General features: G+C 43.3%; 6 protein-coding genes across 11 annotated transcripts in view; 5 read left to right on the forward strand and 1 right to left on the reverse strand.

Moving 5' to 3' along the window:
- Window positions 1-13519: 13519 nt before the first annotated feature.
- Window positions 13520-22129, forward strand: LOC106583480 (differentially expressed in FDCP 6 homolog). Its single transcript, XM_014167710.3, has 12 exons — window positions 13520-13708; window positions 15070-15210; window positions 15356-15538; window positions 15705-15932; window positions 16071-16217; window positions 16406-16514; window positions 16700-16887; window positions 17154-17264; window positions 17501-17667; window positions 18865-19063; window positions 21254-21344; window positions 21468-22129. Exons 1-12 carry the CDS (start codon window positions 13613-13615, stop codon window positions 21695-21697), a joined length of 1890 nt encoding a protein of 629 aa, XP_014023185.1. The 5' UTR covers window positions 13520-13612; the 3' UTR covers window positions 21698-22129.
- A 1813-nt stretch (window positions 22130-23942) lies between these two features.
- Window positions 23943-77016, forward strand: pparda (peroxisome proliferator-activated receptor delta a). Of its 4 annotated transcripts, none has more exons than XM_045704996.2 (8): window positions 23943-24312; window positions 48790-49255; window positions 54783-54934; window positions 55121-55259; window positions 55392-55597; window positions 68608-68814; window positions 73423-73666; window positions 73913-77016. In XM_045704996.2, the coding sequence occupies exons 2-8, from the start codon at window positions 48856-48858 to the stop codon at window positions 74158-74160; spliced, it is 1596 nt and encodes a 531-aa protein (XP_045560952.1). In that variant the 5' UTR covers window positions 23943-24312; window positions 48790-48855; the 3' UTR covers window positions 74161-77016.
- Window positions 77017-83296: 6280 nt separating this feature from the next.
- On the forward strand, window positions 83297-89045 carry rl10a (ribosomal protein L10a-2). The gene is made up of 6 exons (NM_001139733.1): window positions 83297-83325; window positions 83794-83865; window positions 84008-84088; window positions 88025-88173; window positions 88346-88518; window positions 88835-89045. Exons 1-6 carry the CDS (start codon window positions 83321-83323, stop codon window positions 89003-89005), a joined length of 651 nt encoding a protein of 216 aa, NP_001133205.1. The 5' UTR covers window positions 83297-83320; the 3' UTR covers window positions 89006-89045.
- Window positions 89046-91762: 2717 nt separating this feature from the next.
- Window positions 91763-99720, forward strand: irag3b (inositol 1,4,5-triphosphate receptor associated 3b). The gene is made up of 14 exons (XM_082967786.1): window positions 91763-92087; window positions 94650-94768; window positions 94915-94969; window positions 95126-95198; window positions 96056-96086; window positions 96203-96343; window positions 96541-96663; window positions 96807-96948; window positions 97200-97246; window positions 97385-97435; window positions 97585-97682; window positions 98054-98158; window positions 98405-98602; window positions 98889-99720. The coding sequence occupies exons 2-14, from the start codon at window positions 94757-94759 to the stop codon at window positions 99037-99039; spliced, it is 1227 nt and encodes a 408-aa protein (XP_082823912.1). The 5' UTR covers window positions 91763-92087; window positions 94650-94756; the 3' UTR covers window positions 99040-99720.
- A 4144-nt stretch (window positions 99721-103864) lies between these two features.
- LOC106583383 (calcium/calmodulin-dependent protein kinase type 1D) lies at window positions 103865-121441 on the forward strand. The gene is made up of 13 exons (XM_014167509.3): window positions 103865-103945; window positions 105235-105340; window positions 109470-109595; window positions 109690-109764; window positions 110034-110172; window positions 110502-110625; window positions 110930-111005; window positions 113053-113165; window positions 118749-118827; window positions 118996-119083; window positions 119216-119535; window positions 119650-119761; window positions 119916-121441. Exons 2-12 carry the CDS (start codon window positions 105255-105257, stop codon window positions 119720-119722), a joined length of 1299 nt encoding a protein of 432 aa, XP_014022984.1. The 5' UTR covers window positions 103865-103945; window positions 105235-105254; the 3' UTR covers window positions 119723-119761; window positions 119916-121441.
- A 1961-nt stretch (window positions 121442-123402) lies between these two features.
- lamb3 (laminin subunit beta 3) overlaps window positions 123403-143256 on the reverse strand; it is a 23365-nt gene continuing 3511 nt past the window's right edge. For all 3 annotated transcript variants that reach the window (XM_014167704.3, XM_082967781.1, XM_014167702.3), the window contains exons 3-22: window positions 143020-143174; window positions 131507-131621; window positions 131328-131401; window positions 131020-131211; window positions 130839-130902; window positions 130435-130616; window positions 130228-130348; window positions 129840-130028; window positions 129510-129665; window positions 129088-129378; window positions 128530-128902; window positions 128184-128344; window positions 127771-127982; window positions 127063-127266; window positions 126766-126910; window positions 126336-126543; window positions 125681-125822; window positions 125330-125506; window positions 125060-125222; window positions 123403-123662 (exon numbers count right to left, since the gene is read on the reverse strand). In XM_014167704.3, coding sequence (XP_014023179.2) covers window positions 123523-123662; window positions 125060-125222; window positions 125330-125506; window positions 125681-125822; window positions 126336-126543; window positions 126766-126910; window positions 127063-127266; window positions 127771-127982; window positions 128184-128344; window positions 128530-128902; window positions 129088-129378; window positions 129510-129665; window positions 129840-130028; window positions 130228-130348; window positions 130435-130616; window positions 130839-130902; window positions 131020-131211; window positions 131328-131401; window positions 131507-131621; window positions 143020-143174 — 3464 coding nt within the window. In that variant the 3' untranslated portion in view covers window positions 123403-123522. The remainder of the gene's footprint in view (window positions 123663-125059; window positions 125223-125329; window positions 125507-125680; window positions 125823-126335; window positions 126544-126765; window positions 126911-127062; window positions 127267-127770; window positions 127983-128183; window positions 128345-128529; window positions 128903-129087; window positions 129379-129509; window positions 129666-129839; window positions 130029-130227; window positions 130349-130434; window positions 130617-130838; window positions 130903-131019; window positions 131212-131327; window positions 131402-131506; window positions 131622-143019; window positions 143175-143256) is intronic.

The raw sequence follows: 143256 nt of genomic DNA on the forward strand, positions 1-143256 counted from the left end.
TTTTTAGCAGCAACATCATGCAAATTGTTGGGTATCATATATATTGTCCTGTGAATGTGATTACAGATTCAATTTAGCGAACAAAACCAAAAAGTAGACAACAAATATTCACATCATAGCGAGATACAGTATGTCTGAAACTGACTGCCTGATGCCACATAGACTACTGTGTTTTGTGACTCAAAGTAAGCCCATCGCTATAGTTCAGAGGTTAAATGATCCAACTGTGCACTTTCAATATGTCAGGAAATGTTGTTCACTAACCATAGGGATCTGTGGGAGACTTGGTAGGGATTGGAAGTCAACAAGTACAGGAAACGGAATGTGACAGGTGAGATAGGACAAGTAATTCCCTTTAAAGAGAAGAACAGAACTATGTCACACTATCTAAGTGTGTCAGACCAACCATAACACGCACACCTCATTTGTTTTGGATAAATACTTTGAAGAGCGATGGAGATGTGAAGAGCGTCTCTCACCATCGGAAGGTTGGGAAAACTAGGATGCCAAGAGTGTGCAAAGCTGTCATCGGTTTATAAATATACTGTGCATTCGGAAAGTATTCAGACCCATTGACTTTTTCCACATTTAGTTACATTACAGCCTTATTCTAAAATGGTTTAAATAAATGTTTTCCTCATCGAACTACACACAATACCCCATAACAACAAAGCGAAAACAGGTTTTTAGAAATAGCTTATTTACATAAGTATTCAGACCCTTTGCTATGAGACTCGAAATTGAGCTAAGGTGCATCCTGTATCCATTGATCATCCTTGAGATGTTTCTACAACTTGATTGGAGTCCACCTGTGGTAAATTCAATTGATTGGACATGATTTTCAAAGGCACACACCTGTCTATATAAGTTCCCATAGCTGACAGTTCATGTCAGAGCAAAAACCAAGCCATGAACGAATTTTCCGTAGTGCTCCGAGACAGGATTGTGTCAAGGCACAGATCTGGGGTCGGGTACCAAAAAAATTCTGCAGCATTGTAGGTCCCCGAGAACACAGTGGCCTCATCGTTCTTAATTGGAAGAAGTTTGGAATCACTAAGACTCTTCCTAGAGCTGGCCGCCCGGCCAGACTAAGCAATCGGTGGAGAAGGACCTTGGTCAGGGAGGTGACCAAGAACCCTGATGGTCACCCTGTCAGAGCTCCAGAGTTCGTCTGTGGAGTTGGGAGAACCTTCCAGAAGGAAAACTATCTCTGCAGAGACTCCACTAATCAGCACCTTTATGGTAGAGTGGCCAGATGGAAGCCACTCCTCGGTAAAAGGCACATGACAGCCCACTCCGAGTTTTCCAAAAGGCACCTGAAGGACCCAGACCCCGAGAAACAAGATTCTCTGGTCTGATGAAACTAAGACTGAACTCTTTGGCCTGAATGCCAAGAATCACGTCTGAAGTAAACCTGGCACCATCCCTACGGTAAAGCATGGTGGTGGCAGCATCATGCTGTTGGGCTGATTTTCAGCAACAGGGACTTCGAGACTAGTCAGGATCGAGGGAAAGATGAATGGAGCAAAGTACAAAGAGATCCTTGATGAAAATCTACTCCAGAGCGCTAAGAGACCTCAGACTGGGGCAAAGGTTCACCTTCCAACAGGACAATGACCGTAAGCACACAGCCTATAGGCAGAAACAGGAAGTACCCATGCAAAGGACTATTCAATGCTGGTCTGACCAATCGGAATCCACGTTTCAAGATTGTTTTGATTACGTGGACTGATATATGTTCCGGGTAGCCTCAGAAAATAATATTGGCATATATGCTGATTCGGTGAGTGAGTTAATAAGGAAGTCTATAGGAGATGTTGTACCCACTGTAGCTTTAAAAACTTACCATAACCAGAAACCGTGGATAGATGGCGGCATTCGCGCAAAACTGAAAGCGCAAACCATCGCATTTAACCATGGAAAGGTGACTGGGAATATGGCCGAATATAAACAGTGTAGTTACTCCCTCCGCAAGGCAATCAAACAAGCAAAATGTCTGTATAGAGACAAAGTGGAGTCGCAATTCAATGCCTCAGACACGAGACGTATGTGGCAGGGACTACAGACAATCACGGGTTACAAAAGGAAAACAAGTCACGTTACGGACGCCTACATCTTCCTTCCAGACAAACTAAACATCTTCTTTGCTCGCTTTGAGGATAATACAGTGCCCGCTAACAAGGACTGTGGGTTCTCCTTCTCCGTGGCTGACGTGAGTAAGAAATTTAAACGTGTTAACCCTCGCAAGGCTACCGGCCCAGACGACATCCCTAGCTGCGTACTCAGAGCATGCGCAGACCAGCTGGCTGGTGTGTTTACGGATATATTCAATCTCTCCCTATCCCAGTCTGCTGTCACCACATGTTTCAAGATGGCCACCATTGTTCCTGTACCCACCAAAAATTCTGAGATTTCCATCCCCAACTACAACATTTTCCATCAAGATAGAACTGCCAAAGGGGGAGGAGTTGCAATCTACTGCAGAGATAGCCTGCAAAGCTCTGTTATACTTTCCAGGTCTATGCCCAAACAGTTCGAGCTTCTAATTTTTAAAATTAACCTCTCAAGAAATAAGTCTCTCACTGTTGCTGCCTGTTATAGACCCCCCTCAGCTCCCAGCTGTGCCCTAGACACCATATGTGAATTGATTGCCCCCCATCTATCTTCTGAGTTCCTTCTGTTAGGTGACCTAAACTGGGATATGCTTAACAACCAGGCTGTCCTACAATCTAAGCTAGATGCCCTCAATCTCACACAAATTATCAAGGAACCCACCAGGTGCAACCCTAAATCCGTAAACATGGGCACCCTCATAGATATTATCCTGACCAACTTGCCCTCCAAATACACCTATGCTGTTTTCAATCAGGATCTCAGCGATCACTGCTTCATTGCCTGCATCTGCTATGGGTCCGCGGTCAAACGACCACCCCTCATCACTGTCAAACGCTCCCTAAAACAATTCTGCGAGCAAGCCTTTCTAATCGACCTGGCCCGGGTATCCTGGAAGGATATTGACCTTGACCCGTCAGTAGAGGATGCCTGGTCGTTCTTTAAAAGTAATTTCCTCACCATCTTAAATAAGCATGCCCCTTTCAAAAAATGTAGAACTAAGAACAGATACAGGCCTTGGTTCACTTCAGACCTGACTGCCCTTGACCAGCACAAAAACATCCTGTGGTGGACTGCACTAGCATCGAATAGTCCCCGCGATATGCAACTTTTCAGGGAAGTCAGGAAAAAATACATGCAGTCAGTTAGGAAAGCTAAGGCTAGCTTTTTCAAACAGAAATTTGCATCCTGTAGCTCTAACTCCAAAAAGTTTTGGGACACTGTAAAGTCCATTGAGAACAAGAGCACCTCCTCCCAGCTGCCCACTGCACTGAGGCTAGGAAACACTGTCACCACCGACAAATCCATGATAATCGAGAATTTCAATAAGCATTTCTCTACGGCTAGTCATGCTTTCCTCCTGGCTACCCCAACCCCGGCCAACAGCTCCGCATCCCCCGCAGCTACTTGCTCAAGCCTCCCTGGCTTCTCCTTCACCCAAATCCAGATAGCAGATGTTCTGAAAGAGCTGCAAAACCTGGACCTGTACAAATCAGCTGGGCTAGACAATCTGGACTCTCTCTTTCTAAAATTCTCCGCTGCCATTGTTGCAACCCCTATTACCAGTGTTCAACCTCTCTTTCGTATCGTCCGAGATCCCTAAAGATTGGAACGCTGCCGCAGTCATCCCCCTCTTCAAAGGGGGTGACACTCTAGACCCAAACTGTTATAGACCTATATCCATCCTGCCCTGCCTTTCTAAAGTCTTCGAAAGCCAAGTTAACAAACAGATCACTGACCATTTCAAATACCACCTGTAAGGTTCTGGGTGTAGCTGGTGCAGAGGAGTCAGGCGCAGGACAGCAGGGATGAGTAACACAATGAACTTTACTCAAAATTTCCAAATACATGAAGTAATACCAAGCCCACAAACATCGGACCGAACTTACAATAAAACAATTACTCACAAAAACCATGGGGAAAACAGAGGGTTAAATAATGAACATGTAATTGGGGAATTGAAACCAGGTGTGTAAAACAAAGACAAAACAAATGGAAAATGAAAAGTGGATCGGCGATGGCTAGAAGGTCGGTGACGTCGACCGCCGCCCGAACAAGAAGAGGGAACAACTTCAGCGGAAGCCGTAACAGTACCCCCCTTTGACACGCACTGACCTCGGGGATGACCCGGAGGACGAGGCGCAGGGCGATCCGGATGGAGACGGTGGAACTCCCGCAGCAACGAAGGGTCCAAAACGTCCTCCACCGGCACCCAGCATCTCTCCTCCGTACCGTACCCCTCCCACTCCACGAGGTACTGAAGGCCCCTCGCCCGACGCCTCGAGTCCAGTATGGCTCGAAAAGCATACGCCGGGGCCGCTCGATGTCCAGAGGGGGCGGGGGAACCTCCCGCACCTCAGACTCCTGGAGTGGACCAGCCACCACCGGCCTGAGGAGAGACACATGGAATGAGGGGTTAATACGGTAATGTGGGGGAAGCTGTAACCTGAAGCAAACCTCGTTCAGTCTCCTCAGGACGTTGAATGGCCCCACAAACCGCGGGCCCAGCTTCCGGCAGGGCAGGCAGAGGGGCAGGTTTCGGGTCGAGAGCCAGACCCGGTCCCCCGGTGCAAACACCGGGGCCTCACTGATGCCTCACGGCCCGTTGCATGTGCACATGAGCGGCGTCCCAGGTCTCCTCCGAGTGCTTAAACCATTCGTCCACCGCAGGAGCCTCAATCTGGCTCTGATGCCAAGGTGCCAGAACCGGCTGATACCCCAGTATGCACTGGAAGGGGGATAGGTTAGTGGAGGAGTGGCGGAGCAAGCTTTGGGCCATCTCTGCCCAGGGGATGAACGCTGCCCACTCCCCCGGCCAGTCCTAGCAATAAGACCGCAGAAACCTACCCACATCCTGGTTTACTCTCTACACCTGCCCTTTACTCTCGGGGTGAAAGCCCGAGGTAAGGCTGACCGAGACCCCCAGACGTTCCATGAACGCTCTCCAGACCCTTGACGTGAACTGGAGACCTCGATCAGACACTATATCCTCAGGCACCCCCTATTGCCGGAAGACGTGTGTAAACAGGGCCTCCGCAGTCTGTAGGGCCATAGGGAGACCCGGCAAAGGAAGGAGATGGCAGGACTTAGAAAAATGGCCTACAACGACCAGGATCGTGGTGTTACCCTGTGAGGGGGGAAGATCCATGAGGAAATCCACCGATAGGTGCGACCACGGCCGTTGTGCAACGGGTAAGGGCTGTAACTTCCCTCTGGGCAGGTGCCTAGGGACCTTGCACTGGGCGCACACTGAGCAGGAGGAAACATAAACCCTCATGTCCAAGGTGGACCACCAGTACTTCCCACTAAGACAACGCACCGTCCGACCAATGCCAGGATGACCAGATGAGGGTGACGTGTGGGCCCAATAGATCAAACGGTCGCGGACAGCAGACGGAACGTACAGACGCCCATCTAGACACTGGGGGGGAGTGGGCTCTGTACGTAACGCCCACTCGATGTCCCCGTCCAGCTCCCACACCACCGGTGCCACCAGGCAAGAGGCTGGAAGTATGGGAGTGTGATCCATGGACCGCTCCTCTGTGTCATACATCTGGGACAGTGCGTCTGCCTTAGCGTTCTGGGAACCTGGTCTGTAGGACAGGGTGAAAATAAAACGGGTGAAAAACATGGCCCACCTCCCAGCCTCGGACGCGTCCACCTCAACTATGAACGCCAAAGAGGGATCCGGAGGAGCCAGCACGGGAGCCAAGGTAAACAGAGCCTTCAGGTGACCAAAAGCCCTGTCCGTCTCAGCCGACCACTGCAGTCGCACCAGTCCCCCCTTCAGCAGTGAGGTAATTGGAGCCGCTACCTGACCAAAGCCCCGGATAAACCTAGTTGGCAAACCCTAGAAACCGCTGCACTTCCTTTACCGTGGTGGGAGTCGGCCAATTACGCACGGCTGAAATGCGGTCACTTTCCATCTCCACTCCTGAAGTGGAAATGCGGTACCCTAGGAAGGAGACGGACTGTTGGAAGAACAGACATTTCTCAGCCTTGACGTACAGGTCATGCTCCAACAGTCGACTAAACACCCTGCGCACCAGGGACACATGCTCGGCGCGTGTAGCGGAGTATATCAGAATGTCGTTGATATACACCACTACACCCCGCCCATGCAGGTCCCGGAAAATCTCGTCTACAAATGCCTGGAAGACTGATGGAGCATTCATCAACCGTGTGGCATAACGAGGTACTCATAGTGCCCTGAGGTGGTACTAAATGCCGTCTTCCATTCGTCCCCCTCCCGGATACGCACCAGGTTGTAAGCGCTCCTGAGATCTAATTTTGTGAAGAAGCGCGCCCCGTGCATTGACTCTATCGCACTGGCTATGAGAGGCAGCGGGTAGCTGTACCTCACAGTGATTTGGTTGATACCTCGATAGTCAATGCACACGCGCAGACCTCCATCCTTCTTCTTCACAAAAAAGAAACTCGAGGAGGCAGGTGAAGTGGAGGGCCAAATGTACAACTGCCCCAGAGATTCAGAGACATATGTTTCCATAGCCGCCGTCTCCTCCTGTGACAGGGGATACACATGTCTCCTGGGAAGTGCTGCGTCTACCAGGAGATTTATCGCACAATCCCCCTGTCGATGAGTCTTCTTCTTACAGAAGGCGAGAGCCAAATCGGCACATTCAGAGGGGATGCGCACGGTGGAGACCTGGTCTGGACTTTCCACCGTAGTAGCACCGATGGAAACCCCTAAACACCTCCCCGAGCACTTTCGTGACCACCCCTTGAGAGCCCTCTGATGCCACAAAATAGTGGGGTCATGACAGGCCAACCAGGGTAGGCCCAGCACCATGGGAAACGCAAGAGAATCAATAAGGGAAAGACTAATTTTCTCCTTGTGACCCTCCTGCTTAACCATACCCAGTGGAGCGGTGGCCTCCCTAATTAGCCCTGACCCTAATGGTCGACTATCTAGGGCGTGCACAGGGAAGGGCATATCAACAGGAACAATGGGGATCCCTAAACTATGGGCAAATGCTCTGCCAATAAATTCCCAGCTGCGCCTGAATCTACGAGCGCCTTATGCTGGGAATGCGGGGAAAACACAGGAAAATGTATAAACAAAAACATGTGAGCAACAGTTCACCCCTCCTGGGGAATTGAAACCAGGTGTGTAAAACAAAGACAAAACAAATGGAAAATGAAAAGTGGATCGGCGATGGCTAGAAGGCTGGTGACGTCGACCGCCGAACGCCGCCTGAACAAGAAGAGGGGCCGACATTGGCGGAAGTCGTGACACCACCATACCTTCTCCGCTGTGCAATCCAATTTCGAGCTGGTCACGGGTGCACCTCAGTCACGCTCAAGGTACTAAACGATATCATAACCGCCATCGATAAAAGACAGTACTGTGCAGCTGTCTTCAGCGACCTGGCCAAGGCTTTCGACTCTGTCAATCACCGTATTCTTATCGGCAGAAATAACAGCCTTGGATTCTCAAATGGCTGCCTCGCCTGGTTCACCAACTACTTCTCAGATAGAGTTCAGTGTGTCAATCAGAGGGCCTGTTGTCAGGACCTCTGGCAGTCTCTATGGGGTTACCACAGGGTTAAATTCTCGGGCCGACTCTTTTCTCTGTATATATCAACGATGTTGCTCTTGCTGCGGGTAATTCCCTGATCCACCTCTATGCAGACGACACCATTCTGTATACATCTGGCCCTTCTTTGGACACTGTGTTAACAAACCTAAAAACGAGCTTCAATGCCATACAACACTCCTTCAGCGGCCTCCAACTGCTCTTAAACGCTAGTAAAACTAAATGCATGCCTTTCGCTAAATAGACCATCCAACCTACCTACCTCATCCCCATATTGTTTTTATTTACTTTTTTGCTCTTTTGCACAGCAGTATTTCTACTTCCACATCATCATCTGCACATCTATCACTCCAGGTTTAATTTGCTAAATTGTAATTACTTCGCTACTATGGCCTATTTATTGCCTTACCTCCTCACGCCATTTGCACACACTGTAGACTTCTTCTATTGTGTTATTGACTGTACGTTTGTTTATTCCATGTGTAACTCTATGTTGTTGTTTGTGTCCCACTGCTTTGCTTTATCTTGGCCAGGTCGCAGTTGTAAATGATAACTTGTTCTCAACTGGCCTACCTGGTTAAATAAAGGTGAAATATATATATTTTTTAAACCCAAGAATGCAAAGGTAACTGAACTAAATGACTACGCCCCGTAGCACTCACTTCTGTCATCATGAAGTGCTTTGAGAGACTAATCAAGGATCATATCACCTCCTCCTTACCTGTCACCCTAGACCCACTTCAATTTGCTTACCACCCCAATAGATCCACAGACGATGCAATCGCCATCACACTGCACACTGCCCTATCCCACCTGTAGAAGAGGAATACCTATGTAAGAATGCTGTTCATTCATTATAACTCAGCATTCAACACCATAGTACCCTCCAAGCTCATCATTAAGCAACGACGACAAGACGGCCTACAGGGAGTAGGTGAGGGCTCTCGGAGTGTGGTGGGACAGCTGTGGAGTTTTAAGTTCCTCGGCGTACACATCACTGACAAACTGAAATAGTCCACCCACACAGACAATGTGGTGAAGAAGGTGCAACAGAGCCTCTTCAACCTCAGGAAGCTGAAGAAATTTGGCTTGTCACCTAAAACCCTCACAAAATTTTACAGATGCACAATTGAGATCCTCCTGTCGGGCTGTATCACCACCTGGTACAGCAACTGCACTGCTCACAACCGCAGCGCTCTCCAGAGAGACTGAAAAACTGCTTCTATCTTAAGTCCATCAAACTGTTAAACAGCCATCACTAGCACAGAGAGGCTGCTGCCTACATACAGACTTGAAATCATTGGCCACTTTAATAAACGGAACACTAGTCACTTTAATAATGACACCTTAATAATGTTTACATATCTCGCATTACTCATCTCATATGGATACACTGGATTCTATTCTATGTATTGCATCTTAGCCTATGCCACTCTTTCATTGCTCATCCATATATTTATATTTATATATTCTTATTCAATTCCATTCCTTATTCCATTAGGTATTTGTTGTGGAATTGTTAGATATTACTTGATAGATATTGGTGCACTGTCGGAACTAGAAGCACAAGCATTTCGCTACACTCACAATAACATCTGATAACCATGTGTATGTGACCAATAAAATTTGATTTGATTTGATTTGAAGACAATGCAGGAGTGGCTTCGGGACAAATTTCTGAATGTCCTTGAGTGGCCCAGCTAGAGCCCGGACTTGAACCCAATCGAACATCTCTGGAGAGACTTGAAAATAGCTGTGCAGTGACGCTTCCTATCCAACCTGACAGAGCTTGAGAGGATCTTCACAAAAGAATGGGAGAAACTCTCCAAATACAGGTGTGCCAAACATACCCAAGAAGTCTAGAGTGCTTCAACAAAGTACTGAGTACTTTAATATTTGTATTTTTAATAAATTGGCAAGCATTTCTAAAAAACGGTTTTCACTTTGTCATTATGGGGTATTGTGTGTATATTGATGAGGACATGTGTTTTATTTAATCAATTTTAGAATAAGGCTGTAACGTAACAAAATGTGGAAAAAGTCAAGGGGTCTGAATACTTTCCGAATGCACTGTATATGTCCCCAAATTTTTTTTAAAGACACACATGTTCTCCTGTCCTCCGCTCCTGACTGCATGTGCTGCCATAAAAGTAGACTATATTTCTATGTGTGCTGCTGCTGCAGGGAGGGGGGCATTTCCTAGACAAACGAAGACTCCCGCCCTCCCCCACACACACACACACACATCACTCCCTCATAGCTGTCTGTCCTCGCTTTCCATCAATAACAATCGCTAAGGCTCCCTGTAGAGACAGAACCACTAGAGAACAGAAGAAATCACCACTTGGAAATTACATCCATTCACAGATGACAGAGGAAATGACTAGAGGCTGTTCACTCCTCTGGTGAAAAGATAGTCCATGGAGAAGAGGGCAACACAGGCAGCTTGTCTTACTTCTGGTATAAGCACTCAACTGTACTGACATGCTCATAGTTAACGAGCTAGCTACGTAGTGTTAGCTTGCTGCTAGCTAGCTAACATTACCACCCACTGGGCACAGACACCAGTTAAACGTCTAGTTTTGATTTACATTTGGATTCATTGGATTCAGGTTAAACGGTTGGGTGAATAAAATACGAAATGCCCTTAAGTTGAGGACTTTTTGCAAATCCAATCAGTTTTCCATATTGATCCAACATTATCACATATATTTTTTGGGTTGAAATGACGTGGAAACATCATTGATTAAACCAGTTTTTGCCCAGTGGGCAGATTGTTGTTCACTCCCTTTCTCCACTTCCGTCGATTACAAAAATAAATAATACGATATATGTTCTCCTGGCCAAGCCTTTGCAACACGATACCCTGGCTTGGCTAAACTTGGGCCTGTAGCCAGAAATACTGTAAAGCCCCAGTGCAGTCAAAAACGTGATTTCCCTTTGTTTTATATATATTTCCACACTATAAGGTTGGAAAAATATTGTGAAATTGTGAAAATTATGATAATGCCATTTTAGTGTAAGAGCTTTTTGAAAAGACTGCCTTAAATTTCAGCCTATTTTGGTGGAATGGAGCATTGGTCTTTCCATGGTGACACCACCAGGTGGTAAATTAGTTAATAGAGCAATAAGAAAGAGTTCCAAATCTCTCTGCCAATAACAACTAGTTTTCAGTTTTCCCCTACCCACTCAGACCACTTCCAGGCAGTCCTAGCAAAATTCTTGCTTGAGAAATTGTTCTTTGGTAAGTTATTTTTGCCTCTTTTTGACCATTTAAATTGAAAACAATCACAGTAAGGTACTTGATTGTTACCCAGAAATGATTTGATATTGAGATAAAAACGTCTGCACTAGCCTTTTAAGAAACGTTTTATCCCTTTAAGAAACTCCATAGAATGCATATTACCGGGCATTATGTATGTTACCCATACATTGTCATTGGGCCGCAAGGTGCATTCTGGGCGATCCTGGGACAATGTGTGCACTCCTTCAAGGAGTTAACAGAAGTCAATTGGGTGTTATTTCAATCTTCCTCCATTTATTGGCCATTACAATTTCCATCTACTAATTTCTTCAAGTATTTCTAAACAGTCTGAGTGAATAATAATCTCGGCAACCCAGAACCAAACTTTATGTAAGCAATGGGGTTCTGGTGGGGGAGGTTATTTGGCATAGCGGGTTGTGAAACAGTGGTATTATACAAAGGCTGGTTCTAATCCTGAATACTGATTGGTTAAAACCGCATTCCAGCCGGTGACTATTCCACAAATTACCACCGGCTAAATCTATGACCTTAAAATGCCTATTTACTCTGTTCCACCTGACTGCACAATCCACTGTCTCATCAGCCCAGCCAGGCAATTGATAAACTTGATCTCCACTATAAAAAGCATCTAGACATTATCTCACATTTCTTTTAGACTAAAATGTTATTTTCAACAGCGGAGATTTGTATATACCTCGATCTCCAACTGTCCTATAGTAATGAATGAGACAGACATGTAAGGCAGCGTTTCTAAGCCAGTCGAAATCATGAATCAGCTGGCATAATTTTTATGGATATATACAAAGAAATGTAAATTGAAAAAAGGTCAAACGAAACGAAGTGTATCTAGTTTGCAGTATTCCCAGCTTCAGTTTGAAGTGATTGTGTTAGCTAGCTGTGTTGTTGGCTTGCTCCTCTGAACAAAAGTGTCCTGACGAGAGCACATTTTCTAAACCAGGCAAAATCGCTCATCATTAACTCATTGTTATGGATGTATCCAAATAAATGGCACTAGAAAACAGCTTAAACAAAGGCAAATGCATCTACTTTGCTGTTATTTTGGCTGCACTGTTTGACGTGACTGAGTTAGCCGTAGTTGGCTAGCTAGCAAGCAAGGGATACGAACGTTGCCAGCCAGTATGGCAATGGTACATTTAGAACAATGACTGGGTCGTGTCTCTGGTAGCAACCCTAGATTTGTTTCAGGACTATATCTTGTGGAAGGATGAAATACTATGAATACATTTAAAAAATATATGTTTTTAATGAAAATATGTCAATCATTATTTTAGTATGTTGGTAACCCCTTGTATAAAAGTGATAATGCCCTCGAAGTCGGTGTTTGGAGGATATATTGACTTCGTCTCGGGCCTAACAACACCCGTGCCAAAATATCCTCCAAACACTGGCTTCTCGGGCATTATCACATAATTAGACAAATTCCACACACCCGAGCCTTCCGAAATTCAAAGGGTGCCAGACAGATGCGTTCAGTTCGGTTCAACGTTTGCTAGGTTTCGTGACAGTTTGTAATGAACAACACGTTACCCCAAAACGGTACGTACTGTTCTTAAACAGCCTTGGAGCTACACTTGCTTCCATTTGGTGGGTGTGGTCTGATCAATATGGGTGTGACCACTTGAAATCGCAAAACTCGTGCAGCACTTCATACACAATCGCCCTCTGGGCCGTCATAATCACGTCGTTCTTCAACTGACCATTCAGAACTGTTTCCGTTTCCGTTGAATTAAACGTTGAACTCCGTTTTGTTGTACTGAAAGCACCCCTGGCCATTTCGTTGAATTGAACCTTGCACACATAGAGCTGGTGTCAGTCTATGCCTTATATTCAGACCTGCCTTATTAAATAACCAGGAAACTGTTATTGATTATGAGAAGCACATGTAATCGTTATATTTGTATGTGGTTATGATGTATTATATGAGTAATTGCTCTTAATTGAAGAGGTGAATTGTTTGTTCCTTTTGCCATGCTCAGGTAGGGGGCTTGTCAATCGGAGCTGCGTTCGGGAGCGGCAATTATCCTGTGGTGTTGCAGTGGGTGTGTTCGAGCGGTAAGGCTAACGAAGCCGGCTATAGACGAAAGTCGGCGCGTGAAGTCGGGGAGGTGCATATGTGACAACCAAAAATCGGACCCTGTAGTGGTTTTCCAACAACAAGAGACCAATCAGAACAGCAGGAAACCAACTCGAGATATCAAGCCAACTGTTGACAAAAACAAAAACAATAAAGGAGATGGTTGATCTCTCTGCATCGTGGTCAAAATCAGGTCCAGGAGCGCTAGATATGCAAACAAACTGTTTTGAACTTTGACTCGAACCTGAACCAGAATTAATTGTATTGGGACAGTTGCATGCTTAACTTGTGAGAGTAGTGTAATGGCCAACAATGCATACTCACTGCAGTTGAGTTCCTCAGTGTGGAGTACAGTCAGATGCTGTCCTCTGGTGGCTAGTTCCAAATATACCCCACACTGTTGCCCTTGGTGACTCTTTACAGTCTTCCTGTTTGCTACAGTAGGTAGCGCCAGTGAGCTTCAGGGCAGCCATTTATCAGAGAGCAGGATGTGGGGGTTTACTGAGACACACACAGGTCTGTCTGCCATACATACACATACACAGCGATGCAGTAAAATAAGCAGAGCTGAGCAGAAGCAGTTATGGAGTTGCGAGCTGAACTGCTGAAGTCCATCTGGTATGCTTTCACCTCTTTGGACGTGGAGAAGAGTGGGAAGGTATCCAAGTCCCAGCTAAAGGTGAGAGGTCAGGGGTCAAGTCGGGGGGCAGTATAGTGGTCAAAGAGCAGGGAGGATGGGATTGATTTTCTTCAGTGTCTCTCTGCCCTTCCAATGTGTTGGTTTGTGTGTTATTGACGTTTTTACACTTAACTGTTTTTGTTAATCTTTTCAGCATATTTTCCTTGTTTTTAGGAAAATTATATTTTTATGTAATTGGCATCAGAAGTTGTTTTATTTGTTTATTTATTGATCTAGTCAGGTCAACCCCATTAGATGAGACACTTTATTTTCAAGATCTGATCTCTTTCCTGTTAGCTCAATGCGTGGGTGTGATATGTCCTTTAGCATGAGCTACACAGCACTGTATACTGATTGGTGTCTTAGATAATGTTATTGCTTGATCAAACCCCTTCTATTGGAATTTGATCACATTCGTAATTAACTTCATCATTGCACAGCCCAAGTTTTGACTTTTGGCCCCCCTCCTCAAGTGTAGAATAACAAACACATGACTGTAACTGGGCTAATTTCTGGGATTATGTTTGGGCCAGACTATGGAGAAAGAATCGTCAATAATCTGCTATGGCGATAGGCCTATCTTTATGTTCAGAGGCAGACCCTCTCTGAGCCCCCTCATGATTCTGGGGGGCTGGTGGTGTGTTATTGCACTGGTGTTTGGGTGAATACGTGTGTGCTGTATTGTCATGTGTTATGGGTCAGTGATGTTGTGTTGCGTTGTTTGTGGGATCAGGCATTGTGACGTTTCTAATCCCAGTCACACTGAGGGGCTTGGGCTCTGTGTCCCAGCCGGCGCTATAACGACATTGTCAAAGAGTCCCTGTGTCTCACCACCTCCGTCTCCTTGCTCTAAGACTACAGGCAGTTGAAATTGACATTTTGATTTTATAAAATAAAAAAATAAATGTATTTCTGTATTTCTGTCTGTCTGTCTGTCTGTCTGTCTGTCTGTCTGTCTGTCTGTCTGTCTGTCTGTCTGTCTGTCTGTCTGTCTGTCTGTCTGTCTGTCTGTCTGTCTGTCTGTCTGTCTCTGTCTTGTAGGTTTTGTCTCATAATCTGTACCCTGTGTTGATGAGATTTACGTTATGTTTCATAATCTGTACCCTGTGTTGATGAGATTTAGGTTTTGTTTCATAATCTGTACCCTGTGTTGATGAGATTTAGGTTTTGTTTCATAATCTGTACCCTGTGTTGATGAGATGTAGGTTTTGTCTCATAATCTGTACTCTGTGTTGATGAGGTAGGTGTTGTCTCATAACCTGTAATCTGTGTTGATGAGGTAGGTGTTGTCTCATAATCTGTACTCTGTGTTGATGAGGTAGGTGTTGTCTCATAATCTATACTCTGTGTTGATGAGGTAGGTGTTGTCTCATAATCTGTACACTGCGCTGAACATCCCCCACGACCCTGTGGCTCTAGAGGACCACTTCAGAGACGATGATGATGGGCCGGTGTCCAACCAGGGGTACATGCCCTACCTCAACAAATTTATACTGGACAAGGTACTGTACACACACACACACACACACACACACACACACACACACACACACACACACACACACACACACACACACACACACACACACACACACACACACACACACACACACACACACACTTGACATCCTCTCTTTCTGACCCCAGGTGGTTGAGGGCACATTTGATAAGGAGAATGTAGATGTGTTCTGCTGGACTCTCTGTGCCAAAAAGAACTACCGGCCTAAAGATGGCGTGGGTGTTCTGCTTGATAAAGACGCCTTCCATCTCTGGTGCATCTTCAACTTCCTGTCTGAGGACAAGTATCCACTGATCCTGGCCCCAGAGGAGGTGAGTTCTTAGCCCTGGACGTATAATCCAAAATAATTTTCCTCTTTTCTTCCTTACGTTCATCAACCTTTCATGCAAATCTTTTAATAATGTCAATGGGAGATTCTGTCTCAAGTTCAGATTTGTCCCATTATGTGTCCCATTCATTCCCTATTGGCCCTCTCAGGTGGAATACCTCCTGAAGAAGATCTGCTTAGCCATGAGTGTGGAGCTTAGCTGTGTGGACATGGAGGATTTCATATCCCAGGAGCCTGTGCAGCTGAGTGGCATCACAGTGTGGGCCTTCCTGGACTTTGTCAACACCGGGAGGCTGACCAGAGGCGTGGAGAATGACTCTGTCACCATGGCAATAGACAAGGTCTACCAGGAGATAGTGGGCAATATCATAAAAGAGGTGCTTTTAAGATAAAGATTATTAGAAATGTTTGTGTTGGTGTGCATGTAATATGCATGTAATAAACTTATAAAGTATAACAGTATTTATATAATTAGGCATGTGTAACTTTGTGTGGGTGGATGTAACTGTCCTCAGGGGTATCTGTGGAAGAAGGGTCACTTGCGGAGGAACTGGAACGAGCGCTGGTTCTCTCTCCGGCCCAGTACTCTGCATTACTACGTCAGTGAGGACCGCAAGGAGTGTAAAGGCTGTATCGAGCTGGACCACAACTGCTGTGTAGAGGTACACAATGCTGGGTTATGTAGAATAGAAGGCACAGCTGGGCCGAGAGATTTGTTCAGAGAGCAAGGCTTCATGGTAGCATGTATAGAATGAATATGACCCCATTCTTTATAACAATAAGAACGTTGGAGTGTGCAAGTTGTTGTTATGGTTATTTTCTCACCGCAGTGTTGTGGTTGCACTGACAGGTGCTACCAGAGAAGGAAGGGAAGAGGTGTATGTTCTGTGTGAAGACGCTAACTAAGACCTACGAGATGAGCGCCCCCGACACCAAGCAGAGACAGGAGTGGACCACAGGTCAGAGATCATACTCTCTACTGTACACTACACACACACACTGTGTTGGTAACCACAGGCACATTAATAATAATAATAATAAATTACATTTACAGACATAAATCACAAAGCTCTTTTGGCACATATTCTACTAGCCCAGTCTAAAAATACTAGCCTCGGGCCCAAGCTTAACTTTGTTCCTGCAGCGATCCAGACAGCCATCCGTCTGTGTGTAGAGGGGAAGAACTCCCTGCATAAGGACCTGAAGCTGCGACGCAGAAAGCTAAGGGAGGAGAGGGAGAGGAGGCGCACCACCAAGGAGGAGGAGCTACAACGTCTGTGCCTCCTCCAGGGGGAGAAAGAGAGCAAGCTGGCCGAGCTGGAGCTCCTACAGGTGTGTGTGTGTGTGTGTGTGTGTGTGTGTGTGTGTGTGTGTGTGTGTGTGTGTGTGTGTGTGTGTGTGTGTGTGTGTGTGTGAGTGAGTGAGTGAGTGAGTGAGTGAGTGAGTGAGTGAGTGAGTGAGTGAGTGAGTGAGTGAGTGAGTGAGTGAGTGAGTGAGTGAGTGAGTGAGAACTATGAAGAAAACAAAACTTTGGATAGCTATGTGATAAAAGCATCACAATAACCTCTGTTATATTTGTTGGTATCATCGGTGTACAGGAGGCGCAGAGGCACTCCCAGGCAGCACTGCTGCAGGAGGAGCAGAAGAGGAGACAGAAACATGAGGAGCTGCAGAGAACCCTGCAGGACCAGCTACAGCAGGCTGAAGAGGTGAGAGGCTAAGGAGATGAGGAGGAGGAGATTAGCCGGGTAAGGAAAGAAGGTTGAGGTAAGAGGAGGACGGAGAAGAGGAGAGAGGAGAAGAGAAGGTGAGAAGGATAAGTAGAGGAGAAGGAAGGTGTGAGACAATGAGAAGAAGGACCCAACATACATGTCTAACTCTAAAGATCTTTAAGGATTTAACTGTGGCTTTGTCCTGGTTTAAGTGTGTGTTTGTCGTGGGCCAGGAGCGGGACAACATGCAGGCGGAGATGGCCCTAAAGGATGCGGAGACGGACCGCCAGAAGAAGAGGATCAGGGAGCTGGAGGAGATGCAGGTCCGCCTGGAGGAGGCTCTGCACCAGGAGATTAGAGCTAGACAGAACGAGGAGGCCTACCGCCTCGCACAGGCCAGGTAACACACACACACACACACATACATGTATACTGTATGTACAATATACACACACACACACACACACACACACACACACACACACACACACACACACACACACACAGGTAGCAAACATCATGGAAAAGGACTATCTGACTATCTTACACCCCCCCTGACACGTACATGTCTTCTGTAAATGTCTAACACTTCTTAGTGCTCACTCTGTGCTCACAGTTTCCTGTCATTTCAGTCTGTTACCGCAAAGTCACACAAAAAATGAAGGTAGGGGGACGTTTCACGTTGGAAGTGTTGGCCTTGACCTGCTAGCTACAGTGTGTGCTTCATTTTGTGAAATCTGCAAATCACAATTGCATATTTTTAAAGATAAGTTAACCCAAATCAAAAACTAGCCAAACCAAAATGAACACTGGTATTAATCTGAAGTTGTACCTCCGTTTATCTAAAATGCAAGGAACCCTCAGTCATACACACACACACAGCTGTGTTTGTTGGTAGACGTGTTTGTTCTCAGAAAAACGCCAACGATTTCCTGTTATCTCTGCTCATTACTTGTGGTTTGTCTGCTTTCTCAGGAACTGAACATCTTAAGGTGTTCTTTTCTTTTTTTGACCCCCTAGAAGAGCTCAGGTTTAGTTTTTCCATAACCCTGCTCTCTGATTGGTCCCTTCGTTATGACATTGTCACAATTGTGCTCTCTGACTGGTCCCTTGATAATGACATTGTCATAACCCTGTTCTCTGATCCATCCCCATAACCGTGTTGTCTTATTGGTCCCTTCATAATGACACGGTCATAACCCTGCTCTCTGATTGGTCCTTGATTATGAAATTGTCATACCTCTGCTCTCTGATTTGTCCCATCATAATGCCATTGTAATAACTCTGCTCTCTGATTAGTTTATCATAATGACATCATCATAACACGTCTCTCTGATTGGTCCTTCATAATGACATCTTCATAACCCTGCTCTCTGATTGGTCCCTTCATAATGTCAACGACACATACAATAAGGAAATCAGGACACCAACAGAAGTTTTAGAATACAGTACACAATAAGTGGGCATCCCTAATCTGTAACTGTAACATTATTAACATTGGTCCAACCAACTAATTTTAGAGCTCCAACAGGGCTTGAAATGTAGTGTGATTAGAACCCTGCATAAGGATTCTTTCCTTCTCTCTCTTCACCATCAGTCTGCTGGTGGAGGAGGAGGAGAAGATGAAGGTCCTGCTGGCCCTCCAAGAGGAACAGGAGCAGTACATCCTGAAGACCCAGAGAGAGAAGCAGGAGCTGAGGCAGGAGATGGTAACCAAGTCCCAGGCTTTGGAGGAGGCCCAACACCAGCTGGAGAAGGTTCGGGCCAACCGGCACAGAATGGACCAGGACATTGCAGTGAGTGCAAAAAAATCGGTATCGGACCCTAGATCTTCTGCTAAATAGAAATCTGGGAACTACTTTGCATAAAACTTTACCTACTCGACAGCTACTCTACTATACTACTCAATTTACACACTTGCCCCCTTCCCCCCCTTCCCCAATACATATACTATAAATTGTGCCTTCCAGTATTATACTTATGCTAACATTTTTATTCTATTCTACTGACTTTTACTTTATTTTCGTATTATTATTTTTCACTATTTCCTATTGTTGTTGCATTGTCGAGAAGGAACCTGCTAGTAAGCAGTTCGTTAGACAAGGTATACCATATGTATCCCGTACATACGACTAGTAAAACTTGAAACTACTCATCAAGAAATTATAGTCCGGTTAACTACCTTTGCTGCCCCGTTTCTGTGTGATCGGGAATGCATGTGAACGAGCATAATGTGGATGGCAAGATAACGGGACGGCAAGATAACGGGACGGCAAGATAATGTTCAGGATCTTAGACACTGGTCAAAAGTTTTAGAGCACCTACTCATTCTAGGGTTTTTCTTTATTTTTACTGTTTTCTACATCAAAACTATGAAATAACACATATTGAATAATGTAGTAACCCAAAAAGTGTTAATCAAATCGAAATATATTTTATATTTGTGATTCTTCAAATAGCCACCCTTTGCCTTGATGACAGTTTTGCCCACTCTTGGCATTCTCTCAACCAGCTTCATGAGGTAGTCACCTGGAATGCATTTCAATTAACAGGTGTGCCTTGATAAAAGTTAATTTGTGGAATTTCTTTCCTTCTTAATGCATTTGAGCCAATCAGTTGTGTTGTGACAAGGTGGGGGGACAACGAGAAAGAGAAACAACAATCCAAGGTCAGTCAATATGGAACATTTCAAGAACTTTGAAAGTTTCTTAAAGTGCAGTCGCAAAAACCATCAAGCACTATGATGAAACTGGCTCTCATGAGGACCGCCACAAGAATGAAAGACTCAGAGTTACCTCTGCTGCAGTTCATTAGAGTTACCAGTCTCAGAAATTGCAGCCCAAATAAATGCTTCAACATCAACTGTTCAGAGGAGTCTGCGTGAATCAGGCCTTCATGGTGAATTGCTGCAAAGAAACCACTACTAAAGGAAGAAGAGACTTGCTTGGGCCAAGAAACACAAGCAATGACATTAGACCAGTGGAAATCTGTCCTTTGATCTTGAGTCCAAATTGGAGATTTTTGGTTCCAATCGCTGTGTCTTTGTGAGACGCGGTGTGGGTGAACGGATGATCTCCGCATGTGTATTTTCCACCGTAAAGCATGGAGGAGGAGGTGTGATGGTGTGGGGGTGCTTTGCTGGTGACACTGTGATTTATTTTGAATGCAAGGGACACTTAACCAGCATGGCTACCATAGCATTCTGCAGCGATACACCATCCCATCTGGTTTGGGCTTAATGGGACTATCATTTATTTTTCAACAGGACAATGACCCAACACACCTCCAGGCTGTGTAAGGGCTATTTGACCAAGAAGTAGAGTGATGGAGTGCTGCATCAGATGACCTGGCCTCCACAATCCCGCGGCCTCAACCCAATTGAGATGGTTTGGGATGAGTCGGACCGCAGAGTAAAGGAAAAGCAGCCAACAAGTGCTCAGCATATATGGGAACTCCTTCGAGACTGTTGGAAAAGCATTCCAGGTGAAGCTGGTTGAGAGAATGCCAAGAGTGTGCAAAGCTGTCTTCAAGGCAAAAGGTGGCTATTTGAAGAATCTCAAATATAAAATATATTTTGATTTGATTAACACTTTTTTGGTTACTACATGATTCCATATGTGTTATTTCATAGTTCTACAATGTAGAAAATAGTAAAAATAAAGAAAAACCCTTGAATGAGTAGGTGTTCTAAAACTTTTGACCGGCAGTGTAGATAGATGTTATGCAGTACTTTCCCCACTATGATGACTATTTAGTAGTTGCTGTATGTGTGTCAGTGTGCACGTTATGTTTTGTCCTTCTTGTCCGATAAACATCTCAAAATGAAGCACAGCTGCCTCTGGATTCAGCATAAAACACAATAATGTCTGAATTGACTCCCCCATTGTCTTCGCTTTCACTCCGTCTCTCATTTTCTTCCCCTTCACCTTTTCACATTCTTTTTCTCACAACCTCTCTCCCCCCTTCCTCTCCATGGTCTCCCTCAGACTGCTCAGAGGAAGCTGCGGCAGGCCAGCACTAGTGTCAAACACTGGAACGTCCAGATGAACAGACTGATGCATCCTATTGGACCGGGAGGTGAGCTGAGTTGTGAGGGAAGTATTATGGTGTGTAAAGCTAAGTGTGAACAGGTGCCTGTGTCAAACTCCTTGTCCTTCCTGCATTCTCTTTCTTGCTTTCGCTCTGATTCTCTCCTCCCAGAGAGAAGACTCTCACTTGGAGGCTCAGGGGTTCCGGTTGTGCATGGGCCCTCCTTACGAGACCCAAGCCTACGCCTGTACCATCAGAGGAGCGAGGGAGAGAGGGAAAAGGAGAGGGAGAATGAGCAGGAGAACATAGAGGAGAAGGAGTGTGAGGAGAGAGTGAGCATCATAGGGAGAGAGGAGAGGCGTCTGTCTCATGCCTCCAATGGGGACATGGACTGTGCCTGAGGCCCAACACCCCCAAGCCAATGTTAATGTAAATACATACCACTGGGATTGTACTATCAGATCATTTGATATCACCTTTTGTTTAATTAAGAGGATGTATTTTTATGTGAGTATTTTCACCTTTCTTTTCTCTCTCTCCCTGTCCTTACTTGGTCAATTACTATGACGGTAATAATATTAGCAAAATAATGCTAATATTCTTGGTGCTTTCATGGCAGGAAAGTCTTCAAATTTGAACCATAAATGTGTTTATTCTGTAACCTCTTTTAAATTGTAATTGAAAACAAAAGCTCTGTAACAAAAACAGCAGTTGTTAATCAAACAGCATGAGTCTAAATAAATCCACTGGACAACTTGGATGATGACTGTTTTTAACATGTGGGACGAAGAGTTTGAAATGGAAATAAATTATGTATATTGATTGTTACATCATATCCTTTGTGGTTGCGACTTCCTGCTCCTTCTCTTGAAGCAGTCTGCTTTTATATACATCCTCCACCAACCAATGCTGATGACATGTAAAACCCTACAAAAGCTGTCCTCTACCTATGCAGAAAATATGGTCAATAGAGACACCTAGTGGCAGTGTGGTTGACAACAATGGCAATAAAGCAAAATAGAAAGGTAGTGAACAGAATACCATTAGAATAAAATAGAATAGAATACTGTAATATCTCATAGGAAACTTTGCTATCAACAAACTACAGGCATGCATATAACATACATCAAAATACATAAAAAAAAATACATAAATACAAGACAGTCGTGAAGAGGGCATGAAAAAAGTATGAAAAAAAATAAAAATAATAATAATAATAATAATTATGAAATGAATTGAAATGTATGCATTCACTACTGTAAGTCGCTCTGGATAGGAGCGTCTGCTAAATGACTAAAATGTAAAATGTAAGGGCACGACAAAACCTATTCCCCCTCAGGAGACTGAAAAGATTAGGCATGGGTCCTCACATCCTCAAAAGGTTCTACAGCTGCCCCATTGAGAGCATCCTGACTGGTTGCATCACTGCCTGGTATGGCAACAGCTCGGGCTCCGACCGCAAGGCACTACAGAGGGTAGTGCGCACTGCCCAGTACATCACGGGGGCCAAGCTTCCTGCTATCCAGGACCTCTATACCAGGCGGTGTCAGAGGAAGGCCCTAAAAATTGTCAAAGACTCCAGCCACCCTAGTCATAGACTGTTCTCTCTGCTGCCGCATGGCAAGCAGTACCGGAGCGCCAAGTCTAGGTCCAAGAGGCTTCTAAACAGCTTCTACCCCCAAGCCATAAGACTCCTGAACATGTAATCAAATGGCTACCTTTCTCGCATGGAACAGCCTTCATTTCTCAGAACAAGAATAGACTGACGAGTTTCAGAATAAAGTTCTTTGTTTCTGGCAATTTTGAGCCTGTAATCGAACCCACAAATGCTGACGCTCCAGATACTCAACTAGTCTAAAGGCCAGTTTTATTGCTTCTTTAATCAGAACTACAGTTTTCAGCTGTGTTAACATAATTGCAAAAGGGTTTTGTAATGATCAATTAGCCTTTTAAAATTATAAAGTTGGATTAGCTAACACAACGTGCCATTGGAACACAGGAGTGATGGTTGCTGATAATGGACCTCTGTATGCCTATGTAGATATTCTATTAAAAATCAGCCGTTTCCAGCTAAAATAGTCATTTACAACATTAACAATGTCTACACTGTATTTCTGATCAATTTGATGTTATTTTAATGGACAACAAATGTGCTTTTCTTTCAAAAACAAGGACATTTCTAAGTCACCTCAAACTTTTGAACAGTAGTGTATATATATATCGGGTGGTGATTAAATGGTGATTAAATAATCACCATCCAATCATGAATAATTATCATATAGTGTGTGGCATAATAACACGTTCCTTCTGTGGGTTACTGACAGTCACAGAAACATAGGGAGTGGTGTATTTATTATTATTACTGATGGGACTATAGTTTTTTTACCGGATATATCATATTGCTGCAAACGTGCAGGAGTTCTCAAACATATTAAAGGTGATTTTACACTTTTAACATGTTTTTTCTTTCCACAACGAGTAGGTCAGACTGGGTAAAGAATATGGATAACGCGCTGTGCACGTTCATTCCTAAAGTCTAAGTAAATAATTTGTAGAATAAACGTGAACTTTGCTCGTGTTGTTATTTGTACCGTAAAATCGATACAGTGACCGCACTGACACTCGACACTACAATGTACGCGTTCATCGGATGGTGTGACGTCAAACCACGACGACAGAAGTGCGTGTGACAGATCGTGGAGCTGCGCTAGACTGAAGAAAAACAAAAAACTTTGGGAATAACATGTCCTTCTACAGTTCGACCAACATGCTCTGTCTATTAACGTACGAGATATGCAACGAATGAACTAATAGGCGACAAGCGTATTATATTTATGTTTAAAAAAGTCGCAATTCGAGTTTGTCAGATAGAAGAAGCTGGGAAAACAGAAATAACGTTCCGTGTGTTTTTTAATGAACGTGGAATAAGATTCGGGGAACACATCAGCAGGCGTAATTCGGACTCTCCAGGATCCAACTACCTACTGCTTGGAACAATTGTTTGCATGCAGCAAAGGTAAAATTATATAAACTTGACCTTAACCAACGTTAGCATATCGTAAAGCTTGCCTAAACTACACACATAGCTAACCAGATAACGTTAGTACTGTAACCAGCTCACATAAAATTAGCTAGCTAAGTTAAATAGCTAACGGTAACTTTTAGAGTAAAATGACAACAAGCTAGTTAAACTGTGGGTCAAATGTCTCGGCATGGGACAAATACATGTGTTTTTGTGTTGTTGTGGATATATGAAACATCATGCCAAGCATTAGAATCAAATGAGGTGCTAATCAGTTAGCTAGCACGCAAGCTATTTTAGCTATCCAGTTAACTGCTGGCTATCAAAATCCTGTCTGTTTAGTTTGCTGACAAACTACCTTGGGTCATCAATTTGAATACTGTACATATTTCAACATTTACAAACGTGTCTAACTAACGTTACCAATGTGTGGTTACTTACCTAGTTTTCATTTTTACTAGCCGGATGACTATAACTAGATGCTAATATGGCTAGCCAGCTCTAAGACAGTGTGTGTGTGTGTGTGTGTGTGTGTGTGTAACAAACGTTAGCTAACTGAAGTTCCCATTTATCGCAAACCATGTCTGCTTTGGTGACAGAATATCTATGACCTGATGATATAACTACTACTAGACATGATAACCTCGAGTAAACAGTAAAAATCTAGTTTTACGACAGTGAGTGTTAGCTACCATCTGCTTCCCTTTTCAATAATCAAAATAGTTGATTATGGTATTGTAATAACATTTGGTATATATTAAATATGACACGCTATAGCTATTAGCTAAATTATATGTAGCTATAATTATGCAAAAAAGCTGTAACTGAAAATATTGTTGTTTTTTTTTCATCTCAATTTACAACTTCATTACAACTGAGCGTTTTGTTCAGTGTTTCATCTAATTCAGTAGGAATTCCACCAGTGACCCATTCATTCCTTCAGTTTGCAGGATGACAGGTTTCCAGCTTATCATACCAGTGAAATATACGACTTGGAGAAAGGGACATGTCCGATATAGTTACATTGACACTTGATTCCACCATGTCCCTACTTCACAAACAGAAAATGAAGCAGTTCAACTAAAGGTTGAACCATAGTGAATCCTCGGTTGTTTTAGCAGTTGATCAGGTTTTGAGTTGGCCTAGTTGTGGTTTGCTTTTCTATCGAGTAGAGCATTAGTGGAAAGAGTTGCGTAATGGCTGTACTAGTGTTTGTGTTAAAGGCTAATGTCAGGGATGTGTTTACTGTTTGTAGTGCTGTGACGATACAAGTATGGCAATATTTTTTTCCATGACAAAAATGAAATCACGAAGAAGACTTAATTCTTTGGTCCTTTAAAAACCTGCTGTATGTAAAATATTCTGTGCTATAGCTTGAAAAATAAATAAACGTGACTCTGAATGACAACATAATGATGTTTGTTTCCAACATTAGGGCTGTTTTCCTGAAGAAGTTCATTCCGCTTCGTGTTTTGTTTCCTTGACATGAGACTAACGACTATCTGGTATCGTCCTGGCCCTACTATCCAGTAGAGCATTAGTGGAAACAGTTGCGTAATGGCTGTGTTTGAGTTTCTCCCAAACTCTTGTTCCCCCATTAGATACCAGAGAGAAGCAGCCCACACTGTGGGCCGAAGGGCACTCGGAATACAGAGTAGAAACGATGATGATGCCGTTGTGTTATCATCAACTGTCTAGCCTCTCTGTGTGTGTGTGTTAGTCTTTTCTCGGTTTCTCGCATATACTCCCTCAGTCTTTCTTTCCTTCGATCCTATTTCAGTTCATCCCCATCAGTCCATCTTTTACTACCTCTTCAACTCCCACAAACTCTCCAACACTTACTCATTAAATCACTCTCTTTCTGTCCCCCCCTCCTGTTCTCTCTCTTCCTCTTTTACCCCTGCTTCCCCCTTTGGGGGGCTTTATGGCAGGGAGTAACACTGTCTGTCTGGAGAGTTGAGTTTCCTTCCTTCCTTGTACCCAGTGCATTAATGCTAGCTCTGTCTCTCTCTCAGCTCTCTTGGTGGTGAGCTGTTACACATACACACACACACACGTCTGGCTGTGGGGGTCATTTTAGACTAGCTGGGGGGTAGGCCTAGCTAATGTCAGGGATGTGTTTACCATTGTTTGTGGGGCTTACGATATAAGTATCACACTTTTGTTTCATGGCAAAAATGGAAACAAGAAGCACAGAACTCTTTGGTCCATTAAAAACCAGCTGTATATAAGATATTGTGTGCTATAGCTTGAAAAATAAATAAACGTGACTCTGAATGACAACATAATGATGTTTGTTTCCAACATTGTAGCTGTTTTCCTAAAGAAGTTAAATCCGCATCGTGTTTTGTTTCCTTGCCACTATACTAACGAGTATCGCGATACTGGTATCGTCCTGGCCCTAGTTGTTTGTATAGATTGGTCAAAATCTTCCCGTTGTCGAGCCAGGTAGCAATTAACAAGCAACAGTTGTTTGCCAGCAGAGTCTGTAAGCAGGGTTTAAGGGGTCTGTGAATAGCACTCTCTTCAGAAAGTGGGTGGATCTATCCAATTAGATGCTTAATTGCATTACTCAACTTATTATGGGTTTAGTGGTCATGAAGCAAGATAAGCTACCAGCTCTGGGGTGCATCTCAGTGATATGGGCCCGTTGCAGTGGGCAAACGAGCTTATTGGACAAAGGCTTCTTTACTCTATTTGTTTAGTTTAACTTAGTAGTTAATATAACTATAGAGGTTAGCAAGCCAGGGGTCTTTAAACTTTTCTTGCCCAGGGACACCCTCCCAGGCAAACCGGCGACCCAGGAACCCCTTGATGGCAAGGAGAAGTAATCAACATTTTAAGATGAATAGATTTGGTAGACAGTTTTTCATTATTTTGACCTCCCCACATTATAATTGGATGAGGAAGTGTAAATTCTAACAAGGCTTATTAGCTAGAAAGGTAACTTAAAACACATTTTCACTAAGAGCAGCTGTTTAGCTAGTTAAACAAAGGTTATCCATGTCTTGGCAAAAATGTACGTCCAAGTCAAGAAAGCTTACCAGCAGCCAGCGGCACTTGCCGCCAGGGTTACAGTCAATTCTATTTCAATTCAGGAAGTACACTGAAATTCAAATTCCCTTCAATGCTTTTCAATTAGGAAAAAATTGAGCTGAGGTTGACTTTCTGAATTGAAATGGAATTGACCCCAACCCATCTTGTCGCCTATTTGTAGGCTTTGAAAAAGCACCTATGTCAGATTGTGTAATTGGCTCCAATGTGTGTAATTTGCTCAATAATAGGAGTTGAGGAAGAGAACATAAAAAAAAATGATCCTCTTTTCTACATTAGGTAGGTAATAAAAAAGTGTATTGTTGCTAGCAATATTCATAACATTGTTTTAGTACATTTGTAAAAATATTTTTGTGTGTGTGTTATACCCTAGCTATAAGCATCTAGCCACGCTTTTCGTGGAAGCAGAATATAATGCTACAGTTGGCATCTTGGCGTCTGTGATGTTCATGTTAAATGACTGTGTCCCTTTAACAGCGCACAAGAGTTATGGACTAAGGGAGAGAGATCCGAAGGAAGAAAGCCAATCTAAAATGTAAGAGTACAGGGCAGAATGTATATAAACGAGCCCAGGGTTCACATATTCCTCACATTGGATTCCCCTTTTATTACTAAGAACCGCTCCACCACAGGGTCATGTTCTTTTTTTATTCTAGAAACAAAAGTCCTCCTCAGCCTATCATTTGATCATGTCTTTGGCATTTGGGTAGACATTGGTAATATTTAATGTACAATGTATTTTCTGTGATTATTGAAGTGAACAACAGCAGTTTTAGTTGTAGTGGCACTACACCCGACTGGAGCTGTGTGGAGGACGCGTTGTGTGGTTTCACACCTCATCGGACTGACTAGGCAGTGAGTTACCACTGTGTGAAAGGACACACTTGTGGGTTGGCTTGTGCATGTCTGCTGATGTTGATTCATTCGTGCTGCAATGGGAGGTGCAGCAGGCACTTGTTAGTGCCAATTGGTGATTTACAAATGTCCTGTACAAGTTTTTCCATGTCATTGTAGTTTGTTTATGGTCGGTGTTGTGTGTGTATTTTAGGAGGATGTAGTCAGGGTTGCAAAATTCCAGTAACTTTCTCAAAATTCCCCAGTTTTAAGGAAGGTTACCATAATTGTGCAACCCTAGGAGAATGTAATGTCAGGACTGTAATGGTCTGTCCATGTTCCTTCTAAGTCATTTGCTTTAAATACTTATACAGTAACAGTTGGGCTTTGGGCTATATATCATCTTAAAATGTTGTGATGTGGAGTAAGATTTATACAATGTTCTTTCATTGTTTAGAAAACCAGGAGCAAGGCTACCTGTTGTAGCCATAAGCATAGACCTAGTTGAAGTTTATAGGCTAGTATTTTGTATTTCGCAAGGATGTTGCAAGAACTTCCAAAACGTTTGTGTTTTGTGTGGAAGATTCATCTGTCCACATTGACACTAAGCCTTGTTGATTCTTTCTTTCATAAGCAACACACTACAGTCACAACTAAGTTACTAGGCCTATATCTGCTGCCTTCAGTGAATCATGACTTGTAGTTAAGTTTCCACCTGGGTGAGTTTAGACTTGTCCACCCACACACAACCTGTCATATTGGTTTGCCCTAGTAGAAGCATGTTTGAAAGGGGTCATTTTGTCTCTTATGACTGTGTTAATGGAAACCAGTCCATTCATGCTTTCAGTATACGACAGAAACCTGTAAACTAGATTGCAAATGCACCCATATACGTCATGAATATAGAATGTGTAGACATGACTGATGTTTAACATTGTGGTGGCATTCATATCTTTGGGGTAAGAGATGCAAGTAAGAACAGGCAGAATTCATCTAGGTCAGTTGAAGAGCTAGTAGTTGATGAGCTCCATAGAATCCACCTACGCCATGTTCCCCTCCTTTTAAAAGACTCCCTCTGGTCTTTCACAATGTGTGTTTACCACTGATCTGGGTCGGAGGTGAAAGGTTGTCCCATTCAGTGTGTTTTAGTGGGCAGGGAGGGAGGAGCAGCAGTTCATCTGCTCTGTTTCACATGAGAGGAGAGATTGGGGGGGGGGGGGGGGGGGGGGGGGGGGGGGGACAGGGTGGAGAAAAGGGACTGGGGTTGGAACATGAGAGGACTCAGGAAATGCACAATTAACAACATCAATCACCCACACAGAGTTCCACAAACAGGGACCAGACAGAGACCTGTTGAAATACTGGTACAATTCAACCCTACTGCCCTTCCTCGAAGCAATCACAGATCTCTGAGAGCATTATTGGTGAAAGTAATTGGGTGGAAACTTCGCCAGTAAACTCTGACCTTGATTGGCTCTATTGTAGTGCTGAGCGATTAGTGCTTTGAGGTCGGTTCGATTAAGGGGGGGGGGAAAAAATCACTTTTAAATTTGTATTAAATGCACTATGTATTATGTGGGTTGAATGCTGTAACAACACAGAACAAACAATTAATACAATCCCATGATGGTAGTGACTCTCCATTACTGCTTATCACTTATTAACTATCATTTATTTACATTACTTTACTTTAATAAAATATTTCAGTTGTATATATTACATTTGTTTTATTTGATGAATTTATCATTTTTTCCAAGTCATCTCATCTTTATAGAGCTGCTGCCTATGTTGTCTTGACAAAATCACTATTTCAGTAGTTCTTCAGGGTAAATAAGGCATCGTTTTATGACCGCTGAATACTAATTATCAAACACTTAGATCATGTATTTTCAGGTAGAGATGCCTTGCGAAGCAACTGCTCTCTATCCATCTCGATGGCACATTGTTCTCTCTTTTACTTAGCAGGTGTAATTTGATAACAAGATGGCGCCGACAGACATGGTCGCCCTGTTCCTATCTCTTTTAGAGGTCGACCGATTAATCGGAATGGCCGATTTTCAAGTTTTCATGGTAATCGGTATTTTTGGCCACCGATTTGCCGTTTTTTCTTTTTTTAATTGTCTTTTTAGAATATTATTATTATTATTTATTTATTTTTTTACACCTTTATTTAACTAGGCAAGTCAGATTAAGAACACATTCTTATTTTCAATGACGGCCTAGGAACGGGGGTTAACGGCCTTGTTCAGGGGGGATTCATTTTTACAACCTTCTGGTTACTAGTCCAATGCTCTAACCACCTGCCTTACATTGCACTCCATGAGGAGCCTGCATGGCAGGCTGACTACCTGTTACGCGAGGGCAGCAAGAAGCCAAGGTAAGTTGCTAGCTAGCATTAAACCTATCTTATAAAAAACGATCAATCTTTACATAATCACTAGTTAACTACACATGGTTGATGATATTACTAGTTTATCTAACGTGTCCTGCGTTGCATATAATCGATGCGGTGCCTGTTAATTTCTCATCGAATCACAGCCTACTTCGACAAACGGGTGATGATTTAACAAGCGCATTAACAAGCGCATTTGCAAAACAATCACTGCCGTTGCACCAATGTACCTAACCATAAACATCAATGCCTTTCTTTAAAATCAATACACAAGTATATATTTTTAAACCTACATATTTAGTTACTATTGCCTGCTAACATGAAATTGTGTCACTGTTCTTGCATTCATTGCCTGGCTCGTTGTGAACTAATTTGCCAGAATTTTACGTAATTATGACATACCATTGAAGGTTGTGCAATGTAACAGGAATATTTAGACTTAGGGATGCCACCCGTTAGATAAAATACGGAACGGTTCCGTATTTCACTGAAAGAAAAAAAAGTTTTGTTTTCGACATGATATTCGACCATATTAATGACCTAAGGCTCGTATTTCTGTGTGTTTATTATATTATAATTAAGTCTATGATTTGATAGAGCAGTCTGCCTGAGCGGTGGTAGGCACCAGCAGGCTCGTAAGCATTCATTCAAACAGCACTTTCGGGCGTTTTGCCAGCAGCTTTCGCAATGCGTTGCGCTGTTTATGACTTCAAGCCTATCAACTCCCAAGATTAGGCTGGTGTAACCGATGTCAAATGGCTAGCTAGTTAGCGGGTGCGCGCTAATAGCGTTTCAAACGTCACTTGCTCTGAGACTTGGGAGTGGTTGTTCCCCTTGCTCTGCATGGGTCACGCTGCTTCAAGGGTGGCTGTTCTCGATGTGTTTCTGGTTCGAGCCCAGGTAGGAGCGAGGAGAGGGACTGAAGCTATACTGTTACACTGGCAATACTAAAGTGCCTATAAGAACATCCAATAGTCAAAGGTATATGAAATACAAATCGTATAGAGAGAAATAGTCCTATAATTCCTATAATAACTACAACCTAAAACTTCTTACCTGGGAATATTGAAGACTCATGTTAAAAGGAACCACCAGCTTTCATATGTTCCCATGTTCTGAGCAAGGCACTTAAACATTAGCTTTCTTACATGGCACATATTGCACTTTTACTTTCTTCTCCAACACTTTGTTTTTGCATTATTTAAACCAAATTGAACATGTTTCATTATTTATTTGAGGCTAAATTGATTTTATTGATGTATTATATTAAGTTAAAATAAGTGTTCATTCAGTATTGTTGTAATTGTCATTATTACAAATAAATAAAACAATCAGCCGATTAATCAATCGGTATCTGCTTTTTTTGGGGGGTCCTCCAATAATCGGTATCGGCGTTGAAAAATCATAATCGGTCGACCTCTAATCTCTTTGTAGTATTTTTTTTCTTTTATAATTATTTTTTCTTACGTTATTTGTTCAGAACATTTATTGCATTATTACCTACAGCCGAAAATAACTAAATGTTACCAAACTCAACCGTTAATCTTTTCCAGTGATGAAGACATGGATGTCTCATGGTATGGTGGGGTATACAAAATTCAAAAGGCACTCGCACATCTGAGCAATCTTTTTTGCTGGTGCATGGCAACAGTTGAACAAGTTGAAGGAAAAAGGAAACCGCACACTGCTCTTGATAGTATCACTGATCTTTAATAAGCTTACGTATCGGCCTCACGGCCTTCGTCAGAGCTTTTATGAATTTTTTTTAAATGGTGGGGTATACAAAATGGGTCAACATTGAGCACCTCTTATCTTCTGAATGTTTTGGCATATACAAATATGTATGAAGAAGTTTTGTTCAAATCAAAAGGGATTGAAATCAAACGGAACGACCCTCCAGCCAGTAGATTAGCTCTGGCCCAGCCAGCCTCTCATTCCTGCTTAAGGATCCGCCCAGACAATGAACTTCTAAAAACAAGATTAAAATGATTCATTATGATCAATGTTAAAAACAGTGTTAAGAATCATTGTAATAATAAATTAATAGTAGTTATTGAAATACAATAATTCAACCTTCAAACATTAAAATATAAATGTGTTTTTCTACATTACAATTTTGAGAAAAAGTTAAATGTTTCTTTGCCGTCTCTTTTAAAACCAAAATCTTCATTGCGTGGACAAGTTTTTCTGATTCCAATATTAAAACATCAACTTATGTGATTTAAGTTTGTACAGAACATTGCAAGATTAAAATTGAGAATTAAGTTTAATTGTGCAAACAATTCATGAGATTCAAACATTGAACACAAAGAAATGATCACTTTGTAGCAAAAGTTGTAACACAAACTCATTTGAAGTTGACAATCAAACTTGCATTCTTAGAACAGTGTTTTTGATGTTGTTTAACTAGTGTGACAAGAAAGCAGCCCAGTCTGTGTCAGACAACCGAGATGCTCTTGCGCTGAAGGGCTCGGGCTCACTGATCATTGACTTCACATCTCCATCATAGTATAAGGTAATGTCTGGCACATAGGGCCAGACAAAAAACATTCCTCACTCCATGCTGCTGCATACAAGTGATCTGCACTTCCTCCCCAATCACCTTCAGTACCTGGCCTACAAAGGAGTGGTCTTTGTAGCTGACAATGACAAAACTGCCTAGACTTTCAGCAAGTGTTGACTTGGCTGCAGCTTCATCTTGCTGTTCCTCAGTAATGGTGTTCTCCTGATGATATTCTTCATTGAAGTTCACTTCCACATCACTGAAACAGGTGTTGCAGATGCTTGCTCTGCTACAGAAGGAAGACACTTCAGTGTTTTATTTTCCCTGCCACTGTGGAGGTGACCAGGTGCAATTTCATGGTTCCTTGGACTCCAGCAAAGTTGTTTGGCACAGCTTCATTGTGCTTCATGACTTCTGTAATCCAAAATAACTTGATGCTCGATCCACTCTTCGAGTAGTTCGAATAACTCCTTGGGAATCTGCACATCCTCCCCCCCGTTGAATGTGTTTGTCTGCACAATGTGTCACAGCCCCACCCATGCCATCTGGTGCCCCCTTCCCGTAACCCTTTTCAGAGACGTTCCAGGTGATTTGTTTGAATTCGTAAATATATGGCTGAGTAGGTATATGTTCTTCTTGTTTCTTTATTGGGTGACGGGACCATCGCTCGTTATGTGGAATGTCGTGATTTGTGGATTCTGTTCTTGACATCTCTTAGGACAGGCTCCAGGTGAGCCCATACTGCTCTCTCATCATGTCTAAGGGAGTCAAATATGGTGGCATAGGACTGGGTTTCCTCTGATGTGTACACAACACTTGTATGGATCGTAGCCTGCTGTCTACTCCCCCCCAAAGTGGAACGCCTGAATTTCTGTGGCCAATTTGCAGAGTCAACAGTAATCTGAGTTCTGACGATAAAGCATTTGCTTGATAAAGGCATCGGCAAATTGACTCTCATTTAATATAGATAGATAGGATAGTAGTTATTTACATAAACTTATTTTCTGTATTAGCTGCTTGATGTGCTATACTATAAAACTGACAAAACACTCTTATCATACGAAACTTGTGTTTTTACATACAAGGAGATAATATGATGTATTTGTGTGTACAAAAAAAGATATATAGATAACTTACTACAAAGACAGACATACATATTGACATCATTCAGTACAACTGTTGAATTTCTGGTAACTACGAATGATCATTTTGGTTACACCGTATGACTTTTCTCACATAAACATGTTTTAGAGGCAACTGCTTATGGACGCATGTGAACACTTCACTTTAACATTAAGTATGTATCTTGAGTATCGCAGTAAAATATAAGCTTTTCAGATAATTCAACATTTTAATTGGTTTTTGGCGGTCGCACCGAATGATCTGATTTTTTGGCTAAAACCTGACAGGAAGTGGAAATGTAAACTTATCAAAGATTTACAAGAGACTTGCTAACCTTTTCTTAACCGAAGGGTATCTCACAGGCATCTTCATGATGTCGCATCCTGTCACATGAGTACCATCGTGTGATTTGATCCAAAATAGTGACCTAATGTCGGTCGCACCGAATGAGAATCATGAAGGCTGTTTATCCAGACATAAGTATTTAAATTATTTAAAACCTTTCTGCCTAAACTGTCTTACCCATACAGATGTATAGTGCAATAGACCCTTAAAAAAATCATGCCAGAATAATTGTTTGACAGTTTTGTTATGATTTGAGATGTCACTTTTTTAACCTTTAGATCACTGAAAGTGACTTTTTCCCCCCCTCACATTTAACCATGAATTATTTTAGGACTTTAGTTACATACTATCAAAATAGTATGTACTGGATGTAGTATGTACTGGCTTACTGGATATCCTATCTAAAAACATTGACCCCTAGTGATCTGATTATTGACTTTGATCTCAGGCCCTTCTTATGAACATATTTTTCCTTTATAAACAAGTCTTTATAAATGTATATTTTCTTTCTACAACTTATAAGCATACACCTAATACGTTCCCCCTCTTAATGATGCTCATTATACATTAAGGTTGAACCAAAATATTACATGTAACAAATATGAAATGAAATATGAAATGATTATGTGAAATTGAATGAAACAATAATGTATGTTGATGCTAATATGATGTACAATATTCCATTATGTTTCTATAAGATAACAATAGCGTAATATATTTCATATGCCATATACAATTGTTTTGACAGTTTCACTAGTTAATTATAATTAACTTAATCATTATGACACACCCCTCACTATTGTCATTGGTTGCACTAATTGCACAGTTTGTCTACATAACCTGGTTCAAGTATTCATGACATTACCATGAGGAAGGCACAGTGATGCTGAAATGTTGGTAAATACCCATTAACTTAGGGATAGGGGGCAGTATTTTCACCAGCCGGATGAAAAATGTACCCAAATTAAACTGCCTGCTACTCGGGCCCAGGAGGTAGGATATGCATATTATTAGTCGATTTGGATAGAAAACACTCTGAAGTTTCTAAAACTGTTTGCATGGTGTCTGTGAGTATAACAGAACTCATATGGCAGGCAAAAACCTGAGAAAAATCCAACCAGGAAGTGGGAAATCTGAGGTTGTAGTTTTTTCAAGTGATTGCCTTTACAGTATACAGTGACTTAGGGTTCATTTTGTACTTCCTAAAGCTTCCACTAGATGTCAACAGTCTTTAGAACCTTGTTTGAGGATTCTATGGTGAATTTGAAGGGAATAACAGCCCAAGGAAGTAGGTGTCCCATTTTAAGGCATGGGTTCAGTCACGCGCATAGACTTGGGAGCGAGCTGAGTTCATATTCATTCCTAAAGAGAACGGATAGGTCCGGTTGGAATTGTATTGAAGATGTATGTTAAAAACAACCTAAAGATTGATTCTATACATCGTTTGACATGTTTCTACAAACTGTAGTATAACTTTTTTGACTTTTCGTCTGGACTAAGTAAGCACGCGCAATGTGGATTTGGATAGTGAACCTTACACGCAAACAAAATGGATGTATTTGGACATTAAGAAACTTTATCAAACATTTATTGTGGAGCTGGGATTCCTGGGAGTGCATTCTGATGAAGATAATCAAAGGTAAGTGAATATTTATAATGTAATTTCTTAGTTTTATTGACTCCAAGATGGCGGGTTTCTGTTTGCTTGTTGTTGGTGTCTTCTGGGCTGTACTCAGATTTTTGCAAATTGTGCTTTCGCCGTGAACCTTTTTTGAAATCTGACAAAACAGTTGCATTTAGAAGTGTATCTATAATTCTGTGCATAACACTTGTATATTGATCAAAGTTTATGATGAGTATTTCTGTAATATGTGTGCTCATTCACCGTAAGGTTTGGAGGGAAAACATTTCTGAACATTACACGCCAATGTAAAATGTTTTTTTGGGATATAAATATGAACTTTATCGAGCAAAACATACATGTATTGTGTAACATTAAGTCCTATGAGTGCCATCTGATGAAGATCATCAAAGGTTAGTGCTTCATTTTTGCTGTATTTCTGTTTTTTGTGACGTCTCTCCTTGCTAGGAAAATGGCTGTGTGGCTTTTCTTGTTTAGGTGGTGTCCTAACATAATCTAATGTTTTGCTTTCGCCGTGAAGCCTTTTTGAAATTGGACAATGTGGTTAGATTAAGGAGAATCTTTAAAATGGTGTATAATACTTGTATGAGTGAGAAATGTTAATTATGAGATTTTTGCTGTTTTGAATTTGCGCTCTGATTTTTCACCGCCTGTTAAGGGGTCACTAAGAGGTTAACCTCTTACATCTAGACGTTCCGCTAGCGGAACACCTGCTCCAATATCCAATGATAGGCGTGGCGCGAATTACAAATTCCTCAAAAATACAAAAACTTCAATTTTTCAAACATATGACTATTTCACAGCATTTTAAAGACAAGACTCTCCTTTATCTAACCACACTGTCCGATTTCAAAAAGGCTTTACAGCGAAAGCAAAACATTAGATTATGTCAGCAGAGTACCCAGCCAGAAATAATCAGACACCCATTTTTCAAGCTAGCATATAATGTCACAAAAAACTCAATCACAGCTAAATGCAGCACTAACCTTTGATGATCTTCATCAGATGACACACCTAGGACATTATGTTATACAATACATGCATGTTTTGTTCAATCAAGTTCATATTTATATCAAAAACCAGCTTTTTACATTAACATGTGACGTTCAGAACTAGCATACCCACCGCAAACCTCCGGTGAATTTACTAAATTACTCACGCTAAACGTTCACAAAAAACATAACAATTATTTTAAGAATTATAGATACAGAATTCCTTTGTGCAATCGAGGTGTCCGGTTTTAAAATAGCTTTTCGTTGAAAGCACATTTTGCAATATTCTGAGTAGATAGCCCAGCCATCACGGCTAGCTATTTAGACACCCACCAAGTTTAGCCCTGACCAAACTCCGATTTACTATTATAAAAGTTTGATTACCTTTGGTGTTCTTTGTCAGAATGCACTCCCAGGACTGCTACTTCAATAACAAATGTTGGTTTGGTTCAAAATAATCCATAGTTATATCCAAATAGCGGCGTTTTGTTCGTGCGTTCAAGACACTATCCGAAGTGTAAATAAGGGTCACGAGCATGGCGCATTTGTGACAAAAGATTTCTAAATATTCCATTACCGTACCTCGAAGCATGTCAACCGCTGTTTAAAATCAATTTTTATGCAATTTTTCTCGTAAAAAAGCGATAATATTCCGACCGGGAATCTGCGTTTAGGTAAACAGACGAAAGAAAACAAAGCATGGGGTCGACTCGGGCACACAGTACTGTGACCAGCCACTATCCAAACGCGCTACTTTTTTTCAGCCAGAGCCTGCAAAGCCACGATTCAGCTTTTTGCCGCCTTCTGAGAGCCCATGGGAGCCGTAGGAAGTGTCACGTAACAGCAGAGATCCCCTGTAATGGATAGAGATAATCAAGAAGGGCAAGAAATTGTCAGACAGGGCACTTCCTGCATGGAATCTTCTCAGGTTTTGGCCTGCCAAATGAGTTCTGTTATACTCACAGACACCATTCAAACAGTTTTAGAAACTTTGGAGTGTTTTCTATCCAAAGCTAATAATTATATGCATATTCTAATTTCTGGGCAGGAGTAATAATCAGATTAAATCGGGTACGTTTTTTATCCGGCTGTGAAAATACTGCCCCCTAGCCATAACAGGTTAAAGCACCTGTGGCAGCGATTACAGCATTGAGTTTTCTTGGAGTTTCTCCCATTCTTCTCTGCAGATCCTCTCAACCTCTGTCAGGTTGGATGGGGAGTGTTGCTGCACAGCTGTTTTCAGGTCCATCCAGAGATGTTTGATCGGGTTCAAGCCCGGGCTCTGGCTGGTCCACTCAGGGACGTTCAGAGACTTGTCCCAAAGCCACTCCTGTGTTGTCTTGGCTGTGTGCTTAGGGTCGTTGTCCTGTTGGAATGTGAACCTTCGCCCAAGTCTGAGGTCCTGAGCCCTCTGGAGCAATCTGCCATCTGTCAATGATGGATTTACGGTGGTGGGGTGTTGGACTGATCTTGTTGATCGTGTACATACCCTCTACAAACTGACTAAATGATGAAAACGATGCTGGTAGCGGAATTCAATACAGCGGAGAGTTCCTACTACAATGCAACTCAAACACAAACCTCCTGAATATCCTAATGATCCATCTAATCCCCGATTTGGGTTTGTAATCCACTCGCAGACAAATGTGGAAAGCGCAGGGCAATCAGACACAGACTTAAAAAATTTAAGAACAAACTTCCCTTACCCACCACCTTGCTGATCAATGCCCAGTCACTGACAGGAAAAGCGGATGAGCTGTAAGCGAATCTGCGCCTCCAACACGAATACTGGGAGGCCTGTTTGCTGGCGTTTACTGAGACTTAGCTGGATGACAGAGTCCTGGACAGGGAGGTGGAGCCGGCCGGATTCACTCTGGTCAGAGCGGACTGTGATCAGTAACAGGGAAACATCACGGCGGGGGCGTCTGCCTGCTTGTCAGGGACCAGTGGTGTAAATGGATCTTGGTAAGAGAGAGATTCTGTATCCCGACATTGAACTGCTTTCTGCGTCACTGCGACTCTACTATCTGCCCTGTGAGTTCCCCCAATTGTTTGTTACCGTTGTGTACATTCAACCTAAAGCTAATATAACAAAGGCATCAGAGAATATATAATCTGTCACAGAAACTGGAATCCATCTCCCCGTTGCATCCACATTTATTTTAGGGGATTTTAACAACTTTGCACGAAGTCCTGCGCACATACCACCAGAATGTGAAATGTCACACTAGGAAAAATAAGACTCTTGATTTGTGCTATGTGACAATACCAGTTGTGTTCCCGGCCACAACCTGGGGATATCAAACCACAATGTTGTCTACCTCAGGCCAACCTACTGTCAGCTCCTGGAGAGGGAGAAACCCACAGTTAAAACTGTCCAGATCTGGAAGGACAACCGTATCACTTGTCTCCAGGGGTGTTTTGACTGTACTATGTGGGAGGTATTTGAGGACAGCAGCTCTGATCTTGATGAACTCACAGATGTTGTTTCAGACTATGTAAACTTCTGTGTTGAGTCAGTTGTGCCTACTAAAATCTGTAAAATCTTCCCAAACAATAAGCCTTGAGTATCAAAACATCTAATATCACTACTTAATAGGAAGAAGGCAGTTTATGCTGAGGGTGATAGACAGGCTTTAAGAGATGTACAATGTGAGATCAAAAGACAGATACTGGTGGACAAGGAGGCATGCAGGCAAAGAGTGGAGAGGACCCTCTCCTCAGGAAACGCAAGGGTGGGATTAAATCCATGGCTAGTGCCCCCCACATAGGCAGGGGAAAAACCAGTGCTGACTGTGGGAGACATGAGGGCCAGAACATGGCTAATGAACTGCATGTTTTCTTCTCAAGAAATGAATCAGACAATCTTTTGTCGGAGGTTAAACAAATGGAAGCATCATTACAAATGTTTGAGAGGGTTGTTAAACAGGCTGATGTTTTGAAGTAAGTTGTTCAGGGGATGTAACGCACACAAAAGCTCAGGTCCAGACAAAATAAGTGGACATGTGTTAAAGCACTGTGCTGAACAATTGGCTGGTGTTTTTACAGACATTTTCCAATCCTCGCTTGACCAGCAATACCAACCAGTATTGTGGAAAAACTCAATTATACCAATTCCTAAAGCATCTAATCCCTCTGTGCTGAATGACTACAGCCCTGTCGCCTTGACATCCTCAGTAATGAAATGCCTTGAGAAAATTGTAAAAAATCATTCTCAGCGTCACCCAGAAGCTCCTCGACCCATTTCAGTTTGCCTATCAGCCGAGCAGAGGAGTTGATGATGCCATTCTTACTCTCCTCAACATGGTCTACAGACATCTACAGGGTGTACTCTCCTCAACATGGTCTACAGACATCTAGAGGGTGTACTCTCCTTAACATGGTCTATAGACATCTAAAGGGTGTACTCTCCTCAACATGGTCTACAGACATCTAGAGGGTGTACTCTCCTCAACATGGTTTATAGACATCTAGAGGGTGTCAAATCCCATATCAGGGTTTTGTTTGTTGACTTTTCTTCTGCCTTCATCACAATCAAGCCTTACGTTCTGGCACAGAGACTCATTCTTGACTTCTCCTTAGATGGGGGGCTGGTTTTGTGGCTGTTGGACTTCCTGAGCCAACGGTCACAGCGGGTCAAAATAGGTCCCCATGTGTCGGACATACGCAACACCAACACAGGCTCTCCTCAGGGATGTGTTGTACTAGTTCCCATCCTGACAGACACCTCGTTAAGTTCGCTGATGACACTGCCTTGATCAGCCTGTTGCATGATGACGAGGAACACCATGGCCCGGTCCTAAATTACTTTGTAGAGTGGTGTGATGAATCACACTTGGTCCTCAATACCAATAAGACCAAAGAGATGGGAATAGACTTCAGGAAGCATACAACACCTACCTCTGCAACATCAACCAGAGGTCAGAATATAGAGATTGTAGAGGAATACAAATATCTAGGTGTCCTCTTGGACAATAAGCTTCAGTGGAGTTAATGTACAGACCTGATCTACAAAAAGAGTCAACAGACTACTTTCTCAAAAAGCTGAGATCTTTTAATGTTAATTGTACTATACTGACTCTGTTTTACAAATCTTTCATTGAGTGTTTTAACTGTTTGTATTGTTTGTTGATTTGGCAATGCCACTGTCAACAAGAGAAATATGATGAAAAGGATTTTCACCACAGCAAGCAAGGTACTTGGAGTCACACAGACAGGCCTGGATGAGATCTTTAAGGTCAGGACCCTCCTCAAGGCTCACAAAATCATTTTAGACCCAAGCCCCCCCCCTGTACCCGGACTTTGAACTACTCCCCTCTGGGCGCAGGTATAGGGCACTGAGGCTATCCGGAACATATTCCAGTCCACGTGATCGAAGCAATCTTGAAGCGTGGAATCTGATTGGTCGGACCAGCGTTGAACAGACCTGAGCACGGGCGTTTCCTGTTTTACTTTCTGTCTATAGGCTGGGAGCAACAAAATGGAGTAGTGGTCAGATTTGCCGAAAGGAGGGCAGGGGGAGGGCTTTGTATGCATCGCGGAAGTTAGAGTAGCTATGATCCAGAATGCTTCCAGCTCGAGTTGCGCATTCGATATGCTGATACATTTTAGGGAGCCTTGTTTTCAGATTAGCTTTGTTTAAATCTCCAGCTACAATAAATGCAGCCTCAGGATATATGGTTTCCAGTTTACATAGAGTCCAGTGAAGTTGAGGTGTCTGCTTGGGGGGGGGGGGGATATACACGGCTGTGATTTATAATTGAAGAGAATTCTCTTGGTAGATAATGCGGTCGGCATTTGACTGTAAGGAATTCTTGGTCAGGTGAACAAAAGGGCTTGAGTTCCTGTATGTTGTTATGATTACACCACAAATCGTTAATCATAAGGCATACACCCCCGCCCTTCTTCTACCAGAGAGATGTTTGTTTCTGTCGGTGCGATGCTTGAAGAAACCGGGTGGCTGTACCGACTCTGATAACATATCCCAAGTGAGCCATGTTTCCGTGAAACAGAGAATGTTACAATCTCTGATGTCTCTCTGGAAGGCAACCCTTGCTTGAATTTCGTCTACCTTGTTGTCAAGAGACTGGACATTGTCAAGTAGTATACTCGTGAGTGATCGGGAAAGTCGTAATGTTGGTAAGTTGACATTGCTCTTATATCCAATAGTTCTTCCCGGCTGTAATAAGACTTAATATTTCCTGGAGTAACAGTGTAAGAAATAATACATAGAAAAATAAAATACTGCATAGTTTCCTAGGAATGCGACGCGACCATCTCTGTCGGCGCGATGCTGCTTGGTTTCCTTTGTTAGGTATGCTAGTCATCGCCATGGACTAGTGTAAAAAAAATAATAATAATAAAAAACGGAATGAAGTTAAGTACAGGCAAAATCCTAGAGGAAACCTGATTCAGTCTGCTTTCCAACCGACACTCGGAGACAAATTCACCTTTCAGCAAGACAATGACTTAAAACACAAGTGCAAATATTACCAAGATGACATTGAATGTTCCTGAGTGGCCGAGTTAGTTTTGACTTAAATCGGCTTGAAAATCTATGGCAAGACTTTAAAATGGCTGTCTATCAATGATCAACAACCAACTTGATAAAGCTTGAAGAATAAAAAAAATAATAATAATTGATTCTAACATGTATTGACTCAGGAGTGTGAATACTTAAGTAAATAAGATATTTCTGTTTTAATTTTCAATTTAGCAAACATTTCTAAAAACATGTTTTCACTTTGTCGTTTTGTGGGAAAGGTGATACCTACAGTTGAAGTCAGAAGTTTACATACACCTTAGCCAAATACATTTTAACTCAGTTTTTCACAATTCCTGACATTTAATCCTAGTAAAGATTCCCTTTGTTAGGTCAGTTAGGATCACCACTTTATTTTAAGAATGTCAAATGTCAGAATAATAGTAGAGTGTTTTATTTCAGCTTGTATTTCTTTCATCACATTCCCAGTGGGTCAGAAGTTTACATACACTCAATTAGTACTCAATTATTCATCTCAGCCTATGCTACCCTCCAGTCCCTAGACTTCCTGGTGCTGACGGAAACATGGATTACCACAGATAACACTGCTACTCCTACTGCTCTCTCTTCGTCTGCCAACGTGTTCTCGCATACCCCTAGAGCATCGAGCCAGCGGGGTGGTGGCACTGGAATCCTCATCTCTCCCAAGTGGACATTCTCTCTTTCTCCCCTGACCCATCTGTCTATCTCCTCATTTGAATTCCATGCTGTCACAGTTACCAGCCCTTTCAAGCTTAACATCCTTATCATTTATCGCCCTCCAGGTTCCCTTGGAGAGTTCATCAATGAGCTTGACGCCTTGATAAGTTCCTTTCCTGAGGATGGCTCACCTCTCACAGTTCTGGGTGACTTTAACCTCCCCACGTCTACCTTTGACTCATTCCTCTCTGCCTCCTTCTTTCCACTCCTCTCCTCTTTTGACCTCACCCTCTCACCTTCCCCCCCTACTCACAAGGCAGGCAATACGCTTGACCTCATCTTTACTAGATGCTGTTCTTCCACTAATCTCATTGCAACTCCCCTCCAAATCTCCGACCACTACCTTGTATCCTTTTCCCTCTTGCTCTCATCCAACACTTCTCACTCTGCCCCTACTCGGATGGTATTGCGCCGTCCCAACCTTCGCTCTCTCTCTCCCGCTACTCTCTCCTCTTCCATCCTATCATCTCTTCCCTCTGCTCAAACCTTCTCCAACCTATCTCCTGATTCTGCCTCCTCAACCCTCCTCTCCTCCCTTTCTGCATCCTTTGATTTTCTCTGTCCCCTATCCTCCAGGCCGGCTCGGTCCTCCCCTCCTGCTCCGTGGCTCGACGACTCACTACGAGCTCACAGAACAAGGCTCCGGGCAGCCGAGCGGAAATGTAGGAAAACTCGCCTCCCTGCGGACCTGGCATCCTTTCACTCACTCCTCTCTACATTCTCCTCTTCTGTCTCTGCTGCTAAAGCCACTTTCTACCACTCTAAATTCCAAGCATCTGCCTCTAACCCTAGGAAGCTCTTTGCTACCTTCTCCTCCCTCCTGAATCCTCCTCCCCCTCCCCCCCCCCTCCTCCCTCTCTGCGTTTGACTTCGTCAACCATTTTGAAAAGAAGGTTGACGATATCCGATCCTCGTTTGCTAAGTCAAACGACACCGCTGGTCCTGCTCACACTGCCCTACCCTGTGCTTTGACCTCTTTCTCCCCTCTCTCTCCAGATGAAATCTCGCGTCTTGTGACGGCCGGCCGCCCAACAACCTGCCCACTTGACCCTATCCCCTCCTCTCTTCTCCAGACCATTTCCGGAGACCTTCTCCCCTTCCTCACCTCGCTCATCAACTCATCCTTGACCGCTGGCTACGTCCCTTCCGTCTTCAAGAGAGCGAGAGTTGCACCCCTTCTGAAAAAACCTACACTCGATCCCTCCGATGTCAACAACTACAGACCAGTATCCCTTCTTTCTTTTCTCTCCAAAACTCTTGAACGTGCCGTCCTTGGCCAGCTCTCCTGCTATCTCTCTCAGAATGACCTTCTTGATCCTAATCAGTCAGGTTTCAAGACTGGGCATTCAACTGAGACTGCTCTTCTCTGTGTCACGGAGGCTCTCCGCACTGCTAAAGCTAACTCTCTCTCCTCTGCTCTCATCCTTCTAGACCTATCTGCTGCCTTTGATACTGTGAACCATCAGATCCTCCTCTCCACCCTCTCCGAGTTGGGCATCTCCGGCGCGGCCCACGCTTGGATTGCGTCCTACCTGACAGGTCGCTCCTACCAGGTGGCGTGGCGAGAATCTGTCTCCGCACCATGCGCTCTCACCACTGGTGTCCCCCAGGGCTCTGTTTTAGGCCCTCTCCTATTCTCGCTATACACCAAGTCACTTGGCTCTGTCATATCCTCACATGGTCTCTCCTATCATTGCTATGCAGACGACACACAATTAATCTTCTCCTTTCCCCCTTCTGATAACCAGGCGGCGAATCGCATCTCTGCATGTCTGTCAGACATATCAGTGTGGATGACGGATCACCAGCTCAAGCTGAACCTCGGCAAGACGGAGCTGCTCTTCCTCCCGGGGAAGGACTGCCCGTTCCATGATCTCGCCATCACGGTTGACAACTCCCTTGTGTCCTCCTCCCAGAGTGCTAAGAACCTTGGCGTGATCCTGGACAACACCCTGTCGTTCTCCACTAACATCAAGGCGGTGACCCGATCCTGTAGGTTCATGCTCTACAACATTCGCAGAGTACGACCCTGCCTCACACAGGAAGCGGCGCAGGTCCTAATCCAGGCACTTGTCATCTCCCGTCTGGATTACTGCAACTCGCTGTTGGCTGGGCTCCCTGCCTGTGCCATTAAACCCCTACAACTCATCCAGAACGCCGCAGCCCGTCTGGTGTTCAACCTTCCCAAGTTCTCTCACGTCACCCCGCTCCTCCGCTCTCTCCACTGGCTTCCAATTGAAGCTCGCATCCGCTACAAGACCATGGTGATTGCCTACGGAGCTGTGAAGGGAACGGCACCTCCATACCTTCAGGCTCTGATCAGGCCCTACACCCAAACAAGGGCACTGCGTTCATCCACCACTGGCCTGCTGGCCCCCTTACCTCTGAGGAAGCACAGTTCCCGCTCAGCCCAGTCAAAACTGTTCGCTGCTCTGGCACCCCAATGGTGGAACAAGCTCCCTCACGACGCCAGGACAGCGGAGTCAATCACCACCTTCCGGAGACACCTGAAACCCCACCTCTTTAAGGAATACCTAGGATAGGATAAAGTAATCCTTCTAACCCCCCCCCCTTAAAAGATTTAGATGCACTATTGTAAAGTGGTTGTTCCACTGGATATCATAAGGTGAATGCACCATTTTGTAAGTCGCTCTGGATAAGAGCGTCTGCTAAATGACTTAAATGTAAATGTAAATGTAGTATTTGGTAGCATTGGCTTTAAATTGTTCAACTTGGGTCAAACATTTCGGGTAGCCTTCCACAAGCTTCCCACAATAAGTTGGGTGAATTTTGGCCCATTCCTCCTGACAGAGCTGGTGTAACTGAGTCAGGTTTGTCGGCCTCCTTGCTCGCACACGCTTTTTCAGTTCTGCCCACAAATTTCCTATAGGATTGAGGTCAGGGCTTTGTGATGGCCACTCCAATACCTTGACTTTGTTGTCCTTAAGCCATTTTGCCACACCTTTGGAAGTATGCTTGGGGTCATTGTCCATTTGGAAGACCCATTTGCGACCAAGCTTTAACTTCCTGACTGATGTCTTGATGTTGCTTCAATATATCCACATAATTTTCCTGCCTCATGATGCCATCCATTTTGTGAAGTGCACCAGTCCCTCCTGCAGCAAAGCACCCCCACAACATGAAACTGCCACCCCCGTGCTTCACAGTTGGGATGGTGTTCTTCGGCTTGCAAGCCTCCCCCTTTTTCCTCAAAACATAACGATGGTCATTATGACAAAATGGTTCTATTTTTGTTTCATCAGACCAGAGGACTTTTCTCCAAAAAGTACGATCTTTGTCTCCATGTGCAGTTGCAAACCCGTCTCAGAACGCGTCTCCTTCCTGAGCGGTATGACGGCTACGTGGTCCCATGGTGTTTATACTTGCGTACAGATGAACGTGGTACCTTCAGGTGTTTAGAAATTGCTCCCAAGAATCAACCAGACATGTGGAGGTCTACAAAAAAAATTACTTGTGTCATGCACAAAGTAGATGTCCTAACCCACTTGCCAAAACTATAGTTTGTTAACAAGAAATTTGTGGAGTGGTTAAAAAACAAGTTTTAATGACTCCAACCTAAGTGTATGTAAACTTCCGACTTCAACTGTAGTCAGTCGCACAATTGAATGCATTCAACTGAAATGTCTACCCCGTTTAACCGAACCCCTCTGAATCAGAGCGGTGCGGGGGGGCTGCCTTAATCGACATCCACATCATCAGCAACAGGGGAGCAGTTGTTGTTGGGGGTTAACTACCTTGCTCAGGGATTCAAACCAGCAACCTTTCGGTTTACTGGCCCAGCGCTTTTAACTGCTGCATTCAGGCTATAATGCAACAAATGTAATGCAACAAAATGTGTCATGGGGTACGAATACTTTCTGAAGGCACTATCTCCTAATAATATTGCCAGTTTGATGACTTGTGATTGGATGACAACAAGCTACACGCGCCACTCTCATGGAAAAGCAAGAGCACCAGCTGCATAAATGATAAAACATTTCTCTCTCTGCAGGAAGTGCAATGTAGACCATCTGCATTGTGAATTCATGTGGAATTTTATGAATTTTTCTTATTTTAACTTAACGGCTTTAAACTGTATAACTGATCAATGCACCAAAACAAATCCTATGAAATGACGTCAACACATACTGGAGGAGTTACTGGCTAGGTACAAGTGGCTAGCTTAACTAACGAACTAGCTACATCGGTCGCGGCGCGCATGACCAGAATGGCACATCGATGAACCGCGAAAGGCACATCCCATTTCTGTTAGAAAATTGAGAAAGAGGAGGAGTTGGACTGTTTTGTGCCCAAAATTTACCTTTAAGAACAATTTTCCATTTGTCACATTCCTAGTCTCTGGTATTCTCTCTTCCCTCTTTTAAACTCACCAGACAAAGACTTGGTGATTTCCCCCATGAAATCAGCCCTATAGCCTGTTCGTATGAACCCTATTTCCACTTGACAAATGCACACACACACACACACTCACTCACCCACATGAACAGTGACCCAAGGCCAGTGGGGGAAAGTCCATGGCTGTTCAGCAGGAAGTACGGAATGTGGGAAAAGGTCAGTGGTGCTAGCTGATCCGCAGAGCGTCCCTACACGCACACAAACAGAGAGCGTCTTCAGCTCAGGGCTCTCCGACCCAACAACAAGTGTCTGTAGAAAAACACCAGCCTTGCCTGCCCCAGGGCCCACGTGCTGGGGCTTGGAGGCTAGCCCACTCACTGCGTGTGCATGTGTTTCTCTCTGAACAACAAGGCCTACACATTGATGCCAATGGGTTAGCTTATTCTTTCTCTCGCTACTCTTTTGATCTTCCCCTTTTTCTATCTTCTCTCTGTTAGTGATTAGCTGAGAGAGAATTTCAGTGATTTTAGAGTCTTAACAGCTGGCTCTCCTCAGTAACGAACTAACTACAGGCCTGCATTAAAAACCTCTAACCTGGCCCATATGCTATGTTTCTGTGGGGGAGGCTGTTTCTGTCTCTCTGGGTTGGCGGTGCGCTGGTTAAGGCTTGCTCAGCTGCAGAGGGATCTGGTGAATGAGACCAGATCAAACTCTCTTATTACAAGTGTTTCCAGAAGAGACTGTGCCGGTTACACTGTTCCATGTTCAAGCCTTTCATTGTCTCTCAATGTGTTGTTTTAACTGGGGAGAAGTGTTTCATGGATCTGATTGGATGTCTAACTTTGTAAAAGGCATTTCGATTGGACAGTCACTGTATTCTGTGGTAGCTGCTCTGATTGGCTGCAACCCTATCATGACACATCACCGATTGAGAATAAATAATTCCTCTGTAACATATCTGTACTAACTGGCTGTTCCCCTCCTCCCCAGCAGGGCGGCAATGGTGTTGCCATGACCGAGGGCGGCTGAGAGTCAGGGGAGAAGCTACGCAGCACCATGGAGGGCACCAGGGCCGCCGTCTTAGCGCTGGTCAAAAGCAAAGCCCCTCGACGGGACCGGAAGTGGCGTGTCGGGGCTTTGGTAAGGAAAGGGGGAGTCTGCCGGAACGGGACCACCTCACCACATGGGGAGTGCACCTCGGACGGAGAGAGGGGGCTGGAGTCCTCCTTGGAGGTGCAGAAGCCATCCCTGCTGTCGAAGGGGCTGGGAGAGAGAGTGGTGGCGCAAGGAGCAGAGGTGTCACCTGAGGGGGAGGAGGGCCTTGGCTCCTGGGACATGAAGTCTCATGACGAAGAGGTTGTGCAGCAGGAGCAAGAGGATCAGCAGGAGAAGGGGAGTAGTAACAGCCACAGCACCTCCAATACGGACAGCCCTGCCCTCTCCAGTAGCTGTACAGGTGAGACACACACACACACACACACACACACACACACACACACACACACACACACACACCACACAAGACCTGGGTTCAAATACTATTTCAAGTATCTCAATTACTTTCACACACATTTCATAGTAAGTATTCAGATATTTATTATTTGAATATTGGCATGTATTTGAAAATACTCATACACTTACTCAAATATACTCCCATTCCCATGGTATTTGAAAATAGTATTTGAAATATGTATTTGAAAATACTTTCAAATAGTAGGCTATTTATATGAAATTATTTGAAAATACTTTCAAATACTTCCAATTAGGGCTGTGACGGTCGTGGAATTTTGTATTACGGTTATTGGCCAGCCAAATGACCACAGTCACTGTTATAATCGTTGGAATGGTATTTTTTTATTTTTTTATTTTTTTTAGATTCAGTTTCCCCTCTCCTCTGCTCCTGACTGCATGTGCTGCTGCTGCTGCTGCTGCTGCAGGGAGGGGAGGTGTTGACCAGGCTTGTTTGCTACAACACCTTGCTTGTTTCAGCGAGGAGCAACAAAGTTTCATCACATTCTAAAGAGTCCATGTTACTGCGGAAACGGACTCAAGCGTGCAAATGCCAGGTCGTTCCATCTTCAGTTAGCTAGTCGTTCTACACAACAACAAACGGTTTTTATGTTTTTGGTGTGTTTTATACGCTATTTATACAGTATGTGTGCCAGCCCTACTTCCAATAGAAGTAGTTGATTCAGGCCACATTATTTTAAAATACTCAAATAGACAGAAAAAAATATTTAAATATCAAATACACATGTATTTGAACCCTGTTGATGATTAGTGAAATGTGGCCCACCTTGTGTGCTACATCTGTTTTGATCGTAGTTGTTCCTATAGCATAAACACAGCATCACCTTTTACTCTATTTCTCACAAAGTAAAGTCCCTGTGATGTTTACCTTTAGACATAGCACCTATAACCCAGTCCCCTCGTTGACTTGAGAGAACTCTGTGTTCCAATCTAGAACTGTGTGCTGATCTATAACTTAAACTTCTATCCTAGAACTCAGTGTTCTGACATAAAACTCAGTGTGTTGATCTAGAACTGTAGTTTTGGGGGGGGTCTACATATTTTTATGATGTTTTATGATGTACACTCCCTGGTAATCCATCTGGCCCCGCAGCTTTGTGAATGTTAACCTGTTTAAAGGTCTTGCTCACATCGGCTACCGAGAGCGTTATCGCACAGTCGTCCAGAACAGCTGGTGCTCTCATGTATGCTTCAGTGTTGCTTGCCTCGAAGCGAGCATAAAAGGCATTTAGCTCATCTGGTAGGCTCACGTCACTGGGCAGGCAGATGCCAGGAGAACGATACCCGCCCCAGTACATAGTGCCAACTGTAAAGTTTGTTTCAGGAGGAATAATGGTCTGTGGCTGTTCATCGTTCGGGCTAGGCTCCTTAGTTCCAGTGAAGGGAAACCTTAACAGCATACAACAACATTTTAGACGATTCTGTACTTCCAACTTTGGGGCAACAGTTTGAGGAAGGCCCTTTCCTGTTTCAGCATGACAATGCCCTCGTTCAAAGCGAGTTCCATACAGAAATGGTTTGTTGAGATCAGTGTGGAAGAACTTGACTGTCCTGCTCAGAGCCCTGACCCGCAGCAATGTTCCAACATCTAGTAGAAAGCCTTCCCGCAAGAGTGGAGGCTGTTATAGCAGCAAAGCGGGGACCAACTCCATATTAATGCCCGTGATTTTGGAATTAGATGTTCTATGAGCAGGTGTCCGCATACAATCGATTGGTCGAACGAACAGAGGACTTTTGGTCGACCAAGATTTGTTTAGTCGGTGACAGCCCTAGTACCTTGTAAACAAATAGTTTGCAATTAGCCTTAACTTAATTTGCAGGCCTAGATCTCATCCACAAATGGCTTTCGAGAATGGTTAGCCCTCTGTGTCCTTGAGAGGCCCATTGACTTCTCCTCCAGATACAGACACCCTTTGATATGGAGCACTGCCTTGCTGTTTGTGTTTTACGGACGAGAGATCGTTATCTCCAGTCCACTTACACACACACACACACACACACACACACACACACACACAGGTACACCGCCATTCATGTGTGCATACTCACACACTCAGTTACACACGCATGCACACCCTCACCAACTTACACACACCCTCAGTACATGGAGCAGTTCAATGTGTCCCGGTAAAGGCCTCTGGTGGTGTTAACGCTGAGCTGCTCTCCCTCAGAGCATTTACACCAACCACAGTCAGACCAAACAGCTACTGTACCAAGAAGACACTGCTCTCACGGTTTCCTCCACCAGTGGCTCCTAAGACAACCTCCATGGTGTTCTATTAAAATCAATAGGAGACATTTTATGAGGTAGTGCAACAGAACTAGGTGGAGGTCTGGGAGTAATGGAATGAGAAACCTTGTTCTCTACAGGGCCATGTAGACATTCTCTCCTTTATTCTCCCGTATAGGATACTTCTCTATTTCCTACAATCTGGTCATATTTGGCCTCCTCTCTCTCCAAGCTCTGCCAACCTAAATGTTCCAGTCTGGTCAGTCGAGCTGTGTGTGTTTGTCTTGGCAGGTGGGAGATGGCACCTTCTCAAAGGAGCTAATGTTGTTAGGCTGTGGTCAAGTACGGCGGTCAAGTCAGTTGAGGTCTCTGAAGTTTTTTTTCTTTTTCGTAAAAACATTGAGAATGAGTCAGACTACACTACACACTATTAGGGTTTCAAGTAAACAGTATTGCTGCAGACAAGCAACATCTAGTGTTTCCCTCAAAACGACTACCCTCCTGTCACGCAACTTTGCCACTGAAACGTATTAATAACTCCACTCTTCTCAGGCGCTGGACAACAGGCAGTTTAAGTACTGACGGTAAAAATACTGGAGATGGAAAACAACTCCATATCTACTCAGTGTTTGAGTTTGATAGTTTACCCCAAGGAGGCACATTAAGGTGGCAATGAGGTGCTTCATGTTTAAGCAGAGATTACGTTATACGAATAGAAAAGCAAGTTCACTGAATTCCTCGTCATTAAAACCTAGTGTTGGACTGATACGCGTGCTTCTACACCTGCATTGCTTGCTGTTTGGGGTTTTAGGCTGGGTTTCTGTACAGCACGTTGTGACATCAGCTAAGAAGGGCTTTATAAGAAGGGCTTTATAAATAGATTTGATTGATTGATGCACACTATGGCGATTTCTCAATTTTGAGGAGGCAAGGAAAGAAGATGCAAGGAATGGAGGAAAGATTAATTGGGAAAGAGGCTCTTAGAGGAAAGTGGTCATGGATGAGGCATTGAGAACCCCCTCGGCTGGTCTGTCAGTCTGTTCTCATTCTGGGGGAGTTACTTCTCCTCAGGCGCCTCGGCTTCCTCCCACACAGCGGAGCTCAGGCCCTCTTCCTTCTCTCTCTCGCTCTCTATGTGGCTCTTCGCTGCCCGGCCTATCCCTGCTGTGCTGGGTTTCCCATGTTTTCATCCTGGCCTAGCCTAGCAACGTAGCCCTGCCGTCAGGTTAAGCCTAGAATTAAATGGATAGAATAGAACACCCGTAACGTGGTCCTAAATTCTCAAGTGGAACATTGCATTGAAGTGGATTGTCCCTTCTACTCCATTCTGTTTCTATGGTGTGTAGCAGAGTGGATAGAACAGAAGGCACTTGGTTCCAAATTCTGAAATGGAACGTTGCCTTATAACGTAATGTCCCTCCTTGCTATTCTAGTTTTAAACAGGGTGTTGGAGAAATCCCCCTAGCAACAGAACGGAGAGAACAGAACACATGGTTGGAACAGAATGTGTAGAGTGGAACACACATGGTTCTAAGTTCTGGAATGGAATGTCACTTTAATCGGATTGTCCCTCTTAGCCGGTGTTAATCTATGGTGTCTCCTACCCCTGGCATTTCTAGCATAGCTCCTGGGCTCCACTGGGAGAACCCTTTGGCAGGCAGCGGCAGAGATTACACCTCGGGGAGGGAGCAGGCTGGAACTCACTAGCACTGAGTAGATCCTTGACACAGACACATTTACACAGTGGTGGAAAAAGTACTCAATTGTCATACTTGAGTAAAAGTTACGATACTTTTACTGAAGTCATTTTCTATTAAGGTGAGTCACCCAGTAAAATACCAGAGCAAAAGTCTAAGTATTTGGTTTTAAATATACTTCAGTATCAAAAGCAGCCAGGGCCACACCAACACTGACATTATTTACAAGCAAAGCATTTGTTTAGTTAGTCCGCCAGATCAGAGGAAGTAGGGATGACCAGGTTTGTTCTCTTGATAAGTGTGTGAATTTGACCATTGTGGGTGTCAAGGAAAATGTTTGGAGTAAAAAGTACATTATTTTCTTTAGGAATGTAATGAAGTAAAAGTAGTCAAAAATATAAATGGTAAAGTAAAAAACCTCCAAAAACGATTTAAGTAGTACTTTAAAGTAGTTTTACAGCACTGCATATACACATATAGAAACATACACATAAACGCGCGCAAGTGCACCCACGCCAAGCTCCCATTGCACATAACAGTGGTGGAAAAAGTACCCAATTGTCATACTTGAGTAAAAGTAAAGGTACCTTAATAGAAAATGACTCTAGTAAAAGTGAAAGTCACCCAGTAAAATACTACTTGAGTAAAAGCATAAAAGTATTTGGTTTTAAATACAGTTAAGTATCAAAAGTAAATGTAATTGCTGAAATATACTTAACAATCAAAAGTAAAAGTATATCATATTTTAAAATTCATTATATAAAGCTAACAAGACGGCACCATTTTCTTAATTTTTTAATATTTTTTTTATTTACGGATACCCAGAGGCATGCGCCAACACTCAGACTACATTTACAAAATAATCATTTGTGTTTAGTGAGTCCGCCAGATCAGAGGCAGTAGGGATGACCAGGGATGTTCTCTTGATAAGTATGTGAATTATAAAACATTTCTGTCCTGCTAAGCATCCAAAATGTAACGAGTACTTTTGGGTGTCAGGGAAAATGTATGGAGTAAAAAGTACATTATTTTAGTGAAGTAAAAATATCAATAGTAAAGTACAGATACCCCCAAAAACTACTGAAATAGTACTTTAAGGTGTTTTTACTTAAGTACTTTAATCACTGCACATATACATAACATTGTTGAGGTAGCGTTGGTAAATGTACATATAGCCCAGTGATTCACGCAAAGCCATAAATATACTGTCCAGACTGGTGGCACCAACATTACCTTTAACATTTTTAGTCTGACTCCAGTGTCATCCTTATCTCACTTCCATCTCTTTACAGTCACTCCAGTATTACAGACAAATGCTTTCATATTACACACATTTCCATGTGGATTGCTAACTATATGAATAATTAAACTGTTCAGTAGTCCCAAATATAATACAAGTACATTTATATGACAAGATGTTCCTTGTCTGGTAATGTGATCAGGAGAAACTCCTGTCCCTAGGTTAAGTCAGTCAGGGATTCGGGGCTTTAGAATAACAGAACCTTCCCTTGTCTATCTTTCTCCAGATCTGTCCCAGACGTCGTCTCCATCGCTGTCGGACCAACTCCTCCTGGGTCGAGAGGATGTGACGGGGGCCGGGATCAATGTGGAATGTCGTATCTGTGGAGACAAGGCCTCGGGGTTCCACTATGGAGTACACGCCTGTGAGGGTTGCAAGGTGAGGAAGCAGGGATTGAAGGGATGGGAAGATCCCAGGAGGCTCCCAGAATGTGTTACATAAAATGTATTGGAGCAGCTTTTTGCATAATTTATAAACTGTAAAGTCTACTGCTCTATATATCTAATAAACCCTTTCTCACAGTTTTTTCTTTCTTCCCCCCTCTACTGTCTCGGTTTCTCTCAGGGGTTTTTCCGGCGGACCATCCGTATGAAGCTGGAGTACGAGCGCTGTGAGCGCAGCTGTAAGATCCAGAAGAAGAGCAGAAACAAGTGCCAGTACTGCCGCTTCCAGAAGTGCCTGCTGCTGGGCATGTCCCATGACGGTGAGACACAACCACCTTCCTATTCTCACATGTTTACTGGAGAAAGTGGGGGATGTACCCCATCAGTGAGTATTTGTGAGTATCCCCAATTTATGGATGCAGACTAAAATTTGTTTTCCTGCTTGTTCCCAGCGATCCGGTATGGCCGCATGCCGGAGGCAGAGAAGAGGAAGCTGGTGGCGGGCCTCCTGGCGGGAGAGAGAGCCCCGACCACCAACCCCAATGGCTCGGATCTCAAATCCCTGGCCAAGGAGGTCAACAACGCCTATCTGAAAAACCTCAACATGACCAAGAAGAAGGCTCGCAGCATCCTCACCGGCAAGACCAGCTCCAGCCCAGTAGAGTATCCATATGTAAATGAAATATTCTGAACAGAAATATAAATGCAACAATTTGTTACAATTTAAGTGAGTTACAGTTCAAGGAAATCAGTCAATTGAAGTAAATTTATTAGGCCCTAATCTAGGGATTTCACATGAGTGGGCCTGGGAGGGCGTAGGCCCAACCACTGGTTGGTCGTACTGCCAAATTCTCCAAAATGACGTTGGAGGTGGCTTATGGTAGTAGAGAAATTAAAATGTCATTATCTGGCAACAGTCCAGGAGACATTTGTGGCGTTGTGTGACAAAACTGCACATTTTAGAGTGGCCTTTTATTGTTCACAGCACAAGGTGCACAGGTGTAATGATCATGCCATTTAATCAGCTTCTTGATATACCACACCTGTCAGGTGGCTGGATTATTTTGGCAAAGGAGAAATGCTCACTAACAGGAATGTAAACAAATTTGGGCACAAAATTTGAGAGATATAAGCTTTTTTTATTTTCTTTCAGCTCATGAAACATGGGACCAACACTTGCGTCTATATTTTTGTTCACTATACAGTGAGGGAAAAAGTATTTGATCCTCTGCTGATTCTGTACGTTTGTCCACTGACAAAGAAATTATCAGTCTATAATTTCAATGGTAGGTTTATTTGAACAGTGAGAGACAGAATAACCACAAAACAATCCAGAAAAACGCATGTCAAAAATGTTATAAATTGATTTGCATTTTGCATTAGGAGGGCTCTTAAAGGGAGTGCTCCTAATCTCAGTTTGTTACCTGTATAAAAGACACCTGTCCACAGAAGCAATCAATCAATCAGATTCCAAACTCTCCACCATGGCCAAGACCAAAGAGCTCTCCAAGGATGTCAGGGACAAGATTGTAGACCTACATAAGGCTGGAATGGGCTACAAGACCATCGCCAAGCAGCTTGGTGAGAAGGTGACAACAGTTGGTGCGATTATTCGCAAATGGAAGAAACACAAAAGAACTGTCAATCTCCCTCGGCCTGGGGCTCCATGCAAGATCTCACCTTGTGGAGTTGCAATGATCATGAGAACAGTGAGGAATCAGCCCAGAACTACACGGGAAGATCTGGTCAATGATCTCAAGGCAGCTGGGACCATAGTCACCAAGAAAACAATTGGTAAAACACTACGCCGTGAAGAACTGAAATCCTGCAGCGCCCGCAAGGTCCCCCTGCTCAAGAAAGCACATATACATGCCCGTCTGAAGTTTGCCAATGAACATCTGAATGATTCAGAGGACAACTGGGTGAAAGTGTTGTGGTCAGATTAGAGGTCGACCGATTTATGATTTTTCAACGCCGATACAGATTATTGGAGGACCAAAAAAAGCCGATACCGATTAAACGGCCTAATTTTTTATTTATTTGTAATAATGACAATTACAACAATACTGAATGAACACTTATTTTAACTTAATATAATACATCAATACAATCAATTTAGCCACAAATAAATAAAGAAACATGTTCAATTTGGTTTAAATAATGCAAAAACAAAGTGTTGGAGAAGAAAGTAAAAGTGCAATATGTGCCATGTAAAAAAGCTAACGTTTAAGTTCCTTGCTCAGAACATGAGAACATATGAAAGCTGGTGGTTCCTTTTAACATGAGTCTTCAATATTCCCAGGTAAGATGTTTTAGGTTGTAGTTATTATAGGACTGTTTCTCTCTATACGATTTGTATTTCATATGCCTTTGACTATTGGATGTTCTTATAGGCACTTTAGTATTGCCAGTGTAACAGTATAGCTTCCGTCCCTCTCCTCGCTCCTACCTGGGCTCAAACCAGGAACACATCGACAACAGCCACCCTCGAAGCAGTGTTACCCATGCAGAGCAAGGGGAACAACTACTCCAAGTCTCAGAGCGAGTGACGTTTGAAACGCTATTAGCGCGCACCCGCTAACTAGCTAGCCATTTCACATCGGTTACACCAGCCTAATCTTGGGAGTTGACAGGCTTGAAGTCATAAACAGCGCAATGCATTGCGAAGGGCTGCTGGCAAAACGCACGAAAGTGCTGTATGAATGAATGCTTACGAGCCTGCTGGTGCCTACCATCGCTCAGTCAGACAGCTCTATCAAATCATAGACTTAATTATAACATAATAACACACAGAAATACGAGCCTTAGGTCATTAATATGGTCGAATCCGGAAACTATCATCTCGAAAACAAAATGTTATTCCTGTTACATTGCACAACCTTCAATGTTATGTCATAATTACGTAGAATTCTGGCCCAAACTGTTGCATATACCCTGACTGCATGCAATGAATGCAAAATGACACAATTTCACCTGGTTAATATTGCCTGCTAACCTGGATTTCTTTTAGCTAAATATGCCAGTTTAAAAATATATACTTCTGTGTATTGTTTTTAAGAAAGGCATTGATGTTTATGGTTAGGTACAGTCGTGCAACGATTGTTCTTTTTTCGCAAATGCGCTTTTGTTAAATCATCCCCCGTTTGGCGAAGTCGGCTGTCTTTGTTAGGAAGAAATAGTCTTCACAGTTCGCAACGAGCCAGGCGGCCCAAACTGCTGCATATACCCTGACTCTGTTTGCAAGAGATGTGACACATTTTCCCTAGTTAAAAGAAATTCATGTTAGCAGGCAATATTAACTAAATATGCAGGTTTAAAAATATATACTTGTGTGTTGATTTTAAAGGCATTGATGTTTATGGTTGGAGCAACGTGTACCTAAGCGATTATATGCAACGCAGGACAGACTAGATAAACTAGTAATATCATCAACCATGTGTAGTTAACTAGTGATTATGATTGATTGATTGTTTTTTATAAGATAAGTTTAATGCTAGCTAGCAACTTACCTTGGCTTCTTACTGCATTCGCGTAACAGGCAGGCTCCTCGTGGAGTGCAATGTGAAGCAGGTGGTTAGAGCATTGGACTAGTTAACCGAAAGGTTGCAAGATTGAATCCCTGAGCTGACATGGTAAAAATCTGTCGTTCTGCCCCTGAACAAGGCAGTTAACCCACCGTTCCTAGGCCATCATTGAAAATAAGAATGTGTTCTTAACTGACTTGCCTAGTTAAATAAAGGTCAAAAAATAATAATAATAATAATCGGCCAAATCGGCGTCCAAAAATACCGATTTCCGATTGTTATGAAAACTTGAAATTGGCCCTAATTAATCGGCCTTTCCGATTAATCGGTCGACCTCTAGGTCAGATGAGACCAAAATGGAGCTCTTTGGCATCAACTCAACTCGCCGTGTTTGGAGGAGGAGGAATGCTGCCTATGACCCAAAGAACATCATCCCCGCCGTCAAACATGGAGGTTTGAAACATGCTTTGGGGGGGATTTCTGCTAATGGGACAGGACAACTTCACCGCATCAAAGGGACAATGGACGGGGCCATGTACCGTCAAATCTTGGGTGAGAACCTCCTTCCCTCAGCCAGGGCATTGAAAAATGGGTTGTGGATGGGTATTCCAGCATGTCAATGACCCAAAACACACGGCCAAGGCAACAAAGGAGTGGCTCAAGAAGAAGCACATTAAGGTCCTGGAGTGGCCTAGACAGTCTCCAGACCTTAATCCCATAGAAAATCTGTGGAGGGAGCTGAAGGTTCTAGTTGCCAAACGTCAGCCTCGAAACCTTAATGACTTTGAGAAGATCTGCAAAGAGGAGTGGAACAAAATCCCTCCTGAGCTGTGTGCAAACCTGGTGGCCAACTACAAGAAACGTCTGACCTCTGTGATTGCCAACAAGGGTTTTTGCCACCAAGTACTAAGTCATGTTTTTGAGAAGGGTCAAATACTTATTTCCCTCATTAAAATGCAAATCAATTCATAACATTTTTGACATGCGTTTTTCAGGATTCTTTTGTTGTTATTCTGTCTCACTGTTCAAATAAACCTACCATTAAAATGATAGACTGATCATTTCTTTGTCAGTGGGCAAACGTACAAAATCAGCAAGGGATCAAATACTTTTTCCCCTCACTGTACATATAATACTTTAACACCAGCTCCATACCCTTTCCATATGTAAATATTATACATTTTATATATTAACTTCAGTTCCAGCGTCATGCAGTACAGACACATAATAGTTAAACACCATCTGTAGCCCAGTACTGTGTATACATATTCTGCATACTGACTATAAAACATATGTTACCTTTAAACCAGCTCCGATTTTCATCTGTATTGACCTCCAGAGTTGATGTCTGTATCTAATGGGGGTCTAATCTAATTAGCATAATTGTAAAAATCCCCATCAAAATCTGTCAATTTAATCTAGAGATATCTGTTTGTGCATGGGCTGCGTCTCAACCCACTGCATCTGCCTATGTCGCCTTCCGCATCTGTGGTGAAAGGTGGCAAAGTGAGAGACGTGTTTGTCAGACCATGAGACATCCCAAATATCTGTGTTCTCACAAAAACGTCTGTTGCGTCTGAACGCTCCCATGAACACGATGGTGTTCTCGTTTTGCTTTACGGCCCCCACAAGCCTCACGGGATTGATCTGAAGTTGGTACATCCGATCTGCCAACTTCTGTCTGAACCGTTTGGGCTACACACTAATATGACCCCTCTGTGGAAAGGCAAGTCTCTCATGAACATGTTGGTTGTTTTGCTCTTGGATGCTTCACAAGACTAGTCTGAATGGAAAGATTCATGGAAGTACAGTGCATTCAGAAAGTATTCAGACCCCTTGATTTTTTCCACATTTTGTTACGTTACAGCCTTCTTCTAAGCCGGATTAAGTTGTTTTTTTCCCCTCATCAATCTACACACAATACCCCATAATGGAAATGCAAAAACAGGTTTTTATAGATTTTTGCAAATTTATAAAAAATAGAAAACTGAAATCACATTTACATAGGTATTCAGACCCTTTACTCAGTACTTTGTTGAAGCTCCTTTGACAGTGATTACAGCCTCAAGTCTTCTTGGGTATGATGCTAAAAGCTTGGCACACCTGTATTTGGGGAGTTTCTCCCATTCTTCTCTGTAGATCCTCTCAAGCGCCGTCATGTTGGATGGGGAGCGCGCTATTTTCAGGTCTTTTCAGAGATGTTCGATCGGGTTCAAGTCCGGGCTCTGACTGTGCCACTCAAGGACATTCAGAGACTTGTCCCGAAGCCACTCCTGCGTTGTCTTGGCTGTATGCTTAGGGTAGTTATCCTGTTGGAAGGTAAACCTTTGCCACAGTCTGAGGTCCTGAGTGCTCTGGAGCAGGTTTTCATCAAGGATCTCTGTACTTTGCTCCGTTCATCTTTCCCTCCATTCTGACTAGTCTCCCAGTCCCTGCCGCTGAAAAACATCCCCTCTTGGCATTCAGGCCAAAGAGTTCAATCTTGGTTTCATCAGACCAGAGAATCTTCTTTCTCATGGTCTGAGAGTCCTTTAGGTGTTTTTTGGCAAATTCCAAGTGGGCTGTCATGTGCCTTTTACTGAGGAGTGGCTTCCGTCTGGCCACTCTACCATAAAGGCCTGATTGGTGGAGTGCTGCAGAGATTGTTGTCCTTCTGGAAGGTTCCCCCATCTCCACAGAGGAACTCTGGAGCTCTGTCAGAGTGACCATTGGGTTCTTGGTCACTTCCCTGACCAAGGCCCTTCTCCCCCGATTGCGCAGTTTGGCCAGCCAGCTCTAGGAAAAGATTTGGTGGTTCCAAACTTCTTCCATTTAAGAATGATGGAAGCCACTGTGTTCTTCGGGGACCTTTTAATGCTACAGAAATGTTTTGGTATTCTTCTCCAGATCTGTGCTTCAACACAATCTCGTCTCAGAGCTCTACAGACAATTCCTTTGACCTCATGGCTTGGTTTTTGCTCTGACATGCACTGTCAACTATGGGACCTTATATAGACAGGTGTGTGCCTTTCCAAATCATGTCCAATAAATTGAATTTATCACAGGTGGACTCCAATCAAGTTGTAGAAACATCTCAGGGGTTATAAATGGAAACAGGATGCACCTGAGCTCAATTTCGAGTCTCATAGCAAAGGTGTTGTATAGCACACTGTATTACTTATACAACTAATATAAGGACAGGACATGAGACGGGAGTAGAAATGAACGTGGGCATTGTTTAATGCGTTTCACAGGAAGAACATTACAAGCATTTCAACATAGGTAAGCGGGGGGGGGGGGGGGGGGGTTACAGGTGCCCTAAAGGGACAAAACTAGAATATCAATACACAACATATTCCTCCCCCTTTACCTTTGATGACTCATAAGGAAAAAGTAAATATTCACTGTTTTGCCTATTGTTTTCTTTTTAATATAAGTGCTCTTAATGTAAATAAATTAACTTTTCAGAATAACCTTTTCTAAACTAGGGATAGAGGGTAGACTGCCTCAGTCCCCAGACTTAACCCTGGGGTGTATTCTGCCCCAATGTCGGAGGTTAGTCTGAACTAACTAGTCAACCTGTCAGGGGGTCGTCTTTCTCTAGCAGGGTAATGAAGACGTACAGGTGAGTCTACAGTCACATTATCTCTGAGTCTGAGTGGTGATGGTGTATGCCCAGACTGGGGTGCAACAGTACACTGAGTAGGCACTCTGGCTGGTTCAGGTGAGTCTGGAGCACTTTCCACATTTGTAGGTTGCTGCAGTGGATGTTCAGGTGATAGCTCGTAGTCATGGTAGGTCTCCAGTAGCTGATCTTGGTTTGTCACTTGACATGAGTCATCTCTGAGGTTGGTTCCTGGCAACAGTTGATCCACGTGTCTCCTCCAAATGATGTTTTCCTGCGTGTGAACTGTGTAGGACACAGGCCCTGTTTGTGCAACCACTGTGGCTGGTATCCACTTTGGACCTTTGCAGTAGTTCCGAGCAAGAACTCTCTCTCCAGCTATGAAGCTTCTGTCTTTTGCTTTGGTCCGTCTCTCCACCTGTGCTCTCTGTTGTGTCTGTACAACCTGTTTCGTCTTTGGTGGTCTCAGGAGGTTGAGTCACGTGCGAAGCTGTCTTTTCATTATGGCTGACGCGGGTGCCAATTTGGTTGTAGCGTGGGGAGTGTTTCTGTAGGTTAACCTTTTAGGGACAGACGTTCCGCTAGCGGAACGCCTCACCAATATCCAATGGTAGAGCGTGGCGCGAAATACAAATACCTCAAATTTCTCAAACATATGACTATTTTACACCATTTTAAAGACAAGACTCTGATTAATCTAACCACATTGTCCGATTTCAAAAAGGCTTTACAGCGAAAGCAAAACATTAGATTGTCAGGAGAGTACCCTGCCAAAAATAATCACACAGCCATTTTCAAAGCAAGCATATATGTCACAAAAAAACAAAACCACAGCTAAATGCAGCACTAACCTTTGATGATCTTCACCAGATGACACTCCTAGGACATTGTTATACAATACATGCATGTTTTGTTCAATCAAGTTCATATTTATATAAAAAAAACAGCTTTTTACATTAGCATGTGATGTTCAGAACTAGCATACCCACCGCAAACTTCCGGTGAATTTACTAAATTACTCACGATAAACGTTCACAAAAAACATAATTATTTTAAGAATTATAGATACAGAACTCCTTTATGCAATCGCGGTGTCAGATTTTAAAATAGCTTTTCGGCGAAAGCACATTTTGCAATATTCTGAGTAGATAGCTCGGCCATCACAGGCTAGCTAATTTGACACCCACGAAGTTTGGTGCTCACTAAACTCAGAATTAGTATAAGAAAAATTGGATTACCTTTGCTGTTCTTCGTCAGAATGCACTCCCAGGACTTCTACTTCAACAACAAATGTTGTTTTGGTTCCAAATAATCCATAGTTATATTCAAATAGCTCCGTTTTGTTTGTGCGTTGAGGTCACTATCCGAAGGGTGACGCGCGAGCGCATTTCGTGACAGAAAATTTCAAAATATTCCATTACCGTACTTTGAAGCATGTCAAACGCTGTTTAAAATCAATTTTTATGCAATTTTTCTCGTAAAATAGCGATAATATTCCAACCGGGCGACGTTGTATTCATTCAAAGGCTGAAAGAAAAAAATGGAGTAGTCTCGTGGACGCGCATCTCCAGTGTCACTGTTCCCAGCCTGACCACTAACAAATACTCCTGCTGTTCTTCGCCCAGAGACTGCAGACACCCCATTACACTTTCTGGCACCTTCTGAGAGCCAATGAAAGCCTTAGAAAATGTCACGTTACAGCACAGATGCTGTATTTTTGATAGAGATGCTACAGAAGGACAATAAATTGTCAGACAGGGCACTTCCTGTATGGAATCTTCTCAGGTTTTGGCCTGCCATATGAGTTCTGTTATACTCACAGACACCATTCAAACAGTTTTAGAAACTTTAGGGTGTTTTCTATCCAAATCTACTAATTATATGCATATTCTAGTTTCTGGGCAGGAGTAGTAACCAGATTAAATCGGGTACGTTTTTCATCCGGCCGTGAAAATACTGCCCCCTATCCCAAACAGGTTAACAGGAAGGTGTTTAGACGCCTATTGAGGGAGTAGTTCCCTTGTGATGATTTTAAAGCTTGCTTCATCGTTTGGACAAACCTTTCAGCGAGGCCGTTCGTTGCAGGGTGATACGGCGTTGACCTAATGTGCTGAATTCCATTTGCTTCCATGACTGACCGGAACTCTTCAGACACCAGTTGGGGGCCATTATGAGTAACGAGTTGCGTTGGCAAGCCAAAGCGACTGAAGATTGACCATAGCTCTTCGATGGTTCTCTCCGCTGAGGTGCTCTTCATCACTGTGACCTCAGGCCATTTGCTGTGTGCGTCAACTACGACTAAGAACATACGATCCTCCAGTGGGCCTGCATAGTCTATGTGAACTCACTGCCAAGGCTCCTCTGGGAAGTCCCATGGGTGTAATGGCGCTAGCTGAGGCATGTTCCTCATCTTTTGACATGCAGAACATGACTTGACCTTGTCTTCGATAGCTGCGTCCAGACCTGGCCACCAAAAGTAGCTGCGTGCAATCTCCTTCATTTGCACCATGCCACAGTGCCCTGAATGGAGTTCTTCAAGCACCTGCCTTCTCAGTGGCGGCGGTATGATGACTCGAAAACCTCATAGCAAGCATCCAAACTGAACTGTGAGCTCGTTTCTCCTCACTAGGTAAGGTTGTAGGCTGTCCGAAATCTCTCCGAAATCTCTCCTTCTTTTCCACGAGTGACCTCAACCTCAGACATCACTGGATCAGTGTGGGTGAACTTTTTCACTTGAACAGATGTAACTGGGGCGTTTGTCACTTCCTTGAAGTAGAAGATTTCAGCCTGGGAGTGCTCAGTGTGTGCGACAGGTAAGGGAAGCCTTGAGAGGCCGTCTGCATTGCAGTGCTGCTCAGACCTTCTGTACTTGATATCGTACTGGTGAGCAGATAACAATAACGCCCATCGTTGCATGCGGCTGGCTGCAAGCGACGGAATGCCGGTGTGGGGACCAAAGATGGAGGTGAGGGGTCTATGGTCCGTCAGCAGTGTGAATTGTCGGCCAAACAGAAACTGATGACATTTCTTAACTCCAAACACAATGGCGAGTGCTTCACGCTCTATCTGTGCATAATTGCTCTCGGCTTTACTTAAGGTCCGTGATGCGAAAGCAATTGGCCTTTCTTCACCTGATGGCATGATGTGTGAGACAACTGCACCAACGCCATAAGGCGATGCATCACATGCCAACTGTAATGGCAAGTTGGTTTGTTAGAGCCTCTGACTGAGCTAAGGCTGTTTTCGCTTTCTTGAATGCCTCCTCACATCTGTCTGTCCACTTCCACTATTTGGTTTTGTTCAAAAGTTCATGCAGAGGCTTTAACATGTTAGCTAGGTTTGGCACAAACTTTGCGTAGTATGTCAGTAGTCCTAAGAATGATCTCAGCTGACTCACGTTCTGTGGGGATGGAGCTTCCACAACGGCCTTCACCTTCGATGGCGCCTTGTGGAGCCCCGAACTGTCGATGACGTGGCCCAGGTACTCAACAGAGGGATGGAAAAACTCACATTTGTCCTTCCGGACCCTTAGACCGTACTCCTCCAATCTCTGTAGTGTAGCGTTCAGGTTTCTCAGGTTCTCCTGCTCGTCTTTGCCGGTGATGAGTAGATCATCGAGGTAACATTGGACCCCAGTGAGCCCGCTCAGTATCTGGTCCATAGCTCTCTGAAACAAGGCCGGAGCTGAGGTGATTCCAAAAGGAAGCCTCCGGTACCTGTACAGTCCTTTGTGAGTCACTATGGTCAACAGTTCTTGTGACTCTTGGTCCACATGCTTCTGTAGATAGACTGATGTCAGGCCTATCTTACTGAATTTTTGTCCTCCAGCTAAACCAGAAAAGAGGTCGTCAGTGAGGGGTAGTTTTCAGTAGTCAAGACTGGATTACTGGTGACTTTGAAATCACCACAGAGTCTGAGTGATCCATCTTGTTTTATGACTGGAACAACGGGTGTAGTCCATTCACTAACATTCACTGGATCCAATACTCCACTCTCGACTAGTCTGTTTAGCTCAATTTCAACTTTTGGTTTTATGGCGTATGGGACAGGTCTAGCTTTGAAGCATTTTGGCTTGCTGTCTGGTTTCACGCTCAGTTTAATTGTTATGTCCTTCATACTGCCAAGGTCTCCTTTGAACATATCCTCGTGTTTCCTCAATATCCCTTGTAGGTTAGGTTTGTGTCCTCTTTTGCAACCATGTGAATTTCCTGCCAGTTAGGTTTGATCTTTTCCAGCCATGTGTGTCCTAGCAATGCTGGATGGTTGCCTTTCACAATGTACAGTGGTAGCTTTACCTTCTGTTTGTTGAGCTCCACTGTAACAGTCACGCTTCCTCTCACTGGAACAATCTCACCGGTGTATGTTTTCAGCGTCATCTTTATCTTTGTGGGCTGTAGTGTGAGGTGATGTAGTTTCTCCTTGTATACAGCCTCAGACAGCAAAGATATGGCTGCTCCAGTGTCCACTTGCATCCGTACTGCGTTTCCATCCAGTAGCGGTGTCAACCAGTAGCCGTATCCATTGTCTGAAATTGACATAACATGCAAAGATTCTTCCCCTTCAGACAGGGTATCACTTTGTTCATCCTCTGTGTGCTCCATTTTATGCACTTTCTTTTTGTACTTCCTGAAGTCACTTTTCCTTTCTTCAGTACTTTTGTTTGATTGTGTCTTTTTTTGTTTTTACATGCACGTTCGCTGTGAGCCTTTTTTCCACAACTTCTGCAGTCTAAGTCTTTGCACCAACACTCCTCTGCTTGGTGACCTGGTTTCCCACAGCGATAGCATGGCTTGCCACGTCCTGTCTTGTTTTTTTAACCACATAGACACCTTATGCACTTTGGTCGATGCACTTAGCTGTTGTGCGTCTTTATTTGCCATTTCCATTAATGTACTCACTTCTATTGCTCTCTGCAATGTTAAGTTACTCTCAGTCAAAAGGTGTTTCTGAATTGCCTTGCTGCGCATGCCACACTAACCTATCACGTATAGTGTCACTCATTGATCGACCCAAATTCAGTGTTCAGATAACTGTTTCAATACAGCCACAAACTGTGAGATTGATTCCTCCTCCTCTTGATTTCTCTTATGAAACTGGAATCTCTCTGCGATTATCAGTGGTTTGGGAGAATAATGTCCTTTTAAGGTAGCCACAATTTCATCATATGATTTATCACCAGGTTTTTCAGGCGTTACTAGGCTGCGCAGTAGATTGAATGTTTTTCCTCCCATAACAGTCAAAAATGTTGGCACAACGATTTCTGCTTTAATTCCATTTGCCAACACAAAGTACTCAAAACGTTCTGTGTAAGAACTCCTTTGTTCCACAGATTCATCAAATGTTCCTATATTTCCAATCAATGCAGACATTTTCGGTTTATTTCTCTTTCTCACACTTTTCAGACGGTCCCTTACACCAGACCCCTTATTTTTCTTCTTTCTTTTAACTCACGATGACTTCACTTTCTCCCGCAGCGAAACTCTTCCTATCCCTCGAGGCTCTCGTTGCCGTGACATCAAAAGCTAGCTAGCATCACTCAACTGGCTAGCTCCACAGGACATGAGACGGGAGTAGAAATTAACGTGGGCATTGTTTAATGCGTTTCACAGGAAGAACATTCCAAGCATTTCAACGTAGGTAAGCAAGGGGGGACAAAACTAGAATATCAATACACAAAAAAAGGGTCTGAATACTTACGTAAATAAGGTATTGCTGGTATAAATGTGTTTTTATTTTGTCATTATGGAGTATTATGTGTAGATAAGGGGGGGGGGGGGGGGGGGGGAGAGAGAATTTAATACATTTTAGAATAAGGCTGTAAAGTAACAAAATGTGGAAAAAGTCAAGGGGTCTGAATACTTTTCGAATGCACTGTATATATGGAGATAGTTTAGTGCCTAAAATAAGGAGTTATAAGAAAGATCAAGATTTTTTTTTATCTTATTTTTTGAAGGGACTCTGTTCATAAATTAAGCTGCATTTCTATGGGCTGATAGCAGTAAGGCCAAATTCAATGTTTCATCAAACAAAAATATTTTTTTCAGAAATGATACTTTAAGTCATTTCCATGCACTTCAATTGTGTCCATGGCCTTTTTGATTCTGTAATTTCAATCAACACTAATTGAAGCAACAGGCATGTAGCCTATACTCTAGAATGGCAGTCTGAGGCACAGGAGCACCAAGGTGCACAGCTGCACTAAAACTTCACTTCTGTTCACACTGCCTAGCTCTCCAGTAGTGTTGGTTGTCTAGCAGCTGTGTATAAACTTGTGGTAAAAATCCTGGTTGTCTCAAGGCCTTATCACTGTTGTGTCTGAGACGGGAAGGACAGGGGAACAGGCCAAAATGTCAGTGTCACCATTGATTTATAGGCTGGCTGTATGCAACCACTGTTCCTTCCTATCAGTGTATCTTCCTAAACCAGGCACAGACAGAATGCAATTTCCAGTGAAAAGTCTGTTACTGTTATTATACTTCTATTTTTTAACTAAAAAACTTCTCTCACCCTTACTTTTTCTTTTCTCTCCCCCCTTTGCAGCCCTTTGTGATTCACGACATGGACTCCTTGTGCCAGGCTGAGAATGGGCTGGTGTGGAAACAGCTGATCAACGGTACGACCCCCAACAAGGAGATAGGGGTACACGTGTTCTACCGCTGCCAGTGCACCACGGTGGAGACGGTCAGGGAGCTCACTGAGTTTGCCAAGAGCATCCCCGGCTTCGTAGACCTCTTCCTCAATGACCAGGTATATACAGCAACACTACATTCAATCAAATCGTTAATCAAAAGTTTTGTTGTCCAAGTTGGAAGTTATTGTACAGCCAGGAATTGTGTATATATAGCAAGCTATGATATATTTAACCAATAAGGCCAGAGGTGGTGTGGTATATTGGCCATTATAAACCGGGTCATTTGGGTCCTGGAGGCTGATTGGCTGAAACAGTATTTCAGCTGTTTGTGCATGTAAGACAATCAGGGTTTCTGTTAGAAAAATGTGGCGCTGGAGAACGTGACCGGAAAGATTTTAATTTACAGGCCATTTAAGAAATACATTGCTCAAAAAAATAAAGAGAACACTTAACAACACAATGTAACTCCAAGTCAATCACACTTCTGTGAAATCAAACTGTCCGCTTAGGAAGCAACACTGATTGACAATAAATTTCACATGCTGTTGTGCAAATGGAATAGACAACAGGTGGAAATTATAGGCAATTAGCAAGACACCCCCAATAAAGGAGTGGTTCTGCAGGTGGTGACCACAGACCACTTCTCAGTTCCTATGCTTCCTGGCTGATGTTTTGGTCACTTTTGAATGCTGGCGGTGCTTTCACTCTAGTGGTAGCATGAGACGGAGTCTACAACCCACACAAGTGGCTCAGGTAGTGCAGCTCATCCAGGATGGCACATCAATGCGAGCTGTGGCAAGAAGGTTTGCTGTGTCTGTCAGCGTAGTGTCCAGAGCATGGAGGCGCTACCAGGAGACAGGCCAGTACATCAGGAGACGTGGAGGAGGCCGTAGGAGGGCAACAACCCAGCAGCAGGACCTCTGCCTTTGTGCAAGGAGGAGCAGGAGGAGCACTGCCAGAGCCCTGCAAAATGACCTCCAGCAGGCCACAAATGTGCATGTGTCTGCTCAAACGGTCAGAAACAGACTCCATGAGGGTGGTATGAGGGCCCGACGTCCACAGGTGGGGGTTGTGCTTACAGCCCAACACCGTGCAGGACGTTTGGCATTTGCCAGAGAACACCAAGATTGGCAAATTCGCCACTGGCACCCTGTGCTCTTCACAGATGAAAGCAGGTTCACACTGAGCACATGTGACAGACGTGACAGAGTCTGGAGACGCCGTGGAGAACGTTCTGCTGTCTGCAACATCCTCCAGCATGACCGGTTTGGCGGTGGGTCAGTCATGGTGTGGGGTGGCATTTCTTTGGGGGGCCGCACAGCCCTCCATGTGCTCGCCAGAGGTAGCCTGACTGCCATTAGGTACCGAGATGAGATCCTCAGACCCCTTGTGAGACCATATGCTGGTACGGTTGGCCCTGGGTTCTTCCTAATGCAAGACAATGCTAGACCTCATGTGGCTGGAGTGTGTCAGCAGTTCCTGCAAGAGGAAGGCATTGATGCTATGGACTGGCCCACCTGTTTCCCAGACCTGAATCCAATTGAGCACATCTGGGACATCATGTCTCGCTCCATCCACCAACGCCACGTTGCACCACAGACTGTCCAGGAGTTGGCGGATGCTTTAGTCCAGGTCTGGGAGGAGATCCCTCAGGAGACCATCCGCCACCTCATCAGGAGCATGCCCAGGCGTTGTAGGGAGGTCATACAGGCACGTGGAGGCCACACACACTACTGAGCCTCATTTTGACTTGTTTTAAGGACATTACATCAAAGTTGGATCAGCCTGTAGTGTGGTTTTCCACTTTAATTTTGAGTGTGACTCCAAATCCAGACCTCCATGGGTTGATAAATTGGATTTCCATTGATTATTTTTGTGTGATTTTGTTGTCAGCACATTCAACTATGTAAAGAAAAGAGTATTTAATAAGATTATTTCATTCATTCAGATCTAGGATATGTTATTTTAGTGTTCCCTTTATTTTTTTGAGCAGTGTATAACAGACCAAAATGCATTGGGTGCATAACCCATCAGGGCATCCATGGTGCTCAGAATGACAGTCACATTTAGATTATGGTAATGCATCTTAATAGATCATGCAATTTATGTAATGAAGCAGCCAATAAAACATTATTTGTTAAACATTTTAAAAAATGCAATTCGGTGGAGAACACCATTCTAAACAGTGCACTTGATAGTGGTTGCATGTGTGACAGATGAATATCTCTGTTAGAAACTTAGGGGGAATCTAAAGATACAACAACTAGGATGGTTTGCTAATATGACTAGGATTGTGCCTTTGGCTAATGGACAATTAATTAAAGTTAATATGAAATCCAATAGAACAGGAGAGAAATGGCATAGTTGTGGGTCCAAAAGGGAAGTAAGTGGAAATACATTTTCCAAAATTATATAATTACTCCAGTCTATACAGAAATAAATAAAATATTTAACCAGAAAGCATGACTTAGCCACAAAAGAATCGAGGATCATTAGCTTCCTTAAAAATATTGCTATGGATTGTTTCAATGGCTGGTGATCTCACATTTGTTGACTTTTAACTTTTTAGTTTTTATTATTTTAATGCTGATTTGTATGATTAATCACGTGAATTATTTTGATAAATGAAAATGTTATAATTTAAATGAAACTGTTCCATGAAAATGTGCATATGGAAATCATAACTGTCACAGAACAGTAGAAATTGTAGGAAAAATTGTAAGCTTACCCAAACATGAAACTCACACGCCACCTATGAAGTCTTTTTAAAATAATTGCCTCCAGGTTTCCATGGTCAGATTTTGACTATAGGCAACTTTGAAGCAAGGTAAGGTAAGACATGCCTCATATTAGGAAATAAAACATTCCGGTTTCAAACAATCAAGTATGTGTGGTGGGGATGATAGAGCCCAAATTAATACAACTGTTCATTAAAAAAAAAAAATGTAAAAGCAATGAGGCTGATGCAACAGATCAGAACGTTTAGCTTAAAATGTTGATCAACTATTAGGCTATTTCTTCACATTATAAGCGCAGCAATGCACATACGGAAGCCCAAATGTTCCAAAAAGCAATTAGTGGGAAAACACCATTCTCCAAAGTGCATCGCAAATGTGAGCAGTTTCACATGGCGGAGATGAAAATAGCCTTTAGAAATGTAGAGGCAAGATCGAAAGATGCAACAACTAGCATGGGTTGTTAATATGACTAGGATTGTGTCTTTGGCTGCTGGAAAAAGAAAGTTGAGAACATGAGAGAAATATTGGTTTCAATGGCAAATAAGGAAGTGCTTATAAAATAATCCCCTTAACATTCCTGTGGTTGGAACACGGTAAGACATGCCTCATAAAATTACACAAAAAACATCCAGGTTTTAAACAATTAAGTTTATGGTTAAATAGTTTCAAAGTGTAGACTGCCTCTGCTCAGATTGTAAGGTGGGTGATGTTGCTGTGCACAACAGGCACTGGCCTTTCTCTGCTATCTGAACGAACAGTGCCTTGAGTATGACAGAATCAAGCCTTTAGACTTTAATATTAATTATCTCACGTTATATTTGTCAAACATGACTGGCGTTTAGCCTATATCTATGTAATTAAAAGTCTAATTAAAGTTTGACTACATTTTCAGGCGCCTCCCTCCTGTCAGCATCGGTCTGGACATGAGACTGTAGCCTATCACCTACACTTTGACATGTAGGCTTATTATGTATGTATTGGGCTCCCAAGTGGCCCAGTGGTCTAAGGCACTGCATCTCAGTGCCGTCCCTTGTTCGAATCCAGGCTGCATCACATCCGGCCGTGATTGGGAGTTCCATAGGGCTGCGCACAATTGGTTGGGTTTGGCCGGGGTAGGCCGTCATTGTAAATAGGAATTTGTTCTTCAAATCAAATTTTATTGCTCACATGGTAAGCAGATGTTAAAGTGAGTGTAGCGAAATGCTTGTTCCTAAGGATTCGGAAGCGAGGCGACAATCTGTCGGCGCCACCTTGCTCTTAACTGACTTGCCAAGTTAATTAAAGGTTAAATAAAAAAATATTAACATTAACATACACTTATGTTTTTCTTAACAGAATAGCTAGTGTTTTTTGGTTTTCAGATCAATTTAATTGGCTATATTGGTTAATGGCCTTGGTGCCCTGGCAGACCTTGGCCCTAAAATCACTAAATGTTATATATATAAATAAAATATATCTCACACACGCACAGCTAGAATGCTGTTTCAACCAATCAGCGTTCAGGACCCAAACTACTATAATATAACATATAGAACGTGTATACAGTGCATTCCCAAAGTATTGACTTTTTCCACGTTCTGTTACGTTACAGCCTTAATCTAAAATGCTTTTCCCCCCATCAATCTACACCCAATACTGCATCATGACAAAGCAAAAACAGTTTTTTTTGTTGATAATGTTTAAAAAAATAAAAACTGATATCACAATTAAATAAGTATTCAGACCCTTTGTTATGAGACTCGAAAATGTATACATCTTCTATGTTCTAAAAACCTGTTTTCGCTTTGCCATTATGGGGTATTGTGTGTAGATCGATGAGAAATGTTTTATTAAATCCATTTTAGAATAAGGCTCTAATGTAACAGAATGTGGAAAAAGTCAAGGGGTCTAAATACTTTCCAAATGCAGTGTACATACTTGGCATAAGCAAAGAGTTGAGATATCAGGCGATGATAATCAGGCTGTGGTTCTCCCTCCCCCCACCAGGTGACGCTGCTGAAGTACGGCGTGCATGAGGCCATCTTCGCCATGCTGCCCTCGCTCATGAACAAGGACGGGTTGCTGGTGGCCAACGGGAAGGGCTTTGTGACCCGGGAGTTCCTGCGCAGCCTGCGGCGCCCCTTCAGCGAGATCATGGAGCCCAAGTTTGAGTTTGCGGTCAAGTTCAACGCCCTGGAGCTGGATGACAGTGACCTGGCCCTGTTCGTGGCCGCCATCATTCTTTGTGGAGGTATGTGCAGATTCTATACTGGTGCTACCGGGAAAACTCATTACTGTACTACCACAATACACTGTCCTAATAACCCTAACCCCTCTACTATCATCAGAAGCCTAAGGTAACTAAGAAAAGCTGAGGTTAGTGCTAAAATATAAGTTTGTTTTCTACCAGTTGACAGATACTTACCTCCCTCTCCCCATTCCTTTTCTCGCCCCTCCTCTCCTCTTCCCATCCTTTCCCTCTCTCTCCTCCTGTCAGACCGTCCGGGGCTGATAAACATCAAGCAGGTGGAGGAGATTCAGGACAGCATCCTGCAGGCCCTGGACCAGCACCTGCTGGCCAACCACACTGACTCAAAGTACCTTTTCCCCAAGCTGCTCAACAAGATGGCCGACCTGCGCCAGCTGGTCACTGAGAACGCCATGCTGGTCCAGAAGATCAAGAAGACAGAGTCAGAGACTTCGCTGCACCCGCTGCTGCAGGAGATCTACAAGGACATGTACTGACTGGACTGGTTTAGCTTCCTAGTACAGCAGCAGTGTTCACTCACTCCTGGTTTCTGGGATTGGGAGTCACAGGGAGTGCATGTTTTTGTTCCAGCCCAGCATTAACACACTATTCACCTCATCAGCCAATCAACCATGACCTTGATCAGTTGAATCAGGTGTGTCAGCGTTTATTCTGGAAACGCTGGCTGGTGGGAGTTAGAACTATGTATATGTAGCTGCACACTCTTGTTCAGATGCAATTGATTGATTATAAATCACCGTAGTTTGGGCAGCAAGTTGCTTTCATCATCACGTCTCTTGACTGTCTCTGGACTGTACGAATGACATGTACTGACCTGGAATGGAGCAAGAGACTGATGGGAGACATACAGAGTAACATACACCCTGCCACATATTAAACGTGTGTGAGTGTTTGGGTGCCCGAAATAGAAGGTGATTTGAGCTGTTTCAAGTGGATGCTGTTGTATAGCAGGCCTTTAACTGTGGTTGGACAGGACTGATGCGGTTGAAGGGCTTGTAGTGTCCTGCTCTGAATGTGGTGAAGGTGCAGTGTCGAGGTATTCATTTCCAGGAGAATACCAAACAGCTCATCAACCAACGCCACAACAAAACCAAGACTCCTCTTTTCCCCCTAAATGTTACAAGGATGATCAGCGTTGCTCTTTTTATACAACAGATTTTTGTAGTCTCTCCCGATGCGCAGTGTTTTTTACAACAGTCAACACATTCTTAACCCTGCGGTTCAGGGTCATTACCAGACTTTGTTCTGCCATTGTTTGTGTTACAAACTTCCTGAGAAGTCGTGATGCTGATATTCAGAAAAATGCTGGTTCTGCTTGCCTCTACAAATGAGGGTTGTCGGCAACCATAGGTGTCCCCTGACGGTCCGTCCCTACCATCCCATCCTAAGGCCATAACACTGGGATAAGCTATCACCAAACCCCCCCTTAGCTCTCCTTTCCACATATGTATTAATTCACACCCCTCAACCTCCCACTGATCTAATCATAAAATGGTTTGGATTTGTTTGATAACTCACAGTCCCGGGTTCGAAGAACCTCCTTTCTGTGCTAGTGAACAAAATCCATCGTCACACCCCCAGAGAATGTGTGATAGTAGGAGCTGTGATTTTGTGTATGCCTTTTATATATGAATCTCCTCCATTTGAGGTCCACCCCCAGCCCTTCTCCTCCTGTTAGACCAGGAAGCACACACAGTCCAGTCAGTCTCACTTTTCAATGGACACATACATTTATAGATTCTTACAACATCCTAACCTCAATACCTTTTGTTTTCTTTTGTGTACAACTGATGGGTCTAAAACCATGGGATGATGCTGTGTTGTCATACTGTGAAGGTGAACCTGATCAGGGTGTCTGTATAAGACGTTTTGAATGCCTGATTTTACTTATGTTTACTTAATTATGTATAATTGAAGTATGGTATGTATATATTTTTTTCAGCCAGGTGGTGTTCTGTTAACTGCGCACAGTCAACAAGCCAAACTCTATCAGTACTTTTCTCATATTATGAGCTTCCCGCTTTCTTTCTTTTCCTCTCTTCTTATTCTTCCACTAAGTATGGTGCTATGGATTTGGCCAACTATCGCTCCCTCACGCAGTCGAACTTCAGACAGGGAATGACCCGTTCATAATACTTAGAGAAAAATGGATCCTTCTCCCTTGGTTCCTTCCTATCGCTTCTTCACTGATCTAAAAAGGCCCGGTCAAATGAAAGCAATACAGCAAAAGCTTCTGTAGTGCTTCCACCATATAGATTGTACCCATCTAGATCATGATCAATTGAAGGGAGTGAGTAAGCATTTGAAGAGTTGAAATACATGGCAACGGTCAAGAAATTACTTCTAGAAAATTACTTCTAGACAAGCCATCAGAATTCAGAGATGCATGGCAGCAGGGGGACCAATCTAAATTGCCATGCGAGGAAAAAGGTTTATCCTCATTCTTTTAGGTCAGCCAATTATGGTAACTGATGAAATACTGCACTTCCTACTGTACATAGCAATTATGTAAATTTTATGCAAAACAATGTATGTTTCTGTTTTTATTATTTTCTATATTGTGACATTAAAATTGCAAAAAAAGTGTATTCTAGCACGAGTAAGGGGAGGACATATGTGACTCCTTGCCTATACAGTAGAGAGGTTACAGATATCTCTTGAATAAGCGCTTTATTTCTGCTCACAGGGAGTTGATAAAGCACAAATGAGTGATCTGATGCTCACCTAACTGCAGAGACCGTTGAGACAATGATAATAATAAAGTGACAGTGTTGAACCACCTGTTCTGGTTAGTGTGCTGTATCCACTTGGAGTCAGTGTACCCTGGGGCGGATGGGGGGTCCTTTCTCTCCCTGTATTCATCTTTCTTTAATTCTCTTACCTTCTTCCTTTCTCTCAGTATGAATCATTTTATTTTCCTGCTTTTTTTTCTGGTGCCCCTAGAAATGTCATTGTCATGGACCGCCTGTGGGTAGTTATAATTACACATTTGATGTGTTCATAAACTTCTAGGGATTTTTTTTTAACTTTTCAGTTACTGAATAGAACAAGTTACAAAGAAATGTCAGCAAAGTAGTACTGCTGCATGAGAAAAAAGCTAAATTGTGTACATTTTTCTTTGAATCAATTGTTGTCTAATGATTTTATTTCTGCATACAAATGTTATGAGCACAACAGCACAGGTCTGAAATATTCTACGGTCTACCACAGCAATACTGTGCATTTAACATCTGTATAAACACCTGGTGTTAACCGTCTGAGGGAAAGTATAGGATTTCTACCTTTGGTATAGAACTTCCTATAAATGGTTGATTAAAAAACATTGGTTAATACTTTTGATGTGTTTTGCTTTCTTCTTACTTGTTCGACTACATGTGATGTTCTCGTTTTCAATTATTGGATAAAATCTCATATGTTAAATGTTTGACACATGTTTATCGTAATGTCAAGAACATCAACCAAATAAAGTGTCTCTGGTCAAAAGTAGTGCACTTTATTAGTTCTAGTGCATGTGTGAGAGCAAGATAAATAAAACCAATCCTCTCAAACTGGATGGGTCAGGTCTGTGTCTATCGACTGTCACGCGTTGGAAAGCCTGGCGGCCCCTGGCTTCCTTCCTGAGACAGCATTTCCTTTGAGGTGTGTGTGTGAACCCAGTGAGCGAGGCCATGAGTCTCAACAATCACCCCCCAGCCATTGTTTTTCACGGACAGGCTGGGCTCAGGCTGCGGTATCCAGCCTACATACAGATCAGTTCAATCAAACTTGAACTTGAATGGAGCCCACCGAGGGGAGGTATGGGTGGACCACTACATACAGTGTCCCTCTTCCTGTGAACCCTAACCTGACATCAGACTGTTATAGCCCCCCACTGCATTTGAATAGGAATGTGAGACTGTATAAGTTAGTGCATTGTTACGCACGCCTCTCGGAAGAGGGAACTCAACACCCTGCTACAACTCAACTCTCCGTGGTGTGAAAGAGGTATGGACTGTAGGTGTGAATAAGGATGACAAAAGGCAGTGAATACCGTTTACAGGGAATTTATTCCTTCGCACGGTAAGTTTGGGGAAATTCAGGAATCCATCCTGAAAGATACACATACAAATACACAAACCACAACACAGAAACTGGGGAACGTAACATGCCCACCACAAAAAATGCAAACATACAGTTTGCAATAACAAAAACCAACGCATCCCCAGTTACTAAACCCGTGATGGAGCATTGGCAACCACATTTGCCGAGCCCTTCACATAGGCTATCTGTACATTATATCCTTGTACAATCAGAGCCCACCGCATAAGGCGGCGGTTCTGATTGTACATTTGCTTCAAGAACACCAACGGATTATGGTCTGTGAAGACCATTACAGGCAAGGCACTGGAGCCAACATATACCTCAAAGAACTGTAAGGCTAGCAATAAAGCCAGCGTCTCTTGTTCAATGGTGGGGTACCTTGACTGACACAAGTTGAACTTACAGGAGAAGAAACTGACAGGCCGATCCACTCCATCTTCATCTTCCTGCAAGAGAACCGCACCCACCCCCACTATACTAGCATCTACCTCCAACTTAAAAGGTTTGTCAAAGTTGGCGGCGGCAAGCACTGGGCCACAACAAAGTAGCGCTATAGCGGACTCAAAAGCATAGTTACAGTCTTGGGACCACTTAAATGGTACCTTGGGACTAAGCAGAGATGAAAGGGGAGCTACTACCGTCGAGAAACCTTACAGAAAGTACGATAGTAACCTACCATCCCCAGGAATCTGCGCAACTGGCGGCGAGTCGTGGGAGCAGGAAAAGCAACAATTGCTTCCACTTTGCCAGTTACTGGGCGCACTTGACCTCGTCCAACTTGTTTCCCTAAGTAAGTCACTGTAGCCTTCCCAAACTCACACTTGGCCAAATTGAGGGTTAAAGAAGCATTCTCCAACTGCTGAAACACACTTTTCAAGGTGGCGAGATGATCAGAACAAGTAGATGAATGAATCACCACATCGTCAAGGTAAGCAGTACAATTTGGTACATCCGCAAACACAATGTTAACTAGCCGCTGAAAAGTAGCAGGTGCGTTACACATTCCAAAGGGCATCACAGTGTATTGTACGAAGTTATCTGGCGTAACGAAAGCCGAGATGTCAGAAGCTCGAGAGGTCAGAGGCACCTGCCAATAACATTTTAGCAAATCTAACTTACTAATGTAAGCAGCCGAGCCAATTCTATCAATGCAGTCATCTAAGCGAGGTAGAGAAAAAGAATCAGACTTTGTAACGGCATTTACTCGATGATAGTCCATACATAAGCGAGAAGTACCGTCAGGCTTAGGAACAAGAATACACGGGGAACTCCAGGAGCTGTTACTGGGTTTTGCCATGTCATTCTGTAATAAATAAGCTACCTCACTTTTCATTACCTCCCTTTTCTTTGCATTAACCCGGTACGGATGCTGACTTAGAGGAACAGCGTTCCCCACATCCACGTCATGTTCCAAGATGGACGTGCGACTTGGAACGTCCTGAAACACATTCAGAAAACTGTTTATCAATAGGATAAGATCCTTAGTTTGATCTTGGGGTCTTTATCACATAATTGGTGTCACTGAGTTTCTTTTCCGCAAGATATGGTCCAGAAAAACATGCTGACAGAGATGAGCCAGGGATTGGCAACAAAACTAAAACTTGATCCCCTGGTGCAAAAGAACGGCCAACAGCCTTTTTGTCATAATGCAACTTCATGCGTTTTTGAGTAGAGGAGAGAGACTTTTGGGCTAACGCACATGCGGCGTGCAGTCTCTCCCGCATCTTACTGACATAATACAACACATTTTTAGGGGCGCTACTGGGTGTAGGAGATAAGATATGCTCCTTCAAAACTTTCAGCGGACCCCGTGGGGTGTGTCCAAACACAAGGTCAGCAGGGCTGAACCCTAAGGACTCTTGTGTTGTTTCCCTAATAGCAAATAGGACAAAGGGCACCCCCTCATCCCAATCGGTACTGGTATCCATGCAATACTTGCGTAGCATTGCCTTCAGCGTCTGATGCCAGCATTTGAGAGCCCCTTGACTCTCCGGATGATACGGACTGGAGACCTGATGGGAAATACACAGCTGTCTTCAACACATTAGAGAACAGCTTTGACATAAAGTTGGATCCCTGATCAGTTTGGATTACTTTAGGGAGTCCAAACGTAGAGAAGAACTTCACTAGTGCCTTCATCACAGTCTTAGCTGTTATTGTACGGACAGGGATAGCCTCTGGGTATCGAGTAGCACTGCACATTATTGTTAGTAAGAACTGGTTACCTGACCTGGTTTTCGGCAATGGACCTACACAATCAATTATCACTTTTTAAAACTGTTCCCCCACCACAGGAATCGGGCAAAGCGGCGCACGAGGAACTGTTTGATTCGCTTTCCCAATGAGTTGACATATGTGGCATGTTTTACAAAATTGGACAACGTCAGACTTAAAACCTGGCCAAATTTTTTTTCGAAGGACTCGGTTATAAGTCTTCGTGATCCCTAAGTGTCCGGACCACGCCTGGTCATGGGCGAGTGACAACACCTGCTGTCGGAACGGTGTAGGAACAACCACCTGACACACTTCACTCCAGTCACTAACGGTGTCATGAGCTGCCCATTTACGCATCAAAACTCCTGCTTCCATAAAGTAGGCAGTCTCCTTAGTTTTAGCTTCCTCAATGGAAATTACCAAAGCAAAACACTTGCGAAGACTGGTGTCTCCCTTTTGACATTCAATCACCTTCTCGGGGGTGACAGATAAAAGAATGTCATGTAATTGGGGCGAGATTTCACTATCCCCTGCCTTCGTTTTTACGGGGGTAAAAACTGTCGGCATTGCAGAAGGAATACTCAGTGCATTGTCTTCTACCTCAACTTTCTCAAAAATGGAACTAGCCAAATCCACCACATCTCCTAGCTTGCGAGATTGTTCCCTCGTTAACACACAAGCTGGAAAAACTTGTGGAAATGCTTGAACCAATTTCTCATCTGAAGTTCTGATTTCTGGGTTGTCTACTACCTCTAACACAGGAGTGACATTACCACCAGCAATATCATTCCCTAGTAACAATGTGACTCCTTTTACTGGCAGTGTAGACACTACACCAACACGGAAAAGTCCTGATACCAAGTCTGACACTAAGTGGACCCAGTGTAATGGTACAGGTACTGTTTTTGTCTCTATCCCCTGTAATATGACATGCGAGCCACAATACGTTTCAGGAGACCAGGGTAAAGCATCAGTAACAATTACTGACTGCACCGCCCCGGTGTCTGTTAAGATTTGAATGGGCTTTTGATCAGCTTGTTCTCCAGTTAAGGAAACACAACCGGCAGATATAAACGGAGCATAGACAGGATCCGGTTTCTCAAATGCTGAATCAATAACTCGGTCCAACGGACGAGCCATAGACTTGACTAAACCCACACTTTTCATTTTTGGGGATGGTGACAGGGACTGTTTCGGTTTATTTTTCAAAACCGGGCAGTCCGCAATCACATGACCCTTTTGGTGACAGTAAAAACATTCACGGATTTCATGACAAGGCTTAGGGTTGTCAGAGGAAAAGCGACCTGAACGAGGCACTGATGACGTAATCGTTAGGCCTTCAAAACGAGGCGCACCAAAGACAGTCTTGTGTGTCAAAGCGTACTCATCTGCCAACACTGCTGCCTGGGCCAATGTCACCACTTTCTGTTCATTTAAATGAACTACAATTCTATCAAGGAGGTTGCTTTTAAAATCCTCCAACAGCATCAACTCCCGAATATCAACAAAGGTGTTAGCTTTGCTGGCTGAACACCAGCGATTAAACAGAGACTCTTTGTCCCTAGCAAACTCAACAAAAGTACAGTGAGATGTTTTTTTGTGGTTACTGAAGCGCTGCCTATAAGCTTCAGGCACCAACTCATAAGCCCGCAACACGGTAGTTTTAACTGTATCATAGTGTAAACTGTCTTCCAGGGAGAGAGCAGCTACTACTTCCTGGGCTTTCCCAGACAATTTACATTGTAACAGGAGCGGCCAAACCTCGAGTGGCCAATGCAGCGCAGCGGCCACACGCTCAAATGCAGAGAAATAGGAATCAACTTCCAACTCTCGGAATGGAGGGACTAAAGCTATATTTTTACTTACATCAAAGTGGGCTTGATGATAAGCAGCTTGTGGAGTCGCACTGGAGCCAGCGTCTAGCTCCAGTTGTCGGATCCTCACCTCCTTGTCAATTTCCATTCTCCTAATTTCAAGTTCAAACTGCATCTGTCTCTCTTTATCTTTTTGCTCCATTTCTAACCGGGCCAGCCTCACCTTCAGCCTAGCGGTCCCGCCTGAATGACCTGAAGCAGAAGATAAAGGATAGAATCGGGGCAATGTAAAGGGGGTACGAGCAACCCCTTCCTCCGCCTTGTCCTCCGACTTGGCATCGGAAGGTCTACTCGTCTCCTCTCCTGAAGCCTCCCTCTCATCATCTTTCAATGAGAGAATTTGTTTCCTCATTAAACCCTCCCTGACTAGCACCAAAAGCTCAGCCTTTAGGGCTTTCTCGGGGATAACGAAGCCATAATGGTCAGCTACAGCTAAAAGATCTGCTTTCCGAAACCTCACCAAACAATCAATAGAGGGCGCTTCAAAAAAGTTGGAGATGGCTGAGGCAGCCATCTTGTACACAGAAGTCCACTGAACACACATAAACTTAACAAGTCACCCAAACTCACAACCTATCATCACACCTCAATTACTAATCACAGAGAGCTCAGTGCAGCAGGGTCTGGTGGGTTTAATGGAATCCCGGATGAGCCCCCATTATGTTATGCACGCCTCTCGGAAGAGGGAACGCAACACCCTGCTACAACTCAACTCTCCGTGGTGTGAAAGAGGTATGGACTGTAGGTGTGAATAAGGATGACAAAAGGCAGAGAATACCGTTTACAGGGAATTTATTCCTTCGCACGGTAAGTTTGGGGAAATTCAGGAATCCATCCTGAAAGATACACATACAAATACACAAACCACAACACAGAAACTGGGGAACGTAACATGCATAAGCACTTAGTTTACAGGCATTGTGACAATTGTGGGGTGTTATGATTGATGATAGACATGGCTTATGTGTTAACACAAGTCTCTCATCAATCTGCTTGTCGCTGTAGCCTAAGGGCATCAGTCTTACCAGTGTAGTGTCCCCTGTTCTCTATTTCGTCTTATAAATGGACATTGGATTTTATAGAAGATCACATGGGCAAGGCAGGTCACAGTTCAGCATCAGTTCAGTAATAAATATCTCACTGTGCCTCCAATGCCACATTATGACTAAATACTTTATTTGTTCTTTTATGTCTTTGAAAGTCTAAGATACTGCACAAAAAATACTATTTATAGGGCTTATGTATAGTGTTTTCACATGCTTTAGTTAGAATATTGTTATTGCAAGTGATATACATGTCTAAATCCATATATTAATTTCATAAAATAGGCTAGAGACGAGAAAAACTACAAATATGGCCGTCCCGGGAATCACAGAATTTACGTCACGGAAAACGTCTATAACTTGCGACGGACTGCCCCTGCTTCCTCCTTTTCAATGCTCTGTCGCGTGAGAGCAGTACCGTCAATATGAGGTGAGAGGAAAGTAAAAAACAAACAAGAAGTCAGACATGTTATATTGTTGTCAGTGATCACTTTAAAACGTACTAACTCAGCGTGTTCTCTTTGAACCTCATGAGCAGTGTGTGGAGTGTAGTTACAGTAGCTAGCTTCATCCATAGTGCAACTAGCTTGAATGCTAACACTACGGACAAATCCACATCCATCTAACATGAAATCGTTTATGTTCCGAACTGAATTAAGTAGTGTCGTACATAACTGGACATGGTTAATGTTGTAATAGTTGTGATTTGTACATTTTACTGGCTTTTATACTTACTCGATAGGCTACCGGTTTGTCGACTACTATCGAGAACCTGCTATGGCGTCAAGTCAGTTCAGTGGGATGTGGGGGCGATAATATTAATGAATTAGTCATTTGGCAAAACATTTATGTATAATTATATGGCATTCTGACTCAATGACATTTTGTTTAATTACAGCAAGGTATCCAGGGATATGCTTTATGAGGTGGTCAAGGAGGTCCAGGCGGGATCTCTTGCCAAGCCACGCAAGTAAGACCCTTTCTCTAGTGTACAGTTAGCAACTTTTGCACGTTGGTTTAGCCATTTAAATAAAATAATGCATGTTGTCACAACCCCTAATTTAGGTAAATCTCAGCGATGATCTTGATTGGTTTGCTTTGTCTTCCTAAAGGTTCACGGAGTCTGTAGAGCTCCAGATCAGCTTGAAGAACTATGATCCCCAGAAGGATAAGCGTTTCTCTGGCACAGTCAGGTTTGGCCTCTTTCCTGTATCACCCATCCTTCTGCCTGTCTGCCCCGTTTAGTCCTGAATGTGAACAGGCCTGGTTCGGCCCCTTGATCTGGACATTAAAAACTCACTGGCTCAAACCCAGTCCTCTTTATGCACACTCAAGATCCACACTTATCTAGTAATGTACAATCTCTTATACACATTCACTAACTCATACAGAAACTAAATTCCAATAGCAGGGCTGTTGTGGGACGGATGGTGCAGAAGTGTTCTGGGTAGTCTGACTGAACTTCGCCTTGCGGGAGGGAACCAGCAGACGGACCCCTACCCTGGGTCTTAATAACCTGTTAGGGCTAGGGGGCAGTATTTGCACGGCTGGATAAAAAAAATGTACCCGATTTAATCTGGTTACTAATCCTACCCAGTAACTAGAATATGCATGTACTTCTTATATATGGATAGAAAACACTCTAAATTTTCTAAAACTGTTTGAATGGTGTCTGTGAGTATAACAAAACTCATTTGGCAGGCAAAACCCTGAGACATTTTCTGACAGGAAGTGGATACCTGATGTGTTGTATTACCTTTAAACCTATGCCATTGAAAAACACAGGGGCTGAGGAATATTTTGGCACTTCCTATTGCTTCCACTAGATGTCACCAGCCTTTACAAAGTGTTTTGAGTCTTCTGGAGGGAGATCTGACCGAACAAGAGCCATGGAACTATGATGGCCCATTAGACACCTGGCGCGCGAGTTCATGTTGGGTACCCTCGTTCCAATACGGTATAAAAGAGAATGCATTCGTCCACCTTGAATATTATTCATGTTCTGGTTAAAAAAGGCCCTAATGATTTATGCTATACAACGTTTGACATGTTTGAACGAACGTAAATATATTTTTTCCCCTCGTTCATGACGAGAAGTCCGGCTGGCTTAGGTCATGTGCTAACAAGACGGAGATTTTTGGACATAAATGATGAGCTTTTTTGAACAAAACTACATTCGTTATGGACCTGTGATACCTGGAAGTGACATCTGATGAAGAGAATCAAAGGTAATGGATTATTTACATAGTATTTTCGATTTTAGATCTCCCCAACATGACGTCTAGTCTGTATCGCAACGCGTATTTTTCTGGGCGCAGTGCTCAGATTATTGCAAAGTGTGATTTCCCAGTAAGGTTATTTTTAAATCTGGCAAGTTGATTGCGTTCAAGAGATGTAAATCTATAATTCTTTAAATGACAATATAATATTTTACCAATGTTTTCTAATTTTAATTATTTAATTTGTGGTACTGACTTGACTGCCGGTTATTGGAGGGAAACGATTTCCTCAACATCAATGCCATAGTAAAACGCTGTTTTTGGATATAAATATGAACTTGATAGAACTAAAAATGCATGCATTGTCTAACATAATGTCCTAGGAGTGTCATCTGATGGAGATTGTAAAAGGTTAGTGCATCATTTTAGCTGGTTTTATGGTTTTGGTGACCCTGTCTTTGAATTGACAAAACATTACACACAACTCTTGTAAATGTACTGTCCTAACATACTATAAATTTATGCTTTCGCCGTAAAACCTTTTTGAAATCGTAAAACGTGGTTAGATTAAGGAGATGTTTATCTTTCAACGGGTGTAAAATAGTTGTATGTTTGAAAAATTTGAATTTTGACATTTATTTGGATTGAAATTTGCCGCTCTTGAAATGCACCTGCTGTTGATGGAGTGCACCACGGGTGGGACGCTTGCGTCCCACCTAGCCCATAGAGGTTAAAACATGAGGGGAGGCAGAAAGGGGGGTCTTTGTGCCCACCTTCGAGCCGACCATTTTAGGTAATGGTGTTGCTGGTGCAGTCCAGAAGAGAAGCCGATCTGTGGTTCTGGTAAGACTACAGAGTACTCTTCTCTGGTACGAGTCGTCCCTTTGGGTTTGGATCTCGCCCATTTTGGAGAGTCAATGGATGGCAATGTTGAAGGGTGGAAGTGACTATTGTCTAGTCAGGAATTACATAAGCTAGTGGTGTAACGTTAAGGATTTCGGTTTGGGAAAGGATTGGGTCAAGTTAGGTTTAGCCTTTTACTGCAGTGATTTTTGGTAGTCTTAAACAAATCTACATTAACAAAAAAGTATACACCTCACATATGTTTTATGGGCATAAAAAGACACGTACCGTGTCAGATATATTTCATGTATTCAATTTTGATTTTGCATCCCAGTATTACACTTTATATACATTACAGAAGACTGAAATATAATAACTGTTAGATGTAGAAACACCGGGTTCTCGTCTGTTTTTTTAAATATCTTTATTAACCTCTATGGGCTAGGTGGGACGCTAGCGTCCCACCCGTGGTGCACTCCATCAACAGCAGGTGCATTTCAAGAGCGGCAAATTTGAATCCAAATAAATGTAAAAATTCAAATTTTTCAAACATACAACTATTTTACACCCTTTGAAAGATAAACATCTCCTTAATCTAACCACGTTTTACGATTTCAAAAAGGTTTTATGGCGAAAGCATAAATTTAGAGTATGTTAGGACAGTACATTTACAAGAGTTGTGTGTAATGTTTTGTCAATTCAAAGACAGGGTCACCAAAACCATAAAACCAGCTAAAATGATGCGCTAACCTTTTACAATCTCCATCAGATGACACTCCTAGGACATTATGTTAGACAATGCATGCATTTTTAGTTCTATCAAGTTCATATTTATATCCAAAAACAGCGTTTTACTATGGCATTGATGTTGAGGAAATCGTTTCCCTCCAATAACCGGCAGTCAAGTCAGCGTCACAAATTAAATAATTAAAATTAGAAAACATTGGTAAAATATTATATTGTCATTTAAAGAATTATAGATTTACATCTCTTGAACGCAATCAACTTGCCAGATTTAAAAATAACCTTACTGGGAAATCACACTTTGCAATAATCTGAGCACTGCGCCCAGAAAAATACGCGATACAGACTAGACGTCATGTTGGGGAGATCTAAAATCGAAAATACTATGTAAATAATCCATTACCTTTGATTCTCTTCATCAGATGTCACTTCCAGGTATCACAGGTCCATAACGAATGTAGTTTTGTTCAAAAAAGCCTCATTTATGTCCAAAAATCTCCGTCTTGTTAGCACATGATCTAAGCCAGCCGGACTTCTCGTCATGAACGAGGGGAAAAAATATATTTACGTTCGTTCAAACATGTCAAACGTTGTATAGCATAAATCATTAGGGCCTTTTTTAACCAGAACATGAATAATATTCAAGGTGGACGAATGCATACTCTTTTATAACGTATTGGAACGAGGGTACCCAACATGAACTTGCGCGCCAGGTGTCTAATGGGCCATCATCGTTCCATGGCTCTTGTTTGGTCAGATCTCCCTCCAGAAGACTCAAAACACTTTGTAAAGGCTGGTGACATCTAGTGGAAGCAATAGGAAGTGCCAAAATATTCCTCAGCCCCTGTGTTTTTCAATGGCATAGGTTTAAAGGTAATACAACACATCAGGTATCCACTTCCTGTCAGAAAATGTCTCAGGGTTTTGCCTGCCAAATGAGTTCTGTTATACTCACAGACACCATTCAAACAGTTTTAGAAAATTTAGGGTGTTTTCTATCCATATGTAATAAGTATATGCATATTCTAGTTACTGGGTAGGAGTGGTAACCAGATTAAATCGGGTATGTTTTTTTATCCAGCCGTGTCAATACTGCCCCCTAGCCCTAACAGGTTAATGTTAAAATGAGGAACAATATTAACATTCCAGCCATGAGGCCAGAGGGCAGTTTTGGTCATTGACTGCAGGAAAGGGCTACGGGTTAGAATCTCTTTAGTTGCGTGTCCATTCTAGCATGGCCATATGGTGAAGCCCCTCCGTTATGTGGTTTGAGCATTACTGGTGTGCCATATGGTTGTCAACTGTTCTGAATTGCCCCTATAGACTGAAGACCACCCCCAGGCCCAAGTTCTCTGTGTGCATCCTGGGAGACCAGCAGCATTGTGATGAGGCCAAGGCTGCAGAGCTGCCCCACATGGACATTGAAGCCCTCAAGAAACTCAACAAGAACAAGAAAATGGTCAAGAAACTGGGTGTGGTGCTTCAAGTCATATCCAGATGGTCCATCTTATGATCTGTCTAGGTCTTGCTACTGTTTATCCGCATTTAAATTAGTCTTACATTTCCCCTGTCCTGAAGCGCTTGGTCCACCTCTGGTCTGGGTCTTGATAGTTCTGTTCTTGACTCTAATCTCTGCCCGAACAGCCAAGAAGTATGATGCCTTCCTGGCCTCGGAATCGCTGATCAAGCAGATCCCTCGTATCCTGGGGCCTGGGCTCAACAAGGCTGGCAAATTCCCCTCCCTGCTCACCCACAACGAGAACCTCAACATCAAGGTTGATGAGGTCAAATCCACCATCAAGTTCCAGATGAAGAAGGTATGAATCGGTCTGGTGCCAGATATGTACTTTTATTGTAGATGTTACATGATGGAGACATGCAGTCTGTATGATCAATGCATTTATGTATCCGCCTGTTCATTTACACTTTAGCATTTAGCAGACACTCTTAACCTTAATTGCTCCTGTAAGTCACTCTGGATAAGTGCCTTGCTGAAGGGCACATCGACAGATTGTTTACCTATTCGGCTCACGGATTCAAAACAGCGATCTTTCGGTTACTGGCCCAATGCTCTTAACCGCTAGGCTACCTGCCATTGTAACATGACCCAATCTCCTCGCCACTCTATTTCAGGTGCTGTGTCTGGCAGTGGCTGTGGGGCACGTGAAGATGTCCGAGGAGGAGCTGGTCTACAACATCCACTTGGCAGTTAACTTCCTGGTGTCTCTGCTGAAGAAGAACTGGCAGAATGTCCGTGCCCTCTATGTCAAAAGCACCATGGGAAAGCCCCAGCGCCTCTACTAGAGGACAAAACTGCTTTTACTACCAATAAAAGGACATAAAAAACATCTCGCTTTGTGGGTATTCTTGTTGTCCCAGACTACTTTGTGTAGTGCTGGTCATCCTCTCTGCAAGGGATCAGAGACATTTTGATATTAAAAAAACTAAATATTTACCAGCCTGTTTTTGGAAGTAGCACAATGTCTACAATGTCTATTTATAATTAAATGTCAGATTATGTTTCTAAAAGGGGCAAATTGGCTAAATCGAGACTCAATGTACAGATTCACAGAAATAACGCATATTAGAGTCAGTCTGCCCCAGTTTCTACGGAAGCTAGTCAGTGAAACTGATGGGAGGGGCCAACATGACAAGCGGTTGGAGGGGATAGCAATTTATTGGTCACATGGACAAATCTAATGCAGACCGATATTCATTTTCCCTAAAAATGATATTTGGTTTGAAGTCTGCATGGCTGACAATTTCAATTTGTCAGTTCTTGGTTGCCATTCTGCTTCAGATGGGCCTAGTGGGCCCTCAAAATGAACAGGTGTTGAGGCTGAGCAGGGTAAGGGTCATGAAGAAATGGTCCTTAAAACAGGGTCCATGTAGTCAGAGCAAAAATGTGTACCACTATTAAAATGCATACACAATCCCTTATAATGTAAGCAGACAGTCCCCTGATGTTCCTGCCGGTTTGCCTCTCAATAGCAGAGCACAGGAGGTTGCTGTGACAATACGATTATCTTGTCTTTTCCTCTACTCGGTGATACTGGAGAGCATAGAGCCGAGTCACAAGGTAAGAACTGTCCTACAGTGCATTTGGAAAGTATTTAGACCCCTTTTTCCACATTTTGTAACGCTACAGCCTTACTCTAAAATTGACAAAATAAAAGTTGTCCTCAATCTACACACAATACCCCATAATAATGAAGCAAAAACTGTTTTTTAGATTTGTTTTCAAACGTATTCAAAATAAACAACTTAACATAAGTATTCAGACCCTTTGAGCTCTGGGGCATCCTGTTTCCATTGATCATCCTTGATGTTTCTACAACTTGATTGGAGTCCAACTGTGGTATATTCAATTGATTGAACATGATTTGGAAAGGCACACGCCTGTCTATATAAGGTCCCACAGTTGACAGTGCATGCCAGAGCAAAAACCAAGCCATGAGGTCGAAGGAATTGTCCGTAGAGCTCCGAGACAGGATTGTGTTGAGGCACAGACCTGGGGATGGGTACCAAACAAATTCTGCAGCATTGAAGATCCCCCAAGAACACAGTGGCCTCCATCATTCTTAAATGGAAGAAGTTTGGAACCCCCAAGACTCTTACTAGAGCTGGCCACCCAGCCAAACTGAGCAATCGGGGGAGAAGGGCCTTGGTCAGGGAGGTGACCAAGAACCCGATGGTCACTCTGACAGCGCTCCAGAGTTTCTCTGTGGAGAAGGGAGAATATTCCAGAAGGATAACCATCACTGCGGCACTTCACCAATTAGGACTTTATGGCAGAGTGGCCAGATGAAAGCCACTCCTCAGTAAAAGGCACATGACAGCCCGCTTGGAGTTTGCCAGAAGGCATCTAAAGGACTCTCAGACCATGAGAAACAAGTTTCTCTGGTCTGATGAAACCAGGATTGAACTCTTTGGCCTGAATGCCAAACTTCAATTCTGGAGGAAACCAGGCATCGCTTATCACCTGGCCAATACCATCCCTACGGTGAAGAATGGTGGTGGCAGCATCATGCTGAGGGGATGTTTTTCAGCGTCAGGGACTGGGAGACTAGTCAGGGCCGAGGGAAAGAACGGAGCAATGTACAGAGAGATCCTTGATGAAAACCTGCTCCAGAGGGCTCAGGACCTCAGACTGGGGCGAAGGTTCACCTTCCAACATGACAACGACCCTAAGCACACAGCCAAGACAAAGCAGGAGTGGCTTCGGGACAAGTCTCTGAATATCCCTGATCAAACATCTCTGGAGAGACCTGAAAATGGCTGTGCCTCGACGTTCCCCATCCAACCTGACAGAGCATGAGTGGATCTGCAGAGAAGAATGGGAGAAACTCCCCAAATACAGGTGTGCCAAGCTTGTACCGTCATACCCAAGAAGACTCAAGCCTGTAATCGCTGCCAAAGGTGCTTCAACAAAGTACTGAGTAAAGGGTCTGAATGCCTCAAATGTGATATTTCAGGGTTTTTTTAAATACTTTTGCCAACATTTCTAAACCTGTTTTTGCTTTGTCATTGATGGGGGGAGGACTATTAATCAATTTTAGAATAAGGCTGTAACGTAACAACATTTGGGAAAAAATCAGGGGGTCTGAATACTTTCCGAATGCGCTGTATATTATCATCCTTCTGCCTCTGACTGCTGTCCCATAGCATACACCCCCCTAGGCACTTCAGTGAGATCTAAAAGGACGTATTAGCTATGTATGGTTAAAGACCAACCAGTACCTCTGAATGACTTGGTGGAATTTGCCATAATGTTTACACCAATCCAATCCTTTCAGCTCTACTCAAGTAGCTATAGGCATTCAAGTTGATTTGGATATGTGAAGGGGAGAATGAGTGAGCTCTGACATCGCAACCATGAGCATATTCATTACACAGATTCTGTTAAACTGAAGCAAACGGAACAAAACGGGGAGGGACCTACCTGAATTTGTCAAATAGAAACTCTTGTTTTAACTGGTAAGCAAAGGAGGAGGACTGTTTGGAAGTTTGTTTAGTCTAGCATTCTAGCTTCAGGTGAAGTTCACTCTTGTATGAGTGAGCAAGAGTCCACACAAACAAGTGTGCATGTGTTTTGGGGTTGAGGGTGGTCCCTAATCTGTCTTTATCACCAGCTCTTGGATGCATTCCCTCTAGAAAACCATGACTCCCCCATTGGTGTGAGGGAACAAAGCTGGTGGGAATTCAAACAGCTGTCAGGGGAGTTTTAAAAAGCCAATATAGGGAAAAGTGAATGAGGAGGGAGAGAAGAAGAACAGGGAAGAAGAGCGAGGAAGGAGTGTGGGCAGCATCACTAGACCGGAATGTCACTGCTCAGTAGCTCCTGAAAAACAAAACACCCTTGGACACCACGGGCCTCACTACACCGGTAAGATAATAATGAAGGTGTCCCATCATATTCAAAATGGCTGTGCAACTGTTTTTGGCAGTTTAGTAGATTGTATTTAGATATTTAACACTGTTTCAAAATGGACTAGTTGTTTTTTTGAAACTCAAAGTTTTTAGTTCTATGTTGGATTATTTTGTGACCACTTTGGTCTGTGTCTTCTGTGTCTAAATAATGGAATGTCTATAGGCCTATACATATTTGTCTGAATCTCTGTCATTTCACAACTACCACAGCCCTCAATAACTAAATATGGATGTTTCCCTTTTGTTTAGACTATAAAATGTAGCTCCAAAGTAAATAGAGGGAGAATAAAAGTTGACTTCAGTGTGTGACTATGCTGCTTTTTGGAACTGTTTTAAACTTAGAGAAGAGAACAGTTAAATAAGAGCATCGGCTTCATAGTGAAACAGTGACTGGTCTATTGAATAAATGTTTTAAAATGATAAACAATAGTACCAGTGAAAAGTATGGACACACCTACTCATTCAAGGGTTTTTCTTTATTTTTACAATTTTCTACATTGTAGAATAATAGTGAAGACATCAAAACTATGAAATAACACATATGGAATCATGTAGTAATAAAAAAAGGGTTAAATTAAAATATATTTTAGATTCTTCAAAGTAGCCACCCTTTACCTAGATGACAGCTTTGCACACTCTTGGCATTCTCTCAACCAACTTCATAAGGAATGCTTTTCCAACAGTCTTGAAGGAGCCCACATATGCTGAGCATTTGTAGGCTGATTTTCCTTCACTCTGCGGTCCAACTCATCCCAAACCCTCTCAATTGGTTTGAGGTCGGGTGATTGTGGAGGCCAGGTCATCTGATGCAGCACTCCATCGCTCTCTTTGGTCAAATAGCCCTTACACAGCCTGGAGATGTGTTTTGGGTCATTGTCATGTTGAAAAAGAAATGATAGTCCCACTAAGCACAAACCATATGGGATGGTGTATCGCTGCAGAATCCTGTGGTAGCTATGCTGGTTAAGTGTGCCTTGAATTCTAAATAAATCACTGACAGTGTCGCCAGCAAAGCACCCCCAAACCATCACACCTCTTCCTCCATGCTTCACGGTGGGAACCACACAGATCATCCGTTCACCTACTCTGCATCTCACAAAGACACGGCGGTTGGAACCAAAAATCTAAAATTTGGACTCATCAGACCAAAGGACAGATTTCTACAGCAGAAGTAACTCTGGGTCTTCCTTTCCTGTGGCGGTCCTCATGAGAGCCGGTGTCATCATAGAGCTTGATGGTTTTTGCGACTTCACTTGAAGAAACTTTCAAAGTTCTTGATATGTTTCCGTATTGACTGACCTTCATGTCTTAAAGTAATGATGGACTGTCGTTTCTCTTTGCTTATTTGAGCTGTTCTTGCCATAATATGGACTTGGTCTTTTACCAAATAGGACGGTCTTCTGTATACCACCCTTACCTTGTCACAACACAACTGATTGGCTCAAATGCATTAAGAAGTAATAAATTCCACAAATTAACTTTTGACAAGGCACACCTGTTAATTGAAATGCATTCCAGGTGACTACCTCATGAAGCTGGTTGAGAGAATGCCAAGAGTGTGCAAAGCTGTCATCAAGGCAAAGAGTGGCTACTTTGAACAATATAAAATATATTTTGATTTGTTTAACACTTTTTTGGTTACTACATGATTCCATATGAGTTATTTCATAGTTTTGATGTCTTCACTATATTTCTACAATGTAGAAAATAGTAAAAAAAAATATTAAAAACACTTGAATTAGTAGGTGTGTCTAAACTTTTGACTGGTACAGTATGTCAGAGACATCTTAAGACAGCGTAATAACCTCAGGTCTTACAGTATGTAACTGCTGTACTTTCATGTTATGACGTGAATGTTGTGACTGTCCACTGTCTGGACTACTAATACTACTTTAGCATCATAGAAAATAAGTGTTTATAGTGACACTTGTACATGCTTCTGTCTGGAGTTTTTTGGTTATATTGTTAGTATTAGATGTGTGGGTGTTTCCTAAAGCAAGCCAGCTGTTTATCCTCAGGTTAAACTCATGTAGTTAATGATTGTCCTTTTCCTCTCCTCCTCTGTGTTCAGATACTCCCTACCCCCACTTCTATTTGTTTATAGCTACTGCATATCTCTCTCTCTCTCTCTCTGTTCTCCAGCATGCTCCTCTGTGTCCCTGTTTCCCCCATGGTACTGTGCTCAGCCACAGCCTCTATTAAGAATGAGAGCTGCCTGTTAGCTTTCTCTACTCACTCTTAAAGGATGTCACATTATGAATTCAGTGTTAAACTTGTGACCTGGGGCAGGGTCAGTGTCAGTATCCCTGTGAGCGTGGTGTGAATGAAATTGTGGGCCATCTTTCCCTGTTTTCCCTTCCTTTAACAGGGTGTGTGTGTGCCATCTTTCAATGTACTTGTAGAATGAAAGTCTGAATCTTATTTGTGCTCTCTCTCTCTCTCTCTCTCTCTCTCTCTCTCTCTCTCTCTCTCTCTCTCTCTCTCTCTCTCTCTCTCTCTCTCTCTCTCTCTCTCTCAGCAGTGAGGTATTCTTTCTGTAGGTTTGGTAAAAGTATCAGGGGTGTGGAGAAAGATATAAACAACATTGTACTCACACTCTGTACCACTCTGCCTAACACTGGGACCATGAATGCACAGGTAATCAGGAACATTTATTTCTTAATGAAAACATTCTTAAACCAGGGAAGTCTATTGAGAACTTGTCCTCATCTACAATAACAGCCTGGCCACGAGGTTGCTAACTGCTTTGTGTGTCGTCCCTCTCCTAACGCCCTGCTAAGAAGGCCACTCCCTGTGAGTATGCTGGCATACTGGGGGACAGCTCGGACTCTGACGAAGGTAAGGAATCTGTTTTGCTGCCTGAGCTTCATCGTTGCCAGCAACAGGACGTGGCTGTACTTCCATTTCCTGTCCTCTCTGCTCTCTGTTATTGTATGCTAGCGAAGCTATGAACACTCTGTCCTCTCTTCTCCTCTCCTCTGCTCCTCTCCTCAGAGCCCAGTCCAGAGGATCAGCTGGCTATCTCCTGGGAGCACCTTCCTATACTGGAGAGATTGGGCCTCAGCAGGTCAGTTTATACCGGAGAGATTGGGCCTCTGCAAGTCAGTTTATACCGGAGAGATTGGGCCTCTGGGGGTCAGTTTATACTGGAGAGATTGGGCCTCAGCAGGTCAGTTTATACTGGAGAGATTGGGCCTCAGCAGGTCAGTTTATACTAGAGAGATTGGGCCTCAGCAGGTCAGTTTATACTAGAGAGATTGGGCCTCAGCAGGTCAGTTTATACTAGAGAGATTGGGCCTCAGCAGGCCAGTTTATACTAGAGAGATTGGGCCTCAGCAGGTCAGTTTATACTAGAAAGATTGGGCCTCAGCAGGTCAGTTTATACTAGAGAGATTGGGCCTCAGCAGGTCAGTTTATACTGGAGAGATTGGGCCTCAGCAGGTCAGTTTATACTAGAAAGATTGGGCCTCAGCAGGTCAGTTTATACTAGAGAGATTGGGCCTCAGCAGGTCAGTTTATACTGGAGAGATTGGGCCTCAGCAGGTCAGTTTATACTAGAGAGATTGGGCCTCAGCAGGCCAGTTTATACTAGAGAGATTGGGCCTCAGCAGGTCAGTTTATACTAGAGAGATTGGGCCTCAGCAGGCCAGTTTATACTAGAGAGATTGGGCCTCAGCAGGTCAGTTTATACTAGAAAGATTGGGCCTCAGCAGGTCAGTTTATACTAGAGAGATTGGGCCTCAGCAGGTCAGTTCATACTGGAGAAATTGGGCCTCAGCAGGTCAGTTTATACTCGGACACACTTACTTTAACACTTGAACTTTTTTGATAGTCACAACCTCACTCTTCTCTTACCTCTCCCTCCCCTTTCTCCCCTTTCCCCTATCCTGGCTCTTTACCTCACCTTTTCTTTCCTGCCCTCAGTGGTACAGAGATGACTGAAAAGGAGGTTGAGGTGAGAATTCTTTGCGATTAGTACACTTGGACAAAGAGAAGAGACTACATGCACCCACATGCAGACGCACGCACACACACTGCACACTCATCCACACACTGTTCTGTCCCCTATAGAATGCGTTTACTCAGCTTGCACTGGCGTTCCGTTGTGACCAGTACACCCTGACCCAGAGACTGCAGGCTGAGGAACATGACAGAACAGTGGCCCAGGAGAACTTCATCCTAGAACTGGATCAAACCAGAAGCACACTGCAGGTAGGGGTGTGTACACGTGTGTTTGACCTGGCTGCTTCACAGTTAATGGTCTGATAAATGTATGTTTAAAGTTTAAACCGTACCTCTCTCTTCCACAATTCCTTTGTCTTTATACTATATCTATCCTCCAATCTTCTATTCCCCTCTTCTCTCCTCTTCTCTCCTCTCCTCCCTTTCTCCCCCCTCTTCTCACCCAGTATCTGAGAGGTAGATGTGTAGACGCTGAGATGCTGAGTCGTATTGAGGCCAGTCTGGACACAGTGCTGGACGGCGTGAGTGACATCATCGCTGCTGCTGAGATGCTGGGGACCGTGCACCAGGTGAAACTGTCGTGTAATCCTAGGCTTGCTCTTTTGGGGTATAAGTCCAGGTTTTGGTTAGTGCTCTGTGAAAAATATCTTTGTTTAAAACTGTTATACATGTAGTTTGATTGAAACTTTGATGAATGTTTCTGCTGGCTCAGGAGGCGCGCGTGTGTCATTCTGTGGAGATGATGGGTATCCACGCGGAGCATCTGAAGCGTCGTCACGCTGTGGAGAGATCCGAACTGCTGGAGTCCAGGAAGTTTTTCCACCGCAGCAGGGGCAGGAGACACAGCGACTCAGGTCTGAGTGCTGCCCCTCAATGGATTTTTTGTGGACAAGTGAAAGGAAAATTAATCACATAGCTTTTCTGAATATTTTGATTCTTAAAGTACATTTATTCTTAAAAGAACAATTCATTGTAAGTAGGCCTGATCCACCATAAGTGACTGAATTTCATAATAGGAGCACAGTATCCTCTGACTGTACAGTGAAACAAAATTCTCCACATATGGAAAAGCTGTGTTCTGACTGTTGGCTTTTTATCATTACAGAGGATGGAGACTTTAGGCACCTGTTTGCCAGGCGAGACTCCCAACAGGTAACAGACAGTTCACTTCATTGCTTTTCATATCCTTCCTTCAAATATCTCAGTTAAATAAATAGAAAATATCAGTGAGGGCAGCCCAGTGGCTTGAATTATATATTTTTTAATGTTTCACTCCCCCGACTTTCTCAGACCATCCTTCGGCGAAGAGTCAGCGTCACACTAATCCCAACGGGATCCGAGGTTGGAAACAATAACACTAAGACCTACTCCCATTGTGGTCCTGTGATCATGGTATGCATAACTCTAATTCTATACTGACCTCTCTTTTCTCCCCACTCTTCAATCGCCTCTTTTCCATCCTCTTTCCCTCCTCTCATTTTCCCTCTCAGCTCAGCGACCTGGAGACCAAGTTCCAGGAGGGTTGCAGGGCCAGTGCTGACACTGACAGCCAGGGGCCAGCAGGGGGCAGTGTGAACCAAGCCAGCAGGTACAGGAAAATCTGCCCTGTCGTTAGTGCAGTTAGTGCATTGAGAGTCATCTGCATGGTCGGTTGTCACTAGTCGCTAGATGGCCATGCTAGTCACTAGTCAAAGTGGAGGCTTTCATACGCATATGCACCACAGGCTTAGACGCAAGTGCACGGACTACAGTATAAACCTATGATGGATTTAACTGCTGTAGAGAACACATTGTGTGTGCATGGTGTCTGCTGATCTTATGGCTTATCAATGTGCTGTGCCTTGCCCTTGTGTTCATACCATCAGAACTATACAGACCTCTGTAACAGCAGCATTGTTTGTTGTTATAGTATTACCTTGTTTAGTTGGAAGTGTAAATTTAACTGTTTCCTTTTTAAAGGCCCTCTGAGATGTCCCCCCACCACACCCCCCTCCTGCTCAGACAGAGCTCCACACAGAGCTCCCAGAGCCTAGAGGAAGAGAGCGAGGTAGCCCCTCACACCAGGTAGGTAGCCCCTCACACCAGGTAGGTAGCCCCTCACACCAGGTAGGTAGCCCCTCACATCAGGTGGGCAGCCCTTCACACCAGGTAGGTAGCCCCTCACACCAGGTAGGTAGCCCCTAACTCATCAACATGTTCCCCATTTATGACTCAATGACATTTAAATAATGACCAAAGGGTCAGGTGCGACTAATGCAGGGCTTTCCCTTCCTCTAATACTGTGTGTGTGCCCGTGTCTGTGTGTTTCAGTTCCCTGCAGATGACGCTACATCACAGGCGGAGGTCTGCAATCGTGGCGCATGAGGCTAGTTCAGAGGAGGCCGAAGCCAAGGAGTCAAGAGCGGGGTCTGGAGTGGGGGCGGGGTCAGGGGCGGGGTCTGGAGCAGGCACATCCGAGACCAGTGAGCTCAGTACCTGTATTGCTGAATCAGTCTGCACCACAGAACCGTGAGTGTTAAGATGACTTAACATTATTAAGCTGCTATTAAGTCATATTAAAATGTATTAAGATAACACCATATTATTCAACTGATATAGCAGACAGTTGTCATTATCTGGCCATGCTAGAAAGTATGTACATTGAAGGCAATAGTGACACACAGCCTGGGATTCCCTGTAAACAAACATGCAACTTTTGGATAATGATGATGTAGACACAAATCTGGCCATAACATGAATACTGGACATTTGCTGCGATCATGATTTTAATCTGTATGCCTCCGTTTCCCTCCAGGCTAGTGGTGCTGTCAGAGCAGCGCCCCCTAGCTACGTGGCTGTCTTACTGGACGTGGATGGTGCTGCTCCTCCTGGCTCTCTACTTCTTCCTGCTGCTGGGGTTCCTCCTCTGGGGTCTGAAGGTTCCACACCACAGCTCTAGCTTCTGATATCTCACTTCTGCTGCACTGCATCTCAGCTCTACACCACAGAGTTCTGGGATCCACGTTCTGAGATATGATTTAATAATATTTATGCCATTTAGCAGACGCTTTTATCCAAAGCAATTTACAGTCATGCATGCCGTGCATATTTTTACTTCTGTACCACTGAGGACTAAGAACTGAATTCTGAGCTATGCACCACCACCAACTGAGATAAACTGGGCCTGGCTCTGTGAATGCAGGAGTTCCCATAGTGTGGTCTACAGTTGGGCTCTGCTCAACTACCGGAGTCTCTCGCTGTGCAGTGAGTTTAAGAGGGGTGAGAGTTAAGAATGTGCAGTAAACTCACTCCATAGCTAGCTTGAAATGTCACCAATGGATAGCAAACTGGATCCTTTTCTATAGCTCAATTGGTTGGTACAGTACGTTGTTGTCACGCCAACTCCCTCCCTCAGGCGCTTGATGTTGCCGATCTACTAACCACTGGTCCTTGCAACCCACATTGCGTACACCTGCTCCCCATCATTAAGCACACCTGGACTTCATCACTACCCTGATTACTCTCCCTTCATATAGCCCTCACCAACCTCAGTCATCAGGCAGTATTGGTTCTGTTTTCATGTCCAGACGCTGTGCTTGTTTTGTAACACGCTATATTCATTATTAAACTCACCATCTGCAACTGCGTCCTGACTCCCTGCGTCGTCGTTGTTTAGGAGGGAGGTCATGTGTGTTTGCGATCAGAGGATCACTTGTTCGAGCCCGTTATGGGGACAGGGACAGTGGAAGAAGCTGTACTGTTAGCAGCACACTGAAATCTGTTTTACTGGTGCTGTGACACAGATCTGCAGTTGGGCTCAGCTCAACGACTGGAGTCTCTCGCTGTGTAGTGAGTTTTAAGATGGCTGAGTGTAACAGAGTTAAGAGCGTGCCGTAAGCTCACTCCATAGTTAGCTTGAAATGTCACCAATGGCAGCACACTGACATAAGTTTCATATATAACCATCTTTTATCATAATAAACAGATTGGACAGTGAAGAGAAGACAGGAAACTAGGAAGAATGCGAGTCAGAAGTACAGTGGGCTGGCTTAGAATTGACTGACTGCTATGTGTGCTGGGGTCAACAGCACCAACCACTAGACCACACAGGCTACAAGATGACAATTCTTGTCACCACACAAACCAAACCTCTGTGTCTTCATCTAGGCACCCAACCACCACTGCTGCTGCAATGAGGCTAAATTAAGTCAGAGGGCACCTAAGCCTAACCACTGCCTTCTTTCTGGAAGAGCAGGGACATTCTGAGGCTGCTGAAATTAACTGTGTACTTTTCTGGCTTCTAACTTTACATTGACCCTTCGTGCCTAACTGTATCCTCTCTTGCCCTAAAAAGTCTGGGTTGGGATGACTTTGATAGCTTCAGTGCCTAATGGTAGTGCACACATTGGCAATGTTCCCTAATTCTTTTCGTCACTGAGCTAATTTCAGGTCTGCTGAGCTCAAACTTGAATGTTGTGAAAATTCTGTGCAGCTTCTAGCGAGTGTTTACTGTTAACACTGAGGCTATACCCTGAGTTTAACAGTGGCCAAGTGGCCTACCATCAAAAACAATGGAGAAAATGCATCCCATAACATTTTAACATGGAATTAGCTGTTCTATCATTCAGCCAATGTGTGGTGTTCAGTGTACCTACATTCCAGGAGACATTTGAGAAACAAACATGCAGGGCTTGACATTAAAAACCTCTTAAGGATCGGACCCTTTTTTTCAATTCTAACTGCCTGAAGCAAGGATGCATATTCTTGATATAATTTGAAAGGAAACACTTTGAAGTTTTTGGAAATGTGAAATTAATGTAGGAGAATATGTAGCATCGTTTTATGGGACCAGAAACAGCAGGGGTTTAAATTTTAGAACCCAGTTCCTACATTTTGAATCTAAAAATGGATTTTACCAAACAAAACTATGCTACGTTTTTATCTCTGGGACCCTCCGGATGACAAATCAGAGCAAGATTACTGAATTTATCAAACCAAGTGCTGTGATAAAAGTTTTTTGTTGTGCACTCTCAAACAATAGCATTATATATTTTTGTACACATATAAGACATGTCTATGTCCTGGAAAGTTGGATGTTACTTACGTCATTCTAGTCACATTAGAGCCAGTTAGCAACAACCGTCCCGGTATAGGGAAACTGATCTCATAGAGGTTGACATTAACCTGTTTATCCACTTGTCCTTCAGACAAGGAGGTGACTGAAAATGTTGTGGTGTTTGATGCAAGAAACCACTTTACAAAATAATATGCATTATTATTCCCATACCATTATTACAGAGAATCAGACAAATTATTCAAGCCGGTCTCAAAATACATCTTTTCAAAAATGTCTCGAAATGTACAAATGTTGTGCTCTTGAAGGAAACAAGCACTCCCCTATTGCTGACTACAAATTATAAGTGAGCTAAAAGCTCACTAACTAGCAAAGGTTATGAATAAAATGTGCACACATGGCTACATGCAGCTCTTGCTTTGATCTCAAAACACTCACAACCACAGCTGTAAACACAGTCCAGTTCTAAGTAAATTGCACAGATCCATATATGGCAATGGTCTATTTATATATAGGCCTATTGCAGCTCTGATTGGTTATGCTGCACCGGCCTAGGTAGCATATGGGCTGAGTCATGTACAATAGAATCCTACTCTGATGGTATTTTGGTATTTTAAACGCAAGTGGGAGTGCCCAGCAGGCCAGCCATTTCCATATTTGAACCCTGAACCTAGTGTAGCCTTATGTGATATCGACTCCCCATTTTAGGGAATACAGCAGACTGTATGCAGTTTTAGTCACATGTTCAGCTCACCGGTTCATGTTTTGGTTCTTCAAGATCATGCTTTTCAAGAACTCCTAACCAGATAGTGGTAGGGTCTTGATCTGAGCCTTCAGTCCAGAGGGACACTGCAGCCAGAACTGACCAACTGTATGTAGGTACAAAACTACAACAGCAGTGGATGATGAGGTCATAGAGAAAGCGCTAGCACCCTCTTAATCTGTTACAGGGCTTCTCTACTCCCTAAGATCTTCTTCATCCAGCTTTAGTTCAGGGTGTCCAGTGTTGCGCCTTATAAAACGTGTTCTATGGCAGAGCGAGGGGACTATCACAATCATAGAATTAGAAATGATGAATGTTGTCATGCATTTATATTTTAATAGGTGTTCAGAGTGAGGCCATAGGTCTCCAAACACTGTCACGCACACACACGCACACACACACACACACACACACACACACACACACACACACACACACACACACACACACACACACACACACACACACACACACACACACACACACACACACACACACACACACACACACACACACACACACACACACACACACACACACACACACACACACACACACAGTATTGTCAATGCTACGGCAGAGAGAATGCTTGCAGCTTGGTGTGAACCAGGACAGCTTTCATATCAGAGGGAAGAGACAGGTTGGACCTTACACATTATGATGTTCAGCAGGTGCCTAATTGTGTGTGGTATTGGGGTGATGGCGTCATATTTAGGCTGTAGATTATATACCCAGCCAAACAATGTGCACCTGCAGTTGAGTACGCTGAAATATAATGAAACAGTTTGATGATTGTGTAAGATAGTATTATTATTTTGTTAAAGTAAACTCTGTTATTTTACATTCTGAAATGTGTGGAATAGAGAGCAATGGTAATGTCATTTTTGTAGGCACTAAATCCGCCATGGTTCGTAGAACATAGCCTATGGGAAAATGTATGTATTTTTTGGAAGGTGTTTGGATACACGCCAGGGGATCTGATAGGTTTTGTTCTATGAGAATCTTCATCAGCTAAAGTCCCTTTTTGTGAATTTTGAAGCATTTCTGTAATAAACCCCCCCACATAATACACATAAAGGTCATGTTAACTGACTGATATTATCTCAAAGAACAAAACGTATAAGAGCTCATAAGCCTGTGTTAACCTCAGACCTTATTTTTGGCGTTTATTCGAAAACCCCATTCTTTCCCCAATAAGTTTAACCATAGGAATGGCTGAACGAACGAGGTAAATCATACTGAGGTATACTCAAATCTAGCGAGATCTATTTGTTATTTATCATTTACCCAGTAACTAATCATATGTTTTCTGATTGGCCAAGGCATTAATGAAGTTGTAATAGCTTTATTGAGGCTGGGAGTCTTGAGGTTGATGGTGTTCAATGTGGTTTAACGGTTGAAGCTGTTAAATAGTTATTCGTCTCCGTACCATCCAGTCCTTGCTCCTACAGAAAGTAATCCATCCACCTGTACTCGGAATTTCAATGTACACATGGAAAGATACGAAAAGCCTACAGGGCAGGTATAACGCATTACAATGCGTGGCAAGAATTGGCATAAGCACTTATTACACCCATATAACAATGTAAGATGTAACATAAAGATAGATAGATATTATCAACAATTTACTCAATGTATAATACTGCAAATACAAATGCGTGATACTATGACATAACACAATATTGAAATCAATCATATAGTTATTTAAAGTAATGTATGCACCCCCGGAATGCAATTACGTAGTTGAATAGTCTTGCCATAGGTTCTCAATGACGCCATCTAAAGCAAAATATGCCAATCTGGCAGGTTGCGGGTTGTTTTCCTATACAGTATACTAGGACGTTGTCCACTGGCACTATACTGCATTGTCGCCAATAAACCGCGCAGGATGTGTTGGGGGACTGCAGAGCAAGTGATGGGGAGGGCAAAACACGCCCCCTAGACGCTCGGCTGAAGTGCCCGTGTCTGCAGGGAAGAGGCAGGTAGGTCTATCGAGACCTCAAAAAGTGTCCGCTCGCTCCTCTCTGTAGCTAAGGTAAGAACAAATGGCCATTTTACTTTTCCATTCAGTTATTTAGATCTAAAGACTTTGTTGTTGTGTCAGTGTTTTCTGTGTTTAGTCTAGGCTACATTATTAGAGAAAATAAAGTTGTTTGTAAAACATTTTTTTAAATAGAGCATGTTATATAATTGAAATGAAGTGCTATCTCTCGCTTCAAGTAATGAACCATTTACTGTAGTTTCATATGGGTATAGTTTTCGACATCCACCTGATTTATCCATGTATAAAAGGAATATGAACATTTTATGGACTGTTCTGAGGACCTATTGGATGGACGCTATCAGATGATCACCCGGATTCTTCCCACAGTGCTACTGGATATTATGAATGATCTGGAAAAGACGTTGTTTTATGGATTCATTTTCAACTGGACAAAGCTTACAAAAAGAAATCTGCATGGAATGGACACACGGCAAGCTCCATTTATGGATTCTCCCAAAATGGAATTCTACCATGGTCTACTTACACTTTCTATGTTGCCTGATATATCTACTGATGGTAGCCTATGTTTTTCAGATAGTAGGACTTTTCATCATCGTTATATTCTATGGCATTCAGAGAACTCAAGGGGGCTTAGGATACGTTTTTATTCAGATGCTGATTTAAAAATAAACAACCAGCTTGGTGAGAGTTTGAGGCACAACAACTGCCTCGTGTGAAGGTCAGGATAATAAGTCGACCAAGTTTTGGGGCTTTGTCAGGGAATCAGCAGTAATCTGTTTCCTGAATTGGCAGAGAAAGGAGAGAGGGGGAGGGAGAGGGGGAGGGAGAGGGTAGAAAAGTAACCACTACTAGGCATTACAGCTCTAATCCTGCACCCCTTTGGGCCTTCTGTAAGTAATAGGTACAAACAAGCTTAGCCCAATCATGACTGACCTCATACTGAACATGCAAGCTTTATGTAAGGAAAACAGGGTTGTATACAAAATGAAGGTACCTAACAGAGATTTCCACCAAAGCCGTGGTCCCCCACATTTTTTTGTTTTGTGATCTACTTGAAGCCTTTCAAACTTTCTTGTGCCGACACGATGTGTCTAGCCATATTAGTCCTAAGACGTGACCCAAGAGGAACTGGCTGTGACCTACCAGTGGGTCGGTCCCCAGTACACACCCACCATTTGTGAAACACTGGCCCAAAGTGTTTGGTCATGTTCTTTATGTGTGGTGAGGGTTGTCTTTACAAAAATGGATGTATATACATCTAAGACAGCCCAGTCTTAACGAGACAGAAGAGTAAACCTGTCTGTATGTTTTTGTTCCAGGAGCCTGCAGTGACGACAACATGGGTCGCAAAGAAATAACCTGCAGTTGGAAGAAAGTCACCAACAACATCAGAGATGTGTTCGAATTCAAACAAGCGCTGGGATCGTAAGTACTTTGTCTGATATGATTAGAGCCTGGAGGGTTTTCCTAGCCAGGTCAGTGTTTAAAACCACCACTTAATCATTCTAACAGGACACTGGAGGCAAACCTTGGTGTCTAGGTTTTCATTTCATTTTAACTCTGTCTCTGTGCCTCAAGCCATTTAATGTGTTTTACGTTTATAACTCAAAGCACTTTTACTTTTGGGCAGGGCCCTCACGCACCCCAAAAACCTGAGGGGGCATAAAGTATGACTGGGCGGTGGTCCGGAGGGGGCTAGGCCCCCTGTTGGGCAGTTGGAGAATTTAGCACTTTTCATACATCTGACACAGCTTTTTCCATAATCATTATGATTAATTATATTCTATTTCTTTATATCTAAGCATACCTCTTGAGTTGTTTGTATCCTCCTGACTGGTGTTTTCTTTTTAAAGAAACTAAAAAGGCTTCTCTGCATCTCTGCTAAAATCTGTGTAAAAGTTTAAAAGGAATGTGAATCTTATTCAGTACATTTAATAATTGCTTGCCAGCAGTCATGACAGCTAAAATAGTTAGACAAGCTAGCTATTCTAACTTGATTGATAGCCTGAAATGGCTTCTTGGTACTGTAGCTAGTTATGATGTTGGGATATTGGAAACCTATCTGGCCAACAACAAAAACATTTAATTAATAAATAAATACACAGTACCAGTCAAAAGTTTGGACACACCTACTCATTCCAGGGTTTTTCTTTATTTTTACTATTTTCTACATTGTATAATAATAGTGGTGACATCAAAACTATGAAATAATACAAATGGAATCATGTAGTAACCACTTGTTTCTTCAAGTGAAGTCGCAAAAACCATCAAGCACTGTGATGAAACTGGCTCTCATGAGGACAGCCACAGGAAAGGAAGACCCAGAGTTACTTCTGCTGCAGAGGATAAGTTCATTAGAGTTACCAGCCTCAGAAATTGCAGCACAAAAAAAATGCTTTACAGAGTTCAAGTAACAGACACATCTCAACATCAACTGTTCAGAGGAGACTGCGTGAATCATGCCTTCATGGTCGAATTTCTGCAAAGAAACCACTACTAAAGGACCCCAATAAGAAGAGACTTGCTTTGGCCAAAAAACACAAGCAATGGACATTAGACCGGTGGAAATCTGTCCTTTGGTCTGATGAGTCCAAATTTGAGATTTTTGGTTCCAACCGCTGTGTCTTTGTGAGACGCAGAGTAAGTGAACAAAGATCTCCGCATGTGTGGTTCCCACCGTGAAGCATGGAGGAGGAGGTGTGATGGTGTGGGGGTGCTTTGCTGGTGACACTGTCTGTGATTTATTTCGAATTTAAGGCAAACTTAACCAACATGGCTACCACAGCATTCTGCAGCGATACCCCATCCCATCTGGTTTGCGCTATCATTTGTTTTTCAACAGGACAATAACCCAACACACCTCCAGGCTGTGTAAGGGCTATTTGACCAAGAAGGAGAGTGATGGAGTGCTGCATCAGATGACCTGGCCTCCACAATCACCCGACCTCAACCCAATTGAGATGGTTCGGGATGAGTTGGACCGCAGAGTGAAGGAAAAGCAGCCAACAAGTGCTCAACATATGTGGGAACTCCTTCAAGACTGTTGGAAAAGCATTCCAGGTGAAGCTGGTTGAGAGAATGCCAACAGTGTGCAAAGCTGTCATCAAGGCAAAGGGTGGCTACTTTGAAGAATCTAGAATCTAAAATCTAAAATATATTTTGATTTGTTTAACACTTTTTTGGATACTACATGATTCCATATGTGTTATTTCATAATTTTGATGTCTTCACTATTGTTTTGCTTTTGGGATAATTCACATCATCTAATATGTAGAACCTACCTGGGTGATGCACGGCAGACATTTTGTGCTTGGTCGTTTTCAATGGACCTTTGTTGCTGGGTAGCGACTCTTGTCAGCTTCTTAACTCAGACAAAAGTGCCATTATTACAGGATTGAGTGGATCTCCAGGAGACCTACTTTACCGGTTTCCAGAGAAGGATCCTAGTTTGGCACTATAATCCTGGACGGGCCTGAACATTCCACCCAGATTATCAGATTATCAGGACCCAGGTCAGGGCAGGTCTTCTTAATCAACTGAAGTGGAATACTTGGCGCTCACACAATACAGCCTCTCTCTCTTTAGATACGGTTCAACTAGGACCCAAGTACAGACAATTCTTTAGAGATTTTTGAGATGAGATAGCAACAGTAACCAAAAGAGGACAGGACATTGCAAAATGTAGTAAAAATTGTTAACCAATATCTGCCCAGTGTGTGAGCGTACATGTTTGGTTGTGTGTTTGTGCCTGAGTGTGTGCTTGTCTGTGTGTGTGTGCGGCAATAATAACAACAATAATAACAATAATGATAATAATAATCATGGATAAAGATAGCAATAAATAGGGTGGAGGAGTTAAGTGCGGGTAGGTGTGGTGCGTGGGCATGTGCATGTGTTAGTATTCGTTTTTGCAGTGTTTCCCCTAGGATTTATTTCAGCATATAGGGAAAACACTGGTGTTTTGTGTGTGTTTATACATTAAGCCCATGTGTTTGAATGTACAGTATGTGTGGGGTATAAGAGGGCTTTATGACTGTTTCAGAGTTTGTTGTGCTTTGCCAAATAAAATAGAAGAAACGGCATTGTCCAGTTGTCCACACAATGCTAATATCTGCAGAGTGAGAGTGGTATGTCTGCTGGCCCCTGGCCTGTTTATCTGAGCCTCCTGCTCAACTCATCAGCCTCTCCTCAAGCAGCTTATACTCCAGAACATCCCTGGCTGTGAATGAGAGGCTGATGTTGAGAGAGAGGTGTGAGCCAGGTAGGTGAGCAATGACGTCATTCCAGCTCAGGAACATCCTAACTCTGTTATAGGATTAGGGGCCTGGGATTGTGTGTCTGTGTGTTTACTGTGTGAGGGAATGTGTGAGTTTGAGTGTGAATTTAAGTATCTGTATGTGTGTGTTCATCAGACCTGGGTTCAATTAGTATCATTTTCTTTCAAATACGTTAAGTGTCTGATGGAGCCTTTTAGGAGTATTAGATGAGAGGAATTTGCACTTTTGGAACTAGTATATTGGTCCCATTTTGCCAGGAAGCGAAGTGGCAAGCTCAATCAAAGTGTTTGAAAGAAAACAAATAGTGCAGTATTTGAACCCAGGCCTAGTTGTGTCTGTCTGTATGTCTGTCTCTCCCAGACAGTGATGTCTTTGGGTAGAAACACACTCATTGCATCAGTATCACAGGTGTCGGAATGTGACAGTCAGGCCCAGAGTGTCTGCTAAACAGAGGATTACCCTCACCTTGGTCTCCTTCAAACAGAGAAATCAGCAGATGGAGGGTAGATCCATTTTGAGGCTTAGGATCCTTTTGGCTCCCTCCCACACATTAACACTAACTTCTCTCCTGATGTCATGTTATGGCTGGGGTGTTTGTTTGGTCTGACGAAGAACCAACCCACCCACAGCCTGCTCAGGGTTCATCCAGGGTTGACTGTGCTAGATCAGACAGAGACAAACGGACACAATGAACAAATGAAGACCACAATGGAAATAAGCCTCCGGGCTTTATTGTGTTTTTATCGGCAATCATTTTTTATGTATGTTATGTTGTCTCCCGCTTGAGCAGACTACTACTTTTAATGATCTAATCAGTTCAATCAATCAATCATTTCAGGGTTCCCTGTCCTGAGCTTCAGGCTGGGTTATGTAAAGTGCTTGAGCACTAGTCCTGCCCTGCTGCTATTCACAGGCCTCAGGAGCACAGGCCTCAGGAGCACAAGCCTCAGGAGCAGAGGCCTCAGGAGCACAGGCCATACCTGAGCCTCTATCTGGGATACCCTCGTCTCGTTCCTAGCTGTGTGTCAGCTATGATCCTGGCTAGTGAGGCTGGGTGGTGGTGACTCCACCTACAGCACATAGCGTTAGGTAGCCTAGCTGTTAGAGTGTTGGGCCAGTAACCGAAAGGTTGCTGGTTCGAGAACCAGAGCCGATAACTTGGAAAAATCTATTGATGTACCCTTGAGCAAGGGACTTAACCCTAATTTCCTCCAGGGGCGCCTTACTTCTACTACTACTACTAACCTTTTTCTCTGTCTGTCTGTGTGGGTGTGTAGGGGTTCGTTCTCCGAGGTGTTTTTGGTGCGAGAGAAGAAGACAGGAAACCTGTACGCCCTGAAGTGTCTGAAGAAAAAACACCTCAGCTGTAGCAACCTGGAGAACGAGATCACTGTGCTGAAGAAGTGAGTACACGCATGCACACACACACGCTCATACTCTTACACACTCTCACGCCTGAACAAGTTAACATCATATATCTCTCAATCTTCCTCTCAGGATAAGGCATGACAATGTGATTGGACTGGAAGATTTCTATGAGACTCAGACACACTATTACCTCGTCATGCAGCTGTGAGTGCAAACCATTATCACTACATAAGCTAAATACATGTATTAGCCTACAGATAAATGTTACTATTTTAGAGAACTTGCTGTATTAGTCGGGTGTTTAATAAGGGTTGTAAATGCTGGTGATGAGAATGGTGATGATGATTATGCTGATGATGGTGATGCCGATGATGATGATGTTTATGGTGAGGACGAGGATGTTTATGGTGATGATGCGGATGATGATGGTGAATATGGTGGGGAGATTCTGGTGTGTGTGTGTTCTTTCCTAGGGTGTCTGGTGGAGAGCTCTTTGACCGTATCATAGATCGGGGGGTGTACACAGAGAAGGACGCCAGCCAGCTGGTCCGCCAAGTACTGCAAGCTGTCAACTACCTTCACGAGAACAGCATAGTGCACAGGGACCTCAAGGTATGTTACACACACACAGTCAACATACCTGGTAGAGTGAGGGTCAAAGTACATTTTAATGTAGCTAAAAAGTAAATAAATAATATACAATTTGCCACTCCAAACATATTTCATACACGTTACTATATCATCAGTGGCGTATTGGAGGGTAAACACACATTTACGCGTTTACCCACTTTTTACTAGAAAATGCATTGAAAGTATAGGGAGCGTTACTTTACTCACAGCGAACAGCGAACCCATCTATTTTTTGTATACCATGTTGAGAGAATAGTTCCTCTGCTGCTTGTTGACCCTCTCCCCCTCTCTCTCCCTGTGTGTGAGAGCAGCCAGAGAACCTGCTATACTTCGACTCACACGAGAACTCCAAGATCATGATCAGTGACTTCGGCCTGTCCAAGATGTCTGACCACGGAGTGATGTCCACAGCCTGTGGCACGCCAGGATATGTTGGTAAGAGTGTGTGTGTGTCAAATCAAATCAAATTTGTCACATGCGCCAAACAGGTGTAGACTTTACCGTGAAATGCTTGCTTACGAGCCCTTCCCAATGATGCAGAGGGCTCGTAAGCAAGCATTTCACGGTAAAGTCTACACTGTTGTAATCAACGCATGTGACAAATGCAATTTGATTTAATGCAGATGTGCACCAAGGGTGTGTTAGATGGTTGGTCATTGAAATAGAGAGTAAAGCTTCATTGCACAGCTAGAGAGTATTAGCATGGTATCTAACCCTGTGTATATTTGATCCTCTACAGCCCCTGAAGTTCTGGCTCAGAAACCCTACAGCAAGGCAGTGGACTGCTGGTCCATAGGAGTCATCACATACATCCTGTGAGTGCCTATCTAGGACTTCTAGATCTATATCTGCCAGCACCTCTTCTCAACCCTTTCATAGTATCAGGATGACTGCATTGTGAGATGGTATTTCTATATCACTTTTGGGAAAAGTTATTGTAATTCTATGATGAATTCTGTGTTAACTCTGTAAAACGACTGTTTGTTCCCTCTCTCTGTGTTAACTCTGTAAAACGACTGTATGTTCCCTCTCTCTCTCTGTGTTAACTCTGTATAAAACGACTGTATGTTCCCTCTCTCTCTCTGTGTTAACTCTGTAAAACGACTGTATGTTCCCTCTCTCTGTGTTAACTCTGTAAAACAACTGTATGTTCCCTCTCTCTCTCTGTGTTAACTCTGTAAAACGACTGTATGTTCCCTCTCTCTGTGTTAACTCTGTAAAACGACTGTTTGTTCCCTCTCTCTGTGTTAACTCTGTAAAACGACTGTATGTTCCCTCTCTCTCTCTGTGTTAACTCTGTAAAACGACTGTATGTTCCCTCTCTCTCTCTGTGTTAACTCTGTAAAACGACTGTATGTTCCCTCTCTCTGTGTTAACTCTGTAAAACAACTGTATGTTCCCTCTCTCTCTCTGTGTTAACTCTGTAAAACGACTGTATGTTCCCTCGCTCTCTCTGTGTTAACTCTGTAAAACAACTGTATGTTCCCTCTCTCTCTCTGTGTTAACTCTGTAAAACGACTGTATGTTCCCTCTCTCTCTCTCTGTGTTAACTCTGTAAAACGACTGTATGTTCCCTCTCTCTCTCTGTGTTAACTCTGTAAAACGACTGTATGTTCCCTCTCTCTCTCTGTGTTAACTCTGTAAAACGACTGTATGTTCCCTCTCTCTCTCTGTGTTAACTCTGTAAAACGACTGTATGTTCCCTCTCTCTCTCTGTGTTAACTCTGTAAAACGACTGTATGTTCCCTCTCTATCTCTGTGTTAACTCTGTAAAACGACTGTATGTTCCCTCTCTATCTCTGTGTTAACTCTGTAAAACGACTGTTTGTTCCCTCTCTCTGTGTTAACTCTGTAAAATGACTGTATGTTCCCTCTCTCTCTCTGTGTTAACTCTGTAAAACAACTGTATGTTCCCTCTCTCTCTCTGTGTTAACTCTGTAAAACGACTGTATGTTCCCTCTCTCTGTGTTAACTCTGTAAAACGACTGTATGTTCCCTCTCTCTGTGTTAACTCTGTAAAACGACTGTATGTTCCCTCTCTCTCTCTGTGTTAACTCTGTAAAACGACTGTATGTTCCCTCTCTCTCTCTGTGTTAACTCTGTAAAACGACTGTTTGTTCCCTCTCTCTCTCTCTGTTAACTCTGTAAAACGACTGTATGTTCCCTCTCTCTCTCTGTGTTAACTCTGTAAAACGACTGTTTGTTCCCTCTCTCTCTCTGTGTTAACTCTGTAAAACGACTGTATGTTCCCTCTCTCTCTCTGTGTTAACTCTGTAAAACGACTGTATGTTCCCTCTCTCTGTGTTAACTCTGTAAAACGACTGTATGTTCCCTCTCTCTGTGTTAACTCTGTAAAACGACTGTATGTTCCCTCTCTCTCTCTGTGTTAACTCTGTAAAACGACTGTATGTTCCCTCTCTCTCTCTGTGTTAACTCTGTAAAACGACTGTATGTTCCCTCTCTCTCTCTGTGTTAACTCTGTAAAACGACTGTATGTTCCCTCTCTCTCTCTGTGTTAACTCTGTAAAACGACTGTATGTTCCCTCTCTCCGTGTTAACTCTGTAAAACGACTGTATGTTCCCCTCTCTCTCCGTGTTAACTCTGTAAAACGACTGTATGTTCCCTCTCTCTCTCCGTGTTAACTCTGTAAAACGACTGTATGTTCCCTCTCTCTCTCCGTGTTAACTCTGTAAAACGACTGTATGTTCCCTCTCTCTCTCCGTGTTAACTCTGTAAAACGACTGTATGTTCCCTCTCTCTCTCTGTGTTAACTCTGTAAAACGACTGTATGTTCCCTCTCTCTCTCTGTGTTAACTCTGTAAAATGACTGTTTGTTCCCTCTCTCTCTCTCTGTGTGACAGGCTGTGTGGCTACCCTCCGTTCTTCGAGGACAATGAGACACGTCTGTTCGCTAAGATCATGAGGGCCGACTACGCTTTCCACTCGCCCTTTTGGGATGACATCTCTGAGTCAGGTAAGACAAATACCACCACATCAACAACAACAACAAGGGTATTTAAAGTGGAACTGACAGCATTTTAGCAACATGAAATCTTATTAAAATCTGTTCATATACACCTCCAAGAAGAATATGACACCTTTTTTTTACATTTTCTGACAAGCGAGCACTTAGATATGGTCGTTTTCATTAATTCATAGAATGTTTGGGAATGACGTTGTAATGAGTACGATGGGAGACAGAGAGCTGGTTTCAAGCGCAGGGAGCAGCAGGTGTTTATTATTAAAGGACCACAGGAGGAGGCAGGTAGCTGGGTCCAGGGGCAGGCAGAAGGTCATACACAGGGGTCCAAAAAGGTAACAGTACAGGCAGGGTAAAGGCTAGTAACGTCGTCCGGGAAATCAGGCAAGAGGTTGATGTCAGGAAATCTGATAGGCAAAAGTACAGGCAGGGAGGTGTCGTTAGTGAGGATGGCCAAAAACTACGATACACGGGAGGACTAATACGGAAATAAACAGCGCTCCGAATAGAATGTGTACCAAAACAAACAATACCTCACAATGATGGGAGCAAAGAACTGAACTAAATAGTGTGTGTAAATGACATACAGGTGTGTGAGCAGGTGATCAGAATTCAGGTGATTGGGATCTGGAGAGTGAGCTGCATTCAGGGGATCTATGTGTTTGAGAGTGTGAGCTGGAAAGTGAGCTGCGTTCAGGGGATCTATGTGTTTGAGAGTGTGAGCTGGAAAGTGAGCTGCGTTCAGGGGATCTATGTGTTTGAGAGTGTGAGCTGGAAAGTGAGCTGCGTTCAGGGGATCTATGTGTTTGAGAGTGTGAGTTGGAAGCAGATGTTACAGACGTAGAGTAAGGCATTTGTGAAAATTCTATAGCAATATAGAGTGTGAAAGCGTCCGTGCGTTTGGACACTAATAGACACTGCAGGAAATAAAACCGAATAAAAACATCTGTCCTGTCCAGAGTCTACGCAGACCGGATTCTACGCAGACAGGTGCGCCATAGCCAATCAGAGCTACAGTAGGCCTATATACAAATAAGCCATTTGCCACACGGGTCTGCCATCATTCACTCTGAGCTGGATTGTGTGTTTACAGGCAATAGCAACAGCGCAACTTTAGATCATTAGAACCCACAAAATACACCTGAATGGATTTCTGCAAATATGTAAATACCACGAGAGTCCTACATTTGATAACTTACACAATACTAGTGATCAAACAACCATGAAAAGGTAGGCTATCTCTCCCTCAGTTCTCTATGTACATCAACAAGATCAGCAACTAATGCTATCTATGGCACGATGAGCTAAAATCTATTGAGGGAACATTAGATAAACCCTCTCAAACTTTTTCAGCTAGTTGCCCATCAAAATTGCACTGATAAATGATGGGGAATAGTAGCCTGCTCGTCCTTCTGTAGCTTGCCTGCCAATGCATGCTTGTCCAAACCCACTTTTTGACAACTGAATGAGAACTTGCCTGCCTGCCCATTTGATCGATGCCAAATACATTTGATTGACAACTAAGAGGTATGCTAACTGTGGATAACAGTCGTTCAAGTTCAGCATACTGTAGCTAGCTAGCTAGCAAAGCGATTCACATTTCTCGCTAGTTAAATGACACCTGCAGCAGCTCTAGCTGTAGCCAACAAAAAATGATATGAGGGGGAAAAGTAGGCACTCACCCACTCCTCCAATGACATTACATCCTCCCAGCAGCTAGCTAGCTAGCCAACTAACGTTAGAGTCTGTGTTTTTAGCTTGCTAAATAAATAGCTTGCTACATAAAAAGATAGCCCAGGGCTGTCAAACTCAATCAGCGCACAGATCATATAAAAAACAGCAACTTTGCAGGCTAGACATTTCAACAACAAAAAATCCAACCGCGACCCAAACTGCCCATTGTTTAATTAGAAAACAAATATGGCCCTTTTATAATATGTACATAGTAGGGCCCTACCTGACTAAAAAAATTATTGTTAGACCGAAAGTCATCTGTTCTTTTGACCAATCGATTACACGAATGTGTATTTTTTCCATATATAGACACACCCAATGTGTTTTAATAAAATCAACTATATGCAATGAGCTTGTCTGATGCTTAAGCTTATGGTTTGATGCCTCAAGAGGGCGCCAGAGATCTAGATAACCAGAAGAAAACTGATCCAACTATTCTCCTCCCGCTCCTGCTGACTATTGCAGATTCTGCTATTACTCTCCTGAAGTTGTCGGTTATAGCCTACATGAGGAGTCTGCAACCTTTCTCATGTGAAATGTCATTTTATCTTACCATTTCTACTGTTCTGCGTGCCAGTTATGGTGTTCATATGCATATTTTTGTGAAACAGTTTAATTTAATTTAGAATAAGATCACATATCAAAATCATTGTCATATGGTTAATCAAAATTCTATCCAAATCTAAATGAAAATGATACAAACATTAAAAGTAACTTCTATTGGCATTGCCAACTATGTAAAAATAGCCTACATAAAGCTGACAAATAAAAACATTGCAGCCTGCAGGTAGAAAATATCCAGATTAAAAATAAATATCCTATAAATCACATTGGCTACTCATGGCCTATCTGCAACGAAATTTGAAACATTGTGTCAACTATTAACTTGGGTCCGGCCTGAAGCTTGCGCAACATTGTATAAAATATTCTGGGCCCTCAGAGTTTCCCATGCCAGTAAGCTCAGGACAGACACAGCTGTAGGCTATTTGCGCAAGAGATAAGAAGCAGTGCTTGACTTGGGAAGAAGCTCACCGGAGCTGGGTACTGGCACCTCAAATGTTCTACTGCTTGAGTGTCACGGGCGGATAGAACAGTTTTAAGGGTGAGTCAAGCGCAGGAGACTGAGGTCCGTTGGAACAAACTTGATTTAATAGATCCAAGGGCAAAATCCATATACGGCTGGGAGCACAACAGTCAAAAAGACTAAAAGAAGCTCCGCTCAAAAGGCAGACGGGGCGCAGCCCGGCAACCCTAATGCCTATACAATAAGTCGTAAACCAAACAATATAACACCACACGTAACAAAGAACAATCCCGCACTAATCCTAACTAAACACAGACAAACTAAATACCCCCCCACTAATGACAAACACGAAACAAGTGCAATCAAAAAACAGACATAACTAACAGACACCGAAACACAGATCGGTGGCAGCTAGTAGGCCGGCGACGACGACCGCCGAGCACCGCCCGACCGAGGAGAGGCGCCACCTTCTGTGGACGTTGTGACATTGAGCTCCTCTTCCTCTTATAAAATATTAGCTCAAAAGTATTGTGGAGCTCCTGCACCTAAATATAAACAGTACCAGCACCCAAAATTAGTACCTGAACCTATTTCAGTCCAAGTCCAGCACTGATAAGCCTTTTTTATGACGTTTCCACTGGATCAGACCATGACATTTTTCCCTTTCATGCTGAGGGGTTATCGAAAGGGAGAGAGCTGGAAAGATTTTTCAATTACATTGAGGAACTATTGTAATTCTCAATGGATGTAAAAACAGACATAGTTTGCTTGCTGTTTGAGGTGAAGAAAACATTACTTTGAAAAGCTCCACAAGTCATTAGTGGTGGTGCGTTAAGCCAATCTTTATCTTTTCTTTATTTTTTACTATTTTCTACAATGTAGAATAATAGTGAGGACATCAGAACTATAAAATAACACATATGGAATCATATGGAATAACACAAATATAAAATCATAGACTTAATTATAATATAATAAACACACAGAAATACGACCCTTAGATCATTATTATGATCAAATCTGGAAACTATCATTTAGAAAACAAAACGTTTATTCTTTCAGTGAAATACAGAACCGTTCCGTATATTATCGAACGGGTGGCATCCATAAGTCTAAATATTGCTGTTACATTGCACAACCTTCAATGTTATGTCATAGTTATGTAAAATTCAGGCAAATTAATTACAGTCTTTGTTAGAAAGAAATGGTCTTCACACAGTTCGCAACGAGCCAGGCGTCCCAAACTGCTGCGTATACCCTGACTCTGCTTGCACAGAATGCAAGAGATGTGACACAATTTCCCTAGTTAATATTGCCTGCTAACATGAATTTATTTTACCTAAATATGCAGGTTTAAAAAAATATACTTGTGTATTGATTTTAAGAAAGGCATTGATGTTTATGGTTTGGTACTTTGATGCAACAACAGTGCTTTTTTCGCGAATGTGCTTGTTAAATCATCCCCCGTTTGGCGAAGTAGGCTGTGAGTCGATGATAAATTAACAGGCACCTCGTTGATCATTTGCAACGCTTGACACGCTAGTTAAACTAGTAATATCATCAACCATGTGTAGTTAACTAGTGATTATGTTAAGATTGATTGTTTTTTATAAGATAAGTTTAATGCTAGACAGCAACTTACCTTGGCTCCTTGCTGCACTCGCGTAACAGATGGTCATACAGTCTCCTCGTGGAGTGCAATGTAATCAGCGTCCAAAAATGCTGATTACCGATTGTTATGAAAACTTGAAATCGGCCATGCCGATTAATCGGTCAACCTCTAGTGGGAACCACACATGCGGAGATCATCCGTACATCTACTCTGCGTCTCACAAAGACTCGGCAGTTGGAACCAAAAATTGCAAATTTGGACTCATCAGACCAAAGGACAGATTTCCACCGGTCTAATGTCCATTGCTTGTGTTTCTTGGCCCAAGCATGTCTCTTCTTCTTATTGGTGTCCTTTAGTAGTGGTTTCTTTGCAGCAATTCGACCATGAAGGCCTGATTCACGTAGTCTCCTCTGAACAGTTGATGTTGAGATGTGTCTGTTACTTGAACTTTGTGAAGCATTTATTTGGGCTGCAATTTCTGAGGCTGGTAACTCTAATGAACTTATCCTCTGCAGCAGAGGTAACTCTGGGTCTTCCTTTCCTGTGGCGGTCCTCATGAGAGCCAGTGTCATCATAGAGCTTGATGGTTTTTGCGACTTCACTTGAAGAAACGTTCAAAGTTCTTGATATGTTTCCGCATTGACTGACCTTCATGTCTTAAAGTAATGATGGACTGTCGTTTCTCTTTGCTTATTTGAGCTGTTCTTGCCATAATATGGACTTGGTCTTTTACCAAATAGGGCTATCTCTGTATACTACCCCTACCTTGTCATAACTGATTGGCTCAAACGTGTTAAGAAGGAAAGAGATTCCAGAAATTGACTTTTTAACAAGGCACACCTGTTAATTGAAATGCATTCCAGGTGACTACCTCATGAAGCTGGTTGAGAGAATGCCAAGAGTGTGCAAAGCCGTCATCAAGGCAAAGGGTGGCTACTTTGAAGAATCGCAAATATAAAATATATTTTGATTTGTTTAACACTTTCTTGGTTACTATATGATTCCATATGTGTTATTTCATAGTTTTGATGTCTTCAATATTATTCTACAATGTAGAAAATAGTAAAAAATTAAGAAAAACCCTTGAATGAGTAGGTGTGTCCAAACTTTTGACTGGTACTGTATATATTAAAGATATTAATAATTTTTAGAAGGCTGAAAGTTCCATGTCAGTTGTTGATGTTTCTGTCTGTCTCTGTTTCCATAGCGAAAGACTTCATCCGGAACATGATGCAGAAGCACCCTAACAAACGGTTCACCACAGAACAAGCCCTCAGACACCCCTGGTGAGTCACACACACAGATCCAGGATCAGCCTATCCTCTGCTCATCTTAACTACAACCTTCAGAGGAGGAAAACAGAAAACTGACCTCAGATCAGTGTCTAGGTAGCTCACTCTTTCCTGTTTATTACTTGTTCCTGGTGACCCTATTAATGTAATTTCCTGTTGCAGGATCATTGGAAAGACTGCGAGGGATCAGGACATCTATGAATCAGTCAGCATGCAGATCCAGAGGAACTTTGCCAAGTCCAAATGGAGGGTGAGCAACATATGAGGCGACATACAGTATGCTAGCATACATACATTTATTATATTATTATTATTAACAAAACCCGATTATTTATACAAACATATGAATGCTAATATTCCTGTGTGTTTGTGTGTGTTACAGCAAGCCTTCAACGCCACAGCAGCCATCAAACATATGAAGAAGCTGCAGTTGGCCCACGCCGACCCCGACGCCCCTCTCCCTCCCATCCCCGCCATAGCCATTAACCCCTGCAACTCCCAGAATCCCCTGCGGGGTGTCAACAACATCACCACAGAGGACGTTGACGCCACCGGCAACCTCCCGATCCCAGTGTGTCACATGACCCCTCCAGAGGCACAGTACCGGGGCCTGAGAGCCAGTCACAGCGAGCCCATGCATGCACCGGTCGTCATGGAGACATATAATGCAGAGAATTGTTCCTCATTCACGGCAGCTAAGAGGTGAGTCCAAGTGGACTGAGTGGAGGGGAATGTATCTTTCGGGGGGATTCAGATATGTCCACTAAGTGTAGAATCTGTGGTTCTGAAGGCTCTGCTTTTAATGTCGTGTTTCAGCTGTGACGCCATGGACAGGGCGACCAATAGGAATGGCCAGATGATGCAGACTGGGGTGTGTTCTGTCATGTGATTGGTTGATTAGCCTGAGGATCAATTCAACTACGTCAAGGTAAATTGGTCTCATATTGACAATGCATGTTCATTTGAATACACTCATGCACACAATAAACAAAATACAGAGAGATAAGTTCATAGGAAAACACCCAACTTTCTCACAGTAATTATATGAATCTTCATGTGAACCCCCCCCCCCCCCCCTCCAGTGTTTCTGCAGTGTTGCAGTCAAGAAGTTTGAGCCACTCCTTGCTGCTCTACAGGTGTCTGTCTGCTGCCTCCTGATGGTTAATTTCTGTAGTGCTCTTTTGAGATTTCCAGGGGCCCATAGCAAGGACCCAGGGCCCGAACCGTCTCCAGAGGAGAACACAGGAAGACCTGGGGTTCATACCCAATTACAGTGCAGTACATTTACACTCACGCACAAATGTATGCACTCACACATACAAATGCAAACTTTAATTTCTCTGACCCAAGCTACTGTCGATGAAGCTTTAGAAGTGTACATTCTGTCCTTCTATCTCAACAGAAACATATATATATTTTAAGTATTCAAAAATATGCAGTACCAGTCAAACATTTGGACACACTTACTCATTCAAGGGTTTTTCTTTATTTTTACTGTTTTCTACATTGTAGAATAATAGTGAAGATGTCAAAACTATGAAATAACACATATGGACTCATGTAGTAACCAAAAAAGTGTTAAACAAATCAAAACATATTTTGCGCACTCTTGACATTCTCTCAACCAGCTTCACCTGGAATGCTTTTCCAACAGTCTTGAAGGAGTTCCCACATATGCTGAGCACTTGTTGGCTGCTTTTCCTTCACTCTGCGGTCCAAATCATCCCAAATCATCTCATTTGCGTTGAGGTCGGGTGATTGTGGAGTCCAGGTCATCTGATGCAGCACTCCATCACTCTCCTTCTTGGTCAAGCAGCCCTGTCACAGCCTGGAGGTGTGTTTTGGGTCATTGTCCTGTTGAAAACAAATGATAGTCCCACTAAGCGCAAACCAGATGGGATGGCGTATCGCTGCAGCATGCTCTGGTAGCCATGCTGGTTAAGTGTGCCTTCAATTCTAAATAAATCACTGACTGTGTCACCAGCAAAGCATCATCACACCTCCACCTCCATTCTTCACAGTGGGAACCACACATGCAGAGAGCATCCGTTCACCTACTCTGCATCTCACAAAGACACGGCGGTTGGAACCAAAAATCTCAAATTTGGACTCATCAGACCAAAGGACAGATTTCCACCGGTCTAATGTCCATTGCTCGTGTTTCTTGGCCCAAGCAAGTCTCTTCTTCTTATTGGTGGCCTTTAGTAATGGTTTCTTTGACCATGAAGGCATGATTCACGCAGTCTCCTCTGAACAGTTGATGTTGAGATGTGTCTGTTACTTGAACTTTGTGAAGAATTTATTTGGGCTGCAATTTCTGAGGCTGGTAACTCTAATGAACTTATCCTCTGCAACAGAGGTAACGCAGGGTCCTCATGAGAGCCAGTTTCATCATAGCGCTTGATGGTTTTTGTGACTGCACTTGAAGAAACGTTTAATGTAACTGCATTCCAGGTGACTATCTCATGAAGCTGGGTGAGCGAATGAAAAGAGTGTGCAAAGCCGTCATCAAGGCAAAGGGTGGCTACTTTGAAGAATCTAAAATATATTTTTATTTGTTTAACACTTTTTTGGTTATTACATGATTCCATATGTGTTATTTCATAGTTTTGATGTCTTCACTATTATTCTACAATGTAGAAAATAGTCAAAAGAAAGAAAAACCCTTGAATGAGTAGGTGTGTTCAAACTTTTGCTGGTACTGTATTTGCAACGTATAATTGTTTATGACTATATATATATATAAGTACATTTGTTTCAATAAGCATTAGTCATAAACAATTATACGTTGCAAATACAGTACCAGCAAAAGTTTGAACACACCTACTCATTCAAGGGTTTTTCTTTCTTCAATGACAATGACATGATCTATCCTGTGTATATATATATATATATATATATATATATATATACTGAACACTTCTTTTTGCTGATATGATAGCTGTGACAGCTAGATTCTATCTCATTAATTAATTGGCTTTGGCTACTTTATGTGTTGTTGTCTGAACTGAATCAAGCTCTGTTGTTCTTTCACTCACATCTGAAACGAATAATGGAGTCTTCTGTTTCTGGAGAAACCAGAGTCTTCTGTTTCTGGAGAAACCAGAGTCTTCTGTTTCTGGAGAAACCAGAGTCTTCTGTTTCTGGAGAAACCAGAGTCTTCTGTCTCTGGAGAAACCAGAGTCTTCTGTCTCTGGAGAAACCAGAGTCTTCTGTTTCTGGAGAAACCAGAGTCTTCTGTCTCCGGAGAAACCAGAGTCTTCTGTTTCCGGAGAAACCAGAGTCTTCTGTTTCCGGAGAAACCAGAGTCTTCTGTTTCTGGAGAAACCAGAGTCATCTGTCTCTGGAGAAACCAGAGTCTTCTGTTTCTGGAGAAACCAGAGTCTTCTGTTTCTGGAGAAACCAGAGTCTTCTGTCTCTGGAGAAACCAGAGTCTTCTGTCTCTGGAGAAACCAGAGTCTTCTGTTTCTGGAGAAACCAGAGTCTTCTGTCTCTGGAGAAACCAGAGTCTTCTGTTTCTGGAGAAACCAGAGTCTTCTGTTTCTGGAGAAACCAGAGTCTTCTGTTTCTGGAGAAACCAGAGTCTTCTGTTTCTGGAGAAACCAGAGTCTTCTGTTTCTGGAGAAACCAGAGTCTTCTGTTTCTGGAGAAACCAGAGTCTTCTGTCTCTGGAGAAACCAGAGTCTTCTGTTTCTGGAGAAACCAGAGTCATCTGTCTCTGGAGAAACCAGAGTCTTCTGTTTCTGGAGAAACCAGAGTCTTCTGTCTCTGGAGAAACCAGAGTCTTCTGTTTCTGGAGAAACCAGAGTCTTCTGTTTCTGGAGAAACCAGAGTCTTCTGTTTCTGGAGAAACTAGAGTCCTCTGTCTCTGGAGAAAAATGGAAACCTGATAAAATAATGGTTTCATCGAAAAGTTTATGAATACTGTACAACATATCAGTATTCTAGGAGAAGGGTTTTGAGATGTCATTGATCAAGTGTTATGTATTTTTATATTGACTGAATTCTTTTTTATCTTCTATAATCCTAAATGTAAGGCTTTTGACTGTTATGAAGCTTGCCGACAGGTTTGAATGTCATTGACAGGTCTCATTATTTGAATCCTGACACCCATGTCATAACACACTGACTTTAGGGCGAGAAGGGTTTGGAGGGCTGTCGTTTCTCTGTGTAAGAGAAGATGGTTACACCACTTAAAGTGGTCCTGTGCACTAACACCACTTTACGTACAGGGTTAAATGATATGTGCCACTTTTATGCCATAAGCTGCTATAGACTTCCTCTTGTATTGACGATGCCGTTGTAACTGTATTACTGGAGATGCTCATATCTTATAACCACAGGCACTATACTTTGCGTCTTTGTTTTGTTTTTTCATAAAACAAATTATATAAACTTCCTCTTCTGTTCTTTGGTGTTCTCGCCTTACACAATCACAGATCCCACCCCTCACTCCTCGACAGCTATCCGATTGGTGGAAGGTTTGAGAGACACTGTTGGGCCAATCAGGATGTACCATAGTAATAAAAACCTGTCACACATTTAGGAAAACTCCCAGACCACGCAACATCAATAATAAAGCTCTTTATTGGGACATTCATTCTACAAAAGTGGAACAAAATAAATATGTAACATCGCTCCTCTATCCCAAAGAACAGACTATGTGAGGATGATCTCTGTACTTTGACCTCAACCCTGGCAGGTGGAGAAGATCGTGACCTTCTGTCTCATGTCAGCCAGTAGGTCCAGCAGTCTGGCTTCCAGGCCAGTCAGCTTCTGGGACTTCAGTAGGACCTCATCCTGTAGACCATGCAGAGAGTCTGCTTTACCTGGACAGAAAAGGGGGGGGCAGAAGAGAGAGAAGGAGAGGAGAGCAGGAGAAGGGAAAGAAGGAGAGGGAAGGAGAGCAGGAGAAGGGACAGAGGGAGAGAGAAGGAGAAGAGAGCAGGAAAAGGGACAGAGGGAGAGAGAAGGAGAAGAGAACAGGAGAAGGGATAGAGGGAGAGAGAAGGAGAAGAGAACAGGAGAAGGGACAAAGGGAGAGAAGGAGAGCAGGAGAAGGGACAGAGGGAGAGAGAAGGAGAAGAGAACAGGAGAAGGGACAGAGGGAGAGAGAAGGAGAAGAGAACAGGAGAAGGGACAGAGGGAGAGAGAAGGAGAAGAGAACAGGAGAAGGGACAGAGGGAGAGAGAAGGAGAAGAGAGCAGGAGAAGGGACAGAGGGAGAGAGAAGGAGAAGAGAGCAGGAGAAGGGACAGAGGGAGAGAGAAGGAGAAGAGAGCAGGAGAAGGGACAGAGGGAGAGAGAAGGAGAAGAGAGCAGGAGAAGGGACAGAGGGAGAGAGAAGGAGAAGAGAGCAGGAGAAGGGACAGAGGGAGAGAGAAGGAGAAGAGAGCAGGAGAAGGGACAGAGGGAGAGAGAAGGAGAAGAGAGCAGGAGAAGGGATAGAGGGAGAGAGAAGGAGAAGAGAACAGGAGAAGGGACAGAGGGAGAGAGAAGGAGAAGAGAGCAGGAGAAGGGACAGAGGGAGAGAGAAGGAGAAGAGAGCAGGAGAAGGGACAGAGGGAGAGAGAAGGAGAAGAGAACAGGAAAAGGGATAGAGGGAGAGAGAAGGAGAAGAGAACAGGAGAAGGGACAGAGGGAGAGAGAAGGAGAAGAGAGCAGGAGAAGGGACAGAGGGAGAGAGAAGGAGAGGAGAGCAGGAAAAGGGATAGAGGGAGAGAGAAGGAGAAGAGAGCAGGAGAAGGGACAGAGGGAGAGAGAAGGAGAAGAGAACAGGAGAAGGGATAGAGGGAGAGAGAAGAAGAGAACAGGAGAAGGGATAGAGGGAGAGAGAAGGAGAAGAGAGCAGGAGAAGGGACAGAGGGAGAGAGAAGGAGAAGAGAACAGGAGAAGGGACAGAGGGAGAGAGAAGGAGAGGAGAGCAGGAGAAGGGATAGAGGGAGAGAGAAGGAGAGGAGAGCAGGAGAAGGGATAGAGGGAGAGAGAAGGAGAAGAGAACAGGAGAAGGGATAGAGGGAGAGAGAAGGAGAGGAGAGCAGGAGAAGGGATAGAGGGAGAGAGAAGGAGAGGAGAGCAGGAGAAGGGAATGTTTGATTCATTAATACTCATCACATAATTTCAGATTTCACCTCAGCATTCAGTGTCTTTTTCAATGTGCCACAAATGCGCGCGTATATATATATATTAGCAGATGTGCATGTCTCCTTGCCATTCCCCATCTGTACCTGCTAGGGCCTTTATCATGTCTCCAGTGTCCTGGGCCAGAGAACCAGCCTCCTCCTGCAGCTTCTGGAGACGTGCCCCTGCTGTCCCCGTCCCATCGCCACGCCCACTGGTCCTCTCTGCAGCACGAAGCTGCTCCAGCTGCTTCTCCAGGGATGCCAGCTCCTACAAACACATAGGCAAAGAGACAGGCCATGAGTTGAGCACAAACTCATATACAAAGACGGACATACACGAGCAAACACACGTACACATACACAAACTAAACTCACCTTGGCCGCAGCGTCAGCCTCCCTCTTAGCTTTATCGGCCTCTTCTGTTGCATTCTGGGCCAGCATATCTCCAGAGCGTACCAGAGCCCTGAGCCCCTCCAGCTGAGGCTTCATCCCCTCAGCCAGGGCAGACACCTCCCCTAGCGCCTTCACCGCTGGAGACAACTGGGCCTTGATCTGGAGGGAGTCAAAATAAGGATGTTATTGGGGGGATGGAGAGAGGAGGATGGAGAGAGAAGGATGGAGAGAGGAGGGATCAAAATGAGAGGAAATATACAGTAAGAAGCTGTTTAATCAATGTAGGTGTCAGACTAGTTTGGAAGCGTATTTGTGTTTATCTCCGTCTCTCACCTGTGTAAGGTTGCTGCTGATGTCATCCACTATGTCCAGGCTCTCCTGCACTTTTTCCTCCAGGCCAGAGAGGGAGCCCTCCACTGTAGTGAAGCCCTCCAACAGCCCGTCAACATCAGCCTTCACACCCAGCGCTGCATCCCTGTCACACAACAACATTATAGCAATGTTACAGCAACCTTACTACAATGTTCACAGCAGTCACAACAATGTTAAAGTGACCTCAGAAACCACACAGAATTGTCATTAATTACAACAACTAGTCATACTTTACTTAAATTCATAGCCGTGGAAGATGTTTGGTGGTGGGGGTGCTGGGGGGTGCCCGCGCTTCAGACGGCTATATCGGCCCACTAATACAGGACTAGTAAAAGCCCAGTGCACTAGTTTGTGTGTATGTATTGATATGTAGGCTATGTGTGCCTTTTTTAAATTGATGTAATTCTGTTCTTGTCTATTAATGTTCTGAATTATGTTATGTTTCATGTTTTGTGTGGACCCCAGACAGAGTAGCTGCTGCTTTCGCAAATAAAATACCAAATACCACTATTTATTGTAGCACCCTCAGCACCCCTACTTCCTGCGGCTAAGCTTAAATGTCAACAGTACATAACCCTGTCTTAAGACTGACAAAAGAGGTCATAAGGTGTTATACCTGGCGTCCCGGGCATCCTGTAGCAGGCGCCGGGCGGTGTCGAGCTGTGGCCCAGCCTGGTCCAGGACTGCAGTGCTGTCTGGGAGTCCTGCCGCCAGGTCTCTGATCTCCTGGAGCTTCCTCTTCAGAGTAGCCAGACTGACAGGCAGCTTGGCATTCAGGATCCACTCACTCACTGTACTGATGTGTGTCGGGTCTGATGATGGGTCTGGAGAGAGGGAGAGAGAGGAGGAGGGAGGGAGGATATAGAGGGGAAGATGGAGGATGAGAGAGAATGGAAGATAGGTGGGGGAGAGGGAGGGAGAGAGGAGGGGAATGTCATTAAACTAGACACTCCCAAAAATTCTATACTACTACTTGAATACTTTTACTAAGAGTAAATAAGTAAGTGGTTATTGAAGGTACTGGAACATAACTGTCAATGTCTCACCTGTAAGGAAGTCCTTCAGCTCTTTAACAAAGTCTCTGGTCTCCTGCAGATCTGCATCCAGGTCATCCCTGGCCCGCCTCATCTGATTGTCCAGATCGTCCGTGGACTGTCTGACCTTATTGGCTGTGTCCTGTGTTTCCTGGATCTGTGAATCGAATGGAGAAAAGAACAAAGCATTGAACGCCACATGATGAAACAAATCACTTGAATAACTAGTCATCTCTTTCATGTAAGTATTAAAACACTGTAATAAACGGTTAGAAACATACAGTAAACAAACAAAGTGTTAGCTCCTACCTGTGCAGCGGCCTGTGTGATCTTCCCATTGAGCTGCTTCAGTCTGTCTTTCACCTCCTCAGCATCACTCACAGCCCGGGTCCCCAGAGGCAGAGCCCCGACGCAACGCTCCCCACGGCCACAGGGTGGCGCCCCCTCTGCAGGGCACAGCTCACCATCACACTGAGCAGGGGTACAGGGGGCAAAGCGCAAGCTGCCACACACCTGAGAGACAGGGAATAACAATACACATTCACATTTAGGTGGAGGTAGGGTTAGGGCAAGGTTTAGGGCTAGGGTTAGGGCTATGGTTCGGGTTAGGACTAGGGATAGTGTTTGGGTTAGGGCTAGGGTTAAGGCTAGGACTAGGGTTAGGTTTAGGGCTAGGGTTAAGGCTAGGACTAGGGCTAGTGTTTGGGTTAGGGCTAGGTTTAAGGCTAGGACTAGGGCTAGGGTTAAGGCTAGGGTTTGGGTTAGGACTAGGGCTAGTGTTTGGGTTAGGGCTAGGGTTAAGGCTAGGGTTAGGGTTAAGGCTAGGACTAGGGCTAGGGTTAGGGTTAAGGCTAGGACTAGGGCTAGGGTTAAGGCTAGGTCTAGGGCTAGGGTTAAGGCTAGGACTAGGGCTAGGGTTAAGGCTAGGACTAGGACTAGGGCTAGGGTTAAGGCTAGGACTAGGACTAGGGCTAGGGTTAAGGCTAGGACTAGGACTAGGGCTAGGGTTAGGGTTACCTGCTTGGCAGTGGGTGTGAGGTCAGGTTTGGTGTTCAGCTGGTGGTTGAGTTTCTCCAGGTCTCTGGTGTTGGCTGGTTGGACCTGGTTCTGGAGGTCAATGGCATCTTTTCTGACTGCTTTTGACTGGTCCACAGTCTTCCCACTAGCATCAACACTTTTGGCAGAGTCAGTTGACTCGTCATAGGCATCCTTTATGGAAGAAAAGGCCCCTGAGAGAGAACCAACCAAGAGGACAGACAAATAGGTGTGATAGCAGCCATAATTTAGCTCAAACCAAAACAGACTGGCATCAAGGCTTTGGTTCTGATTTTGATTGTGGATTCTAAATTCCAAACTCTAAATTCTGAACCTTGTTTTTGCCACTCGACACATAGATGCTGCTCCTAGCTCTGTGGCGGCGTCTCCCTCACCTGCATTGTTGGAGTTGACAGAGTTCCTGAGAGCATCTCTCTTGGTGTTGTACACCAGACCCAGGCCGTCCAGTAGAGCCTGGAGTTCATCCAGCTGTGTGCTTAGCTCAGGGGCTCGGCCTTGGGGTGACAAATCTCCATCCACCTGATCCAACTGGTCCCTGGAGGATTACAATGGAGATGAGGGACAGTGAGCTGGGTAATGAAGGACTGTAGTCTACAGGAATAGAGGTGTTTAAATGTATACACTGACATTTTGAAAAGCAAAGTTTCGCAGTTTATGGAATCTGATGTCCACTTCTATTTAGACATTCTAAGTTTGCCGGGACGTCTGAACATCCCCCACCTTAGCCTGCGGAGCTGAGAGAGGGCATCGTTGACTTGTCTGTCAGAGGGAGGTGGCAGTGGGAGAGAGTCTCGTATCTGGGTGAGAGTGGCCTCCAGGGTTCTGATGCGGGGACCCAGACTGGTAGGTAACGAGCCCCCAGGAAGAGAGGGAATCCTGTAAGAGAGTCTCTCCAGGCCCAGGGTGAGGTTCTTGATGTTCGAGTCCAGAGAGAAAAAGCAGGAGGGGCAGACCTCACAGTCAGGGAAGGAGTCACAGTGGCCACGGGTACAGGCATTGCAACGGGCACCTGTGACACCCAGCCGGCACCGGCATGCCCCCGTACGCTTATCACAGCCTCCTGGCTCTGTGCCCCCAGCAGCACACTGACACGCTACAGAGAAAGGGAGAGAGGGAGGAGATGGAGATGGAGAGAGAGAGGGAAGAGAACAGGGTCATGAGGAGAGAAATTTATTGTTACTTAGTCTGCCCATTGGATTGAATTGTCAAAAAGCATTGAACAAAGCATGTTTAAGAACCTTTGAAGGTTTCTGTGACAAAACACGACAGGGCACTTACATCTGCAGCCAATGAGTGGGTCTCCGTAGGTGTGGTCAGGGCATTCTGTACAGGTACGACCTCCGAACCCTGACCTGCACTGACACTGACCCGTACTCTGGTCACAGGTGTCACCATGGGAGTTGGTGGGGTCACAGCGACAGGGCTCACAACCACGGGAAGAGGATGGATTCCAGTAACCATGGGAACACAGCTCACAGGTCAGCCCCTGGAGATGAGGTCGGCAAGGACACTGACCACTCACAGGGTCACACACACTGGACAGGGAGCCCTCTTTACTGCACAGGCACTCTGGAGAGAGATAGACACAGAGTCAGATGGGGATAGACCAACACCACAGTATGGTGAATACAGCTGTAAGTTATCATGACATGAGAGTTTATGAATTGCCTATTCTGGGTCAAGAGTGAAAGGTGACGCACTGTTACAGCCCAGAGGGTTGGAGGCGGTCAGACCGTAGTATCCCATCTTGCAGCGGTCACATTGCGATCCATCAACATTGGCCTTACAGCGACAGGACCCTGTGACGTCATCACACTGATCCCCATTCTCCACCCCCTCAGCACTGCAATGACAGCCTGTACAAAACACAGGAAACAAAACAGAAACACAACAATAATCAAACACAGCAAAGATATTGCAAGACTGCGACCTAATGTGGTGGTGATTAAACCTTTAGTAGGAGAGAAAGAGGATTAAAGGCAGCAGTATTTAATTAATACATATTAAACTACGGTTTTAAGATCACTCACGTATGCAGGCATCAGGCCGGTCCATGCTGCTCCGGTGGTTGGGTTGGTATCCAGGGGCACAGCGGTCACACTTGGGTCCAGTCGTGTGGTGCAGACAGCTCTCACACACCCCCCCACTCCTCTGTCCGCTCGACTCATACACATCTGGGTCGAAACGGCACCGCTGGGCATGGTTGTTACACTCACAACCTACAGGGAGCAGCACCATGGGAAATAATCAACACACACATCTGTGACTGTATATGTTCAGTCAACTCACACACATAAGTCTTCACGGAGTTATTACTTATAGTGGCTGGTTGTGCGACACATTAGCAAAGTCATCCTATTTCTCCACACTTGTACCAAAAAGATGTAGTCAGTGTATTAAGACATTAGTGGTTCGTACGTTTGCAGGTATGTGTGTCCCCCTCCTCTGCAGGTCTCCAAGGCAGGTCGTTGTAAAGATCTGCACAGCGCTCACAGTTTATACCTGCTGTGTTGTGTTGGCATTCACACTGAGCACTGACCTGCAACACATACACAGAGTTATAAACCCACTAAAGAGCCATTCACTTGTACTGTAACTGTAACCTGCGTGTTTAACAATATGTACCTGTGTGTTAGGTAGCTGGTTAGTATCCGGCAGGCACCGGTTGGCATGGCCGTGGCAGAGACAGGTGCCCATCACTCTCATCTCTCTGAGGGCGTAGAACAGAGAGGGAGCGCGGCCCGGCAGGCGGGGTACAGCACCCAGATTAGTCAGCCTCACTCGCAGGCCTGACAATCCTGATACCTCTGTGGACAGAGAGAGCTGTCAGTCACTGGGCAAAGAACCTCATTGGATCAGGATTGTGTCAATCAAGAAAGGTGTAAGTGTTTCTGGAGGAGAGCACGTGCTAAATGGCTTAAATGTCATGTGTAAAGATTGGAATATAGTGTAAGTACTCTTATTGGACATGTAGTTATATTGTCCATAGCAACCGTGGGGGAGACGTTATGGACGGGTAAGCATCTTACCTTGAATCTTCTGCCCATTGGGGACGCTGATGGTAGAGAACTGACGCAAGGGGCTGAATTGAATCTGTTTAATACAATGAGCAAAATCAAAAAGAGTACAGAAAACAACTTATTCATGGTACAGAGACAAAATATAATGCGAATTTTCTCCAGTTTTCAACGTTGTGTCCCCCTCCCTTACCGTCTGGTCCAGGTAGGGGTTCGTGGTGGCGGGGGGCAGAGTGTAACAATACGTCTGGTCCAGGGAACGTGGCATAGTCATGGCAATGCCAGGGAAGGCCGATCTGCAGTCTGAGGCCATGTAGAGAGCAGGTTGCCATGTTTTACCGTTATCCAGCGTCCTCTCCACCACCAGCGCACTGGGATGAGAACCCTGTGTAGAGGCAACAGGAAAATCAGTCCATCAGATTCTACTGTACTTAAAAAGACTAATTGGCCCTTGCACACTGGAAAAGCCCTGTCCATGCTGGTCTGAGGGCTGGATCTTACCTTGAATGTCAGAACGAGGGTGTCCAGCTGAAACAGGTTCTGTAGGTCCAACTGTACGGTGACTGGACTCACGTCTAAAAAAACATAGATTTTGTTTATTTTCTGGATCACAACAGGACATAGTTTTAGGATGGATCTCAGCACTAAGATATGTGTTCTTTAGCTTTGTATCCCCTCACCTTTCCTGGCCTGCCACCACCTGTTGGGTCCAGCAGTGGATAGAACATCCTGGATGGTGTGAGCCAACTGACTGGATGGGTTCCTGGAGTCACAGGGACAACACTTCATCTTCGACTGATGGGGAGAGGAGAGAGAGAGAGCAGGAGAGAAATTTTCAAATATTTTTATCCCTCTGGCTTTCTCGCTCTCTCAATTAAATTTCAATTTAAGGGGCTTTATTGGCATGGGAAACATATATTTACATTGCCAAAGCAAGTGAAATAGATAATAAACAAAAGTGAAATAAACAAAAAATGTACTGTCACGCTCGCTCTCTCTCTCACGCTCTCTTCACACTCTCTCTCTCACACTATCCCTCTCTCTCTCTTTACCCTGACAAACAACTCCCCTCTCCCTGAATGGGGTGTCCAATCACAACCAGGACCCTGTGACATCATCACACTGATCTGTCAAGTCATTGTCAATAATATAATGCTTTTAGCAAAAATGTTTACCTTTAATTTACAATCTGTAGAAACTAAGAAAATAGAAAGGTACAGAACTTTTGTGAAACATCACAGTTGAAAAATATATGGCAAATAGAAATAAAAAATGGATGGTCTTCAGAGATGGATGGGAGGGGTTGATGTTAGCTGAAGGATCGGATTAAAAACAAAAGATAACTATTGTAAAATACATTGTGTCCATAAAATGTATATAGTATGTATACACTAGAAGTAGAAGCCTAAGTGTTGTTGTCTATTAGTTTACTCCAATTAGGGGAGGGGTGGTAGGATAGAAAAAAGGAAAAAAAAGCACCACATCATTCAGCTGGTCAGGATTTGTGTCCCTGTGCTAGTGTCCCCGTGCTAGTGTCCCCGTGCTAGTGCTAGTGTTAGTGCTAGTGTTAGTGTTAGTGCTAGTGGTAGTGGTAGTGGTAGTGTTAGTGCTAGTGCTAGTGTTAGTGCTAGTGCTAGTGCTAGTGCTAGTGCTAGTGGTAGTGTTAGTGTTAGTGTTAGTGCTAGTGTTAGTGTTAGTGCTAGTGGTAGTGCTAGTGGTAGTGTTAGTGCTAGTGGTAGTGCTAGTGCTAGTGCTAGTGTTAGTGTTAGTGTTAGTGCTAGTGGTAGTGGTAGTGCTAGTGCTAGTGGTAGTGTAAGTGGTAGTGTAAGTGGTAGTGCTAGTGTTAGTGCTAGTGTTAGTGGTAGTGGTAGTGTTAGTGCTAGTGGTAGTGCTAGTGCTAGTGTTAGTGGTAGTGGTAGTGGAAGTGGTAGTGCTAGTGGTAGTGCTAGTGATAGTGGTAGTGCTAGTGCTAGTGGTAGTGCTAGTGCTAGTGTTAGTGGTAGTGTTAGTGTTAATGGTAGTGGTAGTGGTAGTGTTAGAACACCAATGGGAATGCTCTTGTGTAACACTAGTGGAGTTTTCCAGCCCTGGGTTTGCTACATGTATTATGTGACCCATGATCACTTGATCCATACACACACAAACACACACATACACACATCCTTCACTAACCTTAAATCCTCCACATCACTGTTCTTACTGCTCTCACTACCTCCAAACCCTGTTCCATTGATCAATCAATGACATTTTACTTGTTCAGCACTTTCTACAAAATTATTCAAAAAATTCCACTCAGCTCCACCTAGCCACCACCTAGTCTAACCTGTGCCCCTTCCTTGACCTTCAACCTCTTACCACCCCTTGCAATATTATTCTTTATTTTTTACAAATATAGAACAGCAACTCCTCCCCCTCTCCACTACAACCCTACTACATATATAGTGTATTCTGAAAGTATTCAGACCCCTTGACTTTTTCAAAATTTTGTTATGTTACAGGCTTATTCTAAAATGTATTAAATCGTTTTTTTCCCCTCATCACCTAACACACAATACCCCATAATGACAAAGCAAAAACAGGTTTCTAGAAATGCTTGCTAATTTATTTAAAATAAAAACTGAAATATTACATTTTCATAAGTATTCAGACCCTTTACTCAGTACTTTGTTAAAGCACTTTTGGCAGCGATTACAACCTCAAGTCTTCTTGGGTATGACGCTACAAGCTTGGCACACCTGTACTTAGACAGTTTCTCCAATTATTCTCTGTAGATCCTTTCAAGCTCTGTCAGGTTGGATGGGGAGTGTTGCTGCATAGCTATTTTCAGGTCTCTCCAGAGATGTTACATCGGGTTCAAGTCTGGGCTCTGGCTGGGCCACTCAGGGACATTCAGAGACTTGTCCTGAAGCCACTCCTGTGTTATTTTGGCTGTGTGCTTAGGGTTGTTGTCCTGTTGGAAGGTGAACCTTCGCCCCAGTCTGAGGTCCTGAACACTCCGGAGAAAGTTTTCATCAAGGATCTCTCTGTACTTTGCTCAGTTCATCTTTGCCTCGATCCTGATTAGTCTCCAAGCGCGCTGTCATGTCATGTGGATTCCGTCTGGCCACTCTACCATAAAGGCCTGATTGGTGGAGTGCTGCAGAGATGGTTGTCCTTCTGGAAGGTTCTCCCATCTCCACAGAAGAACTCTAGAGCTCTGTCAGAGCAACCATCGGGATCTTAGTCACCAACCTGACCACGGCCCTTCACCACCGATTGCTCAGTTTGGCCGGGCAGCCAGCTCTAGGAAGAGTGTTGGTGTTTCCAAACTTATCCCATTTAAGAATGATGGAGACCACTGTGTTCTTGCGGACCTTCAATGCTGTAGAACATTTTTGGTACCCTCCCCAGATCTGTGCCTTGATACAATCCTGTCTCGAAGCTCTACGGACAATTCCTTCAACCTCATGGCTTGGTTTTTGCTCTGACATGCACTGTCAACTGTGGCACCTTATATAGACAGGTATGTGCCTTTCCAAATCATGTCCAATCAATTGAATTTACCACAGGTGGACTCAAAACAAGTTGTAGAAACATCTCAAGGATGATCAATGGAAACAGGATGCACCTGAGCTCAATTTCGAGTCTCATACCAAAAGGTCTGAATACTTAAGCAAATAAGGTACAAGCATGATAAATGTGCAACAATTTCTAAAAACCTGTTTTCGCTTTGTCATTATGGGGTATTGTGAGTAGATTGCTGAGGATTTTGTTTTTTAAATGCGTTTTAGAATAAGGCTGTAACGTAGTGTGGAAAAAGTAAAGGGGTCTGAATACTTTCAGAAGGCACTGTACCTCCAATTGCCCTCTCCTCCAACCCCCTTGTGTCCACTCCCCTTCACCTCCACCTCAGCTTGCCCTGGCCGGTTGAGGCTGTGGCTGGAGCAGAGAGCTAGCCTGAATTGTGAGATCCCATTAAGGTCATGGCCTTGTTCCACACTGGGGGAAAGGTCTCTCTGCGCTGGATGTTTCAACACCAGCTGTGGCTACTGTCCAACTGTCCAGCTTGCGCTCTCTCTCTCTCTCTCTCTCTCTCTCTCTCTCTCTCTCTCTCTCTCTCTCTCTCTCGCTCTCTCTCTCTCTCTCTCTCTCTCTCTCTCTCGTCTCTCTCTCTCTGCTCTCGCTCTCTCTCTCTCTTGCTCTCGCTCTCACTCTCTCTCTCTCTCTCTATATATATATATATATATATATATAAAATAAATTCCCAAAACAAATGAAAGCCCTCATCTCTGTGCACTATTTGCATCAGCTGGTATCAAAACCTGGGGGAGTACAGAGATTTTTCTCTTTGGCAGCAGGTTATTGGGGGGGGTATCATGGTCAACATATAATTATGATTTTAACGCTTTATTATTTCAGAGGCTGTAGTGTAGTTAGTATGTGTTAATAATTCCATATCTGGCCATGTCTTATGACTTTAAATTCTTATTTCTTCTTATGGTTTGTCTGTATGTCTATTTCTGGACCAGTGGTCAGGACTCACTGGGAGATTGACCCCGAGACATATATGCTGACAGGACAACACTGTTCACTGTCTTGGCTTTATAGCTATCTGTATGATACAGTGTTTCAGTTAAGTATAGCCTGCATCAGACCCTGCCTGGCCCTGGCTAGTGTCCAGCCAGTCAGTGCCCTTGGGCTGCTAAGGACAATATGGAGAAACTCTTCCAGACCACTGGAATCTGACCAGAAGAGCTTAGTCTGCCACTGTAACAGTCTGTATCAAAGTGTGTGTGTATGTCCAGCTGGCCGACTCTCTGGACCAGAGGACAGACACTCACGCCAAAGACGCATGGACCATGATACTGCTTGGAGATATTCCTGGGCCCTTATTTTATTTAATTATTTATTTCACCTTTATTTAACCAGGTAGGCAAGTTGAGAACAAGTCCTCATTTACAATTGCGACCTGGCCAAGATAAAGCAAGCAGTTTGACACATACAACAACACAGAGTTACACATGGAGTAAAACAAACATACAGTCAATAATATAGTAGAAAAATAAGTCTATATACAAAGTGAGCAAATGAGGTGAGATAAGGGAGGTAAAGGCAAAAAAGGCCATGGTGGCGAAGTAAATACAATATAGCAAGTAAAACACTGGAATGGTAGATTTGCAGTGGAAGAAAGTGCAAAGTTGAAATAGAAATAATGGGGTGCAAAGGAGCTAAATAAATAAATAAATACAGTAGGGGAAGAGGTAGTTGTTTGGGCTAAATTATAGATGGGCTATGTACAGGTGCAGTAATCTGTGAGCTGCTCTGACAGCTGGTGCTTAAAGCTAGTGAGGGAGATAAGTGTTTCCAGTTTTAAAGATTTTTGTAGTTCGTTCCAGTCATTGGCAGCAGAGAACTGGAAGGAGAGGCGGCCGAAGGAGGAATTGGCTTTGAGGGTGACCAGTGAGATATACCTGCTGGAGCGCGTGCTACAGGTGGGTGCTGCTATGGTGACCAGCGAGCTGAGATAAGGGGGAACTTTACCTAGCAGGGTCTTGTAGATGACCTGGAGCCAGTGGGTTTGGCGATGAGTATGAAGCGAGGGCCAGCCAACGAGAGCGTACAGGTCGCAGTGGTGGGTAGTATATGGGGCTTTGGTGACAAAACGGATGGTACTGTGATAGACTGCATCCAATTTATTGAGTAGGGTATTGGAGGCTATTTTGTAAATGACATCGCCGAAGTCGAGGATCGGTAGGATGGTCAGTTTTATGAGGGTATGTTTGGCAGCATGAGTGAAAGATGCTTTGTTGCGAAATTGGAAGCCAATTCTAGATTTAACTTTGGATTGGAGATGTTTGATGTGAGTCTGGAAGGAGAGTTTACAGAAAGCATCTCAGAAAATGCCCTAGGAATCCTGTTCAAACCTGTTTTAAGACAACAAAAACTCCCAGCTCAGAGTAGGTTTTAGCATGATGTTAAGACAGTTCAGAGTAGGTTTTAGGATGATGTTAAGAAAGATCAGAGTAGGTTTTAGCATGATGTTAAGACAGCTCAGAGTAGGTTTTAGGATGATGTTAAGAAAGATCAGAGTAGGTTTTAGCATGATGTTAAGACAGCTCAGAGTAGGTTTTAGGATGATGTTAAGACAGCTCAGAGTAGGTTTTAGCATGATGTTAAGACAGCTCAAAGTAGGTTTTAGGATGATGTTAAGACAGCTCAGAGTAGGTTTTAGGATGATGTTAAGACAGCTCAGAGTAGGTTTTAGGATGATGTTAAGACACTGCCCAGACAAACTCTGAGCCAGGAGTAAAATCAACTCAGAAAGTTTATCTCAGCTGGTAATCATGACAGTTTGAGCTACCACAAAGAAAAGATAGAAATGAGGCTCGGTAACATTGTTGCAAATGATGGGGGATAATCAATCACGATGAGGCGTGACCAGCTGTGAACTCTATAGCAGGCTTCAGACAACCACGGTGAATGTGACTGTACATCAAATGTTGCAATGGTAAACGATTGATATCATTTTCACAATCACTTTGCCTACTTGTAATTATTGTCTAATATGTTGGCATGCATAATCCTTTTAAATAGATAAATCCTGATATTTTGAACAATGTGATATGTATATTGTACTGGTTGTAAAAATAAGAATTTTGATCATATTAACGTTATATCAACACACACGTTACTACCATTCAAGAACTCGAAATCGCTTTTGGCACAGTAGGCATCGAGTCACTTGCCAATAATGTTGCATAAAATGTTTGTAAGGTCTATCATTAATCACCAAACACATAAACCCTAGATGCAGTCAATTGCCCAACTCATAGGCATGCCCAATTTCTACACATTTTTTAACAATGTGATATTGCACTCCAAAGGGATAACGTGAAATAACATGATTTAGGTTAATTAAATAATCAAAAGAAAAATATATGATTATTTCCTACCCACTGGACAAAAACTGGTCGAATCAACATTGTTTCCACATAATTTCAACCCAAAAAAGATATGTGATGATGTTGAATAAACGTGGAACACTAATAGGATTTGCAAAAAGTCATACATTTAAGAACATTTCGTATTTTTTTCACCCAACTTTGAACCTAAATCCAATGGCATGGTGACATGTCTTTCTATTGATTTCACGTTGAATTCACATTAGTTGACAATTCAACCAAATGTAAATCAAAACTAGATGTTGAACTGATGTCTGTGGCCAGTGGGTATGGGTTAGAAGTATTTAGCCAGATATATGAATTAGGCCTCATGTGAAATCATTGTCAAAAGTGCAAGAGATACTGTTACATGTAGGTATACATTCTTTATGGGTTGATCATATAGGAATATCAAAATATTCTTTCAACTCCAAAACAATTATTGGTCTATGGTGCAGGAACCACTGAGACACCTTTTTCTATAATCAAGACACCTGCTGGTAATTCTTAAAGTAACTTTCCAGTAATTCCCGATTTCTATGAAATATGACCTATAATTAATTGCAATATGAGTGAAATACTTTTCTTGTCACAATTTTTTATTTAAGTAAGTTAAAAAGCAGATTTTGTGTGTTGGAATCGTGTGGGGATACCCCAACAACAGAATGGTGTGGGTGTATATCGGTCAATTAAAAATATTAATGCGAGCAGATCACTGATTGGCTGAGCCAATGAGCCAGCATTTTTTTAAACAGTCTGTTTGAGATACAAGGTGGGGTTTTAAACATTTTTTTTAAATCTATGCTTTGGCCACAAATACGAGTATAAGACCAGTCAACAAGATTATTTGGGAATGAGGTAGCTCTTTCCTTCAGTCAAATTACCTTAATGGGTGGAATATTATTCATATTTTTCCGAATTTCATAGTTAATAAACAAAATAAATCCACAAAAAATCTGATGTTTCTACATCAAACGGTTTTGTTATTTTTCAGTCATCTGTGATGTATATAAAGTGTAATATTGGGATGCAATCTCAAAATTGAATAGATTTCTATATCTGACATGGTACATGTGTCTTCTTTCTTTTAAGCCCATAAACATGTGTGTGAGGTGTATAGTTTTGTTTCAAAGTAGATTTGTTTAAGACTACCAAGACAAGCACTGTGTGACCCTGATTTAGCCCACTGCAGTAAAAGGTAGAAGGTGCAATATGCAGAAATCGCACCGCCATTTCCTTTGTTGCTAAATTCTAATAGTTCACATCATTTCAGTTTATGTGACAAAACAAGCACTCATTGTAGAGAATCATTGGACCATCCAAACTGCTGTGAAATATATTTTCAATAACCAAAAATATTATATTTTCAGCTGTTTGAAGCTGATGTACAAAACCGAAAGTAAAAGACGCAAAAACGAAACTTAAGAGCAGGAAGCATAGAAATGGCGCACATAAAACACATCTACCGCTTCTTAGACTGGCTTTCAATGAGAATACATTTTGTTGGGTCGCCCAAAAAGTAACACATTGCAGCTTTAACAAAATATACATTTTGAAAAGTGAGATTTTCACTGGACAGTTACTTGAACTGCTTAGGACAGCTCATGAGTTTTCCTAAATATCTGTCGACTAGGTGGGACTCTTGTGACTAAAGAGGCTTCATGCAAAGCTTTTATTTTTACTCATAAGAATAGGGGTAAAATGTCTTTATTCTGAGCACTTATGACCACTCTGAGACGCTTTGTCACTAAGGCCCCTGGCCTTGGCCATTCATGGTACCCTCCTTCTGGTATCCCTTTACTTGAACCCTGTATTATAAAGCTGTCTAAGCTATATAATTAGAATTCCATGATGGATGGGTGGCAATATTGGATGCCCCATTTTGAATATCTGAATATTTTATGCTCACTAGCTAGGTTTCCATCCAATTAGCAAGAGATTTTCATGTGAATAGTCTAAAATCCGCATACAGAAAACAGACTTGTTGTGGATAAAAATCAGTGCGTGATGCCGTGGTGCACACAAAATGTACCTATTTGCTTAAATTTTTATGTACTGAATAAAAATCAAATCTTTACATCGCATTTTCAACTCTACTGATAGTTGTGTTAAATAGCCAATGTTCCTACTCTGGTCTTGGCACATGCACTCTAGCCAACAGCTTGAATGCAGGTAGGTTAGTCTACATGATGAGATTATTATGGATAAGAGCAAGAATATTTGTATTTGTCAAACATCGATCATCATGTCACCAGAATAATATATTTGTTGGAAAGGAGCATCAAGACCACAGTGTACTTTCACCACCCTGTGAAGTTGATCATAACTTATTCATCCTTAGCCTTATTTATTTTACTAGGAAAGTCAGTGAAGAACAAATTCTTATTTTCAATGACAGCCTAGGGAACTTGTTTAGGGGCAGAAGGACAGATTTGTACCTTGTCAGCTCAGGGATTCGATCTTGCAACCTTCTGGTTACTAGTCCAACGCTCTAACCACTAGGCCACCTACCGCCCCTTATAAACTGCATGGTTTCCAAGCGGTAGTGGGAGGACTACACACCATATCGTCGCATGACTCCAAGTTTACTTCGATATGATGGTTATTATAGCAACATTTGAGAATAAAGGCATTTCCACCGCATTTCTTGCATAATTAATTTTACAGACATAAAAAGATCCCACCATGTCGAACAAACAAATTATCTGTCTGCATTTATAAAATTATACCGAAATGTTCTGTTTCCATCACAGATGTCATGATTTGTTTTTATGTGGTATGACTGGCATAAAAACTGGACGGAAACATTTTTTATATCTCTCAAATATTCGTATCTTTCCACATTTCTACACAGGGAACAATGGATCATTCTATAAAGAAAGGAAAAAACGTAACCACATAAATATACCGAATGAGTATAAACCATGGAATGAAATTAGGTCACAGTGTGGAACCTGATATGTTAGTAGGCTCGACCTGGTCTCGGAGCCAGCTATTGGCTAAGATCCCCTCCATCCCTGAGTAAAAGGGGATCAGCCTTTCTTATCTCATCTCTGATTGGTTCATACCAAACCCTGATGGAAAATCGCTTTGAACCATGTTGGCTTGTTGCTATCTGCAACTCTCTGGCAACTGCCAGTGCCAAGGTCAGGTCAAGGGTAGAGATGAGTGTTGGGCAAGAGAGAGGAGAAGTTAGGCCCGTCTGGTTATTCAAACTTCGCCATATCACTGTGCCAAACTAAATCCAACCATACCCTTCAGAATAGATCTGTCAACACTGGATAGGAAAGCCAAGGCTCCTATCCTCTTTCTCTATCTCTCCTATCCCTTTCTTTCGCTGTCATCCAATATCGTCTGCAGGGGCATGGCGGGCACCCTGCCCAGCCATTAACAGGTCATGCATGCCACTGCCTGGACACTGAGTGATAAAGCCCTGGCACACCGTACTGCTCAACTCTCCTTCTGGCTGACTCAGCAGATATGGCAATCTCATCCATTTCTGTTGGGAAATCAATAAAGTATTTCATTCTAATCGACCATTAGATGGTTTAGCACAGCTAAATGGACTGACTGCATCATCAAATGCAGTCAGTCCACCAAAGAGTTTGATACTGTACAAAGAGTAGTGATTGCCTAGCCGCAGGCCACGCAGGTGGCTACAGTAAACACACACACCTGTCAGAGATTGCATAAAACAAGCAAAGATTAATACACAGGGACTACGGACCAACCAAAAAAAAATCCACTCTGGGACAATAAAGTTGATCTAATCTACTCATCTTATTTTAAGTCACATTGTAGTACTATTACCTATGGAACTATCCAACCTGCACACCAGGCGGTGCAGATACAGCATGTTTTACCACCTGTTCATTTCAACTCCAAGCATGAACCTGTAAACTCTGAGGACATGCAAGATGGCACCAGGAAAGAAGGAGAGGAATCCAACACCACAGTGTCCTTCCTACTAACAGCTTAGTAATCACTCTGTGGCCTTGAGAGGAATGCCAGTGGAAATGCAACTCTTTAGTCAAAACATTTCATAGTGTCTAGGTAACTCTTTTCAGATCACATCTTGCTAGTGTCCACATTGTCTCAAATGTACTGAGTGATACAGACTGTGTCAGAGAGATATACGATCCACACCCACAGCCTTAACACATGACTCAACACACACAGTCAATCAGCTGTACTACATCAACACTCCAGTATAGACCCGTTTCTATGGCCTGGGGCACATTAACAAAATATTTCATGTTTGTGTTGTGTGATCAACACATGTATCCAGTGAAACACAATCACTTTAAGTAAATATTAAAATACAAAAGTGCTGGAGTTTCAAAAACTCCAACCAGAACCACCAAAAATATCTACAGTCTGGTGTGTGTGTTTGTGTGGTGCGTGCACACGTGTGCCTGCACAGACTGAGACAGCCTGGTATTTGTGAGAGCAGAACTTGCCTTGCCCAGCAACACCAGATGAAGGGTGTGGCTCAGATGAAAGACTTGACTGTCGATCAAACACGCAGCACCACAAATTAAATCAGAAATATTTTTCCTCTGTTCTCCTTTTACCTGGTTTCAGCCCCTCGTTTGGCTTAAACACTGATGTTTGAAAGTTAATCAATCCCCTCAAAACAGTATATTTGATTGTTCTATTGTTCCTTTGAAATCAAATAAATCATTCTCTATCCAATGTTTTTCCAAAGACTGTAGTTGCAACATCTGGCACTGTGTGTCTCTGGCACCAGATCCAGACGTTTTCACAAATTACACCAACCAGTTCTCCCCTGACCCTCCATCCACCCTCTCCCTCTCTCCATCCCACCCCTTCACCCCCTCCCTGGTTTCCTACTGTGTATGGTGAGACAGAGAGCAGCATGCACAACCAAGCAGTCTGTCTGTCTGTCTTCTGTCTTTATACATGCATGTCTGTCTGGCTCACTGACATGCCTAATGATATAGCTACTCTTCAAACCTGGAATGTTGTAACACATTAAACAACCTTGGTGAACAACTCATAATAATTAAGAGCTACAACACCTCCTAACTGCCTTACTTTCCCCCATCTCTTACAGTGCCGATGCACTAGCATTAAAAGGGACTGCGCTTGACAAAAACACCCTGGGTAGAGAAACAGCCCATGCCTTCACTTGAAAGTTTACACACTTTTATGTATACACTCTCAAAACTAGCAACGTCAATGAGATTCACTTGTCTTTGTAATATATGAGGTTCTTTTTGTCTTTCAGAATAGTAAGAGTAGGGTCGTACCTGTCCGAAGGGGGTGCAAAAGACCTCAGAGCCGGTGAGGCCGCAGGTGGAGGAGGCGTGGAGCTGACGGTCCCTACCCAGGAGCAGGTCTCCCATAGGGGGGTAACAGGCCCCCCGAGAACAGTCCCTCTGTGTCGCAGCCACTGCAGTCAGGGCTGGGAGAGGGGATCAATTCATCAATCAATGAATCAGTATCATCGCAGTTAGAAGTATGAACACAATTACATATTTCCTCAT

This window comes from Salmo salar, chromosome 22 (assembly GCF_965601325.2).
Source record: "Salmo salar chromosome 22, fSalSal1, whole genome shotgun sequence".
NCBI lineage: Eukaryota > Metazoa > Chordata > Actinopteri > Salmoniformes > Salmonidae > Salmo > Salmo salar.

What these genes read in the sequence shown, in the direction of transcription:
- irag3b (XM_082967786.1), top strand. An exon ending in CAGGAGACACAGCGACTCAG is followed by an intron (nt 96,949 to 97,199) that starts GTCTGAGTGCTG and finishes TTATCATTACAG; the next exon opens with AGGATGGAGACTTTAGGCAC. An exon ending in CCAGGCGAGACTCCCAACAG is followed by an intron (nt 97,247 to 97,384) that starts GTAACAGACAGT and finishes CGACTTTCTCAG; the next exon opens with ACCATCCTTCGGCGAAGAGT.
- LOC106583480 (XM_014167710.3), top strand. Translation starts at nt 13,613, where the DNA reads ATGGAGTTGCGAGCTGAACTGCTGAAGTCCATCTGGTATGCTTTCACC. An exon ending in TGATCCTGGCCCCAGAGGAG is followed by an intron (nt 15,539 to 15,704) that starts GTGAGTTCTTAG and finishes TGGCCCTCTCAG; the next exon opens with GTGGAATACCTCCTGAAGAA. An exon ending in AGCTACAGCAGGCTGAAGAG is followed by an intron (nt 17,265 to 17,500) that starts GTGAGAGGCTAA and finishes GTCGTGGGCCAG; the next exon opens with GAGCGGGACAACATGCAGGC.
- rl10a (NM_001139733.1), top strand. An exon ending in TCTCTTGCCAAGCCACGCAA is followed by an intron (nt 83,866 to 84,007) that starts GTAAGACCCTTT and finishes GTCTTCCTAAAG; the next exon opens with GTTCACGGAGTCTGTAGAGC. An exon ending in TCAAGTTCCAGATGAAGAAG is followed by an intron (nt 88,519 to 88,834) that starts GTATGAATCGGT and finishes ACTCTATTTCAG; the next exon opens with GTGCTGTGTCTGGCAGTGGC.
- LOC106583383 (XM_014167509.3), top strand. Translation starts at nt 105,255, where the DNA reads ATGGGTCGCAAAGAAATAACCTGCAGTTGGAAGAAAGTCACCAACAAC. An exon ending in GGATGACATCTCTGAGTCAG is followed by an intron (nt 113,166 to 118,748) that starts GTAAGACAAATA and finishes CTGTTTCCATAG; the next exon opens with CGAAAGACTTCATCCGGAAC. An exon ending in TTGCCAAGTCCAAATGGAGG is followed by an intron (nt 119,084 to 119,215) that starts GTGAGCAACATA and finishes TGTGTGTTACAG; the next exon opens with CAAGCCTTCAACGCCACAGC.
- pparda (XM_014167444.3), top strand. Translation starts at nt 48,856, where the DNA reads ATGGAGGGCACCAGGGCCGCCGTCTTAGCGCTGGTCAAAAGCAAAGCC. An exon ending in CCTCTCCAGTAGCTGTACAG is followed by an intron (nt 49,256 to 54,782) that starts GTGAGACACACA and finishes ATCTTTCTCCAG; the next exon opens with ATCTGTCCCAGACGTCGTCT. An exon ending in GCCCAGTAGAGTATCCATAT is followed by an intron (nt 55,613 to 68,607) that starts GTAAATGAAATA and finishes CCCCCTTTGCAG; the next exon opens with CCCTTTGTGATTCACGACAT.